Raw genomic sequence first — 119,846 nt, forward strand, 5'->3', positions numbered from 1 at the left:
ATTAGCGTGATACTAATTAAATGTATTTTCAGTTAGCAAATTTATACAGGGTAAAGAAAGTTCTACCTTGACTAGGTGATTAACGGTTTATTTTCGCCAAGCTAAGATGCATGTGAGAATTAGCAGAACTGAAGGGGGTTATGGCATGGACGGAGGAGAGCAAAGATGAAATCTCTTGCATATGCTTATGGGTGGTTGGATGTAGCCTCTTTTGTGTGCATTTGTGTGGCTGGCTGTCATTCTTAAGGTATACTTTACGCAATTTGTCACATAAATATAATACTTATGTATATTTTTCCTTAATGAATGCTTTTTGATGCTTGCTGGAAATACATTTTTGTCTAATCTTTGTAATTTATCTTAAACACATTGTATACAGGTTGAGACGTATTTTTAAGTAGAAAAGCTAAAACCTGGATTCATTTGCTTGATTTCTATGCCTCGGTTATTGTCACAGCCAAAATGATCTACTTTGGTATTGACATTAGGTTGCCTGTATCTGATTGGCCACATAAGAGTTTGTTGAAAGAATTCAGTTCATCTCCTCTTTTTTCATTAGTTATTCTAGAATGTGATTCATTCTTATCCCAAAAGCCTACAAGTCTTTGGCTGTTCTGACTAGGAATCATAGAAGTTGTAATCCAGCACTTTTTGAAATCACCCAACAAAAAGAATCATATAGAACAGGCGTGTCCAACCCACATCCCTGGACAGCTAGTAATGTGCCCCACAAGATGTAATAAACATATTAAAAAATAAAGGAAGTTCATTATTTATATACGTTAACTTTATTATATATTTTATATACACTCAGTGCAGCCCAGGCAAGCTAAAAGGTTGGACACCAATAATACAGAACATATGTAGAACTGTACATAATTGTGCATGACTATTACAACCTCTAGGTCGTTATCTTGAAATAGGTAGGGACATTTGCTTAAATTGAAGCTAGTATAAACACTTGCCATAGCATGAACCCAATTGCTATGCAGGTGGGCAGATTCATACATACATACATACAACATAGCATCTAACATGACCAATATTCTGAGTGAAATAATTTTATTCTAGTACTATTTTTCACCCTCTTATGGCCCACTTTAAATAGCTTTAAAAGTCACCTCGTTGAGTTCTGTCTATTATTTACTGTCTTTCTAAAAGCATTTTGCTTTTATTCTTCGAGTCATAGCATACCTACACCGTGGCTACCAATTTTCTTTGGACTTTGGCCTAGATTCATGCAATAACACATTTACAGAAAGTTGTAGCCCTACCATATTTCATTCAAGCTTGCTTTTTATTGTACAGCTATTCATGGAATTAAATTTTCTTATCAACCTTTACCTTTTGAGTTACACTGAACTGTTCTGGGGGAGAGAGGGACACAGCCAGCTTTCATGGTGAGCAGTTTCACAGGCTTGAATCTATGGCTTGCTTAAATCAAGCTTTTCAAGGCAAGATTTGAGGTATCCACCTAAATTGCTCTGCAGTCCCTAAATCAGTCTTAAAAGAACAAGTTTAGACATTTTTGGTGGGGAAAAAACCCACACCACTGAGCTCCATTTCTCACACTTCTCAAACCGATTTCTCAAGGTAGCAATATTCAGGGCCAAGGGAAAATTTGATTAGTGGCACTTAAATACCCTCCCAGCTGCCCCAGAGTGTTGTACTCCAAAAGGGTTTAGCAGAAAGGGAAGCCTTATTTTGAAAAGTGAATCGCCTAGAGTCCATTAGCCTGAATGGGCCCAGTTGGCCTGGCTGCTTCCTTTTTACATTTCAAATATCCAAAGGGTTAGGGAAGAGGTGGGTCTTATTCTATAAACTTTCTTTGGACAGATGCCTTTCCCTACTTCCCAAAAACAGGAAGCATGAGATGTTTTTAAGCACTGTGTAGATTTTTTTAAAATGTGAGAAGCAGCTAATTAAAAAGAAAGCAGAAGGGAATATTGGTGATAAAAAAAGTCTCTGAAAGTAGTTCAGTTCCACTTTAGATCTGTCTGGTATTAGATGTATCATAATATATTGACAGTGATTGTAAGGTGTGGCTATTATTTCATTGTGACTCACATCTATATAGTTCAATGACCCAGGTTTAAAAGCTAAAAAAACCATAATTTATAATATTATGTTTCCCAAATATGGTGTATCATAGACATTTTGCTCTTAGTGAACTTTGCACAGTTATGGAGGGGATGCTCTCTTCCTTAAAATTATACTGCTAGCAAATGATCAGTTGAAAAGTGTTTACTGAAAAAGTACTTCCCTTTATCAATATTTTGGATAAGAAAATATTGCACGATGAGGTACATTATTTACCATTTTGTAAGAACAAATTTCCAAAAATGAATAAAATGGTGTCAGAATTCCATTGCTTAGCAAATCAAAGACAATTTATTTTTCTAATGTCAGGTTCATTGTTTCACTGTAATTCCACCTCCGCCCCACCCATAATGTGATGCAGGGGAAGGAAAATAGTGTGCAAGTTAAACAATTGCACTCTTAGTGTATAAATTGTACAATAAGTGAAGAATTTTTTAAAAAATTAAAGATATGTTAATTGCAGTTCATGGAGGACAATATTAAAAGCATGTATTTTGAGTTAGATATAACAGATAGAATATAATTCATGCTACTTTTGTTGTCACATTTGAAAGTAGAAAGTTATACTGCTCAGTAGTCAAGTTTATTTTAATTGAATAGACAACATAAAATGCATAAATGATAATTCTGTATTGTTCCTCAAAAGCTGTTGTAATCATGAATACCCATACCTTGTGGGAAGGAACACAAAAAAGGTAGGTTCGTGCTTGAGAAAGGAATTTTTCATCCACATTATTTGTGATATTCTAACAGTAAACCATTGCACATTTGCTACATCTCTAAGTACTACTTCTGATGTTTTTCCCCCATGATTGTTTTTAATATAGGATATTAATATAAAGGTTATAAAGCCTATTTCATCAAAGGATTATAATGAAGAACAATTTGGGTTTCATTTTTTTACCATACTTGTATATCTTTTATTACTTTTTCCAGTTAATACCATTCAGTTCTCTGTTGCAATTTTTGAAATACTAATTTTATTACGAAAATATATGATATAAAGAATAGTCTAAATACTTAACTTTATTTTTCCTTGGTGATTTAAACTATCTGACAAACTTAAAATTAATTTTGAACTATATGTAGTAATCTAGCCTAAACTAAGTCACTAATTTGGTTTGCTTTCTTTTTTGCAAAGGAACTTCATATATGGCTTTCATCTCTTTCCCCGAGAATAGCAAAAGGAATTTGACTAAGCAATTTTGAGATTAAAAAGTGTTGAGCAATCCAGCTTAGATACCCTTGTTATTGTTTTATTTTATTCTCCTACCATAAGTCCATTCAGACATCAGAGTTAAGGCCATAGCTTGTGGAATCTAGATTGCAAAGACCTTGGGAAATAAGTGAAACCGCATCTTGCATTATTTGCATTTTGAACTGTGACCTGTAAAAAAAAGTTTTCTTGGGGGAATTGGCTAGATTCTCTCCAATGAGCCATACTTGCTATAACTGCTACTTTAGCAGCATCTGGGGGAGGCAGCAGTCATTTTTCATAAGTTGAGTAAGCATTCTGCCGTTTAAGCTAAAAAGGGCTGATTTGGGGGAACAGTTTAAATGCCTGAAAAAGCTAAAGTTTTTTTGTGAGTTCTAGAGTGCTTCCAGAGACTTTTAGCCAAAGCATTGGGTGCTTCTTCACCAACACAAAATGATTTACTTTGAGGCCAAAGGCAAGAGAGAGTGAAAGCATGAGCTCGTAGCCCTCAGTGAACCTTTTCAACAGATGTCATTGCTTATTCCAGATTCATTACTTTGCCAGGACTACTGAATACCTATTATTGGCTCAAGTGTGTATTCCCTTTCAAGATGCTCTGTTGAATTTAGAGGGAAAACAACTCAGACGTGAAACTGGCAATGGTCCTGTTTGCAGATTTAAACTGAACCATTTGCTTTGCCAAGCATGTCATTCAAACTCCCAAAGTGTCCCTGCCCACCGTATCCTTGCTTCTGATGTGTAAGTCCATATCTAAAATTACAAACACAGATTCAGAAATATTGGCTTTTCTTTGTCTAATATTGTTACATTTTAAAGGGGGCCATTTAAAAACACAAGTGGTTAAAATGCCATCTTAATCAATTTGTTTATTTCTTTGTTTTATAGAATTTATTTCAAGACCTAATAGTTGGCACTGTTAAAAATTCTGGTCTCCTATTGCTCAAAAAGTAAAAATGTTCACCTTCCTTTATATAAGATATTCAAATATTAGATACTTGATTATTCCTTTTCAATAGGGCTTATAATGCAGGGGCTCTTTGAGAATCTATTTACAAAACTATTAGAATATTGGAACTGAAGCAAAGATTCTGGGGAATACTTTAAAAACTACCAAATTTATTATGACACGAATTCATGGACATATGCTACATTAAGTAGAAGACAAGCCACATTGCAGGTAGTGCTTAACTTATAACCATTTGCTTAGCAACCATTCAAAATTATTGTGGCACTGAAAAAAGTGACTTACAACCAGTCTTTGCATTTATGACACTTACAGTATCCCCACGGTCATATAATCAGAATTCAACTGCTTGGAAACCAGCATGAATTGATGATAGTTGCAGTATCCCAGGGTCATGTGACTGCCCTTTGCAAACTTCCCTGCCAGCTTCCAACAAGCAGGGTCAATGGGGGAAGCTGGATTTGCTTAATGACAATGTGTTTCACTTAACCGTGGCAAAAAAAGGTGGTAAAATCGGGCACAAGCCAGTTAATCACCATTTGCTTAGCAACAAAAATTCTGGTTCCAATTGTGGCCGTACGTCAAGGACTACCTATATATTATGAGTACAGAGAAATAGAAGTAGGGAATTCATCTATTTGTTCACAACCAAAATGGGAATGTCTCAGGCTCTACCATGTAAATAAATGAATATAAAATGCCGTTAGAAATCAGAAAGTGCCCTCTTCTGAATTCGTTAAAAAAAAATAATTCCCCAGATTTTAGAGCACTTAGTTCAGAGTGATTATTTTAATTTGGGGGGATTTTGCCAAATATTTTTTATCTAGCATTTGTTTAGTACTAACATTATGGTTGTGGTTTTTCTTTTAGCTATATCCCTGGTATTTACAGCGCTTAGATTTGTCCATGAAAAAAATCCAAATTAAATGGGAAAGGCAACTAAAAATTCAAAAAAAGAATCATTCCATCGCTAATATTTGTCTATCTTACTTTGTTACTCAAGATCAAGTGATATCAGTGTTGCATATTTGTTTTCTTATGCTGAAGGAAATGTACTGGCCACCATGCAAGATTGAAACACCTTTCTTTGCTTCAGATTAAATGATTTCTAAGTGTATTGGGACAGTAGCCAAATACAAGATGACATTCACTGAAGTTGAAATGTGAAGCTATATATATCCTCTAATTACGAAATCTTCAGTAGTCAAGCCCTCAAATATTTATAGAACGTAAGATAAGCTGAAGAACACTAGTTGTCATATTGTAGTCCCATTGTACCATTTCCCACATTACTGCTGAAATAGCCAGTTTATAATAATCAGTTTTATTATTTTTCTATAAACTGCCCAATATTTGCTATGCTATTTAAGTTGTGTATTACAGGATAATGTGATTTAATTACATTTATTGCTTTTTTAATGTTTTATGGAGGCCACTATGAAAGTTGACATTACTGAAAGCCACTTTAGAGTTTTCTATGAATTCTTGTAACAAAATGCCTTGTGATATACGAATCTGAATAAACGGACTGTTTTAATGAAAAAAAAATGGATCAGAACATTTAAAAACTATCCTTTCGGGGGTCTGTGGAGAGGGGAAAGGCTTGCTGTAAAATTATGCATTAATCCATTTAATAAATATCACTTCATGAAAGTGTAAAGTTTGTACATGTGTGTCACTTAAACATCTCTAAATTGACCAATAGATGTCACTCTTACATGCAAAAAATGTTTTTATATTGATCTGATATCTTTTATGATGTTTTTCAGTTTAGGGAGTTTTCAGTTTCTCAGTTTATCCCCATAATTGCATAATAGAGAAGAATGCTAAAAAAAAATGCAATCAGGAATAGGTCATCCTTATCTATTATTTGCCAATCCGTCCCTTTATGCTTACATGATCTTGTAAATCAAGCATATGAATAATAGCTACTTTGATATTTGAGAATTGCTTCCAGACAATGAATTGAGAAACTTCTAGAAAAAGAGAAAAAATTAAATTTTAAAATTTTAAAGAGAAAATCTTTCACTGTCCATAGGACACCAAGGAATAATGCAGATATGTATATGGGATAAGCACTGACCACTTTTAAAAGTTCACAATAGAGGTAGGCAATCTTGGCTCTTTTATGACTTGTGGACTTCAACTCCCAGAATTCATGGCTCAGCTTGGAAACTCTCCCTTTCCCCTCAGCATGGCTGGCTCAGGAATTCTGGGAGTTGAAGTCCACGAGCCATAAAAGAGCCAAGGTTGCCTACCCCTAGATTAGCCTAAACATAGAAATATTGTCATAATGTATGCAGAATTCTGGAGTAAAAATATAATTTAACAGTATATTTTATGAAACAAACCTGCTAACTCAGAGTCTGTACAAAACTGAAGGAGGAGCACATACAATTGTCATATTCAGTCATTTTAAATCTACTGCAAAACATATATTTTTAGGCAATTGCATAATTTGTTTTACAATAAGGGCAATTTGACAATTATACTTTCAAATCCATGCTGGTCTTTATCAAAGGAAAAAGATTGGTGGGAATGCTACTGTTTTTAACAATTGAAGTTTGTTACCTAAATCAGCTCATTTTCCTCCCTAAACCTGGGGACCAATCATAATTTATCCGGGGTAGAATGTACTGGCTAGACCAATTCCAGTGGGAGAATGCAGTCCTGCAAATAACTTGGTGTTGAGCCATGTAGAGCTTTATGGGTCACCTCCATTTAAATTATACTCAAAAGCCTACTGTTAACCAATGTAGGGCCTAGAGCACTAGAGTCATGTATTTTCATCAGGAAGTGCCAGCACGTGGGCTGCTTCATTCTGAGCCAACTGCAATCTCCAAGTAATCTTTAAGAGCAACCCAAGGAATACAGGTAGTCCTCAACTTACAATAGCTCATTTAGTGACAACAGGATTGAAAAAAGTGACTTATAACATTTTTCACACTTACGACTTGCAGCATCCCCATGGTCATGTGATCAAAATTCAGATGCTTGGCAACTGATTCATATTTATGATGGTTGCAGTATCCCGACCTGACAAGCAAAGCAAAGTCAATGGGGAAGACATTCATTTAACAACCATGTTACTAATATAGCAACTGCAGTGATTCATTTAATAAGTGTGGCAAAAAGGTCATAAAATGGGGGCAAAACTCAACTAAATTAGTAACATGGTTGTTAAATGAATCTGTCTTCCCCACTGACTTTGCATGTCAGAAGGTCACAAAAGGTGATCACATGACCTGGGGATACTTAACAAATATATCATTTAGCAACAGACGTTTTGGGTTCAATTATGGCTGTAAGTCAAGGATGCTTTATCGAAGAAGCAGGCGAGACAGCAAGTTGAACAACTTAACTTTATTTACGAACCAGGCAAACAACAGAAGAACGTGGCTTCTATTTATACTATCAACTGTCAATAGGTTAGCCAATCAGGGCTGAGCCGGTTTCCCGCGCCGTTTACTCCGCCAATCGAAGCCGGCTGGATTTGACAGCTCGGAGCTGTCATCGGCAGCGCGTGCTGTTACCAGGTGATTTTGACAGCCGAGAGCTGTCAGTCGGTTGGCGCCTGCGTGGTTTGGTTCGGCAGCTTTTGACAGCTGTCAAAAGCTGCCGCGGTTTTACCTCAGCCCTGTTTAACACATTAATAATAAGTGAATACACAACACCCCTTACCCCTCCCTCTGATTGAGTTGATATTCCCCAACTATTTCTTTTTTGGGTTTCCCCATTCATATTCTTCCAAATAGGCGGGGGGTCTTTTTATTCTTTCGGAGCGCCGGGGTGTTGACTCTGCAGGTCGTTCCCTTTCCCCAGGTGTATCGGAATCTGGCTCGGGGGGCAAGGGACTTGACTCCGCTGTTTCAGAATCGTTTTGTGTGGGGTCTTGTGGAGCAATTTGATCGGGGGGGTATTGGTGTGGTAATGTTTACGGCAGGGGTTCTGCATGCATTTCGTTGTTCCCCCTTTCCCCCATATTTTGTGGGCTGCGCCGCCGTAGTTGGTCGATGTGTCTGCGGATTTGGGCATTGTTGCCTGTGTCAATGACGTATGATAGGGGACCCGTTTGTTTCATGACAACCCCTTGTGTCCATTTATTGCCCCCTCCATAGTTCCTGGCCCAGACAGCTTGCCCTGTGCTGAGAGTTCTGTATTGGAGGGGAAGCTCTGGGTCTAGAGGGGATCTGTCGGGATGTAAACGGTCCAATCTGGTGGTTAGTCTCTTGCCCCAACGGAGTTCTGCTGGAGACTTCCCTGTAGTTGTGCAGGGGGTCGTGTGTTGAGCCAAAAGGAATTGAGCCAGTCTGCGGTGCCAGTCGCCGGTGATGATTTTCCGCAGTGCCTCTTTGGTCGACTTCACCATCACCTCTGCCAAGCCGTTAGTGGATGGGTGAAACGGAGCTGTGGTGGTGTGCCTAATAGAGTTCGCCGTTGTGAAACTCTGGAATTCGTAGGAAGTAAATTGGGGGCCGTTATCGGAAACTATCACATCCGGAAGCCCATGTGTTGCAAACAATCCCCTTAAAACCTGTATTGTGGCTGCTGAAGTTGTGCTAGTCACTGGGGCCACCTCAAGCCATCTTGAATAGCTATCCACGACTATTAGGAACATTTGTCCCTGGAATGGCCCTGCAAAGTCTATGTGGATGTGCGGGGGAACCTTTACCTTTACCTTTAGCAGTAGTAACAGAATATTGCAAGTCTGAATGTGCTTCTCCCTCCCTCCCTCCATCTCCATGTGAATTAGGGATAGGCCTCTCTGAGGTATTTCCTCAAATTAGTTTCTTTAAATGGGCTTAAGTTATTATTGTCTGATTGTTGGTATGGTAATGAATCTTCCTGCCTTCAACGCCTCTACAGAAAGGACTGACCTCTGTGGCATTCACAAGGGAACGGTTGCTGGAATTGGGTATGTGTAGTTTAATGAAGAGAAGAGTGAGGGGTGACATGATAGCAGTGTTCCAATATCTCAGGGGCTACCACAAAGAAGAAGGAGTCAAGCTATTCTCCAAAGCACCTGAAAGCAGGACAAGAAGCAATGGATGGAAACTAGTCAAGGAGAGAAGCAACCTAGAACTAAGGAGAAACTTCTGGACAGTTAGAACAATTAACCAGTGGAACAACCTGCCTCCAGAGGTGGTGAAGAAGAGACTGGACAGCCATTTGCCTGAAATGGTATAAGGTTTCCTGCCTGAGCAGGGGGTTGGACTAGATGACCTCCAAGGTCCCTTCCAAATTATTATTATTATTATTATTATTATTATTATTATTATTATTATTATTATTATTATTATTATTATTATTGGAATAGCCACTGGACCATTCTCTCGTCCCACATTGACTGAAACCACCTACTGAAGAAGGTGTAGAACCCACTGTAACAGTGCACTTCCAACCCTTCACAAGAAGCCCTGAAGGATACTATTCTCAGTGGGGTCAAAGGCTACTAAAAGATGTAAATAGATAATGGTGCGTGTACTTTTCTCATCCAGCTCCAGACAAAGGTTATCCATTAGCGCAGCCAATGCAATCTCCATTTCATTCCAAGCCAGAACCCTCACTGAAAATGGTCCAAATAATCTGCTTCTTCTCGGGGGATGCCAGAGCTGACTTCCCACCAATACCTCAACAACCTTCCCTTAGAAAGGATGGTGACTTCCCACTAATATCTCATCAAATTTCCCTTAAAAAAAACAAATTATCTAGCAATTCTGGATCCAGAGAGAGCTTCGTAAGGAGTGGGCATAGCAAGCCTCCTTCATCGCAAGAAGTATAAATGATTTTATTAATGATATCTTCCCATATCCCATATCATCTACAAACAAAGCCTCATTGTTCAGTCCTGATCAGCAAAGCCCATTGAGGGTGGGTACTCAGAGATAGCCATATATCTATTTTAATCTTGATCAAGTGAAGCAACTTTTAACAATCTTTAGTCTCCTCAATAATATATTAGAATTGATTTTTTCCCCTTTTTTCTTTGCTCCTTTTCAGAAAATTCTTCAAAGTTTTAACAATCCTCTTTTGTAAAACCAGTGTAGAAAAATTAACCAGATCATTCTCTTGGTTTATTATCAGTGTATCCCTTTTAATTATTATGACATCAGCTACCTTATTTTGTATGTCCTGTGTACCATCTTTTTCCATATCATTCTGGTGGCCTGTCATTTTTAAATCCACTTTCAGATCAGACTCAGTCTTCTCAGGTGAAACTCTTTCATAACATTTTTGAAACACAATCTGTCTGTAGAGGATTATAAAATTAAAAATTAATTTAAAATTAACTCTTAAAATTAACTTTTGAGTCCATTAAAATATCCTTCAATATGTCCAATGTTAAAATATTTTGCTTCATTCTGTAGTAGTCAAATTTAACTGTTCTTTAATTGTAATCTTTAGTTCTTTCTGATTCCCTCTAAAGTCCAACATTCAAACTCTCATCCTAACATTTTTAAGAGAATTCAAAACAAAAGTGTTTTTTTCTTGGGTAGGATTCTGATAATTCATTCCAAAATCTTATTTCAAATCCACTTAGTCCATGTGTAACTTTCCAAAAGCAACGTTTGAATTGATCTTTTGCTGATTGTTCGGGGGAAAAAAAATTTCCCAAGAAAAAATGGTTACCATACTTTTATTAGAAAATTTCCTGTGAACTTTATCCAGATTGTATAGACATTCTTAGAAAATAAAAGTGGTGGAATGCTGCCAAATGCCATCTGTTCAAAGGAAAACAAAGATAATAGGAGTGATAAGTGTTCTATCCCTTAATGGATAGGGTTTTATATGACTTTAGAGGAGGGCATGGCATAATGTAACATCTGCATTGCTCTGCTCTAAGACCTTAAGGCAGGGGTCTTCAAACTTGGTCCTTTTATGACTTGTGGATTTCAACTCCCAGAATTCTTCAGCAAGGCACGCTGGCTGAGGAATTCTGGGAATTGAAGTCCACAAGTCATAAAAGGGCCAAGTTTGAAGACTCCTGCCTTAAGGGAAGATGGACCATTCTGATAGAAGTTTTAGGTATCACTTCCTGCAACCACTTAGCACCAAGTCCTGAATAGATCCTAAAGGTAATACAGTGTATATATTTGTCTGAAGTGTGATGGTCTATGTGTTCAATTTCTGGTAGGGTGTTTGAACCTCACAGAATAACATCTGGCTACCAATATGTGAAGAGTCCCAATAAAGGATGAAAATGGATATGTGTCTCCTGGCGTCAATGTAATGAGTAAAAAGAGATCACTCTTAGAAAGAGGGTAGCAGAGAACAATTTAAGTGTTGTTTTCTGGCAAATAGGGTTTGCTTTTTACTAGCATCATCTGCAACGGCAGCCATTTTATGACAATACTTACAACACATTCTCTAAATTTTAAATATGCCCACTAGTTTAAAAAGTTTTTCTACCCTTGCCTTATATTTTGTATTGGCATGTCGAAGAATATTATACAAGTTCCATTGGAAAATGATTGACTGAATCCTGACTGATACACAAGGCATGATGCAAAAGCTGAAAGGACTAAGAACAGAACACCTGTGTTGTTTCCCTGACCAATAAATGCGATCAGGTAACCTTTGCTTGCCAAGACCTTGTTCCTGAGGGATCTGAAATACGGCTTCCAAGTGCCCTTGTGTGCTTGTTGCTGGACAAGCACAGGAACTTCAGTTCTGTGCACACAAAGCAATCATGGCTTGCCTCCTCATTGAGTGGCTCTGCAAGTAAACAGGGTTAAGAGAGATCAATAATAACTCCATAAAGAAATCTTGACCCATGCATATTTCTCAGCTTGTTGTTGTGTTCTGTTTTCATTTACATTTATGTGTTCCATTTTGTGCATTTATTTAAAGCCTGTTTATATTACAGTCTAATGTTTCAAAACATCTCAAAGCAGTGTACATTTTGAGGAAAACATTATAAGACAACAAATGTTTGTATTTTAATCATACTAGAAATTAATATAAAACATTGAGAAATGGTGGCTTGTTATCCACAGCTTATAAAGCATCCAGGTCAATTCCAATACAGTATTAAATGCTTTCAAGAATTGCAGAAATATCTAAACTAAATAGTGGCTTCAATAAGGCAAGATTTAAACTAGTTGTGTGCCAGCCATTGTATTATAGCTGTATTAAATGAGATATGTGCATATATACAGTCTGATTTTACAAGAATTCCTGTTTAAGCCTTGCTAGCATTTTAAAATATGGTAAAGAAATAAAGAAGGCAAAAAAACATTATCTTCTACATGTGATTGAGTAACTCCAATGGGATTTCTGATTGATTTCCTTACCCTATTGACATAAGTGAGTTTAAAATAGAAATTATCCTGAAATTGTTTATATGACTTCAATTTGCCATTGAAAATTGCAGCAATACTAGACTCAAAATAATTCTTGATGACTCATACTCTAAATAAAGGAACCAAAGGGGAAGGCTTAAATAAAAATTAACCCACGTTTTTAATTTGCAAGCTACATTAGATTCCCTCCCTTGATCCCTCATCTCAGACTAAAATTGGGAAGAACTGATTGTAACACAAACATTGACTGAATCCTGACTGATACACAAGGCATGATGCAAAAGCTGAAAGGACTAAGAACAGAACACCCTGACCAATAACACAAACATTGTATTGTAACACAAACATCTGTTCCTAAGATCTAAATATTTTTATATTGGCACAATTGATGCCCAAACAATGGGGAAATTATGATCTTGTATAGCAGGATGAGTTGAGGGGGAAAAGGTTAGATGCCATTTTTTTTTCTTCGGATGTCACCCTGAAAGGTTTCCTTCATTCACCCACTCTATGTGATTGCCTTACTTAATGACTCCCACCACTGCTCTCCCTGATGCAACTGTTAAGTGACTGCATGGGTCATTAAGCAGAACACAGAATGCTTCAAGAATAGGGGAGGCCCTGGGAGGCCTAATAGAGATCCAGACCTGCCGCCCCAAGCCTCCCACAGTCTCTAAGCCACTCAAATTCTGCTTGTCACCGATCAGATCTTCACAGGTCTTGGGTGTACCTCCTACCCCACTAGGCCCCAACCCTCCTCCCCACAGCTTGTCACTGATTGCACACTTACTGGAGCTCATGTTGGGGAAGGGCAGATTGCTTCGCCGCTTAACATCCCTATGTCAAAATTATTCATTAACTACTTTTTAGATTTAGAATCATTTGACTAGACAAGTTTGAAAACACTGGGTGAGTCTACCTTCAATTCTTAATGAAATAAAAATTTTAACTACAAGTTTAAGAATTTCAAAAAATAAACAGCAAAAGATTAATTAAAACTTCGATTTTGGAAAGCTACAAATGGACAGATAAATTAGAAATAAGATTTGGGAATTAGTAACAAAGAATCCTATCTGTTTTTTGTTTTGAATTTTGAAAAAAACATACTAATTTTTTTAAAGAATTGGACACAAAGGTAAACTAAAGATTTCAATGAAAGATGTGGTGGAAGATAGTCCAGATACCTAGGAGAATACAAGACAGCACCTCCCTAAGACTTCTTATAGTATATTTTTAATGATACAAGTAGTTTGTTTTAATTTGGCAAGATTTCAGTCTGTAGGTTAGGAACAATAAAGGCACGGCTTTTTTTGTCATAGAACGCTCAGAACGGAGTTCTGGCACCTTTTGGGGATGGAACTTTGTAGGGTAGGCAAGGCAGGTTGTAGGACATGTGTGAGTTCCGGCACCTTTTTTCTTTTACAAAAAAAGCACTGAATAAAGGACATTGTTTTAAAGTTATTCATCATGTCTTTCTTGTTTTTGGAGCCTGACAAAAAGCCTGACATAAACTTGATAATAGTTACAGAATGATGCAAAATATTCTAACACTGAAAATACTGAGGGTTATCTTCAAAAAATGGAGTCAGATATTAATATTAACAATGTCAACAGTAGTATGCATAGACTGCATCTAAAAGATATTATAGAGGAAGAAAAAGTTTTATCAGACAAGACAGAGACTGAATTAAAAATGGACTTACAAAGAATACAAGTATGACATGGAAAAGATGCTATATTGAACACACAAAGGAACTGGCTGATGTTTTAATAATCAAAAGAACTATACAAACAACAAAACAAGAGAGTGATTTGGATAATTTTTACATTTACAACAAAGATTTGTTAAAGCTTTTAAAAATCTCAAGAGAAGGGACGAAAAAGAAATGAAAAGACATCAAATTCTATAATATTATTTCAGTGAACTTAAGATTCTAAAAAATAAAGGAATATGTAGATGATTTATTTGATCAAGGTTGAAATAGATAAGTTGTTGTTTGTGGTAACACTTATTGGATTTTTATGCATGTTAAGACCAAAATGGCAGTACTTTGTGGATTTGTTTAAAGAAAAGAGGTAGGATAAAGGAAATAGAAATCATTTGTTGTAATTTAAGACAAAGTTACTAAAATTGTTTATACTTATTGTAATGAAAGTTGGGAGTCATTTCTTTATATATTTCTTTTCTTCTTTACTATGTTATCATTTTTCTTTTTCTTTTTTCTATTTTTTTCTTTCCTATTTTTTCCTTTGCACTTTTTAAATGTTTTTACTGAACTTTTAATACAATTCAACAGTGCTTATTCAACAAGTGTGTTGTCTGAGTTTATTATTCACTAATACAAATTACATTCCTAATCCCTAGTTCATTTCTCCAATCATTGATAAAATAAGTCCCAGGTTTGAAAATATTCTTTCTTCTTTTTCTTTCAGTTTCAAAGTAAGTCTATCCATTTCTGCAGTCTAATATTTTTTAATTATTTCTTCCTCTGATGGTATTTCTTCATTTTTCCAATATTGTGTGAATATAACTTGCTGCTGGTATCACATGCAAAATCTAATATATACTTTGTCAAGCTTTCCTTTGCACTTTTTCTTTCTTTCTATTTTTTCTCTTTCTTTTAGTTTATATTAGTTTTTTGCTATTTTAATTACAATCTTTAATAAATGCACTTCATATATTGTACTTAAAACATTGTAAGCTGCCCCGAGTCGCTTGATAGTGATATTGGCAGAATAAAGAAATATATTTGTATAAAATATAATTTAAAACAAATTTCCCAGTAGTATACAGGTAGTCTTTGACCTACGACCATAGTTGAGCCTAACATTTCTGTTGCTAAGTGAGACATTTGTTAAGTGAGTTTTGCCCCATTTTAGACCTTTCTTGTCATAGTTATAAAGTGAATCACTGTAGTTCAGGGGTGTCAAACTTGCAACGTCACATGATGTGTCGTGACGTATCGTGACTTTTTTTTCATTGCTACCAATGGGGTGGGCGTGATTTTGGCATGACGCATCCGGCCTGTGCGCCGGCAGTTTGACACCCTTGCTGTAGTTGTTAAGTTAGTAACATGGTTGTTAAGTGAAGTTGGCTTCCCCAAGGTGATCATATGACCCTGGGACACTGCAACTGTCATAAATATGAGTCAGTTAACAAACACCTGGTTTTTGATCACATGACCACAGGGATGCTACAACAGTTGTAAGTGTGAAAAATGGTCATGTCACTTTTTTCAGTGTTGTTGTAACTAAATGAATTGTTGTAAGTCAAGGACTACCTGTGTTATAAAAAAAAACTGCACCAGCTATAGCCCTCTCACACCTGTTCTTCATTTTATATAATAGATGGTTGGGAATTTGTTATTTCTTCAATTCTCTTTGGGTTTTTTCCCATGAGTGGGTGAGACATGCAGTAGATATTGAAAGAGAAGATAGCCAAGTGTCCATTGGATTGTGGCAGGATATAAGTGAATAGTAACATTAAATGAGTTAAATAAATAAGATTTTATAAAGTGTGCTGTTTTTTTATTTTTTGCTAAGTACATTTTCTGATTACTTTTCTTACTTGCATAAGAGCAGAGAAATAACTTATGGTGCCTAATTTATATTTTTATATATTTCAAAGGAGAATGCATTGGGCCAGGCAATGATACCATTTCACATAAATTAATATAGATTCTCTATTTTTTCCCCCTGAGTCTGAGGATCATTTGCATTTTGTTCTTTTAAAGGCAGTATAAAGCCTGCTTAAGAGTTTTCATCTAGCTATCAAGAAGCTGTACAGGAAAGATTTTTCAGCCATAGGTGGCCCATTTCTTGATCAGGCTAATATTTTTTATTAAGTCAACTCAAAATTATCTCCTTCCCCAAAATGCAATTTCCAAGTCCCAAACTTAAATTTTTCTGCCAGAAAGACCTGGAAATCTCAGAAATGTAAACATTATTGAGAAGTTAATAAAAATCTATGTGAATCTATATAAATTTCAGAACTGTTGTTATTAAATAGCTACACTTGTAGCAATGTGTTTATAGATACATAAACGATACAAAGATACATTTTCACAATGTTCTCCACTTCTGCTATGGCTACTTAGTCTAATCTTAATGACTGATGCAAGTACTGAATCATGATTTGATATATAGTTCTAGCTGGCACAACAACAACAGAAAGACTTTTTTTGGCTATTTTCAGGCAGATGTTGCCCAAATCTTTCATTTGGATGACACACAGCTTCAAAAAATAAATGTATATTATGGTAACCACAATGCACAGGGATAAGTGGTGAATAGTCAACTCTATGCTAATAAGGCTTGTTGTATCGCGTGAATTTCGTATTTTGTTCAGGCAGTAAAACCTTGATTAGAAGGCACCTGTGTTGGTTTGTGCTTACTCACCAGGCAAATTAACTGGACACCCAGAAGCTGAAGCTTTCCCTTCCCCCAATTTATCATGAAGTAATGAAAGAAACAAACACTGGCACACTGCCATGAATAATAGTATGAAGCTCTTCCAATTTCTGTGTCACAAGACTGCTATTGCTCTAGGGAAGTCACTGAACTGTCTTGGCTGCCAGAACTGCATTGTAAATGAAATAATATAGTAATTGCATCTGTTACCTTGTTTCTCACATCTTTTGTAAAAGCAGACAGGCCTAAACTGCCTTAGTTCTAAAAACAGCCTAGTTTCATACCCATTTTCCATGTACCTTACTGGCTTAAACTGATCTTCTATAGATTTAGGCCACATTCTTAAATACTCCTTAGGGGTTAACACCTTCTCTAATTCCATTCCATTCTCTGCATATGGCAACAACAACAACTACAACAAAGAATAAATCAACAATTCACTACTTCAAATGAGTTAAGCCTCTGGACATAGCAACAGCAATTTTTAATGACATCAGTCAAAACACAAAGACATATATAATAGTAACATGTACCATATGTTCCTAAGAAGAAAAGAGTATGAATATTCTATTACCAATAGGAGGAGGAGCCAATATGGTGGACAGGCAGCAAAGGCTGTAAAGAGCTCCTCCAAAAGTAAAAGCTTTCTTTTCTTTTCTTTTTCTTTTAACTTTTTAACCCTTTTTAACCCTGCATTTTAACCTACGTTTAACCCATTTTAACCTATTTTTAAATCTGTTTTAACCCTTGTTTGACTTTTTATAATAGTCAAAGACTCTTTATAAAGGATATATACTGGAGAGGCTACCATTGTTTTACCTACATTTTAACAACTCTACAAGCGAGGATTACCAAGAATGGGGAAAAGGAGAAAGAGTGTGTTCACTTGCTAGCACAGAGTTCTTCCAAGCCACTGAAGCAGCAGAAAATGGAAGATTTCGCTGCAAATAGACAGTCTGCTCCAGTAAGTAACTCATCTGTATGTGACTCATTGGAATGGGATTTACAAACTGAACTTGAAAGCAAACAGCATATAGAACTTTCTGTTTCTCTCACAGAAAATAGTTCCCCTCCCTGGAATTCAGCACCCGCTTTTCCTACACAGGATGGGATAGTAACAAACTTAGTAAGGGAGAATCAAACAGATCTTTCCAGACAATGTTTGCTCACAGCTCAAACCGTAAATTCAATCTACGAACTTTTATCAATTGTCACAAATAAGGTTGCCTGCTTGAAAGAGTCTTTTGCAAAGTTTATCACAGTCAAACAAACATTGCAGAAGGACCCAGGAGGACACAATGATAGACATGGGATGGCTGATGCAGGAATGGGAACTAGAATAGGCCTCTCTCTCCCTTCTAAAAATGAGAGAGGAAAGAATATCCACAAATAAAACAACACTCAATCCGATAGTTTTAGAGGTGACCATTATAACCTCAGTTTACAGACCAACCAGGTTACCTTGCAAATCTATGACAACAGAAGGAATAGAGGATGTTGGAGTGATAGAAAAGCTGTTAGGATATCTCTGAGCCAGCTGCTCCACTTCAAGTATACTCAGATTGATTTATTACATGCAGAGTGGTTGCCAGCAAGAAGGCAATGTATGCAAATTTTGTTGTCCTACAAGTAGTCCATAATTCCCTCAATGCTTTTTAGAATGAAACACTTCCTGAGCAGTTTTTCAATATTTCCAATATGTGTCTTCCACTCATGGAACCTGCGTCCATTCCTGGTTCAGTCTCTCCATGAGGGATCTATTGCTTTAAATCCAAGCAGCAACAGACCTCATACTGATAGGTTTGAAGCAGGGGCAGCTGAATCGACCTTGAGAAAACAGAGAAGTGATCCACAAACAGAGTTACCCACAGTCACTGATTCTGCTGAGGGTGTGCCGGAAGAAATGTTGCATTGCCAGAACCTGAGCAAGCTAATAATACACAGAGACTGGATGGTTTAAAAGAAGCATTTACAAAAATTGCTCAATCTAATACATCAAATAACAATCATTAAAACTATCCTCCAACAAGTACCCCTATGGAGAACTTGAACTGACTATATGAAGGCCAGTGCAAGAAAAATACCTTAAACAACATGTCATGGAATATAGCTGGGTGGTATCAATTTAGAGGCCTTAATCACTCTAATCCTCTGAAAGGTAAGCATATTATATTGGTGCAAGAGACTTGGACTGTTGATGATCTCCTGCTTAATGTCTATTATTCATATAAGCTGGAAGCAAGGCCAGGCAGAGGCCCAAGGAGACTGAAATGAGGGCTGGGTATATTTATTTCTACCAACTTGAGAGCAGAGTCCATACTTATTACCCCTTTAAACCATTCAGCTATGGCTCGGCTCCTCAAGTTGGACTCAGTCCTGCTTTTGATAATTATTGTTTATCTCCCTCCTTCATTAAGAATAGCTGAAACCACTGCTGTATGGCTGGAGTTGGAACACTATGTTAATAAACTGATGGAACACCCAAATGCCAGGGTCCTAGTAGGGGGAGACTTTAATGCCAGATTGGGACCAGATGGTTATACATTATTCATGAAGCATCATCAATATCCACCATCGGAAGTCCCTATACCATGGGTTGGCAACCCATGACTCTGGCGCTGCATGCGGCTGTTTCAGCCTTCTTCTTTGGCTCCCAGTCATCCTCCGCCATTTGCAGAGAGAGAGACAGAGAGGCACTTGTGCTTCCCTTCTCTCTCTCTCTCTCTCTCTCTCTCTCTCTCTCTCTCTCTCTCTCTTTCTGTGTGTGTGTGTGTGTGTGTGTGTGTGTGTGTAAAAAAGAGAGTGGCCTCATGCTGTTCTCTTATTGGGTGGGGCTCCTGCCTTTGTTGCGTCTCCACAGGAAGCAGCAGAAAGCAGGGCAGGAGAGCCAGTCCAATAAGAATGTGTGTCAGCTTATCTGAGAACAGCATGAAGCCACCTTGCCAGGCGACCAGAAGATCAGAGACAGGGAGGGGAGGGGAAGAGAGAGGGAGGGAGGGAGGGAGGGAGGGAGGGAGAGAGAGAGAGAGAGAGAGAGAGAGAGAGAGAGAGAGAGAGAGAGAGAGAGAGAGAGAGAGAGAGAGAGAGAGAGAGAGAGAGAGAGAGAGAAAGAAAACTCATGCATAGCAGCCTCTATTTCTTTTTAATTAAACTCTTCAATCAAGCTCCCCCCTTCACGTGCAAGCGCAGGTTTTGCAAATCCCTGTGTTTTTTCCCCTCTGGGAAATGGGTCCAAGTGGCTCTTTGAGTGTTTAAGGTTGCTGACCCCTGCCCTATACAAACCAATGCCCCCCTCATACAACTCTCTAAAGACATTAGAGCTAACTATGCTGGCTTCTGTATTGCCAAGTTGGCAAATAAATTTATCTTCTTCATATCTAATGGCTCATGGTCTGGTGACTATTCTGGCAAGTTTACATTTATGGCAGGGTCCAAACTAGCAGCATTGACTACATCTTAACTTCTATGGACTTAGTACATTATATAGAAAATTTTGAAGTCCTGCCTTACCTAAAAAGTGATCATCTACCTCTTTGTATATACATGAAGCCCTTTATTAGGCAGATACTCTCCAAGGACCATTTTATCCCTGCAATCTCTACAGCAGGCCTAACTAGATGTCGGGTCAAATGGACCCAACAACTTGATCAGAAGGTAAGGAGAGCCCCAACAGAGGATAATTTTCAAAAAATCCGTGCAGCCTTTATATCAACTCAAGACTTATTAGAACTATATAAAAGTTTAGTTTATGAGCTACAGCCATTATTAGCACATGACCGAAATTTCTCAGTGAAGAGGTCCTGTACCGCCTCAAAACCATGGTTTGATAAGGATTGCGTAGAAGCCAAGGAAGCCCTTAATTTGGCATACAAGGAGTATAAAAGCAGGACTGGATATGGCAATAAAGCAATTCTTAAACAGTTACTTACACTCAAAAAACAATTCAAGCAACTGATTGCATTCAAGAAGAGACAAGACACAAGGTCTTACTGGGAACAGCTCATCGTGGCAGCAAAGCAAAAGAACTCCTCCTTCTTTTGGTGTCTAATACCTTGCCACTCTGAAAGAATCTATACCCCATTAGACTGTCATATGTCTCCTTTAACCTGGGAACTTCATTTTCAGAAAATGTATGAAGACCCCTCCAGCGAGAGTACAAGGTCTATAATGAAGGATTTACCTGAGTGGCCTCCAGTTTCAGAGTCTGAAATTAAATCCCTCATTCGCCAACTCAGGATCGGGAAGGCTCCAGGAGAGGACTTCATTTCAGCTGAATTACTAAAGAATAATATGGAGTGGTCGATACCCATCCTGGCAGCGCTATTCACCTATATTGACTCCATCGGCCATGTCCCAGAGGATTGGAGTTTGGTAATTGTGGTCCCAAGTTATAAAAAGGGAAAGAGACGACCCTGCCAATTACAGAACAATAAGTCTGCTAAATATAATCAGCAAACTCTATGCCAAACACCTTCAACATAAATTAAAGGAGTGGCTTGATATTGAGAACCTGATTGCCAAAGAACAAACCAGGTTTAGAGAGGGGAGAGGCAACAAAGATCAGTGCTTAGTTCATGATTTGATTGAAAAATATGCATCAGATAGACCTGTATCATTATATGCTGCCTTTATAGATCTTAAGGCAGCTTTTGACACGGTTACAAGGACTAAGCTATGGGAGAAGCTGGAAGCTGCCTCAATTGATCACAGACTCCTCCATCTATTACATGCCTTACATACCAAAACATCCCTCAAGGTGAGTTGTAATATGCAAGGGTCTCTCTTGAGATCAGTTGAAACTCAAAAGGGGGTTAAACAGGGGTGCATTTTGGCTCCTTGCTCTTCAATTTTTACATAAATGATATGGTAAAATGGTTAAATAATACAAATTACCACCCACCAAAAATATGTGACCAAAGCATTGCTCTGCTGCTCTATGCAGTTGACGCTGTGATTTTCTCCAGGACTCCAGTAGGCCTTAAAAGAGCCTTGCGAGCCCTTCTCCAGTATTGCAAATATAATAAACTGGACATAAATTATGAGAAAATAAAGTTTATGGCTTTTACAAAAGGCCAAAATGGTACTTATGGTATTTAAATAGCCAGAAAACAGAGCAGGTAACCACTTTAAGTACTTAGGGGTGGTCATCCATTCCACTGGCTCACAAAAAGCCCATGGAGAATATGCAGCTGCCTCTGGCCAATGATCAGCGAATGCCATTCTTAAATTTTTATGCACAAAGGGGGGGATGCTATGTTCCAGCTGCAATTAAGCGCCTTCTGGCCAAGTCGCTAGCACAGCTTCTCTACGGGACCTTGCTTGGACGCTCAGCTTCATATTTTACACCACTGGAAAGAGTTCAATCCAAATTTATCAGAACAATACTCCAAATGCCGTGCTGTGTCCCAAATGTACTTCTGCGCCTGGAGACAGGATTGATAAAAGTCAAAGCAAGAATCTGTATAGCTTCCTTAAACATCTGGCTAAGGTTTAATTGCTTTCCACAAGGCCTTGCTCCATTAATTCTTCAAGATAAATTCTCCTCTTCATGGATCAAGGCAGTCGAGTCCAACCTTGCCAAACTAGGCTTCTCGTCAACCTCAATTCTCAAATTGGACTACGACTAAGTAAAACAAACCTTGTGTCAAAGGGTACAGGACATTGAGAGGCAAGTGGACTTAGGTATACCTCCACTGTTTCTGGCTCCAGACTCTATTAGATATGTGGTTACACCTGCCAGGTATCTTAGTCAGTTGGAGTCAGTAAACCACTGGAAAGCATTCTCGCTTGCACGGTGCCATGCATTTCCATAGGTCGTCCTGTACGGCAAGTATAAAAAGACACCATTGGCTGAAAGACTCTGCTCCTGTGGCTCAGGAGAGGTGGAGACCATTGGATACATACCGTACTACTTCAATGTTCCTTCTATAGAGCTATTTGGAAAAACCATATCCTCCCCATAATTGATAAGTATCTTGGTTGTTCGGAAAGTATTTATCTCCAGTGGCTGCTTAAGGATGAGCAGGCAGTGATCACGGAGAGGTGGCTAGATTCTGTGCAGCAGCACTGGCGATTCACCAGAAACATAAACAAACATTTTAGTTCTTTTATAATTAATTTTATTATATGTTTTTATCCAGCATTAGACTATACTCAATGTATTTTTATTATTAGGTCAGTATGGTTGTTTTTCTGAAGCTAGTTAGTTTTTGTTATACTATCTGTAAAATTAGGCAAAGCTTGGTCACCCACCCACATCATTAGTTGTAATATATTGCTATGTCTTCTTGTGTTGGTTCTGTTTAGTTTTGCTTTATTTGAATGTTTAATTTATGTGTTTGCCTTTGGTATAATAATAAATCAAGGTTGACTCAGCCTTCCATCCTTCCGAGGTAGGTAAAATGAGGACCCAGATTGTTGGGGGCAATTAAGCTGACTTTGTAATAATGCCGCTTGGGGGGGGGGGGCGAAAGCCCTTATAAGCAGGCATATACATAGAATGAAGGCTACTGCTAAGCACATTGGTTTGTGCTTAGATTGTAAGCCGCCCTGAGTCTTCGGAGAAGGGCGGGATATAAATGGGATTAAAAAAATTGATTGATTGATATCAATGGCTGAATAAATACATTTCTTTATGATTGGCAAATAAGGGATTCATATTGCTTCCCTTAATTCCAAAAGATATACCTCTAGAAATAATTATTTTTGCTTTTGTATGATATCCTGAAACATCTGCTTGCATCCATACAGCTGTCTCCCCAGGCTGTCAGCTCAGAATTTTTGTGGAAAGCTGACAGAATGGTTCCATAATCCACTGAGGTGTATATAAATCAGTGACATATGTTACAGCATGTGGTATAGAGCGGGCAACCAATAGCAAACTGTGGGCATGCGGAGAATGATGGCTCTTATGCAGACTTTCTGGAAGCAGGCATTAGCAAGATGGTTTGGGACACATGAAAGTAAATAAACTCAAGCTCAACTTAAACAAGATTTTTACAATTTGATGCAGAAATTATCTAACTACTACTGTTTGTCTTTAACTAGGCATAATGGTGCAATATTTTTTTGAATTAGGGTACCTTAAACTGGCTAACTTACAGAATGCATCCAAAATTCAGGACCCACGACTCTTGTAGAATTGAAATTTGGCAAATTTTATAAAACTTTTTATGACATAAACATTATCATAAAACATTTAATGGTATAATACAAAATGTCATAAAACATTTACTCTGCGCTCAACTCTTAAAGTTTAAGTGTGCTATTTTCAAGGCAGCTACATCTCTGAATATTACCATAAATTTTTAAGAACATTTCCAGCAAAGGCAGTAGATTAGAAGCTTTGCCATTGTTGAAGGCACTGAGGAAACTGGTAAAGAAATACCTCTGAAATGATGACTCAATGGTCATGGTTGTCTAGTGTTGTTATTTTAACAATGGAAGAATGTAACAGTGCAGGACAGGTTTTACTGAAAAGCCATAATTAAAGAAAGGGTTTAAAGTTACACTCTAATCTGCGAATCTAGTCACTACAACTGCCACTCAAACAATGGTGAAATAAACCATAGTTTCAAATGACTGATGGATCTAACTGCTGACTACATTGATAAGGCAACTTTGGACAGAATATTTACTACTGTACAGGAAAAAAGTGCTGGTAAGCTTGATTGGATATACTAGCACGATGTAATGTTCGGGATTCAATTTCAAAAAGATGCCTTGGAGAACACAGGAAATGCAAATATAATTTCTAGATACAAATCACTTGTTTTTTTCCAAGAATTATACACGGCTTGCAAGGGGCTATTGGGCGATTCTAGGAAAAAGATGCAACTTTTTAATTAAAGAGTTGCAGTGAAGTTCTAGGTTGCATTCTTGCACACTCCAAAATGCCTTTTTCTAATTACTGCTGAAGCACTGAACAGCCATAGTAGAAACTACCTTTGTTTGGCTCTGAAATTTACACTATATTAATCTCCACACCACACAATTACTGCATAGCTAAAATATTGCTCTTATGAGGAAGAATGGAAAACAAATACAGTACATAAATATTTTGATAGAAGCTGCAGCAGTAGCAGATGGACAGGTTTTCCTTTTTTCATGCAGCAATAAGATGTACAGTGGGTTACATAGGGTGTGGGAAATGATTATTTCTTAATCAGGTTTAAACCTGTTCATTTGATTCCTCAAGTACCCCACACCCTTTTCTCAGACTCAGTAGATATTTAATATGGGAAAAGGTTGCAGCCACAGGCATTCAAAGAAGTGCTGTAGCATGGGATCAGAAATTTGGTTTTGTTTTCAGTGTAGTAGGAATCAGGTTAAGCCAACCTGGTGCCACCAGAAATGTTGGATTATGATCTTTATCAGCCAGGGATCAGTATGATTGATTACTGGGAGTTATAGAACAAAAACAGTGAAGGTTGAAAGGGATCCTAAGATAATATAAAACTAGTATATATTCAAGTTTGTATTTCTTATGAGTGTTTGTGTGTGTGTGTGTGTGAAAACACGCTATTAGAAAAAATATTTACACAATGTGCTTAATCATGTTAAGATAAACCGTAGCTTGTATAATTTTCTGGATTCACATAGCATACTATACATTTGATCACAAATCTGGATTCATAAAACCCTAGATATCTGCTACCTGATTTGCGTTTCAGTGGAGCAATGCCATCACAATACATTGCTTGATGACAATCTAGCTAGTACATATGTTAATCTATATTAGTGCTTTCTTCAAAGATAGGAAGCGCTGAGCTAGTTGGCAAGCTGCACCCAAGTAAGCAGAATTAATATAGGCCTACCATTTGTTTATTCCTAAACAAGATGATTACCAGGAACCCTGACTGTACTCAGTTGTTTGCTAATTAAATCAACAATTTAGTATATTTCTATAGTTGCTGGCTTTGATAACATTTGGAACCTGTCAGAGGAAGGAAGGTTAAGAGTATCTGATATTCCATGTCTCTTTTTGGAACAAACTAAGGATCAGCGGTGGATGGGCTGGTGGACTGTGGGACAGGAAAGCAGGGTATTCAGAGATGTATCTGCATTGAAAATAGCACGATTTCTGCAGGGTGGACTGGCACATGCTGAAGACATAGTGAGTAGGCCTCTAGTTGGCTTTATGTGGCCAAAAGCAGAAACCCCTCGTTCATATGTTTAACTTCAAAGCTGCGATATTGTGCCCAGGATAGAAATGTAAGCAAGCATTCAGCATTTCCTAGACGAAAGGTAAGACTACGAGTGCGCTGAATCAATGGCATTACCAGATCCCTCCCTCCCTCCCTCCCTCAATCGAGTAGTAGGCACACAGGCGTAGACAGCGCCCTGTCATACGACTCACGCACCTTCCTCTTACGTAGCCCAGATAGGGCCCTGTCCCTTTAAGCCTCACCCCCCCACACACACACACCCCTAGACCACGCCCCTCGGCCAATCAGGACGCTGTAGCGGCAGGAACGGAGTCGATGCGCCTCCAATGGGAGAGGCCGGCGAGGCTACTATTGTTGATGAGGCGGCCGGAGAAGCCTCACGAGTGTCTCCCCGTGTGTGAGGATTCAGTGCTGGTGTGGGGGAGGGACGGGGAGGAAGGTGGGGGTTTGGTTGGCTTCCTCGCCTCGCTCTTACTACCGAGTCAGCCTCGGGCGGGCGCCCGGAAAAAAGACCCAGCATGTCTTCCCAGCCGCGCGTGAGGCGCAGCGGCTCCCCGACCTCAGCCACCACCTCGGGGGGAGGGGGAGCCGCGGCCGTGGCGGCGACTACGGCGGCGACGGTGGTGGCGACGGCAGGCGGGGCAGCCGGCACGAACAGCCGCCTACAGCCCATGCGGGCCACGGTGCCTTTCCAGCTTAAGCAACACGGCAGCCCCACGAGGAGCGGCGGCGGCGGCGGCGGCGGCATTCCACGAGGGGCGGCGGCGGCGGCGGCAGCAAACGCCCCACTCCAACCGCCGCCGCCGCCTCCCTTGCCTTCCGCGCGTGCCGCCAGCCCCACGCGACCGACGCTCGCTAGCGGGAACAACGCTGGCGCGCGGGCGGGCAACACCAATCTCAGCAGCAGCAGCAGCAGCAGCAGCCCGGCCGTGGGCACGCAAACGCTTCTTGGGGCCGCGGGCGGCTCAGCCACGGGGACGCCCTCCTTGTCCTCTGCCTCGGGCTCCGCGCGCGGCAGCCCCACGGGCGGGGGAGGGGCGCGCGGCAGCCCCCCTCGCCTGCCGGCGCCGCCCCTACCCGCTTCGACGCCTTCGCCTTGCTCGTCCCCGGTTTCGCCGCCGGTGCCTGAGGGCAGCGCCTGTGCCGCCGCCGCCGCCGGATCATCGGGAGGCAAAATCCGGCATCGCCAGCAACGACGGCATTCGCCGGAGCAAAACAGGGCCTCTCCGGAGAGCAAGAGTCCTAGTTCTCCTGTTTGTAAAGGTGAGAGAGGAAACGGTGGTTGGGAATCGTGCGCTTGATAAGTGGGCGAAAGGATTTGGGGCTGAGCCTCCAAGGAATGGCCAAGAGGGCTTCTCTTTTGTGATCCCGGAGTAGTAAAGTCCCAAGTTCTGCAGCCTCGCGAGCTGACCACGAGGCGCTAAACTTCGGGCAGTTCTCGTTCTCGTAGGGAAATTCAAATCGGATAGACTCCAGGGGTCGGCAACCTCGGCTCTTTTATGACTCGTGGACTTCAACTCCCAGAATTCCTGAGCCAGCTATGCTGGCTCAGGAATTCTGGGAGTTGAAGTCCACGAGTCATAAAAGAGCCGAGGTTGCCGACCCCTGGGATAGAGACATCTTTTCTTCTTTTCTTTTCTTTTTTTTTGGTTTTTGGCCGAAATTCTTTCACTGCTCAGCTACCTTTTTCTTCCTAATTCTAATGGTCACTGGGAGGGTGGGTGTGATGGTCTGCCACAACCGGCAGAAATAATAAGGCTGTGAAACAACAAACGTTACGTCTACAAAGAGAGTTTAAGAGATTACAAGTACGTGTCTCGACTTGTCTGCTTTTAAGGCAGATATTCGTATCTATTTTTTTTTAAAAAAATTTATGCCCTGCTTTTCTTTTTTACATAAACGCACAAGGCTTGCAATAAAACAAAGTGCAAAAGTTTCTTACCATGATTATTAAACAATAAATCTTAGCTTAGAGATAACAGTCTTGTAGAATTTGTCTTTATGAAATGGCTAAGAATGACGTTGGTGTGTCTTTAAGCCTTATTTTGCCTGATCTCTGAAAACACAAAAGACGACTATGCAGCAGGAGAAAGAATCAATAGCTACTTTGGGGCTCTGTTAGATTTCATCCTCAGTCCAGGAGGAAGGTTGGCTTGTAGGAAACAGGAATAAGATGAGGTAAATGAAAATGAATGTAAATAACTAGCTTCGGGGAAAAATAATAATTTAACTGTCATCTACAAAAATTGTTCTTTTATTTATTTTTACAGGCAATAATAATGTCTTGCTAACATGCATCTCCCACATTTAGTTAGATATGCACCACAGAAGCTAGCTGTTTACCTCATAGATTCATGAATGTGTAGAAGAGGTGATAGTTTATTTATAAAATGAGATTAAGTGATTTGTTTGAAATTGGTATAATGCTAGTAATAGTAATGTAGACGACCTCATTTTTGGTGACTGACAAGAGTGCCCAGTTTCTGCAAACCAGGGAAAAGTTTGCTTTTACTCTACAGCTCCTCCCCCTTCCCCAAATACCATAAATAACCATATTTTTGTGCCTATATTAAACATGCTTTAAAATGGCATGATAGGTATTAAAGAGGCCTATGCTGCTATCATTGCTTATCAGTGGATCATTTCCACTGAATTTCAAACACGCTGGGCAGTCTTCTGATTTATGAGAAAAAAAGCCTGAAAAGCATGCCTGTCATTGGTTAATTCAATGCAATCTTAACTTTATTCAGAAATAAACTGTTGAATTCAACAGTACAGAATTATATCTTAAAAGTTTTGGCCCTACTCTGCAAATGACTAAATTGACTTGTTATTGTCAGTTGCTATGGTCTTTGGAAACAGTGACTGCTTTTCAACCCCTCTTCATTCTTGAGGAGAAAGTGATATCTGAATTTTCCAAGTGAAACAATGTGGCTATTAGAATGCCTTTGCTGGGCAGGAAACAAGAGAAGATTCAGGTTTGAAGAGGCCAAAGTATAGTGTTTATGGTTGAGAGCACTTGGTGTAAGCAGCCTGGGAGTGAATTCTTAAACTGTGTTGCTAGACAGCTTTCCCACATATTATAGATAATCTAAATATAACTTCTTATAAACTCCTATAATGCTGCCAAGAAAACTGTATATGCATAACAGTAATGTTTATATAAGTTTGGGTCTCCATTGTTGGGATCCCCATCAGGAGATAGTGGTTACTGGAAAAGAGGATTTAATTTTTACAAATCTAGAGGGCAGCGATGATGTGCCCAGAACATAAGGTCAAGAAAGTTTGATCACTGATGGTGTTAGTATTGAAAGAAAAGTTTCTTGCTTTACAGGGATAAAATAAAGTTGGAACTAGAATGTAATGGCATTACCCATCCACCTCCACCCCCACCCCCCCAAATCTACAACAAAAATTGATTTGATAGAGGTTAATAGTTTTGCAAAGTTCAGATAACATATATAAGACTCCACACATTATTGGATGAGCAATGTCAGAATCAAAATACTGTAAGCTATATAATAGTAAACAGAAATGCATCTAGTCAGTCAGGATTCCAATATATTTGATACCAGTATCAAATATACAGATTGAAATAAGGAAAGGTGGAGATGTTTAAACAATATCTACTTGAAAGAACTCACATTCAGAATATAAGATAAGTGCAAAGAACAGATTTGATAAATTTATGAGAAAAAAAGCCTGAATAGCTACTGAATGGAATGAGACATTGTTAATATCAAAGCCAAAACATGTCTCAAAATGTCAAACAGGAGGAGATGCAAGTAGGTTTCAGGCCAGGCTAATTAAGATAGTCAGATAGGATGGAAGATGAAAGCCTTGGGCAACAAGTAGGATGTAGGATGGCTAAATACAGGTAAAGGTAAAGGTTCCCCCGCACATGCGTGCTAGTCGTTTCCGACTCTAGGGGCCGGTGCTCATCTCCGTTTCAAAGCCGAAGAGCCAGCGCTTGTCCGAGGACGTCTCTGTGGTCATGTGGCTGGCATGACTAGACGTCAAAGGCGCACGGAACGCTGTTACCTTCCCACCATAGTGGTCCCTATTTTTCTACTTGCATTTTTACGTGCTTTCGAACTGCTAGGTTGGCAGAAGCTGGGACGCGTAACAGGCGCTCACTCTGCTACGCGGCACTCGGGATTCGACCCGCCAAACTGCCGACCTTCTGATCGACAAGCTCAGCGTCCTAACCCACTGAGCCACCACGTCCCTAAAATACAGACATTCAACCAAATGGCAAAGAAAGATACTTCACTTAAGAACATCAATAGGTTCAGGAAAATAACAATAAAAACGAGAGAAGTATTTTAGGAAAATAAATCTCTAGAAGAATTATAGGTGAAATAGGACTGTTCAAGAATTAGTAAACATATAATAGAGACAAATGAAGTTAAAGGAAAATGAAAAGTGCAACCTCAAGATTGCAAAATCATTGGGGCACAGAAACATCAGATGGGAAAATAAGTCGGGTAATAGAGCAAGAGAAGAGGTGCACCTTTGCTTTCTTGACAGTGGCCTTTATTTGTAGGTGATCTCAGCACATGGCATGCATTAAAGTTAATGAGTGTGCCAGAGTAACTATTTATTATTTGAGAAACTTATACAAATGAACATGATAGGACACAGGTCTGCAACCCGCGGCTCCGGAGCCGCATGCGGCTCTTTCAGCCGTCTCCTGCGGCTCCCAGTCTTCTGCTATGTGCAGTCCAAAAAAAAAGTGGGTCTAAAAAAGTTCAACCAATCAATTCAAATATGCAGGGTAGGTGCATATCTCGCCTTGGCTCCACTCTTCAGTCAAACCCTGTTCTGCGCATGTGCGCATGTATGTGCATGTGCACACATTTTTTGCGGCTCCCAGTTTATCCTTTTGTGAGGGAACCGGTTCCGAGTGGCTCTTTCACTGTTTCAGGTTGCTGACCCCTGTGATAGGACTATAAGAACATAGTTTGGAGAACAATTCAAACTTGGAAAGAGTGTGAGAGAAGAATACATCTTTTTTTTAACTTTCAGTGATTATATTATGGCAAAATGGCAAGATTGGAAGAGATGACAGCAAAAAATAAAAATTGGAAACTGAAATACTAAAAAATTGAAATATGCAAAAAATGCCACATTTCTATTCCAAAATAAAGAAGATTTACAGGACCTTATTATGCAAGTAAAATGGAAAACAAAAAATCTTTAACATTTTAGTGGATTTATAGTTGATGACAAATGTGGCAAAGTGTTTTGTTTTTTCTGGAATTCTGCAATATATAACAGACACTGGAAGATTAATCTTAGAGGAAGGCAGTGACAAGCTTAGGATCATAAAGGATAAAGAAAGGTATGATAAAAATCAGAATCAGTAAAGCAATAGTTTTTCCTGTGAAAGGTGGAAAATGAGAAAGAATGAGAGAGAAAAAGATAGTATGGACCCATAATTCAGAGTTGTCTAAGAGTGCTATGAACTACAAAAACAATTGTTTTGAACAGTATTTGAGGCAATTATCAAAAAGCTGAAACTCACACTCCTTGGGGCTGTCATGTGTGAATTGATGGCTAGATAAGCATTTATGTGTGGCAAGACTGAGGATAATAAGAAAAAGAAAAGTGGATAAATGCAATTAAAAAAAATCCTTGAATATTCCTAGAAATATTCCTGAAAATATCCTATTTTATTTCTAAGATTCCATGTGTGTGTGTGTGTAAACTATAAAATAGTATGATGCAAAATATCAGTCAAGTATAATCTTTATTTTGAAGAATATTTCTGGGGTATAACTTAAAAGAGGAGCCTTAGAAAATAAAATAATGGTTGTAGCCAAAGAAAGAAAGTTGAAACCCCAGCAATATAAACATATTGGAGTAATAAAATTGAATACACTTGAATGGTTTAAAGAGGCTGAGTCTTTTGTCTTTTGTTGAGTTTAGATTGTACTGGACTGTAATCACTACAGCAAGCAATCTAATGTTAAAATTCTGAATGTGCTTACAGACTCAAGAAGATTGAGAACTCATTTTCATTGTCTTGAAAAATGAATACTTGAGAGTTATGGCTGGGTATGAAGTTTTTGTAAGCATACTTGCTTTCTTGCTAATTTCAATCTGTATATTTGATACTGTTTGTCCTTTCTTAAGATGAGTTAAGAAATTTTTTTTAAAGAGCTATCTTAAATGTTCAGGAGTGTAAGTAATAAATTCTTTTTAAAAATACGTTTTGTCTGTTGATAAAATTCACTGCCACATTCAGGCTAAAGTTTGAAAATGAAAGCTATAATTCCATGGGAGCAGGATTTCCATTTTGTACTCTAGATGTGTACAAACATGTAAAGAAAACTAAACAATATATTGAAAGAGGTAAGAACTAGCACCAGAAGCAGTAATTTAAAACTATAATAAGGTACATAATAATTTGAAGAAACAAAGCAATTAGAGATCAGCTGGAACTTATTTGTAAACCTCCAGACTCTTTGAAGATAATGCAGAATATAAATATAACAGGAAGTTAGTTTTGACTTTTTGGTTTTTGTGCTGCCTTTTGCTCTTTTAAGACTGTGTAATACCATCCCTTGTTTCTTTAAGCTTGAATTTTGTCCAAAGTTATATTGGAAAATAAAGAAACAAGACTGAAAGTTCAAGGAGTGGTAAAGTTTGTGTATAAATATATATATAGCTTAAAATGCTTACAATATTCACATAGACATTGTGGCTTGCAGACTGAAGTTCTTAAATATCCTTATTATATTCATATTCTTTGTCATTCAACTCTGAAATCTTAAGTTTTAAAAATACTACCGTAATATATATTATTCACTGTTCCTTCAAAATAATTATTCCACAGTTAGTCATTGCATATTGAGTCAGTTTTGGAAAGTGATTGTTTTAAGTGTCAATTTTTTGTTTTAACACAGCATGCTACAAAATTGAATGGGAGAAAGGTGCTTACTATAATTCTGGGTTCACATGGTGTGGTAGGATGGAGGGTTTGTTGTCACTGTGTGTTGGGGGGAGAGAGCACGGGGGAGGCTCAGCTAATCTCAATGTACACATGTACTTTGACAATAAAGGTTTATTATTATTATTATTATTATTATTATTATTATTATTATTATTATTATTATTATTATTATCTCTGTGGCATCAAAGCTGTCTTCTTTAGCAATCAAGGTGACCATTCGCAGAATATCTTCTTCAGGAGAATAGATGGATCATAATGCATCTGCAAGAGTAGTGGAGTTCTGTTTCTTGTTGGGCTTTTGGAAATCAGCCAAGATTTAAGCATAAACCAATCTATGCATAATAGAATTTGAAATCTTGCTGATATGCAAGATTTTTCTGTGGGAACAAATAGTCTGAAAAGAACACATCTGCATCAGATTCAAAGCTCATCTACTGTTTTCTCCCATTGTCTCTAATACAGAGTTTCAGTACAACTTTACTTTCTTACGTGGTGGTTCATTGCATAGGAAGTTGGCTCAAAGATAGATCCCAGCGTGTGCTTGTTAACAAGGACACTGTCTCTAAACAGAGACCAGTCTCGATGACTGGTATGGCAATGATGATATGACAGAAAGATAGCTAGGTAAGATTTTTTTACCGAAGACACAAAAGTGTGTAATAGAACTGACATTATTGGGAGTATTCGTAACATGGAAAATGATATATTGCTGGAAAATTTGTCAAAAATGTGGAGTCTGCAGTTCAGTGTTTCTAAATGTCTTGCACTTGGGGACATGGAAGCTTCTTATGAAATACTTTGTGAATGAAATTGCTCTCATTTTTGAATTGGGTGCTGTTTGAAAATTCATGACCCGATTATTGTCCCAATAAACCTAATGATTCAGAACTAGCAATTGCTTCTGAGAGAGAGAAGGCCTCCTATATTTTTGAAATGATTTGTGTGGAGTTTGTGTAGCAATTAGAGGTTCCCATATTCTGGAACTATTTTACAGTCAGTAAGGTGACTTAGGGTTTAATGGTTTCTTGAATTCTATTGATTTCTCATTGTTGAGAAATGGAGGTATCCTCCTTGTCTTTTCAAACTTGTCCTCCAGGATATAGGTATTCTTTGACTTAGGTCCACAATTGGCACCCGAATTTCCATGGCTAAGCAAGGTGGTTGTCAAGTGAGTCATGCCCAATTTTAAGACCTTTTTGCCACGATTGTTAAGCAAATCACCCACAGTTGCTAAATGAATCACACATTTGTGCAGCAAAGCCAGCTTCCAGCCTAAACTTTGCTTGTAGGAAGCCAGCTGGGAAAGTCACAAGTGGCTAAATCACATGACCTTGGGATGCTGCAACCATCATAAATACATGCCAGTTGTCAAGTACCCAACATTTGATCATGTGACTGTGGGGATGCTGCAACGGTTGCAAGTGTGAGGACTGACTATGAGTCACTTTTGTGCCAGTGCCATTATAACCTTGAACAGTCACTAAATGCATTGTTGTAAGTTGAGGACTACCTGTACTAGGAGGAAAGAGAAACAGAACATTTAAGTGCTGAAATATATTTAACATAGTATACTACTGACTACCAGACTCTCTTGATGGCATACAATGGAATTTGTCATCCTTTTTGTCTCCGGAAATCCAAGCTTGCTGTAGGTATGAAGATTTGGTAGATTTTAGTAATGACCCTTGTCTACAAATAATAATGATACGGATTTTATCATTTGAAAAAAGGCATGCCACTGTAGAGCCTGGAAAATAAATGGAGAAAGGATAAACCAATAAGCTGAAGTAATTCTCAGAAGCTTTTGTTGAATATGGAATAAGATAATTAGGACTCATTCAGATGTCTAGGTAGCATGTTTAGCAGTCATTTTTTTAAAAGTACAATTTATTTGTTTGTGGGCCTGTGTGCAAAGATTTATATTTTGGTGCCTTTCAAGAAATCGTGTGGTTGATAAAATTGACAGATAAAGAATGCATAAGAATACACAAGAGTACAACAGAATGTAAGACTGGATCTTCAGGGCTTCTACTGTGACATTATGTAAATTGTAGGGCATCTTATTGAACTTTTCCTGATTTGCCAATGCTGTATAAATGCATAAATAGTACTTTTCAGCTAACTTTCTTATCCCTGTTTTACCAATCTTTCAGTCTGAGTTAACTACCCATTCAGTAGGGCTGTGAGAGAAGCAGCAGCTGTTCACATCAATTTTGGCACTAGATTATATTCAAACTGTTCATTAGCTATTATGCCTACTGTGTGTCAGAACTTATGTGCTGGCATATTATGCAATCTGACATGGGTTTGGCTACTTGCAGTTCTCTCTGGATTGTTGCATACAGTATGGTGACATGATGGAGCACCAGTTTCAGCTAACGGTTAAGGCATTAGGCTAGAAACCAGGAAACAGAGTTCTAGTCTTGCTTGAGAGCTGGCTGAATGACTTTGGGCCAGTCTTTCTCAGGTTCTGGTAAAGAAGCTGGTTGGTTAATTCCTGTTGCAACCAATGGATCAACACACAGCAGATCCTTCCAACTTGTGGGAAAAACATTAGGAAAAATAGAAAATATAATGACATGATGAATGGAGGAAGGGCTAGCATTTTACCTGATTAGATTTACTGGTAGTTAGTTTATTGTGCAGTAATTTTATCCATTAAAAGGCAAAGGAATCCCTGCAGATTTGACTTTGCTAGTCATTGCCAACTATAGAGGGTGGTGCTCGTCTCCGTTTCAAGGCCATTGAGCCAGCGCTGTCTAAAGACATTTCCATGGTCATATGGCCAGCATGATGTCACGGAGCACAGTTACCTTCCCACTAAAGTGGTGCCTATTTACTCACATTTGCATGCTTTTTTGAGCTGCTAGGTTGGCAGAAACTGGGATGAGGATGGGAGCTCATCCCGTTGCGTAGCGCTTGGGTCTCGGATCTGGGCTGCAGGCTTTCTAGCTGTCAAGCCTAATGTTTTAACCACTGCGCCTCTCCAGTTTATCCATTGCCCTGTTATTTTTGAATTGTAGTCCTGAAGCATGTAGTCCTGATGCTCTGCAAAGAAACCCAATTCTGTTTCTGTGATATAAGAGTAGAAGCATTGATGCTACTATGAGGAGAGACATATGCCATTCAGTTCTTGCTTCTGCCCTGAGTTGTTACTTTTCTTGATATGCTATTTTATAAATTATAGTTAGAACAGAGTAATGTTTTATCTTAATGCTTATTATAAACATTAATGAAGCAGATGATTAATAAAACATGCCATATATGGACTGTTTTAGAACTATTCTGAAATGGTCTCTGTGCTATAGTTTGATAGCAAAGCCACAGGCGGCTCCATTTATAATAATGGATTTCTCTACAAGGGCAACTTTGTTATGGAGGTGACCAAGACACTTCTATTTTACCGGCTTTTATTAGCACAAACAAATCAATTATTTCTGGATTGTTATTTTTTAAAAGTGCAAAAATCATGTGCATTTTATTGTAAAAAGTAATCTTTGATAAACTTTTTTATGGATTTCAGAGAAACATTGGACTAGAAGCATAATTATTCCTTTCTGTTCATTTTTTAAAAAAATGCAACTCAGTTTCATTTCCATAACAGGATTTTCAGGATTACCGGTCCTCCCTATTCTAAATACAGTCAATTTTGCAGATCTTTATTTATTTATTCAGATTTATATAGCCACTTGCTCATCTCATCTATATGACTTACAAACAAAACAAATATAAAAACAAGGTAAAACAATATAAAATCATACAGAAACATCATAAATGCACAAAACTCGCAGCCAATAATCCATTCATCAAAACAGTCAATGTAGCCATTGTACTGGCTGCATCACATTCACTGTCACTATGCCCATTGGCATTTCTTTAGGTTCTTGTGAAGCCCGGTTGTATGTTATCCAAGTTGTAGTTTTCCCAGGCATGGGAGCAAGGAAATCCAAGAAATAATTAGCTGAGAAATAATTTTATGTATTTTAATGAGCCTGGTTTTATTATATTAGTTAACCAAAATTAAATTATAAAGATGCATTTGTTTTTCCTAAATGAATCAGTATGATTCTACAGGTGAACAGATAAGACATCCACTTTTAATTGATTTCCAATGCATTTTTAATATTTGAGTATAATTGAAAGACTATATTGAGTTGCAATGAAACACACATTAAGCAATCCATTTTATTTGCTGATACTGCTTAATTTTTAGTTCATACAGGAGGTCAATGAATTTTTACCGTAGATTTTATTCTGTAGTGAAGCGAGTCCAATTGAAAAATATTCAGGAATATTGTGTAGGGAGCTAACATAGATTATGATTTTTAATACCTCTGGGAATGTTTAATCTATATATATATATTTATCTGTATAGTACACGAATATTGTGTGTTTGTTAAAGAAGATTTTATAATCATATTTTGAGATGGGAACATCAAACGGAGGAAATACTGAGTAGTTTTGTAGCAGTTGAGCATAGTGTAATTTGGTCCAATAAAATGAAGGCATTGCTCAAATGCCACTACTGTTCTCATCAGCCCAGCTGTTGTAACTGCTATCTTGAAGCAAGAGTATCTCTTGTTATGTAGGTCACATCATGTGAAGCTAGCAGCTGGGCAGTTGTGGGGGAGGGTTTGAATAGCAGAACTAAGGTGAAATGATAATGAAAATACTACATGGGGACAGATTGTATTTTATGAAATATTTTCAGACAACCCAGGAAATTATATGAAAGAAAATGGATTCAGAAAAAAAGTTTTAAAATACTTTGTTGGTAGAATTAAGTGTAGGACTACCATATCTAGGTAGCAAAAAAACAAATACCCCCCCCCCATTAAAAAAGCAAAGAAATTGTTGCCTTCTAAAGCAGAGGTCCCCAACCATTTGGGCACCCGGGACCAGTTCCGTGGGGAGAGGTTTTTCCGCAGACTGGAGGGGGCGTGGTTTTGTGTGCTGCCTGCATCCCGCGGATGGGTCTTTGATTGTGCGGACCAGTTGCTGGCATGCCATGGTCCACTACTGGTCCACGCACCGGGGGTTGGGGACCCCTGTTCTAAAGGCTATTTGGAGTTTTGCCATTCAGATCTGATAGCCCTAATTAAATAGAGCTTGATATTTGCAGTCTTGAAACTGCTCATATATATTTTGGCATTTGCTTAATTAATACATCTTTGTATCTGGAATTAAGAATCAGTCAAGATGGACAACTACTGGTACAGAAGAGTAAAATATTTCTGGATACTATGTAATAAATTGAGCAAACAAGCAGCAAGGTTATAAAATAATGAGAAATTATCAGTTTAGTTACAGTTGTCTGAAGTATTATGTGACAAGCTGTGTGTCCGTAATATGAAACCACACAATAAATTTCTGCTAGGCTTTTATGTTTCTAAGTTGACCTATATACCTTCCCTTTAATGGCTTAATGTGGTGGACATTTCATTAAATCTGAACATCTGTTGAATCCAAATGAAATTTTACACGTGTCTGTTTTGTGTATGTGCAAAATAGCAGATGGGATTCAATACATACACAAAAGCATATAACAGTTGGAAGTCTCAAAAACATATGTTTATTAAAGCATATGTAAGGAAAATAGCCTAATTTTAAATACCAGAAAAACCAAAGAAATCATTGCCGATTTCAGAAAGGCAGGCACAGCCACACTTCTCTGTGCATTAATGATTCACCTGTGGAGATGGTTACCAGCATCAAATTCCTGGGTGTGCAGCTAATGAGTAGGCTGGCTTGGTCACTCAATAGTGAGACCCTGGTGAAGCGGGCACAGCAGCGCCTGCACTTTCTGTGTCGCATGAGAAAAGCACATCTTCCTTCCCCTGTTCTGACCACTTTCTACAGGGGGGATGATTGAGAGCATCCTGTCATACAGCATCACAGTCTGGTTTGGAAGCATCACTGCTTCAGACAGGAAGGCGGTGCAGAGAGTGGTGAGGATGGCCGAAAAGATCATTGGCAGTTCCCTCCCTCCCATCCAGGACATAGCACAGAAGCGTTGCTTGAGCAGGGTCCATAAGATTATCTGGGACACTACACATCCTCTTCACGACCTGTTTTCCTTGTTACCTTCTGGGAGGAGGCTGTGTGGTATCCAAAGCAGAACATCCAGATTCAGCCATAATTTCATTCCATACAGCATTAACCTTGTGAACTCTCAGGCTTCCTTCTTCCGTTATATATTCAAGATGGATAGTATTTAATATTGATTTGTTATGTAATGTAGGGGTGTGGGTCTATACATGTGTTGTATATAGTATGGTTAGGTGTGTGTCATGTATGTGTTTCACTTGAGAGTGGGCAACTAAATTTCATTTTTGATGTGTGACATTGTGCCCACAGTAAAAAAAAAGACAATAAAGGTCTGTCTGTCTGTCTGTCTGTCTGTCTGTCTGTCTGTCTGTCTATCTGTCTATCTATCTATCTATCTATCTATCTATCTATCTATCTATCTATCTATCTATCTATTTATCTATTTATCTATCTATGGATTTATAATACAAACCCAATATGAATTTCAGTTTCAGAAGAAACTGGATGAAATGGGGAAATATTAATTGCCTTGTTGTATATGTCTAAATCAGGTCTCTGTATATCAGGTTTTTTCAGCTTTATGGTGGATTTTTTAATGAATATGTTCAGAAACAGCGGCTTTGATTGAATTGCTATATTGCTATAATTAATGCTGGTTCAAAATGAATACTTCTTTTAAAATTGTATGAATAAATTTTTCTATGTATACTGTGTAAGCAGTTGAGTGTTAGCAAATAAAGCTGCAGGACCATGTGCATCATTCAATTGCTCAGCTTAGATATCCGAGTGTGGTACTAGCTGGATTGATTTTTCCAGTGATTTAGATCTCTGTTTTAAATTATGGTTCCTGGTAAGTGTATCACTTATGTACTAAGTGTGAAATACCAAAAGTGGTATCTGCCTCATTTGCACTACCTGCCGTACCTTGATGAAGAATCCAAGCCCAAGACATCAGTACATTTGTGCAAACCTAAATACCAGACCCAAATTAAGATCCAAATCTGCATAAATTAGTATTGAAGCACATGATCCGAGGATCCATATTGCAGCAAAAAAACCAGCTTGTTGGGAAAATGGTACATGCAGTAAGAGGTACCCAAATGGACACATCCTTTCATTATTCAAAGATGTCTGGAAAGAGAAAGGATTTTGTTGCAAGTTGATGATCATTTGCAGCAAACCATGGAAAATGCCAAAATAACAAGAATCCCTAGAGCAGTGAGAAATTTGTTTGTTGTCTTGTTAACAAACATTGAAATCAACAATCACATGACAATTGTGGAACTGGTTCTTCAGACTTCTGAAGATTTTCTACAAATCAAGAGAACTATCAGTGATCCTAATATGATCGATGAGAGGCATTGTGAACATGTTCTTCTGTATTTCTAAGACAACCTTGTGAAATTTGGAAAAACTCCTGAAGAATATAATTTGCTAAAACCAACAAATGATGCAATTAATCCAAATTTGGTAATCTGGTTTATTGAAGTGAAGTGCAATACAACAGACAGCAGGAATTTGTACTACACAATGAGCCCCTATTGAACATTGAGCAACTGTGCGTGTAACTACTTGCAAAGCAACCTTTTTTCAGTAATTTTCATTGATGCACCAGGGGGTAAAGGAAAATACATTTGTCACCAATTTGATCCTTGCTAAAGCTAGGGGAGTTGGAGATGTTGCTCTTGCTGTAGCATCATCTGATATTGCATCAACTTTGATACCTGGTGGTGGGACAGTGTCTTTAAGAATCAACATACCCCTCATAGTGAATAAAAATACTCTTTGTAAATATTGAAGAAAAACCCTTCCAGTACTGCAGATTTGCTTCTTCATGCTTATTTTCTGGGATGAGAACCCAATGATTAGGAGGGAGGGTTTTAAAACTGTACTCTTTAAGTTATATGTGGCAAGAATGAGTCCTTTGGAGGATTTTTAACCATTTGCTGTGGTGATTTCTACAAGCTTCTACTAGTTATGAACAGAGGAAATGATGTTAATGTGAATTATTCATGCATCAAAAAATCATGCTTATGGAGAAGTTTTGTGAAGTTTCAGTTGAAAAGCAAAATGTGGTTGGGTGAAAGAGAAGAAAGATATTCTGAATTCTTATTGAATATTACTGAAGACAAAATTCAGAAAAATGAAGATGAAATAGAAGTGTAAACTAGAATGTGCAAATTTCATCTACCCGACATTCAACAATTCTGCAGAACTGTTCTCAGATATCTTAATTCCCTTAAATGAAATGATGAGAAAAATAAATTTCATGCATATTAAACACTTTCCTGGAATCATGAAAAATATTGTTCTTTAATGCTGTCAGTGAAAAAACAAACTCCGCTCATTCTCCAGCAAAATTTCCTGATACATTTGAACTCCGGATTGTCACGACGTAAATCGGAATTGAAGATAGAATATCCCATCATTTTAATGAGGAACTTCAATCTTCCAAGGCTTTGTAATGGAATGCAGAAGATCTTGGAAGAACTCCTCAAGAATTTCTTAGTGTGTTCAAAAATGTCATTATTCCAAGAATTTCGCTCAATTTATCTATCAGGTGAAGATATCACTCTTCAGTGGACCCAGTTCCCAGTATAGTCATGCTTTGCTTTCAGTATACCGTATATAAAGCCTAAGGACAATGGAAAATGTGCTGATTTATCTGGAGAAACTGGTATTTCAGCCTGGTCAGCTGTATACTGCTTTAAGCCAAGGAAAAAGAAGTGAGAACATTATAGTATTCTTAAAGAATGGCAGATCAGCTACAAATGTTGTCATCAAAAGCATCCTTTATTAAATGAAAAGCATCTACATTTGCCTTCTATGCATCCTTCTTTAATAAAATGATGTTTTCTTCTTTAACTTTAAAGCCAGAAGAATAGGTGATCATTCTGTTTCTCTTCTTTAGGTATGAAAATGTCTCTGAAAGGATGACCCAATGGGTCACACCTTGTCTAGTATAAACTGAAATGCTATTTGACACTAATAATTTTAAATTGCATTGCTGTAAAAGTGTTTCCCCCTCCTGATTGTTGCTGTAGTTATGTTCTCTTAGTTATTATCTCCTTACAATTTATATACGTGTAAGTTTTGGTAAATGCTTACTAAATGTTGTTTGCATTGTAATATATTATTACTCATTTGGCTTGGTGCTCAAAAATGCATGGAAGTATATTATGTGAAAAAAAAGTCAACAAGGGACAATTCCAGGTTTGAGTAATTCTTAGGAAAAGTGCCTTTGCAAGCTTGGAAAATGTACCTAATAGACCAGGAATGTCAAACTCAATTTTTTTTCCCATTGCCGGCAATGGGGTGGGCACGGTTTCGGCATGACGAATCCAGCCTGCAAGCCAGCAGTTTGACATACCTGTAATAGACTATAGCCATTAGGCAGTGAATTAATTTCTCATAATGCCTCTTGGATACTTATGTTAGGATTAATATAGAAAATTGAAAAGACATCTTTATTTACTTACTATGTTGGGAGCACTGAACTAGGAAAAAATACAGGATTTGTAAGCATTAGGGATGAGCTCTGCTAGGGTGCTGTGGCCTTGGCAGCTGCCCAAGACCACCACGTGCTAGGTTACTGGTACTTCTGGACTCAGATATGTACTCCCTATTGTCCATTGTGCACTTCATGCATTTGTGTATAGTCTACATTTTAGTAATCTATGACTGTTGTTTTAGCATAGGGTACCTGAAAAAGTGTAAGGAAAAATATATGCTAATATACTGTAAAGGCTTTTTTTTTACACAAAGTAACAAAAATATAATGAATTTAATGAAATCTGTAATGTGTATTATTTTTGCTGATGGAGTCATATGTGTGTGTCCCATCTAGATAAACCACGGCCACCATCATCAAGCCCTTCTAGTATTTCCCGTCGTACCCCTTCACTAGACATACTTGCTGCTCCGTATCTTGCTGGGCAATGGCCTCGTGATAATCATGGGCAAGTCACACCTTGTATGAGGGATAAAGCCACACAGGTAAGACAGCTTCCATATATTATGCAAAAGAAAAAAAAGTTTTGTTTTTGAAGCTTTATAGATAAGTCTTTATTAAATAAATGCTTCTTTGATTTAATCATGCAGATTATAAGATATACATTCTGTTGTGTTTTTTTTAAAAAAGGAATATAGATGAAAAGGAAATGCAGTTACGAATATGCAAAACCTAAATGCCAATATGAAAAGTACATGTTATTTTAAAGATAAAAACTAGAAAACTGTTCTAATTAAAATAGAGTGATAAACAAATTAGGCAATATATGTGTATTAATACAATAGATGGTTTTCATAACTTTAATAAGTTAGACTGTGTTTATGAAGAGGATCATGAATTTAGTAATGGACAATTGGGTTTTATATATATATTAAAATTATAATCAGCTGCCTGTGGAGCTCCGGATGGCTCCCGACCTTTGCTCTTTTCGCCGTGACCTGAAAACCTGGTTATTCGAGCTTGCCAGCCTGGACTGAGGGATTGGGGTTTTAAATTCATAATTTAATTTATTTTGTTTGGGGCTAAATTTAATTTAATTTATTTTTAACTTTTGTATGTTATATTTTAATTGCCCTGTACACTGCCCTGAGTCCCTAATTAATTTATATATATATATATATTATTTATTTCTTGACTTCATTTACTGTCCCTGGGCAGAAATAACATGCTAAATTGTGGGGAAAAGTTGCTGATTGTCTTTGTATATACTGGAACTTTTCTACATATTTGAGAAATTTTGGAGAATGAAGGGATCTATTGATAATAGCAATACAAAAGAAAACACGGAGAACCCAGAGAACTATACATCAGTCATGACAACAATGCTGGAGAAGATTCTAGAATAGATCATGAAGATCAGTTTGTACATGTCTTGAAAAAAATGCATGATTGTTAGAAGATGCATTTGTCAAGAACAGGTTCTTATTAGATTAAATTTATCTTGTTTATTTTTTTGGAAAAAAAATTGATTGGTTACTTAGTAAGGATATGGTGAAATATGTCTTCAACAAGACATTTGGCAAAGTACTCCATAATAGTCTGATGACCAAATTAATTAAGTATGGATGATGTGATTATCAGATGAATAGTTATCCTATGAATATGCATATGTACTATAAAATAGATAATTTTTTTCAGATTTTTTAAATGCCTTTTTCATTTCTATGTATGCATGCTTTCAAGTCAGCGTTGACTCCTGGGGATTGCATGGCTAGTCCCTGCAGTTTGCTTGGCAAATTTTTGAAAGTGGCTTGCCTTTGCCTTCTTCCCAAGTTTGAGAGTGAGTGACCGGTCCAAGATCACTTAGCTGGATTTATGCCTGAGACAGGACTAGAACTCCCAGTCTCCCATTTTTTAACCTGATGCTGTAACCCAGACATGTCAAACACAAGGGCCATGCGGCCCACGATTGGCCAATATTTGGCCCGCGCGGATGCCCCAGAAATAGCGAGGGACTGGACCCCACTGCCCTGGACCCAGCCCTGCCCAGTTTGGTGGCCCCCAAGGTGCATGCACAGGAGACGGTGAGTGCGCAGGGGCTGACGGTGTCTGGCAGCAGGGACAACGTAGCCTGCTGTGAATACTGGGCCGGGCCTCCAGCGGCAGCACTACAGTGGTACTGGCAGCACACGGAATCGGGGCATGTGATGCACACTGCCGGAAACGCCTACTCCGTCCCATCTCTTTTTGGTTGGAGAGCAAGTCACCACTGGTCATCTCGGCCCCTCATGGGTCTTGCCCTTGGCCTGCAATTGGAGTGCATTCCACCTGCCACAGCCGCGGCTGCCAGCTGCTCGTGCAGATCAATTAGGCTGCTGCCCAGAGCTGCAAACCTGCCCAGCATGAAGGTAGGTGAAATGGTCAGCTAGGAAGCCCCAAGTAGAGGTGGTAGAGAACGCCCAGGGCCAGCAGGCAAAAGGCCATCCCGAGTGTGGAAAGCTGGATCCCCATCAACACTATGGCTGCCCAGGCCCAGCAGAGATAGTGGGGAGGGACGCAATCCTGGCTGGGACTGGACGGCCATGGTGCCGATGAGGATCTGTTTTTCCCCACTTGGGGTGACCTTTTGCTTGCTGGGCATGGCAGTCCTCTACCACGTCTACTTGAGCTTCCTAGCTGGCCGCTTTGCTTCCTTTGTGCTGGGTGGGCCTTCTGCTCCGTGTGGCAGCGGTAGCTTAATGGAACTGCATGAGCTGCTGGCGGCAGCAGCCCAAGGTGGGGGCAAGGTGCGTTGGGTATGCAAAGGGAACAGGTTCCACATGCGGGCCAAGGTCAAGATCTGCAAGGTGGCTGAGATGACCAGCAGCCACCTGCTCTCCAACCGCAAGCAAAAACAGATGGGACATAGTAGGTGCATGTGGCGATCTGTATCATGTGCCTCTCCCCTACTCTTTCCTACTCTGCCTGCTGCTGGAGGGCTGGCCCAGTATTCGCAGCAGGCTGTGGAGCTCTAGAGAGCACCGGTCGTGGGGTCAGCAGGCTGTGGGGTTGCTGACGGACCCTATCGGCTCCCATGTGCTCATTGGCCTCTGTGTGCGGGGGCTGATAGTGTCAAGCAGCAGCAGCCCCAACCCCTGCCTCACCTTGCCTTGCCCCAGGGCAGTGGCACCCCCAGCCTGCCCCCGCCTCACGTTGCCTCACCCCGCAGGACGAGCCTCCTGCCCACCACCCCACCTGCCAGAGACCCCCTGGATCTCCCCCAACCCTGCCCAGCCCAGCCCCCACAGGCGTCCCTCCCCACGAGCAACGTCAAGATGGCCACGCTCACCCAGTCAGCCGTGACCACCAAAGCCACGCCTACCCAGTAGGTCATGCCCACCCTCTGAGGGCACCGCAATGCTGATGCAGCCCTCAGTGAAATCAAGTTTGACACCCCTGCTGTAACCATTACTACAAACTGGCTTTCTGTGAATACTGAGGGACATTACTGAATAAAACCTAATAACTTTTTAGAAAATTGATTTTAATATCGTAAGCCTAAATCTATTGCCTTTGTCTTTTTTCTTAAGACTGAGAGTGCTTGGGCTGAAGAATACTTGGAAAAGAAAAAGGGATCTCATAAGCGCTCGGCGTCTTGGGGCAGCACAGACCAACTCAAAGAGGTGAAAAAACATGCTGTTTTTCTACCATCTTGATAATAGTTTAGTATAATAATTATACATGCCAGCCACTTCACAATTTAGAACAATGAGAAATATTCTCTTTCTGCATTATAAGGAATTGCTTCAGTAGGGTGAATCCTATTCATAAAACTGAAGCCAGTGATTACTTTTCCCTGCAGCCTTCCAGCTCAAAATAAATGATGAACAAAGGGGTAATTAGGAAAAACCATCCCTCTTTGGGGCATTGGCTGATTCAGAAATGCTAGAGGCACAGTGGCTGCTCAGCACTTGAGCAATTGCTTTCTTTGCTGGTTTTTTAAAATACTTTTTAAAAAAACAAAATTAAAAACTGTGTTTATTATTTTCATTTTTTTAAAATTCTCTTTTCTGCTTTGTTGGTAACAAGTGAGAGTGTTACTTGGTCTAAGCATCTGATACAGTAATGTTAGCAGGAGCCCTTATGGTGAGGTTTGATTCAAAAACTCAACATTTCTGTTGTAGATTAAAAAAGAAATGCAAAAACATTTGTCCTTTCAGATTGCGAAGTTACGCCAGCAATTGCAAAGAAGTAAACACAGCAGCAGACACCATCGTGATAAAGAAAGGCAGTCTCCATTCCATGGTAATCATGCAGCTATTAACCAGTGCCAGGTAAGATGAGCTCTAGATGTAAGGTTTGTAAAAGTGGTTGCCAAGGAAGTTGAATATATTTCAGGCGCTGACTTGCCAAAAAGAATGTCTGAAAGCTGCTAGCGCTGCAGGAGGAAGAGACCACTAGTGAATATTGTTTCCACTTCAGTTTATTTGAACAACTTGAAAATAGTTACACAGCCCGTCCAAAATATTTTACTTTAGATACTTGAGAGTGGTTGAAGTCTAAGTTCTGGGTACTCTTAAAGAAAATGGAGTCGTGGTCGCACAAATGAATGATCTTCATTGGTTAGTTGCTCTTGCTGCCATTTAACCAAAATATCTGCTGAATTACTTTTGTGATTTGGGAATGAAGAGTGCTGTTTTACAGTGGTGCCATTTGTACCTACAAGATGTATCACAGTAACTGGAAGAGCTAAATCTTTGGCAACTGTAAGGTACCATCTTGTCTGTACTGCAAATTAAGTTTAATATCTTTTCTAAACCTTTCAGGATTCTTTACCAAATCCGAGTATATTTTTGGATGGTTTTTTTCCCCTTTAACTGTTGATGGTTGATCCTAAAAAGCAAAAGCTGCTTTCCATTTTGATATATATTCATTGTCAGTTCTGTGGCTGTTGTCATTCGTTTGGTTTTCTTTATATTTAGGTCCCATTTTTTTCACTGTTCATTGAGGACTTTCATTATCAGATCTTGCAAATCCTGTGCATTTCAGCTATGAGAGTAGTATCATAAGCATAATGCTTATTGATGTTTTCCCCTCCGCTTTTAAATTCATACTCTATCTTTTGATCCAGTTTCCATTAATATGTATCCAGCACATAATTTGAATAAAGAAGAAGATACTGTACAATTTTGACTCCCTCCTTGGCCAACCCAACATGTTTCCCCATGTTCTATCTATGTTATACTGTAGTTTCCTGTTTTGTATACAGGTAGTCTTCAATTTACAATCATAGTTGGGATCAAAACTGTCATTAAGCATTGTCGTTGTTGAGTGAGTCATGTTCAATTTTATGACATTTTTGCCATGGTCATTAAGCAAGTCACCACAATTGTTCACATGGTCATTAAGCAAATCCAGCTTCCCCCATAGACTTTGCTTGTTGTTGGTTCTCTGAATTGATTGCAAATAATCCTTGTGTTACTCCAGGATGCTGCAGCCATTGTTAACTGCATGCCAAGTGCCTCAGTTTTGATGCTGTGATTACTGTTAGTGCAAGGACTGGTTGCAAGTCACTTTTTCAGCATCCTCATATTTTTGAATGCATGTTAAACAAGCACTCATAAGTTGAGGACTTACCTATATAGGTTTTTCACATAAGACAACGTGATGTTCTGGGATACTGATTTTTCTAAGTGCCTTCCATATCTTAACATGATCAACACATTCAAAGTGCTTTCTATAATCAATAAAAACACATAATGACATCTTTTTGTATTCTTGGGCTTCCCAGTTATCTAGCACATTTCAGCAATAATCTCTCTTAGTCCTTGGCCTTTTCAAAAGCCTGTTTGAGCAACTGGCATTTCCTTTTCCATGTGAGACTCGAATCTGTGTTGGATGATGATTTTGCTAGTGTCTGAAATTAAGGATATTGTACAATAGTTTACACACTCTGTTAAGTCTTCTTTTTAATACCGAATGTAGATTGACTTCTTCCAGTTTGTTGACCGTCATGTTGTTCTCTGATTTGCTGGCATAGCTTAGTTAGAACTTTGATTGATTCTTCTTCGGTTGCTTGTCATATTTCTGTCAGTATTCCATCAGTTTCTCTAGCCCTCTGACTTGGTAAGGACTGGAGTGCTGATGTAGCTTCCTGTACTAATACTAGACATACTTCTAAGTAGGAAATAGCTTCTAAAGCAGGGGTCCTCAAACTTGGCCCTTTTATGACTTGTGGACTTCAACTCCCAGAATTCCTCAGCCAGCGTGCCTGGCTGAGGAATTCTGGGAGTTGAAGTCCACAAGTCATAAAAGGGCCACGTTTGAAGACCCCTGTTCTAAAGTATCTGAGATGTTAACATATCTATTGCACATTATTTCTGTATATTCCCTCCATCTTTAAAAAAAATTTTCTTTGAATCAGTTACTACTAACTATCATTGGAACCTCCTGAATTTAGAGATCTTTTGGAAGTTGTTTTTCCAGGTCTGTTTCCATCTTCAAAGTCTCTACATTCACAATTGTGATAGCGCTTCTTCCAACCGTTCCCTGAAGCTTTGTTAATTTTTTTCCTTGAGATTTTTGTCTTGGCTTTGATTTCTCATTGTGACAACCAAGCTCAGAGAGCACCAAGGACCCCACTGTATTTTATAGTTTGGAAAAGAGCTAATAGTTGAATTCTGTCCGGGCTATCATTTCTTGATAGGTATTAAGAAAGTAAGTAAAAGAAGTAGAACAATTCTGTTTTAAGTCTTGACAACTGGTTGCTTCACTCGGATCGATGCTTGTTTTGAGCCTCCAGCAGATACTTACACCTCTGACAGAAATATATAAATTTGGGTTGAAATTCCCAAACCCAACTCTGTACTTCAGGCTAAAAATTTCACATTAATTCTTCATAATGCCCATTTTGATATTGTGCATCTTGCATCTCCATAACAAAAAAACTGAAACTGTAGATGCTATGAAAGTGCTGATGGAGAAGCAGAACATTTTCATTTGAGTATTTTCATTTCATGAAATTGAAACTAAATTGAAATTAAACTGAAGTTTCTGAACTAAATTGACTGTTATGTTTGCTACTTATCTGTTCCAAAACTTTTTGAAGCACTAACCTGAGAGGTATTTTCACTTCCTCTTCATATTTCTAGTTCTGATTCTGAAAATTTATTTATTTATTTATTAATTTTATTTGTATACCGCCCTTCTCCCAAAGGACTCAGGGCGGTGAACAGGGCAATACATGACTAAAAAGACAGAATACAAAAATTTAAAAAGATTAAACAAAGTGCCCAGAACTCTTAAATAAGTTAAAACACATTTAAAAGTAATAAAAACCCAACCCCATCCCACAAGAAAACAACTGAGGACCCATTTTAAAAATTAATATTTTCATTGTTGGGTCCTTCCTGCTGGGCATCTGTACCAGAACGGTAGCTTGAATACAGCAGATCAACTGAATGTAGCATGGATATTGTTATGTGTCCACATTTCTATACAGAATTCAAGGAACAAAGATTATAAATACAAAAATGTACACTAATAAAATTATACATATCTAAAATTCTTCAAATAAACCAGATGCATTTTGTTATTATAATAAAATCTTATAGATAATTTGATTTTCTTTTCTAAATTATATGATATAACCCTGATTTTCTTTTACCTATGTTGGGTTTTCAGGCTCCAGTCCCAAAGAGCATGCTGGTTCCTGTGATACCAATAGCTAAGTCAAGTGGATCCCGTTTCCGTAATAGCATAGAAGGGTTGAATCAGGAGATTGAAATAATCATAAAAGAGACTGGAGAGAAAGAGGAACAACTTATTGTGAGTATATTTGTACTCAAACAGGCCTTCAGATAAGGAGAGCTGAATCCATCATGCAGGGGGTTGGATTAGATGACCTCCAAGGTCCCTTGCAACTTTATTATTATTGTTGTTGTTATTATTATAATACATAAGCATACCTTGGTATACGTGAGCATATGGAGTATGAAAGAGAAGCTATCATCTTGGAACTGTTACATCAAGACCTGTCTGGGGAAAATATAATATTTAGAATTATAACATTCAGCCTCTATAGACAAAGCCAGGAATAAGCATCATGCCTACATACCAGTTTCTTATCACTACCCCTGCTTCATGTTAGCTTTATCCTTTAATCTGGATTTCTCTAAAATCATAGTTCTTGTCTAAACTTGGGAACTGTATTAATGTCAGTAATAGCAGAATCTTAAACCAGAAATAGACCTTTATTTCTAGTTAACACACTTACATTGAGCCTTGTTTTCTTGTGGAACATAAGGAGGAACAGTGGTTGTGTATGTGCATGAATTGGAGCTCCTAAAGCTCTGAAGGGCTTCTTTATGAGACTTCCAAATCCTTCTTAGGTTAGTTGGGTTTCCTTTTTTGGGGTGGGGGGTGGGGGTGGGAAACCTGAAGAATAACTGATTTTCAGTTGAAGAGCTTTTATTGGCAAAGCAATAAAATTGTCTTTATTTTTCATTTTATTAAAGTCACCAGACAAGATTAATAGTGTGTGGTGTGTGAGATGTATGTAATATTGTTTTTGTTCGACAGCCACAAGATATTCCAGATGGGCATCGAGCACCACCTCCTTTAGTGCAGCGTAGCAGCAGTACTCGCAGCATTGATACACAGACTCCAGGTGGAGCAGAGAAAGGCAGTAACAACAGCAGCCGATCTCAGTCTATTTCCCCTAGCTCCTTCCTTGCCATCTCCAATGAGGGCAGTGAGGAGAGCCCTTGCTCTGCAGATGATCTGCTTATGGACCCCAGAGATAAAGGTATTTCCTGAAAAGTGCTCCAATGCTTTCCTTAGGAAATTAGGAAACCTTGTTTGTTTCCCGGGTATTTTGAGTTACAGGCCAAAATTCACAGATTCTTTTGTCAGTGTAGGCAAGGTATTTTATCACCTGGCAAAGGGAAGCTCAACTTTGAGTCATCGTAAACCACTTTTTTAAAATGGTTTCCAGTTTCTTGTGCTGTATGAAAGTTTTAAGCACAGGATCTTATGGGCTAATAGAACTACTTTTTTCATTTGGGGGGATGGGAGAGAGAAATGGGGGAATAGTTTCTTCTTCATTATTACAAGTGGGAAAAGTTGTATTATTTTAGTTGGGGGGTTGTAGGTAATCGTTCTTCTTTTGCCTACCAGTTTAATTTTATATTTTCTTTGTTCTTAATGGAGGTATATAAATGTTTTAAAATAATTCACATAGGGAGTTGATTGTTTTGATTTGTTTTTAATTAACATGCATGTACATATCTAAGTAGACTTAAGGAGGTGAAGAAGGGAGATGGAGGGGTCATAGAAAATTGTAAATTAAATCACATTTTTTTAAAGCAAATAAATCAATGTCTACCACCTGGATAGGTATGCCTTTGTTTAGCTGTAGGGCTAAATGCTGCCAGAGGTAATAATAGTTCAGCTGTTACATGTTGATGAGCAAAATGCCTACATAGGTCAGCCGGTAGGTCTGTGCTTTTCACAGTCCAAACTTGACTAATGATCAAGAATTATGTAAGTGATCATCCAAAACATCTGGAGAGTACCAGATTGCTTATCTTTGTATAGCAAAAGGAATGCAGACAGTAAGAAACTGTTTTATGCCAGGTGATCAGGCTTTTGTTTGCCTTTTAACATTGTTAATCAAGGAGTGTGAGAAATGCAAAAACAATCTCATGCTTGTTGCAATATATATATACCTGTATGTGTGAATAACTGGCACTTTGCTCACTACAGAGAATGGAAACAATTCTCCTCTGCCCAAGTATGCTACATCACCAAAGCCCAACAACAGCTATATGTTCAAACGTGAACCTCCTGAAGGCTGTGAGAAAGTCAAGGTTTTTGAGGAAAGCTTGTAAGTTGCTATGATCTTCATAATTTTTTGAATCATAATATTTCACCAGGCGCCTGGTTTCTAAATTTTGATGGTATAGCTTTATGTTTAATGTTTCTTACTTTTTGGAGTAAAGGAGGACATATCTTTACATGTAGCTTTGTGTTTGTTTTGGGGGAGGGTTATAATTATTTAAAGCAGTTCCTAGACCACTTTTGAGAAAACAGGGATCATTTCCCCTTCCTAGTCATATGCGTTTTGCAGAAATGTATTAACAAAATGTCTTTTGAATGTTTTCCCTTTTTTGAGATCTGAAAAACTCTAAAGCAATGTTTCCCATTTTGGCAACTTCCAAATATGTGTACATCAGCCCCACAATTCTCATCAATGGCCCATTGATTTCTGGGATTTTTAAATCCACACACCTGAAAGTTGTCAAGGAACCATACCCCGTTGGATTTAAAGTGTCAGTGCAGAGCTTTCTGTGTGCACTTTCTTTGGGAGGCTGTGGCCCAATAAAAAGATGACAACTAAGAATAAGACATCTGATACTTCCAGATATGATAGAATCGAGGGTAGCCAACTTTGGCTTCTTCAGGGTTACAGAGGAAAAAAGAGACTGGTCCTTAGATAAAAGTAGTCCTCAACTTAATGACAATTCACTCAGCAACCATTACAACTGGTCCTTGAAGTAGAACCATTGCAGCATTCCCATGGTTGTGTGATCAAAATTTGATCAGCCTTCCCATGTTTATGACTGCAGTGGTGCTTCAGCTCACTCCTCACCTATCTCCCTCACATCTATGCCTTTTTTGGCTCCTACGTTCTTCAGCCCCTGTCGGCCTAACTGATCTTTGCCATCTTGCTCCTGCTACTGACCAACCATACTTGGCCTGGCCCCTCACAAGGCAGCTGCTGGGCTGCACGAGGCTTTCTTCCCAAGGTCATGCACAGCAGTTTCCTCATGAGACCTGGGGAAGATGCCTGATGTAGCCAGTAGCTGCCTTGTAAAAAGCCGGGGCAGGCATGCGTTTCAGCAACAGAAGCAAGAAGATAGCAAAGGTTAGCTGGGAGGGTGACGGACAGGGCGTCAGGGGCTTAGAAAGGCAGGGTGGCAAGGGTAATTGGGCTTGGGCAGCGGTGCTGTTGGGGCTTCCCAGAATGCTGAGGCTTTGCGTCACACTATTGGGGTTTCCTGAGATGCTGTGACTTTGCACTGCACAATTGCATCACTTAGCAGCAAAAGTTCTTGTCCCAATTGTGGTAGTAAATGGAGGACTACCTATTGTATAACAGGTGTGCCAACAAGTTTTGACTGCTTTATAAATAATCAGACTGGAAGATAAAATTGCTACTGTATGTGGCAGTATTTCCCTCCCCCTCCCCCCCAGATTTGTGGACAACTCTCATTTAGTTGGGACAAAAAAGAGAAAAGTATTTCATGCTATGTTATACAACATAACATAAACTTTAGGTAATTCCTTGCAGCCTTTAACTTTGTTAATTTTTAACTTCCAAATGTTAACACCCTGTGGTGTTTTTCTGTTTGTAGGCCAAAACCTTTGCATGAGATTCCAGCCTTTTATTGTCCTGACAAGAATAAAGTTAACTTTATTCCTAAAAGTGGCTCTGCCTTCTGCCTTGTCAGCATCCTCAAGCCCCTTCTTCCCACACAAGATCTTACACTCAAAGGTGCTACTCATAATCTGACCGTCACGACTGGTATGACCCCCACGCTGCTGCAACCTCTTTCCATGGCCTCCCTTTCAGCAAACACAGACCAGGAGCGGCTCTCTCGCGGAACGAGCAAAGTAATATCACAGATGTCTGTGCTCCAGCAGTCAGGACATAGCGAAGAAACTGAAGGATAAGCTCCGTGTGGCTATTCGGGGGGCGGGAGGGGGGGCGGTTATGGAAACAACTGTGATTAAACTTTCCAGATGACATCTGTCTGTATCACAACAGATGACCGTTCCATAAACAGGTCATAGGTAGTATCGTATACACCATGCCATGAATGCCAGCCTCCTGTGAGATCTAGGAAAAAAGGAGCAGCCAAGAGCCAACTGCATTTTGTCTTGGGATGGTTCGGGTGCAGACTCCAAGCTCCAAGCGTGCTGCTTTGGTACCATAAAGAAGGGAGATCTTCACAACTGGAGGGACCCCACTTTTTTTTTTCTTGATACTTTACGTTTCAGTGAAACTTTTGAGTTTTTGAACAATGAAAAAGACATCCCAACTTTTCTTAGCAGAATATCTGTTTTCAGGAGAAAAAAAAGGAAATCATTAATTCATAAGAAGATAGTATTTACAGATGTGCATTTTTAAAAATTTCATCAGGATAATTGCACTTTTCTTGCTACATCTTTTTTCACTGGGACCAATGGATTGAAACTTTTTCAGTATTCTGTCATAAGACCAGCTGATTTTGCTCCTTTTCCCAGATTAGTGTAACATCATTCAGACAAAGAAGAAAAGCAATATTGTCACATGCTGAAGGGCGCAGGGGAAGGGGAGAAAAGCACATGTGTGGAATTTCTTGTCTGAAAATAGCATTTTAGTGCACTTCAGCTAATCATGTCATGATTTATTTCTAATATTGTATTTCAGGACATGTTTCCATCCTTTTTTCCCCAGAACGCCAACTAACTGTCACAACGGTGCCTCTTGGGACAACTTAGTTTTTTATGTTACTGTCAAAATCTTGAATTGCCTTTGGCATATATACCTGATTCTATCATGTCTTGCCACTATACTATATAAACCCTGTAGTCATATGATCTTAAAAGGGCCATGCATGCATGGTGGTTTTTGCTTGTCAAAGTACTGTTTTGTGGGTCTGTTGAGGGTAATAGTTTGTCGGGCATGATATTGTTGAAGCAATTTATTTCAATGGACATGTCTCCTTTTGGAGTAGCAATATTGTTAGGGTGTTAAGCTAAGAATCTTTTTATGCTTTCATTGATGTGGCCCATTTCATTTTTAGTGCTTTTTTTTTTAAAAATGAACTATACTTATGGAAGAATTGAAGATAAGGAATTTCTGTTGTTACGTTTGCTTGTGAAAGGGTCTGAGCTAATATGGATAGAAAAATGTATTTACCAAGCTGATTAAATGGCACAAGATAGAGCAGTTGGGGGAAATAGTTAGAAGTTACATTTAGAAAGCAATATATTCCGGTACCTTTAAGTAAACAAAAATATCATAGCAGTGTAACCTATTCCAGACTGGCAGATAAACAGACATAGCAGCATCAGCATGTTTTTGATGCAATGTTAGTTGGAAATGGACCACATCCACCTCAAGTGGATCCTCCATTTGTTTTGCTACATTAGTAATACAATATTTTAAATAATTAACTCCTACATTGTTTGGCCTCTTGGTTCTTGATAAAAATAATCAACTGAGTAAAAACTTGCGTTTTGACTTACCCAGGTAGATGGTTGCTTTGTCCACTTAACAACATAGGTTCTGATGCAGAAACGCTAATGCTATAATAAGAGCTGCTCGTTTTTAAGGTACCAAAAGCCTTTTTTACATCTGCTGCCACAGAAGCCCTGTTCTGGTATTTCCTGAATGGATGGAGGGGAGAGACTGCACTTTCTCCAGCCTGACATACCAGTAAAGGCTCTGAAAGATAGCTGGACTTGCATGCAAGATCACTATGTTGTTAATGTGATTCTGCATTCTCCTGTAGTCCATTCCTAAAGCAAGTGAGGAGCAGTATTTGCTTTTATGGTACATGAATGTACCAGATTAGAGCTCTTCAACTTTTTTTCTGAACATAGATGGAGGTTTTTGAGAGTAGAGATGACGTTATATGCCCAGGTCTGTTTTCTCTCCACCGGTCCAAGCAAATTCATGAAGGGGCTGGACAGACAACACTATCATTGTGGAAGTCTTTTTAAAGTATTATTTGATTGCTGTTGTATTTCGATCCTATATTGTATTGCTTTATTTTTATTTCTGTTTTATTCTGTATTCAGATATTTTAGCAGAGCAAAATAGTCTTACACTCATTCCACAGTCTTAAATTTGTGGGTCATCTAGATTTATTGTATGAAACATTTATAATGAGAGAGCTAAGTATTTCTTATTTGACTTAAAGGTATTTTAATTTTAGTTTAAAGCAGATGTAGGTTGTGTGAGAGAACAGTATCTTGCAAAAAAAAAGGCATTGCTCAAACAATGTGAAGCCTCTTACTGCTAGACACATATGTGCATTCTCAAAATGTTTAATGCTCCAGCTTTATGAAACGAGAGTTGGATATATTTGTGCAAAAGGATATCTGCACTTTATGTATATCAACTCCTGTTGTTTCATGTTAAGGAAGCAGTTTAGATTTGACAGATTATGTCAAATCCTTCAGGGGATTTGTGGAAATATTAAAGGGCCAAATTGTAATTAGGAATAATGAAAAATAGTGGGTCTTTGACCCAAAACACTTTGTTTTCATGGATCTGTGTAAGGTGTGTTCAAGTTGAATATATTGAAATCTTTTAGATATGATTTTTACTGTCCTCATTGATACCAGAACAAGTGTTAGTAGTAAATGACTCTCAAGACATTTGAGGCTGGCCTTCAAATGCACATTTAAAAACCTGACATTTCAACTTTTATTAAGAGAACAGAATTTATTTATCCCCTCTGATTGTAATAAATTGAGAAGTTGTATATCAGCAAGGGCTTGATTAAAATATTTCCATTTTTATGCAGTGAGAGGACTCAGTTGATTTGCAGCCACGAGATGTTAGCTCATAGCAACCATAGTTTTTGTTTAGAATGGCCATTTTTATGTTTCTTCAAACCTCATATTAGCTGTCTGTGTGGTAAGTTACCCCTCTGTGGTATGCAAGCATTTAAGCTAATGATTTCAAGAGAGGTAGGAATGATAAAGTACAAGGAAATTTGTAAAAACAAGGCAGAGAAGTCGGACTCTTTTTCCACAGTCAGAGCCATTGTACTTCCAAGTCACCTGGAGAGCTTGAAGTATTCTCTCTTCCAAATGCAGCTAAAGAACTTGGGAGATTGTTGAGAAGCATTTTCCAGGAGTTGGTTTGAGAAAGAAGATGATTTATTTGCCTTTTATGATTCACGGTTAATAGTTCATGAGTCCTACTATCTATTTGAAAAAAATGAGAAAGGATAATTCCTCTTATTCCTAAAGGCAGTCACCAAAGTGGAACGGGGTGTTCTTCATGTACCGTTGCCCCTTGATCTCTTTTGTCCGAGAGCTGCCAATATTTCCTACTTCCCAACCATAGGGGAGTACATCTTGTTTTCACCCAATGTGTAGAGAAGCAGCAACATTGAGAGAAGGGGAGAAGAAAAATTGGGAAAATGAAAGAAAGCAAAACAGATTACCCAAAGTTGAGGACAGGTTTCAGATGGCAAAATGAGATTCAATGAACAACACATAAAGACATCCTTCTTTCTTATCACTGTGCCTCTTTGCAAGTTAGTTAAAAATGTATTCTACATGAGTTAGAAGTTTTTGGAGTTGAAAATCAAGGAAAAAAAACAGAAAAATAATGGCCTGTTTAATATAGAAGTTGTTTGCTGACATGCAAATTGAACAGAAGTGGTCATGTGGCAAACATTCCTGAAATATCTCAAAAAAAGAAATAATTGTATCCTGTTTTTGGAAATAGAAATTACAACATAGTAATGTAACTTACGTGAAGACATTAAAAATCCAATGTCTTCAACTTTGTAATCATGTCCAGTGTCAAGAAATGTAACAAGAAATGCATTATTAAGAACTGACTAAACAATACATATTTGCTGACTATTTTCTACACATAGGTTATAAAAGATAAGAGAAAAAGGAGATTCTTGCCAGATCAAAATTCATCAATAGGCCTGCTCTGGAGTGTAGTATATAGTTGTATTTCCATCACCAAAGGAATAAACAATTATATTGAGAACAAACATCCTTTGATATTGCTTTGTACACCCTGATAACATTCTGCTCGTGTTTTTGGAGTACATTTAGGGAAAAGAGGAAACCTTAATAATGAGAAGTCTAAGGATAGCATTGAATTTTGCCTTGATGGTTTGTTTGTTAGTCTAAGGCAGGGGAGTACTTTAAATGATACAGATAGCAAAGTTCTGCCCTGCAAAGGCCTTGGAGAACAATGCAGGTATTCCTCAACTTACGACCACAATTGACTCCAAAATTTCCATTGTTAAGCAAGACTTAAGGTAGGTTTTGCCCCATTTTACGAGCTTTCTTGCCACAGTTGTTAAGTGAATTGTTGCAGTTGTTAAGTTAGTAACACAGTTGTTAAGTGAATCTGGGCCCCCCCACTGACTTTGCTTGTCAGAGGGTCACAAAAATTCTCACGTGACCCAGGACACTGCAGCGGTCATAAATCTATGCCAGTCACATGACCATTGAGACGCTACAATAGTCATAAGTGTGAAAAACAGTCATAAGTCACTTTTCTCAGTGCTGTTGTAACCAAGTGGTCATTGAATGGTTGTAAGTCAAGGACTACCTGTAACAAATTGCATATATATGCTTAATGCTTACAACATAAGATGCTGCTTTTTTTACTTCAGTTTGAACCAATGCTAGTCATCGTAATTCTTGGTTAGAAAAAAAGCATTTCTGATGAAATGGTTGTCTGCTTATGTAAGCTATTGGTGACCTGAAACTGGATCCTATGGAGAAGTTTTGTGATTGGTTTTCCCATGAAGGTAGCTGCACCACTTGACTAGACAGCAAGTTTGAAGATTTTTGTGTTTTATAGTACGTGCTTCAGCATAAAACTCTGTTCAACTACAGTTGTGGCTAATTGAGGTCGTACGTAGAATATCAAAAAACATCAAAAAGATCAAATTATTCTCTGTGACTTCCTGTCTCTGTCTCTCTCACACACATGAATAGCTAATTTTCAAACATGAGTTAGTGAGCAGGAATGTTTTTATCAGTTCTGGTTTCCACATTTTGTTTAGCTATAGATACGACCAAATGCCAATAAGATGTTTATGAAAGTTGTATCTTTCCTCCCACTCTAGTTCTACCTAAATATTGTATAAGTAGCCTCTTTACAGCAGTTCACTGCCAGTAGTATGGGGTGTATTTTCCTTCCAGGTTCATCTTTTCTTGCTAGAGCCAGTACTAAGGATAAAGGTGTTACAGCTATGTGCTATAATTGCAAAGGCCAATTACGTTTGAATATGTAAGATTTTTTAAAAATATTCTTCTCAGTGCACACTGGTGTGTTTGGGCATTTGTTTTTCTATTGTTTTTATTTTAATGATTAATGTACAATATGTCAACAAGAAATTTTATTGAATTTTTTTACAAAAAATGTTTTCCTCACCTTTATGGAACTTGTACACTTTCAATAAATACTTCAACAAAATCATGTATGGCGTCTGTTTTTCCCCTGTTTGGTTATAATGTAACACAGAAATCTCAATTTTGCTTCCTAGAAGGTTTAAAATGACTGAAAAACTGAGGGGTGTATGTCAGATTGCTTTATCCCCACAGAATCACTGGTGTAAAATTGTTTATTTTGAAACCAATTAATTAAGGTAATATTGAAAGATTTTCAAAAGTTACTTGTAGAAGTTTAATCAATTGTTTGACATGGATATTCTTCTTAAGTGAGCTGAATTCATGCTCTTTCTCTCTCTGATGAAAACCCTGAACAGCCTTCTCTGAAATGAGTTCAGACTTGGTTGCTTTAAAGATGAAATATGAAGAATGCACAGTGTGTGTGTATGCTAGCTACATATTATGAAAACATTCCAGTCTGTCTATAACCTTCAGTTGGGCAAAACAGTGAATCACGTGGCAACAGCTTTTGAATCAACATACCTCTAATGGAGTATGTTATGAGTCTAAAATCCAGGACTCATTAACTCCATGGGAATGAAATTTGGCATAATAGTGGCCACCTCAGCACTGCCATGCTGCCGCAGTCAGCCATAGTCAAGTGATCATTATTCCCAATGCTCCTTGCTGGCTTCCCATAAGGAAAGTCAAAGGGGAAGCCAGCAGGAATTAGGAAGTAACTTCCTATCTATGGTCATTCTCCTTCTCTTTTTAGGTAAGTATGAAATGACCCAATAGATCATAGGTTGCCTGGTAATTTGTAATTACTAAAATGTGAAAGGAATTTTGCTAACAGATGGACGTTCTAAATAATCATAGTTATTTCTGTTTTCAGTTGCTTCAATATGTTGTTGGCTCTTGGAATAAAAAAAATCTTTGTTTCTTTCTTCCTAAAATGTAGTAATAAAATATCAATTCTTTTAAAATATGTTTGTTAGAAAGCATATAATAAGCTATAGATTTCTAATGTGATCTTGATTACATAACAGCAAAAAGACTAAAATTGCAGGGGTGACTTATATTTTGAAATGAGTTTTGTTTACATCATGACAGATACTTCTTGCTACAGATAACTGTAGCAAGAAGATAATGTTTATCTATAAATAACTTGTTCTTAGGTGGTGGCACCACAGCTGGGAAGCAAGTCAAATAGCTAGACTTTAAGGAGAAAACCCTACACAACCTCTGACATTATGAAATTCAGGTTAAATGTTTAAGCATAAGAAAATGTATTGGAGGAACTACTGAAGCTTCAAATAAACACTGTTGTGCCCATCAGACTCTTATTTCATTTTTAAAAAAATCCCTTTAAAGGGAAATGTTGAAAAATCTTTGAAGTGCCTGCATTGCCTTGCATTGTCTACCGTGCATTCAGAAAGGATTCAGGCCCCTTTCACGTTTGTCAATTTTGTTATGCTGAGTGTAGATTACTGTATGTGAACATGTCCCTCAGCCTATGTAATTCCTAAATTGATTCTTGAGAAATAAAAATGTTAATGGCCCCAGACCAGTGTTTTGTTTGGCTAAGGAACAATCTCAACTGCTGGTTTTTCATATATATTGTACATACATATGTGTAGATGTATGTGCATTATTTGACTTATCTATGTCAGTCATTTGGTGAAACTAGATTAACTCAACATTCTAGACATGTGGAAGAACCCAAAAGGTTTTTCTGACTCTGGAAAAAAAATATGAACGTATCAGAACTTCTGAGTTTCCAGAGTTTTTCCTCAAGCATATTGATTACAAAAAAGGGCATGTTCTGCAACTAAACATATGTATGGACATGCATACATAGAAGCGAGGAAGAAAGAATCTCAAGGGGAGAAATGCAAAGTATGCCAAAACACCTTTACCAATTTTTTTTGTTAGCAATGCTACCTTTCCCCAAAATTAAAACCTTGCAGTGTTTTGTATAAATAATATTTCTATATACATCCTCCAAGGCAGAATCAGCTTTTATTAAATTACAAAACAACATTAATTGATCAATTGAGCTGCTAAAACAAATACCGTATTGCTGTGCTAATATTTGTTAAAATCCTTGACAACTCATTCTGGGTTCTTTATTAAGGGAGGTTTTTGCATGACAAGATGTGTTAAGTTAACAAGTTAATTAACATGCAAGTACCACAACTTTACTTCCACATCCACCCCAATTTAGTGCTGCATTTTAATCAAGCTTTGTGGACATTTGTGTTGTTGGAACCTGAAGCAGCTGCAGTTTGAATTTTCCAGAAACTGGGAATACATCCAAGATTTCTTTGAATGTGAAGGAACAGTTTTTGGAAACCAAGTATGTCAGCCATTTCACGCTGGGATGTTAATGTTTACTTAATGAGCTGTGTGTAGTAGTGTGGTATCTAGAAATGTTCTCTGGTTGCTGGAGCTGATTTCTGACTGTTGAAATGTGTTCAGATATGTTCTCTGCTGCTTCCTCAGTCAGAACACTGGAGAAAGATTGTTTTGGCTATATGCATATTTGCCTAAAAAAACGTATAGCACGTCTTCAGCTTATGAGCACAATTGGGACAGGCATTTCTGTCATAAATCATTGATTCCTTCTTGAATCTAAGTAGAGCTCACCCACAACTGGAGTTAAATTCTTCCTTTTAGCCATGTGATGTTTCCAAGGATTTTATTTTATTTTATTTTTTTAAAAAAACCGTATGTTGAATTCTTCCCTTGCTTGTTAATTTCAAAGACCTTAAACTTTGTTTACTAGAAGAAGGTACCACTCCACATGCTATGGTGTGCAGCTGGCTAAAAGGGCATTTCTAAAGTTTGCACTGTTAGAGATACCTGTTATAATCCAAAGGTCTGTGTGGATACACCATTCATCCTTATTCCCTTTACCCAGTGCTGAAAAGCCACTAGGTTTGCCTGGCAGCAAGCTTTCCTAAAAGTGATCTATAAAACTTTGGGTGCCACATTGAGAATTCATTAGAAGACATCATGATTTGCCTAACTTAGGATTGTAGGAAAAAGTGGAACATTATGAGATGAGCGGTGGATTTATCTATAAAGTCACTAGCTGCAAAGAGTTTTCAGGTTTAAGCATTTCCCATCGAAACCCTATAAGGAAAGTTTGCTTTTGTGACTTCTCAGTTGGCACAATAAAGATAGGCCTCTGTGCTGTGACGATTAGGATGTTGGTCTAGGATAGGGGTAGGCAACCTTGGCTCTTTTATGACTCATGAACTTCAACTCCCAGAATTCCTGAGCTGGCTGGCTCAGGAATTTTGGGAGTTGAAGTCCATGAGTCATAAAAGAGCCAAGGTTGCCTACCCCTGGTCTAGGAGTAGGAAGATCCAGGTTCAAGGTCACCCATAGCCAGACATCCTTTCACCCCAAACTACCTTCTATTGTTGCACTTAGAAGAATGTAAGGAGAGATCCCCTAGTAAGGGGGTTGGAGTACAATGGTCCATCAGTTCTCTAGGAGCCAGGCAGTTTTGCTCCTGATTTTCTCAGGTGTGCCTGAATGGAGGTACTTTTCTCAATCGGGTGTGGTTTTTTAAATTTCAATCTGAGATTGGAGGATTCCTTTAGGAGGGGGAAAAAAACAAAACCCAAACTATTCCAATTGAATAGATTTCCTGCAGCCCCTGCAAATGATGAATCTTCTGAGAAAAATGGTCAAAATATTTAAAAATGTGTCTTAATTGTTGCCTGCTGCTTTGGTTGCCAGGTAACTCAGGAAAGGCTTCACATAATTCTATGGTGGTAGTTGCTTTCTGTAAAGTAATAAGATGACTAGGCATGTTTCTCCCTTCCTCCTGAAGGAAGGGAGAGGTCTTTGCTTCCTGCTTTCAAGCTTTCTATCAAGATCATTAACATTTGGAGACAGTGGCAGTTGGCTCTTGTGGTGTGCCCTTAAACCACTGGTTGAAGAGCTAATTGCTGAAATCTTGATATAGCTTTGTGTGGTGCGTGCAAGATTGCTGCCTAAGAAACAACGTAGATATACAATGGAATGTACTTCTGTGTATTATGATTCTAACTAATGGTGATGAAAAAATATGAGAAACTAAACCCTTACTTGGAGCCATGACTAGGATTAGCCAGTTCCAAACCACCACTGTCTACATATCACTCAAAGAAGATGGATGCTGCCTATTATTTACTAAGGGTTTCTGCTAGGAACATGTGACCATTGCAATCAGTGGTGCTGCCAGCAAAGCCTCTGATTAGTTGCCACTGGAAATAGTGCCTGGAAAACAAAAGTGCCTGATGTTTTACATTTATGTAAATTATGTTTTTTCCCTTCTCTCTTTCCAGCCTGAACCACTACTAATCACCATCACTATTTCACGGAATGGAAGCATATGAGCCATTAGCTGAGAACTATATTGTGTGTTTGTGCATGCATGTGTGTATAAATGTATATCTGTATCCAAACAGAGAAATGAGGCTAATGCTAGGTTACTATTTACCAGCTGCAAGTAAGAGATTTATTATAATGCCAGTGTGGATTAAGAGAAGCAAAGGCACTTAAGTAGACATCTCTAAGAACATTCCTATTCCATGATTCTACAAATCCTTAGCAGTTTTTGTTATATTTATATAAAAGGAATGCAGAAAACAAATTGGTACATACCAGTTAAATGTAAAACAACTTATTTAATAAATATGTGTATACATGTCTACGCTTATGTAAATCTGTTTTAGGAAAAAATATCATTTTTTCCTCAACTATATTTATAGAAGAAAACATAGCTCAAAATAAAGAAAAAATAGTTATATTCAAATCAGCTGACATCAAAATAAATTATTTACTTAGCATACTGACCTTTTCAAAGACTTTTTCAAAAGAACATTGTTACCAAAACCTAAAAGTATTTAAAACTATTTTAGTTTTTTCTGAATGTAAATTATAGACAATAGGTAAACTGCAATCGAGATGGTCTGAAAGGCTCAGTGGAATATAATAGTTTGCTATTCAGTGAGGCTTACATTTGAGTAACCATGTCTAGCATCTCACTTCAAATTTTAGGATGAGCATTTTTTCATCAATGCAGGTTGTAAAACAAAGGAAAATTCATTTCATTTGTCTTCTGGCTTAGATTGCCTGACCCAATTCTCTGCTTTCACATTTAATTTGTCCAAGCACCAGCTGCAAAGTTCTCTAACAGAGCAGTACCATTCTGTTCTATAGCTAGCATTGTTTCTGGTACAATTCCCTCTGCCAAAGTTAGCAAGTGATTGTCTAAGCACAATTTAATTGCCTACCTTGAGAATTATATTACCTGAATACCTTAGTACAATTAGTTAGCTTCTTAAAAACAGATCAAATAAATTGAGATTTTAATTTAATACACACATTTCCAAGTATCCAAAATTACCAAACTATTTCGTTAAAAAAAACTTACCGTATATTACTATAGCAATTCGCAGTGAATTATAGCCCAAATATTGGAGCCAGTGTGATATAATGGTGAAGATGATGTCCTAGAAATCAAGAGATGGTGAGTTCTAGGTTTCAGGATAAAACTTTAATAATAATATATTGTATCTCTCTCACTGGATCAAAAAGCAGTGAATACAGATAGCATGAACATATAATTATTTTATATTTTTCAAATAATGTCTTTTTAGTTTACATTGGCTTGCAGGTATGCATCAAGAGACAGATCAAAGTTTGCAATTCTATTAACATTTAAATAGTTTAAGCCACAATTTTCTATTATGGCACAGCTGCACCATAATTGTAAAAGGTTTGTGAAGATTGCATTGACTTTCCATCAAAATCTACTTAAATGGTAAAGGGAAAGCAAGTTTGTAATTGCTGTGTTCACGTGCTACAATCAGCCTAGTTACCGAATTAAGTCATTTTCTAGGTTCAGACAATCTTTTGATTTATTATATTCATCACATTACTCTACTGCCCATCTCACCAAAGGTACACTAACCAAATAATATAGACTAGGCTCAGGTAGTACACCAGACTAGTAGTTCTCACCATGGACCCCCTTTAAATACCTTTTATGGCCACAGACCCGGGACACAGACCACCAAGGCTTAATTTAATATTTAAATCATAACATTTCTTCCAAGCTTTCATGGACCCCATGACATCGCTGCAACCAGGGGTCCACGGACCACAGGTTGAGAACAACTACACTAGACCATGATGGTGATAGTGACGATAATAACTTTGTCTGTGAGAGCCACTTTGGTGTAGTGGTTAAGGCACCAGGCTATAAACTTTAGTCCTGCTTTAGGTGTGAAACCAGTTGGGTGACCTTGGCCAGTCACTCACTCTTAGCCTTAGGAAGAAGGCGATGGCAAGACGCTTCTGAAAAACCTTGCCAAGAAAATTGGAAGGGATTAAACCAGGAATTTGGCATTAGACCAGTGAACAGGAATTGAGACTAACTACATAATTATTAACATTATATTCCAGGCCCATGGAGGCCTACCATACTGAAATTATAACTAGTTTCCGGAAGGCCATGTAAGCAGGAATTCTTGTTGCCTGGGTGTTCTGCTTCCCATTTGCTACAGGAAATCATTAGCAGAAAAAACTTAGCAGAAAAAAAGCTGGTTTGTGTTTTAGGGAGGAATGAAATCCCCAGCATAGCTTGGAAATTAAAGCGTATGTACTGTAAATACAATAAAAATATGTCAACCATATTAAGAGTAAAGAGAAGTCCTGGCAATAAAGGTCTGGGGAAAATGAGTTTTTCAGGACTCTTAGAAAATCCAAAGATGATCCCACCCAAGGGGAATTTCACATGTGAAACAGCATTCCACATCACTCCAACTTCTTCCCCTGCATGATTCGTGCTTAGCAAGTATTGAGCTGGGATGAAATCGACAGGCAGTTTCAGGCTGATCATAAATGCAGAGATCATGCTGACTAGTTGCACCAAGTTGCAAACCAAATACAAAGTTTATTGAGGACAGCAAATTTTACTAGTTGTTTCAGTGCCATTGTGACTTTGAACGGTCAGTAAGTGAGTAGTTGTACCTGTAGTTACATCAGTCTGGGGTACTAAATCTGGACAGGGAGAACTGCTAAGAACTAATATGATGGAGTGATTAGGTTGCTGCAATAACACAAGGGGGATGCTGCTTCAGATCAATCCTTGGCCATGGAAACATACAGTGTGACTGGTTGATCAACCCACTCAGCTCAGTTTTTATTATGGGGAAAAATGGGGGGATGGAGCACTCTGCACAAGCTCTTGAATGAAACACATGATATACATTTAACAAACAAATGATGACATGAGCTGCCTGGTACCCTGTTTAATTTTATTTATTTTATTTTCTATTTTTTTTCTTTGTCCCTTCTACTCTACACATTTCCCTCTTCTCCTTTCCCTGCCTTATTTGATCATTATTTTCATTTTTCCTTGTATTTTTGTTTTATATTTTGATTAATAAAATATTATTAAAAAACATTTTTAAGCAATGAGAAGCACACTCAACTCCCCCGCCCCACCCTACTTTCTCCATGGCCCCAAAGTGGAAGTCTTTTACAAATGTTACTAGTTGTTAAAGAGTTTTCTGTTGAACTGGGAATCTTCTGCTGTCTTTAAAGATGCACTTACACTGCTAAAGTATCAGGAGGGACCCGGTTATAAGGCTAAAGGCAAGAGGTCAAGGAATCCATGCTAAATGTTGCCCAGGACTTTAGAAAGGCCCGACTGACATACCACAAAAATCCCTTAAAAGCAACTGCTTTTGGGTGTCAAAGAAGAAGTACTTTGCTGAATATTACATAGGTAATTAAGGAACAGTCTGAAAATATTCAAGACTTGATTCAGTTTTGGGCAGAAGAGGAAAAGGCATTTATACGGAGCAAGGCGCTATCAGAAATAAATACGAGTAGAAATATGTATTGTCACCTCTAACCCTCTGCAGCTAACTGTTCAGTCTCTTAAGGATGACATTCAGAGAATGTCCATGAAGTAAGAGGAAATTCTCAAATTGGCTCTGGGAGGATCACATGGTTCCAGAGCCTATTTCAAATTCAAAACATCAAAGACTTCCTCAAATAGATATCCAAGGTACAGTGAAGAATTTGGGACTATCAGTAGGAAATGTCTTAACCAAGAATAAGACTGACAATGTCTTAACCAAGAATAAGACTGACAAACTGACTGATTCTAGTTGCTTCTCGTAACTCAGCTGAAATGGAAAGCTTCAAAGGTTTTACCCCCAGCCCCCAAATAACCATGCATTTTATCTTATCATCTCTTCTCAAAGCTAAATGTATTTATTTAATTAAAAATTCTTAAAAACATACATTTTATAGAATCACCATTAGCCATCTGCAATAAACAGATTTCCAATTTAAGGACATTTCTTCTCAAATGGTTTGGGAAGTTGAAAATTATAATGAACTGAAACATTGAAATATAGTTGCACAAAATAAGATTATGTTAATAACTGATATAAATACCATACTGAAATCCAGTATCGTGTTTAAACGGTTAAAAAGTTTTGCACTGTTCATATATGTACATTAAAAAAAAGCTTTAAATACAAGGACAGCAATTTCAACCCTGAAGAAAGACAAGGAAATGAATTTTGCTCCATGCCGCAAGAATACACATTTGACTGGCTCCAGAACATCTTTTTTACATACAGCAGGACACTTTCTGTTCATATACGAGATGAAGATCTAGCAGAATCCTCCCTAGAGGAAGAAGAAATTAAATTTTACCAATTCGTCATTGCTAACCCCTAGGTCAGTTCCCACACTGTTCTGGAAAATCACTAGAATCTAATGGAAAAAGAAGGAATGAACAAACACCAGCTCTTTAAAAGGCAGTGTTGAACTCACAAGAACTTTTAGATATAGCCTATGATTTGTCTCGCTATGAAACAACCCATTTTCTACATATGCGGTAAACAAGGTAGCCTGTAGGGGAAGAGTTTTTGCTTTAACTGTCCTCTCACTTACTTTCATGCTCCAACATCTGAAGTGGCTGCTTGGTATCTGTAGCAATACAGTTTGTTGTCTGCTCCACCACTCAGCAGCAACTGTAACATAAGAGGGGGAAAGGATCAAATTATAATAAGGCACTATTACAAACTGACTGTTTTTCCAATCAAAAGGGATAAAAATGCAAAGTAACAAAGTCCCTGAAAACTGTTTTATTTAAATAATAAAAACCCCACCATAATATTTGTTTCTCAATGATTTCCAAATAGCAGGAAAATATTCTCCTAACAGCATTATCCCCAACATGGAAAAAACCGGGGGGGGGGGGGAGGAGGAGGAGAGAAATTCTCATGTTTGATCACTATATCATCAGAGTATCATGTGGAAAAAAAACAGTAACATGATTCAAAATGTAGCGTATCCCTGGGAAGTCTCTACTCCTGTATTTGAAAAGGAAGCATTTTTACATGCAATAATATTTATAATTGCTTGGGCATGTTCTGTTTCTTGTTCATGCAACTCCAGCTCAATTTTGTATCACGATGTCGGCTAGATTAAACATGCTTTAACAAACAGCATCAATATAATTTAATAAAAATAATTAACACAACATAGCAACTACTCAACTGCAAATTAACTCTGGACGATGTACAATAAAATAGAAAGTGCAATATAATCATTATAAAATAAATAAATATTAAAGAAATAAACAAGAACCAATAGTGAGTCTAGCTAACAGGAGCCCCCAATACCCTAACCAAGGCCTGGAAGAATAGCCAGGTGTTTAAGACTTTCCAGATGCCATCAAAATGGCAGCCACACTGACAGCAGGAGGAACTTCACTGCAGATAAAGCACACTTCCTGGTTCACAGGAGATATTGTTTAATTGAAGGGCCTCAGCATGCCAACTTTTTTTATATTGAACCAGCTAGGCTGATACCATGAAGAGATAGTTAGGCCAGGTAGGGCTTTATAGGCCATAACCAGCACCTTGAATTGGATGCCAACTGGAAGCATGCCAATAACCAGTGCAGAAATGTTCCAGGTGTACATCAAGGCATACCTATCACCATCCACACCTTTGCATTCTGGATCAGCTGGAGCTTCTAGATATCTTTAAAGGCACCCTTGTGGAAAGAGCACTGCAATCCAGGAATCAAGCCATGATGGTTTATTTAGCAAGTCTTGTTAAAAAAAATCACTTGTGTCATACTCACTTCACATAAGGAGTGACTGTTTACAAGATGTGCTAAGTAAACCATCATGGCTTCATTCCTAAATGTTTAAACCATAAACAGAAGGGCAGTTTTAGTAAGGAAATAAATAAATGCATACATGAGTAACAATAATTTGCAATATAGAATGAACACAACTGTATTACATTAAGCAAAAATTAACAAATCATAGTATGTTCTTTTATCAGGACATTCTGAGGTAACCTTTGGTCTATCTAATACCAGAGAGATGAGAATTCGTCCATAATTGGGAGAAAGGTAGAACTTACACTATAAAGTAAAAATAATATTTCTGTCCTATAAACCCCGACACTAAAAGGTCTAGCTTATTTTGTTAGAGTGGGCGGTGAAGGGGCTGCAACTGCTTGAGAATTTTGCAAAGGGATCTTTCTGCGCAATTGGTTGAATCACAGTGCAAACCAAACCAAACCAAACCTGGATGCAAGCATGAGAAGGAAGGAAATAAAATAATTTGTATCTGCTGAAACACAGTTCCAGTTTACCATCTTTTTCTTCAGCCAGTTTTTATTAACATAGCTTCCTTTGGTTCAGTTGTTTTGGTTTTGAAGAAAAATGAATTCTAAATATTTAGAATATAGCTGGGGTGAGATTGAGGAAGAGGACAGGGCCCTTGGGACTGCAGACTCAACCATTTGTTTACGATATCCATCTCCCTCCAGGCTTGTCAAGGCTGCTAGGTGATTGGATCCATGCAGCAGTGTCAGTCTCTTTGAGGGAAGGAGTGTTTCTGTCTGCCTTGAAGGAAGCACAGTGCACCTCCTCCTGAAAAAGCTACTGCTGGTTCCAACAGTGTGGAAAATTTCCTGTTTTCAATTGTCCTTTTTAAGAAGTGGCTGGCTATAGCTCCAGATGGCCCTTTGGCAAACATCTTATCCAGAGTTGGGATGGAGTAGTGCCGCCATCCTCATTCTCCCTGATCCCTCAGTGGCTTTCAGTTGATCATGGGTGTTCTTCTGGACCATCTGTAAGGATTAGGAGGGGGGCAGCCTGGTGTGGCAGTGCTTCTCTCCCCTTTCTCTGTGGGCAGTACTGTTCTAATCAGCTGGGGTGGGAGGGGTTGAGACTGAAGGCCCTCACTTGTGGGGTGTTTCAAGCCTTCACACTTTTACCCCTTCTGTTTAATATTAGCTACGTGAGGCTGTGTGTGAGTCGAGTCATCCATTGGTTTGGGGTCGACAATAATGCTGTCAAAATCTTGTTCGAGTGTCTGGCAGGTGTCAGAATTTGAATGGAGAGGAACAGACTCAGGCTCAATCGTAACAAGACTAAGTGGCTTCAGTATTTGAGACCCCAATCCCAGCAATTTTCTGGATGGGGTTACATATCCCCACTTGGGCCTTGTGGGCAATCCGAGTTTTTCTAGACTCACAATTTCTGCTCAAAGAACAGATGACAGCTGTGAGCAAGGAGGCTTTTGCACTGGCCATTTACAACCCAATTACCACACGGGATGATTGCTGCAATGTGCTGTAGACAGAGCCGTCCTGGGAAACCACCTGGAAGCTGCAGGTGGTCCAGAATGCAGGGATATGGGCAATAATGGGCATGCTGTGATATGCCTGTGTAACATTGCTGCTCCACTACTGACCACTTATTTATTTCACTTTCTGATACCGGCTCCTTTATGACCACAATTGAGTCCAACATTTCTGTTGCTAAGTGAAACATTTGTTAAGTGAGTTTTGCCCCATTTTACAATCCTTCTCATCATAGTTGTTAAGTGAATCACTGTAGTTGTTAAGCTAGTAACACGGTTGTTCAATGAATCTGGCTTCCCCATTGACTTTGCTTGTCAGGAGGTCGCAGAAGGTGATCACATGACCCCCCCAAGGCACTGCAACTGTCATAAATATGAGTCAGTTGCCAAACATTTGAATTTTGATCATGTGACTACAGGGATGCTACAACGGTCATAAGTGTGAAAAATGGTCATAAGTCACTTTTTTCCAGTGCCGTTAACTTCAAATGATCACTGCATGAACTGTTGTAAGTCGAGGAGTATCTGTACAGATTTTCATGCTACCATTGTAATTACAATCTTTCATAAAATTATTATTTAAAAAAGGCCTCCATGGCACAGGATCTTGCTATCTGAGGGGCTACCGATCTCTGATCCATCCTGCACAATCATATAAAGTGAGTATGTTCTGTGTCCCAACAATCAAACGCAAGTCATTTGATGGGAGTTTGCCTTCTCTGTCATGGTAACTGCCTCTCATTTTTATAGATGATTCCTGGGGCGAATGTGCTTAGATATCTTAGCCCTTTGAGGTAATCCTGGAGAAATTAAGGAGTTGTTTCATTCTAAAACAAATTGTCTTTATTCTCCCTAGTTTGGAGGCATTAAGAAAAAAAAGGCATTCCTTAAGTCTCTTGAAGACTTAAATCCTCAACTACCAACTCCTAACAGATTGCAATGTCTGATCCAGCCATCTTAGAGGGATCATGTTACTTGACTACACCCTTGCTTTAAAAACAAGGGCAATCTTAGCCCTAAGAAAACCGACTCTGCCCCTATACTGTCTGGGCTATGTCCCCCTTTTCTGGCATTTATACATTTGCATTTGCATACATTTGTATGAGATTCATGTGAATTAGTATGCAATACTAACTTCTGTACCTTTTAACATTAACAGTAATTTCAATTAATTTTGTTCCTTTTGTAAGTTTGGATAGTGGCTATAATTCTTTCTACTGAGAAGTAAGAAGCACCTATTTCCATAATTAAAGATCTGCAGTGCCCACATCTGATTCCTGCATGTCTCATACCTGTTCTGTCAACTGTGTCTGTACACACCCAAGTTTACATATCCACACAAACAGAAGATACTGACAAGAGTCCTGGAATATTTTATGCGATGCAGAGTTAAACATTAGTTCTGTACTCAGTTTTCATCCGATTCTATACTTTCTTGAAATATCAATTCTTACCCCAGCTTCAGTCCACTCCACACAGAAAACTTTGTCTTCATGAGCCGCCAAGTCATAAAGAGGAGCTTTGCAACTGATGAGATATAGATTATTAAAGCCAGTTTTAGTGTTGTGTTGTTAGTGTTGTGTTGTTAACCTAAATGGTACGACTCTGATAGTTCTTTGCTGAAACAAATAAAGTTCCCTCTCAATCCATTTTATCTCCAACTCCTTTTTCTCTATTTTCTTTTTCTTTAAATCTAAATCTACCAGGACACACGTATTGTCCACCCATCTTGAGATGAAACAAAAATCTTACTTAAGTTGATCTTGACTCCTGGTAATGTCCATATAGAAATGCCATTTTCTTTGCTATGATTTTTTTTCCAATTTCTGAATGTACCATGTAGCTTTTTCAAGATCAGGCATGGTATGATAGCCTTGCAAGTGCTTTAGTACTAAATTCAGATTAAAAAAACATGTTGAGCTCTATTCACAAGTTAAAAGTGATTAAATCACTTAATTTATTTAATTTATATGCTGCCCATCTCAGTCACGGAACTCTGAGCGTCTTACAATGTCATGTATTGCACATGCATTCTGGTAGAGAATTTGGAGGCACATTTTGCAAAATTCACTTGCATGTTCAGATCTAATGGCTCACCAAGAGTATCCTTGAAGTAAGATTTATTAACCAATGGGGTATATTTTAAAGCAAGAACTTGCAAAACCTTAAAACTGCAGTTCTTCATTTTGTGTGTCATATGGTAAGAAATCATATATAAAATGCAACCAATGAGAACTTCAGATTTCAGCTTACCTCCTTGTATCCCAGAGTTTGACAAAGTGATCTAAAGAACCAGAGATAAGTTGCTGCTCTTGAGTAGGAGACCATTTCACTGAAGTCACCCAGCCAGTGTGTGAGGTGAGAGAAAGTAACACCAAAGAGCCATCTGAAACAAGACAGATTCAATAGCCACAAGGTACAATATACTACAGTTACTGAAAAGAAGCCAAGATGAACTCGTACTTGATACAGAAGCTTGTAATGGTCTTTTTTTGGGGGAAAAAGAGCCAGAAATATAAAAAGATTATTCCTTTGTAGGGTTCTGATTTTAGTTTGCTAAGGTAGAAATTGATAGGCAATTTGTTGTAGTGATGCTGGACTATGGATGGGAAAAGCTGAGTTCTAGTCTTGTCCTAGGCACTCAGCCAGTTGGGTGATAGTCATTCTCTTTCAACCAGTAATGATATGTGGGAAAGACCTTAGCAGAGGAGAAGAGATACTGCTTAGAGAATGTCATATAACAGAGGGTATAGCCCCGCCCCCACTGGATAGTGGGTGGGGCAAGAGGCTTGGAAAGCCCTCCTTAGTTTCTTAAGCAGTAAAGGAGATGGCAGATTTGTATTTCCAGACTTGCACGCTTGCTATACTGTAGCCTTAGAATAAAGCAGAATTACCTCATCTGGTTGGGTTTCCTGTCTGGTCTGTCTGCTATTAGCCTCCCAGGTAGACCAAACAGAAAAAAACCCAATGATGAGCTAAATCTACTTTATTTTAAGGTTACAGTAACAAAATCTTAAAGTCCAAAAGTACAAATCTCCTACAGTCTCTTTTTACCACCTGAATAGTTAGGCGGATCTTTTAAAAATTTCTTTCTCTGCCCATTACTTAGTTGTGGGTGACTCATCCTTTTATCTGATCATCCCCTAGCAGCATCCCTCTCTACCACCACCCACCCAGCCTCCTTTTATATGGTCATTCTCACATTCCATTACATCACTGATATCAATCTTGCAAGTCTGAAAGTACAATTCTCCCACCATCTTTTTTACAGCCCAAGAAATTAGGGAGGGTCCCTTTTGAGCCTTTTGCTCTGCCCACTATCCAACTGTGGGCTATGCTTTTTCTTATCTGACTATTCCCTCAGCAGCATCTTTTGGCCCCATTGCTCAAGGTGTTTCCCACACACTATTACACGGCCTTACAAAGACGTCCCATCAAACCATTTCCAAAAATGTTGCCAAGAAAACTTCAGCACTGTCCATAGTCACCAGCAGCCAACACGGACTCGAGGGTCCACCACCACTATCACTTCAAGATATTCCAGACAGGAAACCAAAATGTTAAGTAATAAATACTACCCTTATTGTAAGGTTACAGTACTAGAAACGTGCAGTATGAAAGCATCTCTCCCCTCTCTTCCTTTACTTCCCAGAGAACTAGTAAGGGACCCTTCTGAGATCATTACTCCACTCCCTTTGCACTCAAATTTTGCTTATCAGATAGTTGTCTAGGTTGCAGCTTTCTCCTGTTTCCTAAAGTTATTCTTACAGCCAAGCAACTAACACAGGGTAGACTAGGACAGATAGCATCTCAGCTAGATAGAGAATGATAGGGGAATAATCCTATCACAGTCTTACCTGTGCTATTTGTGACCACCATTCCAGAGCTCAGCCACTCATGAGCTGAATAACTTCCTTTAAAATGTAAACTGGATTGTTAAAATAAAGTGTCATTATATAGAAATAGGACACCTATTGGCCACGAGTAGTGGTTGGATTCAAATATGTGAACAACCGATTCTCTGTGTGGATGCCACTTCCAGAAGTCCATTCTGGGCCTGGGCAACAAAAAATTAGCTACCGGTTCTGCCGAAGTGGTGCGAACTGGCTGAATCCCACCACTGGCCATAAGGAGAGATAGGGGAAGCTGCCATATCAACTTCACTGACATGGTATGACTAGTAGAAATGTTGCAGAGAATAAGGGAGAGATCTTTCCCATCATCCCAACCCTAACCCTGACTCTTTGATCTAGAGATGCTAGGATCTTCTGCATGTAAAGTTATGTCCTCTATCACTGTGTTTGCAAGAAGTGAAAGAGAAGGCAAGACGTGGCCATTACTTTCCTGCCACATCAAGAATGCCACATGATTATTAAAAAAATAACCAATTTTAGGCAGGCATTACAGAGGTTTTTCAATTCCACAGTTGACATGTGAGTAGCCACTCCTGGTTCGAAAGCCTTATTAGAAAGCACATTCCAAAGTACATGAACTCTGTACAATGCTACATCAATTACTCAACTCAGTAAATGAGTGACCTTAAACTTTAATAATCAAGGCACTGAAAAAATTCTTATATACATGCATACATAGATACGTGTATGTACCGTATATACTTGAGTATAAGCCGAATTTTTCAGCCCACTTTTTGGGCTGAAAAATTCCACTTCGGCTTATACTCCAGTCAACAAAAAAAACTTACCGAGGACTTGTGCGCGGCCGAGGCTTTGGTGCTTCCGGGATCACGCGCACCTCTCCCAAGCCACCGCCATCCGGAGACCTGCCGAAGTTTGGGGAGGTTTGGGGAGGTGCGCGCGCACCTCCCCAAACCTCCCCAAACGTCGGCAGGTCTCCGGACCTCCGCGCCTTGCCTGCCTGCTTCTTTCCGCAGCGGAAAGAAGCAGGCAGGCAGGGCGCGGAGGAACGGAGACCTGCCGACGTTTGGGGAGGTTTGGGCGCCTCCCCAAACCTCGGCAGGTCTCCGTTCCTCCGCGCAGACCTGCCGACGTTTGGGGAGGTTTGGGCGCCTCCCCAAACCTCGGCAGGTCTCCGTTCCTCCGCGCAGACCTGCCGACGTTTGGGGAGGTTTGGGCGCCTCCCCAAACCTCCCCAAACCTCGGCAGGTCTCCGTTCCTCCTGCCGACCTTTGGGGAGGTTTGGGCGCCTCCCCAAACCTCCCCAAACCTCGGCAGGTCTCCGTTCCTCCTGCCGACCTTTGGGGAGGTTTGGGCGCCTCCCCAAACCTCCCCAAACCTTGGCAGGTCTCCGTTCCTCCTGCCGACCTTTGGGGAGGTTTGGGCGCCTCCCCAAACCTCGGCAGGTCTCCGTTCCTCCACACAGACCTGCCGACCTTTGGGGAGGTTTGGGCGCCTCCCCAAACCTCCCCAAACCTCGGCAGGTCTCCGTTCCTCCTGCCGACGTTTGGGGAGGTTTGGGCGCCTCCCCAAACCTCGGCAGGTCTCCGTTCCTCCGCGCAGACCTGCCGACGTTTGGAGAGGTTTGGGCGCCTCCCCAAACCTCCCCAAACCTCGGCAGGTCTCCGTTCCTCCTGCCGACCTTTGGGGAGGTTTGGGCGCCTCCCCAAACCTCCCCAAACCTCGGCAGGTCTCCGTTCCTCCTGCCGACCTTTGGGGAGGTTTGGGCGCCTCCCCAAACCTCCCCAAACCTCGGCAGGTCTCCGTTCCTCCTGCCGACCTTTGGGGAGGTTTGGGCGCCTCCCCAAACCTCGGCAGGTCTCCGTTCCTCCTGCCGACCTTTGGGGAGGTTTGGGCGCCTCCCCAAACCTCCCCAAACCTCGGCAGGTCTCCGTTCCTCCTGCCGACCTTTGGGGAGGTTTGGGCGCCTCCCCAAACCTCGGCAGGTCTCCGTTCCGCCTGCCGACCTTTGGGGAAGTTTGGGCGCCTCCCCAAACCTCCCCAAACCTCGGCAGGTCTCCGTTCCTCCTGCCGACCTTTGGGGAGGTTTGGGGAGGCGCCCAAACTTCCCCAAAGGTCGGCAGGAGGAACGGAGACCTGCCGAGGTTTGGGGAGGCGCCCAAACCTCCCCAAACTTCGGCAGGTCTGCGCGGAGGAACGGAGACCTGCCGAGGTTTGGGGAGGCGCCCAAACCTCCCCAAAGGTCGGCAGGAGGAACGGAGACCTGCCGAGGTTTGGGGAGGTTTGGGGAGGCGCCCAAACCTCCCCAAAGGTCGGCAGGAGGAACGGAGACCTGCCGAGGTTTGGGGAGGTTTGGGGAGGCGCCCAAACCTCCCCAAAGGTCGGCAGGAGGAACGGAGACCTGCCGAGGTTTGGGGAGGTTTGGGGAGGCGCCCAAACCTCCCCAAAGGTCGGCAGGTCTGCGCGGAGGAACGGAGACCTGCCGAGGTTTGGGGAGGCGCCCAAACCTCCCCAAAGGTCGGCAGGAGGAACGGAGACCTGCCGAGGTTTGGGGAGGTTTGGGGAGGCGCCCAAACCTCCCCAAAGGTCGGCAGGAGGAACGGAGACCTGCCGAGGTTTGGGGAGGTTTGGGGAGGCGCCCAAACCTCCCCAAAGGTCGGCAGGAGGAACGGAGACCTGCCGAGGTTTGGGGAGGTTTGGGGAGGCGCCCAAACCTCCCCAAAGGTCGGCAGGAGGAACGGAGACCTGCCGAGGTTTGGGGAGGTTTGGGGAGGCGCCCAAACCTCCCCAAAGGTCGGCAGGAGGAACGGAGACCTGCCGAGGTTTGGGGAGGTTTGGGGAGGCGCCCAAACCTCCCCAAACGTCGGCAGGTCTGCGCGGAGGAACGGAGACCTGCCGAGGTTTGGGGAGGCGCCCAAACCTCCCCAAAGGTCGGCAGGAGGAACGGAGACCTGCCGAGGTTTGGGGAGGTTTGGGGAGGCGCCCAAACCTCCCCAAAGGTCGGCAGGAGGAACGGAGACCTGCCGAGGTTTGGGGAGGTTTGGGGAGGTGCGCGCGCACCTCCCCAAACCTCCCCAAACTTCGGCAGGTCTCCGGACGGCGGCGGCTTGGGAGAGGTGCGCGCGATCCTGGAAGCACGGAAGCCTCGGCCGCGCGCAAGTCCTCGGTAAGCTCCGGGCGGTCACTTGCTTCGCGTCTCCTGAGGGAAGGGGGGGCGACTGGAGCGGGCGTGTTTCCTCGCCTGCTGGGCGCCGTGATTTGCCCGGGGAACGCGCGGGCCCCGAATGGCAGCGTGGAGCGAGGAAGCGGACAGCCAGGGCTTCCCCGAGAGCCGCGGCCACACAGGGTATTCCTGTGTATTCAGGCTTGCAAAATGGCGGATCGAGCCTCTGCTGGCGGCAGAGGCTTGCAGAACGGCGGATCGGCTTATACTCGAGTCAATAACTTTTTCCAGTTTTTGGGGGTGAAATTGGGGGTCTCGGCTTATGCTCGAGTCGGCTTATACTCAAGTATATACGGTATGTATATGTGTGCGTGCGCGCACACACACACACTCACTTCTACTCACCTTTGCTCCGAGGATCCCATAACCGAATGTGTCTGTCAGTGCTTCCAGAGGCTATACGCCGACAAAGTGGTGAGTAGGTTATTGAATTAAACACTTTGTTTCCTGTCTATGATACAATAAAAAGTGTAGTAAATAGCATTTTATAGATATCCCCTTTTGGGGGAAAAATAAAACAAATTAAATGCAGTGAAGTCATGTTAAAATGGCATTTACCAAAGTGGATTTAAAGCTTCCAGTTTCAACATCCCAAATTTTAATTGTGTGGTCCCATGAAGCACTGCAGATTTCATCTGTATCTGACCAAAGTACGGAAGAGACGGATTCAGTATGACCAGAGAGGGTTGCAACGGGAGTCTAGACATGAGGAATAAAGACCAATAAAAAAATGGCCAACACTTGAGTTTTTTAAAAATGGAAAAATCTGATTATCAATTAAAAACTAAATTGGGGGTATCTAGTTGCATAATGTTGCCACGTAACATGGAATTTTCCATGTAGTTACTAAGAGCTTGAGAGAGATGTTACTGTAGTAAACATTAGCAGGACATACTGGCATATGGGCAGATGAGTAGAACCTAGGCATGTCCTAGTCAAAGTTACATTCCTTGAGAGTTCAGCTATTTAAGTGAACTGTGAATAAAGCATGCCCTGTGACCACTTGGGGGGGGATCACTATCAGTCATCAACCCCGGCAGCTGCCCACATGAATCAAGCCAAGCCTGACTCCACTCATTCCTTTCTTACTCTTGTTAGTCCCAGCTGCTCGGTTTTTTGCTTTTTCCTTGGTCTGTTTATTACTTCCTCCATCTCTGCTTCATCCTCTTCATCGGCAGGCACTGAAATGAAAAAGAGATAAGATAAAGAAAGGGAGGGCAATAATCACACACTCATAATCTCACATAAACACAAATAGCCTAAATTAGCTGTAAGTTATTTTTTACCTCTTGGGTTTCAACACATTTTCAAAGCTCACTGAAGGAAATGGAAGAAGAGAAATAATCTGGATCCTTTCTTGGATGTTATTTATTTATTTAATTAAATTTTTATACCGCCCTATTCCCGAAGGACTCAGGGCGGTTTACAGGGCAGCATAAAATACAATATAAAAATAGTATAAAATCAAAATAGATTAAATTAATTAAGCCCAACAATTAAAACAATATTAAAAGCTAAAACCCCTTCAGTCCAGGCCTGATAGATCAAAAAACCAGGTTTTCAGGTCCCGGCAAAATGAATGCAGATCAGGGGTGGTCCGAAGTTCCACCGGTAAATCATTCCAAAGAGAATACCCTCCCCCCTGGGGATCACCCGCCGGCACTCCTTAACCGCCGGCACCCTGAGAAGGCCCTCCCTGTGGGAGCGCGCAGGACAATGGGAAGTTGATGCCGGCAGCAGGTGTTCCCTTAGATAATCCGGACCCAAGACATTTAGAGCTTTATAGGTCATTACCAGCACCTTGAATCTCACCCGGAGGGCAACCGGAAGCCAATGCAGCTCACGGAGAAGAGGTGTTACACGGGAGTATCGGGAAACTCCCATAACAACTCACGCAGCTGCATTCTGCACCAGTTGAAGCCTCCGCGTGGTCCTCAAGGGCAGCCCCATGTAGAGAGCGTTGCAGTAGTCCAGCCAGGAGGTCACGAGCGCATGGGTGACTGTGCGTAGGGCATCTCGGTCCAGATAGGGCCGCAACTGGCGCACCAGATGAAGCTGGGCAAAAGCCCCCCTGGTCACGGCTCCTATATGGTCTCCAAAATTGAGCCATGAATCCAAGAGGACGCCCAAGTTGCGAGCCCTATCGACGGGGGGTAACACCTCACCCCCCATCATTAGTGATGGAACAACCTGGTTAACCCGAGATGCCGGTATGCACAGCCACTCAGTCTTGGCAGGATTGAGACGAAGCCTGTTTCTCCCCATCCAAACCTGGATCGCCTCCAGGCAACGGGACATCACGTCGAGCGCATCACTGGGTTGGTTCGGGGTGGAAAGAAAAAGTTGGGTATCATCAGCGTACTGATGATACCCCACCCCGAAACCACGAATGAGCTCACCCAGCGGTTTCATGTAGATGTTGAACAGGAAGGGAGAGAGGACCGACCCCTGAGGGACTCCACAAACGAGAGATCTCGGGGCGGACCTCTGCCCTCCCGTCAACACCGACTGCGAGCGGCCCAGGAGGTAGGAGGAGAACCACCGCAAAACAGTGCCTCCCACTCCCAACCCCCTGAGACACCGCAGTAAGATACCATGGTCGATGGTATCGAAAGCCGCTGAGAGATCTAAAAGGACTAGGACAGAGGAACATCCCCTGTCCCGAGCCCGCCAGAGATCATTCACCAGTGCGACCAATGCCATCTCCGTGCTGTACCCGGGCCTGAAACCCGTTTGGTACGGGTCAAGATAATCAGTTTCCTCCAGGAACAGAGGAAGCTGATGCGCCACCACACTCTCAACAACCTTCGCCAAAAAGCGAAGGTTGGAGACTGGACGGTAGTTATTTAAAACAGCCGGGTCCAGGGCAGGCTTCTTGAGGAGGGGTCTCACCACCGCCTCCTTCAAGGCGGCAGGGAAGATACCCTCCCTCAAGGAAGCAGATATTACTGCCTGGAACCAGCCTCGTGTCTCCTCCCGAGCCGCATAAACCAGCCAGGAGGGGCACGGGTCCAGTAAACAAGTGGTGGAGCTCAGCCTTCTCATGATCCTGTCCATGTCATCGGGGGAAACAGGATCGAACTCAGTCCAGATAACATGCTCAAGACCACTTGATTCCTCCATGCCTGACTCTGCCCAGTCAGAGTCCAAACCGGTCCGGATCTGAGCGATTTTGTCCACCAGATGATGACTAAACTCCTCAGCCCATCCCTGTAAGGGATCCCCCCTCATCTCCCGATTAAGGAGAGAGCGAGTCACCCTAAACAGGGCGGCTGGGCGATTATCTGCGGACGCGATGAGGGCAGCGAAGTAATTAGACTTCGCCGTCCTCATCGCAGCGACATAAGACCTTGTAAAGGCTCTTAGTCGCAATCGGTCAGATTCAGACCGGGTGGATCTCCAACTGCTCTCTAGACCCCGTCTCCGACGTTTCATCTCCCGGAGCTCCACAGAAAACCATGGGGCCCAACGGGATCTGTGTCGGGTCTGGGGTCGCAAGGGTACAACACGGTCGAGTGCCTCAGTGGCCGCCCTTTCCCAGGCATCCACCAAGGCATCGACCGGGCTGTGAGTGAGGGAGCTAGGTAAGGACCCAAAGCACCATCTGGAACCGTTCTGGGTCCATTAGGCACCTGGGACCGAACCACCTGGTCGGTTCCACAGCTCAGCGGCGGGGGGTGGCACAGCGGAAGACCAGCCGCAGGAGATAATGATCAGACCATGACAGGGGGACAATAGTTGGCAAGCCCCATCCCAGATCATCTAACCATTGACCAGATAGAAAAATCAGGTCAAGAGTGTGACCCGCCCCATGAGTCGGGCCCTGAATTACTTGGGTCAGGTCCATGGCCGTCATGGAAGCCATGAACTCCTGAGCTAACTCTGACGACTCTCCCAGGGAAGGCAGGTTGAAGTCGCCCAGAACTATTAAGCAGACACTCTGTCTGCCTATCTATTATCTACCTACCTACTTTCTACCTATTAGCATTTTCTTAAGCACTCTCCTCAATTTTATGAAATGTGTAGGATAATTCAATCCAGCCTCTTGAGAAAGACCAACCTGTTTTGCCCAGAAATGTTTTATCTCTGATGTCTTGAGTCTAGCCAGTTAATCAAAAAATTATTTAGTCATGAAATCCACCTTGCTAACAACCCTTGTGCAATGAAAGGGTCTAGTCTTCATTTCTTTATTATATAAATGAGAAGAACATATGAAGAACGGTTGCAGGACTTGGGTTTGGCTAGTCTAAAGAAAAGAAGAAACAAGGGTGACATGATAGCATTATCCCAGTATTTGAGGGGCTCCCACAAAGAAGAGAGGGTCAAATGAGCCTTGGTGGAGCAGTGGGCTAATGCCTCCTTAAGTAACACCAGCTGCCTGCAATTAGTGCAGGTTCGAGTCCCACCAGGCTCAAGGTTGACTCAGCCTTCCATCTTTCCGAGGTAGGTAAAATGAGGACCCAGATTGTTGGGGGCAATAAGCTGACTTTGTAATAATGCCGCTTGGGGGGGGGGGGCGAAAGCCCTAATAAGCAGGCATATACACAGAATGAAGGCTATTGCGAAGCACATTGATTTGTGCTTTAGATTGTAAGCCGCCCTGAGTCTTCGGAGAAGGGCGGGATATAAATGGGATTAAAAACAAAACAAAAAACTATTCTCCAAAACACCAGAGGGCAAGACAAGAAACAATGGTTGGAAACTGACCAGACAGAAGCAACCTAGAATTAAGGAGAAACTTCCTAACAGTGAGGACAATTAACCAGTGGAACAGCTTGCCTTCAGAAATTGTGGGCACGCCATCACTGGAGATTTTCAAGAAGAGACTAGACAGTCACTTGTATGAAATGGTGCAGGTTTTCCTGCTTGAGCAGGGGGCTGGATTAGAAGACCTCCATGATCCCTTCCAGCTCTATTCTATTCTAAATGGGATGGAGCTAAATTCTGGAACTGAATTCCATCTATTCAGGCTTCTCACCATGAAATTAACTTATCATATGCTTTACAAGATGTGCCATTTAATATATGACTGTTTCATACACTGCAACTATAGAGTCAAAAGCAGTACCATGTGGGTAGGAATCCACAATTTTGCACTAAAATGCTACATTTAGAATTGTATGACAATAAACACAGCATGTTTCCACCATGGAAGTACATTCACAATTGTTAGGAAGATACATGTGTTGGAGGGGTGAGCTATGGGCAAAAAATAATGCTTACATCTAAAATATTTCTCTTACCTGCAGACCATATCTTCAGCATTTTATCCCAGGAGCCACTGCAAAACTAATAAAAAGTACAAAATTTGAATAAAAAGGTAAATACCTGACTTGATCTGATTCCAGCCTAAATTAATATGCTTGTGTTCAAGCCAGATTTGCACTGAATCCTGGAAAGTTCCTCATCATTTGCTCTCCCCACATGCCCAGCCTGTCCTGGGGTAGAGTTGCTGCAGCAGCAGAGAAGCTGATGCTTCAATTACTTTGAGATATTGTCCATCAGTGGTAGAAAAAATACTCCCAGTGATTCCGACAACACTGAATTGTACAGAGGCCTCCAGGGTCTTCTTGGTCTTAAAATGTAAAATCTCTGTTGCCACAATGTTCCCCAACCCTGTTGCCCCCATTATTTCACTAATCCAACTCCACCTCAGATTAAGAGGTATTAGTGTCATCAACAAATAATAATGCAATTCATACATGATATGACAGAAAGGGAGGACAGAAAGCCAGCATATGTTATTTGTTATATATATATATATATATATATATATATATATATATATATATATATATATATATATATATATATATATATATATATATATATATATATATATATATATATATATATATATATATATATATATATATATATATATATATATATATATATATATATATATATATATATATATATATGGGCTTTTGAAAACTCTAAACTTCTGTATTTCATCAAAACTTTGGAAGGAAGTGCATTTAAAGCCCTTGGCAGTTAAAACTGATGTTATTTAAAAACGCCAGGACTTGGGAAAAGGTCAATTAGAGGGCCAATGCCAGCCATCATCTTACAAGACCTGTGATGGAATGTTACCTAGATTCCCAGAGGGACAGGAGTACATTCCAGAAGAGCAAGAGACAATGCAGTTTAGATATTTTGTGTGAGAGATAGAGGGTGCAGGTGAGTCCTCCTTAATAGTTTCCAGGGTATACAATTTATGCGGTGCAAGTAGTCTGCTTTAGCTTGGCAAGTGTCTGTAAGTGAGGAGCAATAAAGAAATCTGCTCACAAGAATCACAATGTGTCTTTCTTAATTTTCAGAGCCTTACAAGGCCACGTTATGAGGCTTTGATCTGAATGTTCAAAAGAACTGGAGTAGTGTTTACAGTACAGCACACCTGTCTACTTTTAAGAAGGCACATAACTTACTTTGGTCCTTGAACTATCCACTGCTACAGATTCCACACTTCCTGCATGTCCCCTGCAGCAATGAAGAGCCCTCACTTTGTTCCTTTCCACATTCCATTCCCAGAGGAAGATAGTCTGGTCCATAGAGGCAGTGAGCAGCAAGCATGACAAGCTGTCTGAAGAATATAGGCAAGGATACACTGAGCAGCATTTCCTAAAACCAATCATCCAATTTCACTCTACCCCCAGAATCTGGTAATGGGATTTTTAAAAAAAGCAAAACTCTACAGCAAAACCATAATTAGATTTAGGACAGAGCTTGTTGATCAGAAGGTCGGCAGTTTGGCGGGTCGAATCCCGAGTGCCGCATAACAGAGTGAGCACCTGTTACTCATCCCAGCTTCTGCCAACCTAGCAGTTCGAAAGCGCGTAAAAATGCAAGTAGAAAAATAGGGACCACTACGGTGGGAAGGTAACAGTGTTCCGTGTGCCTTTGGCATCTAGTCATGCCGGCCACATGAACACGGAGACGTCCTCGGACAAGCGCTGGCTCTTCGGCTTTGAAACAGAGATGAGCACCGGCCCCTAGAGTCGGAAACGACTAGCACGCATGTGTGGGGGAACCTTTACCTTTTTATACCTAAAGGAATACATACATTTTAAGGAATATGAAGATCAGTGGTAATCCATAAGTATTGATTACTGTTGTATGAACCAATAATCCTACATAAGTAGGATCTGTCTGAAAAAGTAATAGGAATACATGGGATTCTGAGAATCATTTAATCCGCCTCTTAGGCCATACAGCTCCTCTCAGCTCCTGAAGGTCAGCCTCTTGCACAGTGATTGCCTGTTTCTAAAGGTGAAATCTAGATGTTGCTTTAAAATCCGAAGGCACCTGGTTGTTTTTTGTTTTATTTTTCAGTAAACGTACGGAATCTAGCTACTATATTCCTTTGCATCTTGCTGAAATGCCAACGTGGATCAGTGTTACATAAACATATGCTACTAAGAAGACAACACTTTCTGGCGCTGTAAATTAGAGACATAGCTCCATTGCCATTATCCACAGCTACGTCAGAAACACAGCTGAAGGATAAAAGACAGTCAAACATCCTCTTTTATACTAGGGCTGGGTCATAACTGGGTCCCTTTCACTAAATCTAGGGTAAAAATTAAGCCATCTTTTTATGCATTTTAAAATGACATGTAGCTCAGTCTTAAATAACATAAACGCTTCCCCCCCCCTCCCACCTTTCCCCAGTTTCACTATCTCTCAAAACATGAGAGGCCAGGAAAAATGCCATCACTTCAGGTAAGCAGAAGTCTGAAGCCTCTTGCGCTATTGTTCCTGCATGCAAACAACACCAGGACAAAAATAATACAGCCCATTCAAATCTGTGAAAGATGGGAATGCTGCAGATCTTTTTTCCAAAAAATCTTAAGAAATGTGAAAGAAAGAATTTGAAAGAAAATTGAAGGTTTAACAACTGTTAAAAGAGACAGCCATCACTTAGTGGAAAGCAAAACAGCAACAAAAACCCAAAGCTGACTACAATAAAAGTCTATCACAAGGTTTTGATAGACTTTTTTACTTACCTTTTTTAACCCAAGCTACATCTTTTACCACATCTACATGCCCAGCAAGTGTCATGATAGGTTTGCCTTCTACTGACCAAATCCGGGAAGTCTGATCATAGGAACCAGTCAAGATCCTATAGGAGTCAGAAGTAAAGAACATTTTTGAAGGTATGTACAGCTCTTAATCAGTTTCTCCTCTAAAAATGTCAAATATACCTGTCATGGTTCTGATAGATGAAACCAGTAAAAGAACTTCAAGGCAAGAATTCTTCCTTAAAGAACATTTTATTCAGCAACAAAATATAGGCACTTACATAGTTGAACCCAAAACTGAGATTCCCTCCCCCCAGATACAAAGTAACAAGTTGCAATTCCCATCCCACAAACGCTGTCATCACATCCCCCAATTAATGCAAGATGTGGGTTTTTCTCACTGGCCTCTCAGCCTGCCAAACCCTTATCAGACCATGTCCTTGAGTTCCCACACCTCTACACTGTTATGGCTAGCTAAACCCTCAAGCATTTACCCCATCCCCCACTTCTATATCTGAACTCTAAATTATGGGAAAGGCATGCTAGAAGCAAAAGTAAAAATGGCTGCTGATTCTCAGTTGTCAGAGCGATGACGTCCATTGTCACAGTGTTGACAATACCTACTGAACAGAACTTTCAGATTCTATGCAAAGCCATATTTTTGTAAATGTAATGCTAAGATGTGACTAGTAATGAGTTATAAATACTGTGCATAGTTCAAAGCAACTGACATTCTCCCATTTTTTTCTAGAAAAATATAGCTATTCCCCACTAATTCTTATTGTCCATGTAGCCATATAGCAACCATTACAGTTTACTATTTGAATGTCATGTCAAGGTGTTTATGAGGTTCAAACTCCATCTGCACTATTTAGAAATTCCACATTTGTGATTTGTACCAAAAGCAATTTAAGTCAGGCCAGAACTTGGCTATTACAACTCTGAAAATACCAACTCCACCCCATACCCATTCATTCTCCCATTAATTTACAAAGAAAAAATCATGGCAAAAAAGTAATCATATTTTGCCGATCATTCTGTGAGAAAAAGAGCCACTAATATAACATGCATGTTTAATGTACCCACTCAGTTTAAAGCAACAGTACAATCACTTTTGGCATTTGTCTGAAAAGAATGGAAGGAGCTTATTATAATTTAAGCTTTGCACCCTTATTTTTGAGGCCTCAACATTTCTATGATAGCAGCTGTGTATCTTATTAACCTTTTTTCTTTCAACGACCTGCATCGGAGTGGAGTCGGGGCAACTAAATGGAGTTCAAGCATTTACTAGCCAGATGCCCTTCCTGGTGCCAATTACTCAGTGCGCCCAGAGAGAGAAATATCTGCCGCTATATAGGATCAAGCTCACCACCTCCTGACTGTGAGACAAGAGCTCTACCTCTAGGCCACCATGCTGCTCAATTTCACTACTTAACATATTTATGAAATATTAATCAATAGGAGTATTTATTTTCTTATTTTGCCTTGCTATATTAGCATAGGATAAGACCACTTTAAATGCATCAATTACCTAAAAACTCGATGTAGGGAAGAAAGATGGATTGTAAGAATTTCTGAAAGAAGCAACAGTGCCTCAGAGAAATTAGTCTTAAAACTGATTTAAAAACTTTTGGCAAAGGACAATGACCGTCCTAATATAGCTGATAAAAATTAAATAGTTCTGGAATGAGCATCTCATTCCTGAACTACTGGTGCACAGAAGAAAGGGGCAATAAAAGATGGATAAACTTCTAGAAGAGTAAAGCACAGGAACCTATTTACAAGGAAAGCAAGCTTATATTAGTGCAGTGAGCTGTACGAGAAATCGAAAAGAGCCAAAAGCGAATTTAAAAATCCCTTGCCATTCTTCTGTGGCTTCAATAGAACTGATCCAGTCATCATGTAGCATGCACTCTTCAGGCTGCGGTGCTGTATACTTCTCTACATATTCAATTTCTACTACATCTTCCTGTATGTGGAAGAAAGAAAGAAACATTGACTACTGTACTATAAAACAAAATCCAGGAGTTAAGCCTACAATTCCACATGCTAGGAATGGAAAACATGTTGCTATATTACATAAACCCAATCGATCCTAGCCAGCACAGCCAGAACTTAGGAATGCTGTGAGTTTTTATCATCATCATCATCTAGAAAATGATAAGTTCCCCAGCCTTGCTACTGTCCCTTGCTGCGGTTCAATGGAATCAAGGGACTATACTTCCAAATCAACATATCACTTGCCCATACACTCATCCATTGCATTTGCACTCTAGAACTGTCCATTCCATGGTGGAAATTACTGAGTTAGAATCAGAATAGTACTATAAAGTTTCTACTGGTCAAAAATACAGTTAAATGTATAACCTAAAAAAAGTAACTTCTTACAGTCATTCACTTTTCATTAAAGTGTTTTTTAGTTTGGGAAAAGTTGAACAAATGTTGTTTGTATCCAGTTTTGACTTCCATTAGCATAACAGGTAGAAGGAAATAGATCTGATTTTTTTTCTTCCTTCCAAATATGCTCCAGATAGTTGGGGGACATTTTGTATAGGTCTGCGTGGTACAGAGTATGGACAGGTAGGAGCTCTGCTGCTGGGCATGTTCAATCTATTCACATGAGACTGAATCTTACACTTTCAAAATGAAATAAATGCAATCTTTGCTTAGAAATAGTAATAGGCACTAGAACAGTACCCGGTTACTATTGTTAAGCAAGAACCTCACTTTAGACTTCTTGTCCGCTTCCCCGTTGACTTTGCTTGTGGAAAACCAGCAGGGAAGATTGCAAGTCAAAATCACATGACCATGGAATGCTCTGAAATCTGGGCTGGTTGCCAAGCAGCTGGAACACAATCACAACTGCGGGGATACTGTGGACAGCTGGAACTTTGGGGACTGATCGTTAAGTGCCACTAATTCAATGCCATCACAACCTTTGAGTGGTCACTGAATGAGATGTCAATAATTGAGGACCACCTGTACTATATTAGTCTTATATCTGTATGCTTGCAAGTCTGATAGTTTAAGTCATCATTAGAAAAGGCATCATTAGAAGTGGCTACCAATGTACCTATTAATGTAAGTGAATACTGGTTGATACTATGTATCTCAAAACCCTACAATGCATGAAGCAGAGATTAAACATAAATAAACAGGCAGCATACCCATTAAACTCTTCCGCCTAGCTGCCAGGAAGAAAATTGCACTGCATTTTTAAAAATACATTTCTGAGAAATGTTAAAAAACCATAACATTCACCTCTTTCCTCAAAAAAACATTAAAATGGCTTACTGTTGAAATATTTTCCATTTCCATGTGTTTGACAAGAGACATACGCAAGAACTGTCCTTTGACAAGGAAGTCAAATTCCACATATTTGTGATCGTCTAGAAACAAATCAAAGGTATCAAGCTACATAAGTTACAACTTACATTAAGAGCAGATTTGGAAAATGTATGGTCTCTAAGATATAGTTTCTCTTTCATTGTTCTTGAATTTCTTTTAACAAGTTTATTCTCCAGATCACTAATAATATTACCAATACATATAAAATGGAATGCAGCATCTTGGTTGATTTGCTAGATTCCTTTATAAAATATATTACTTGTTCTGGATTTCTTTGTAAAAACAATCATGAGAACAAAACTGAGTTGCTATTGCAGACAATCTGGCTTCATTCCAAAACTGCCAAGATAAAAAAAATGTTTGTGTAAAGAAACATCCAGGGAGATTTTTTTAAAAAACGTTTGCTCTCTTTAAAAGTAAATGAACATTCAACCATAGGTAAATACTATTATATTTTGAATGGAATACCCAGCCTGACATCGGTATCTCTCAGTCTAATCTATTTTTCCATACTGTGGGAAACTCCATATGCCCTGTCCTGGATTGGTGAAAGAAAGCATAGAGATCAACAATCCATTATAATCTAGTGCATGGATTACATTATAATCATCTCTAATTTGTTTGATTAAATAATGCTGAATCTGAAAAATATATAGTGAAGCAATCAGTTATCAAAATAAGTCAAGTCTGCATAATTATAAATCCAAAATAAATGTGATTAGTTGTATGTTTTGATATCTGATTTTACAATACCCCAGAGGGTTAGAATCAATATTAATGGAACATCACAAATATAAACGTACCATTTTTAGCTTCCAACAATTTGTTGATAATGTTACTGAGGTCAGCAACTTCAGAGGTAGCTTGGATAGAAAAAGGAACATCATCTACTGTATATCTATAGAAAGAAAAGAATCACATACTTTAACAAAACATGGCATCTCAGACCTTCAGCTCTCTCAGGGAAAAATATGGCTAATAATTTGGGTTTTCAAGACTCTCTGCTCAGTTTGGGATTATTTGTTTATTTAATGTTGGATGAAAATAAATGTTGAAATGTTAATCAATTTTGTAGATTGTACAAAATTTTGCTAATATCCTACAAGAGAAATAAAATTCAAAACAATCTCAGGTGAGAGAAATGAAATAACAGAATGACATTTAACAGAAACATAAAATCTAAGGATGAATATTTGGCTTAGTAATGATGCTTATGATGAAATAAGGTCTTGAAATAGCATGTATTGCAAAACAAATACAAGTCAACAGTTTGATGTGGCTGCAAAAAAAAAGACATGCAGTGTTAGGAAAAATTCACATTTATTGGATGTGTTCAAGCAGAGTCTTGACAACTGTCTGTCTAGATACTTTAAGTTCTTGTACTAAGTTGGTGGTTGGGTTCAGTGCTCTAAAAATGACACTTTGCAGTAATATGATTCTAAGAAAACCAATATGATAAACACAATACAATTGTAATGCTTATGAGGGTACAGGTTTCACATGACTTTTCAAACCCTAGGTTGACATTAAAATCATAACTTTCTGTTATAAATCCCAATCTGTATAAAGCTAGTCTACCTCAGAGGGCATCACAATGCCACAACCAATTCAGAGAAACCAAGTTCAATAGCAATGAGCACCCAGGTGGTTGAAAGCTTTCATGCATGAAAAACTATACAGTTCTAACATGTTCTTCAAGCAAGTTTAGTTTCAGACTAAATCTTCTACAATTCCTTGTCATTAGTTATGAAAGCTGAATTTGTTGGGAACAGAAAATACACCTCTTTGGAAGGCACCAAACTGCCTATACATGTTTTATTGTATTTCATTGCTTTTATTAAGAGTACATAGTTACGCTCATATAATTCGGCTGCAGAATCTATGAGTTAATAATTTTTAGAATTTCTTTTTATTTCTATTATCCATTTTCCCCACCCCAAAAAAAAATTTGGAAAAAGTGTTTTTACGAAATAGGCTGAATCAGGCAACGCTATTTACATACAACAGGTTCCCCACAAGATAGAAGGTAGGCGTGGTTCCATTTACTACGGAACTGGGTAGGCACAGCTCCCGGGTCTTGTCTACTTTCCTTCCTTCCTTGGTTTGATCAGGAAACAAGAATTCTTGCCCACAGGAACTCTTCTGAACACAGACTAATATGGTTGGTTATGTACTATCAAGTCAGTGTTAACTGCAACAAATATCACTTCAAAATCCCGTTTTTGTTTCAATTATAACTGTTGCATTCAGTTTAACGAAGAGAAGGGTGAGGGGTGACATGATAGCAGTGTTCCAATATCTCAGGGGCTGCCACAAAGAAGAGAGAGTCAAGCTATTCTCCAAAGCACCTGAAAGCAGGACAAGAAGCAACGGATGGAAACTAGTCAAGGAGAGAAGCAACCTAGAACTAAGGAGAAACTTCCTGACAGTTAGAACAATTAACCAGTGGAACAACCTGCCTCCAGAAGTGGTGAATGCTCCAACACTGGAAGTTTTTAAAAAGAGACTGGCCGGCCATTTGTCTGAAATGGTATAGGGTTTCCTGCCTGAGCAGGGGGTTGGACTAGATGACCTCAAAGGTCCCTTCCAACATCATCATCATCATCATCATCATCATCATCATCATCATCATCATCATTATTATTATTATTATTATTATTATTATTATTATTCTTAACAAATGAGCTGACTGCTATTCCAAGAACCGGCAACCAATAGAGTTTATTATTGTATACAACGTTGCTCCCTGAAATCGTGGATGATGGGTTTTTAGCACTCAAATTATATTTGGACTTCCCCAACAAAAGGCTACGTGGCCATTCAAATACAAATTGCCTAAGTTACCCAACTGCCGTAGTTACTACTGAAAGCTTGGTTACAAAACGGTACGTTTGCAAAGCCCCAGATGCGCTCCGGCTACGAAGAGCGGCCCGTTTTCCGCACAAGATCTTGGAGACAGCTCTCCAAAATTAATTTGGGTGGAGATGCCCGCCCTCCCTCTCAGCTTTGCTTTGAATGAAGTCGAAGACGGCAAAAGCTTTGTTTCGCGTTTGGACAAAAAAAGAGAGGGAGGGAGCCAAAGCTAAATTAGTGATGGTCCCGAGGAGAGACCCTGGAAAAGTTGCAGCTCCAATTCTCTTTCTCTGAGTCTTTCCCGTTCCCACTTACGTCGTGTTGCTGGTGAAGAAGCGAGCCTGAAGCTGTGCCATAGCAAAGATTACGGCCGGCGAGCTCCACAGCGGGCACGCAACACGCGAGTAGATGCCCGGCCTCTCTAAATCCGAAGATCCCACGTGGCTGAGAGTCCCCTTCGCCCAGTCCTGCAAGACTCATGGATAGTTCGGGGAATGATTAGTAAGGTCTGCTCTTAAAGGTCAAAACACCCAGCCTTGGAGTTTTAATATTTCTTCTTTCCACGAGGCGGAAGGAGAGATCCCTGATTTGGGGAGCATTTTCTTCTTCTCTTCTGTAACCCGTGTGCTATCGCAGAAGAGGTTGACGTTCTTGCAACCCCGAGCTTCCACCAAGTTTATTCTTGGAGAAACACGTGAGGTTTTGCAACGGCGGTTCGTAGGAGTTTTACTAAAGCCCGGCTCGTACCAATTCCGGACAGAGGGCGATTCTGTCAATGTCAGTATTTTATATTTTATTCTCTCGTAGCACTGATAATACAGTAGCCCAATGGAGGGAAGAATGACTAAATGTGTCCCGAAGATCGCAAATCATTTCTTTAATTCTGTAATTTTTTATTTTTTCCCCTCTGTCCTTTTTTCTCTCTTGCACTTTCTGTTCTCTCTCTTCTGAGTTTAGTTTGTCTTTATTTTTATTTGTTTATTTAAATAAATAATAATAAAAAGAGTAGCCGAATGGCGACTGTTACAATGCTTGGGGATTTTTGTGTGCATTTTTTCTTTTTGCAAACATTTGCCTTACTGCTGCCGCCGCCGCCTCCCAAAATTAGCATTAATTTAAATCGGATAATGTAATTCAACCATTCCCAAGCTAGTATTTTCTCAAATGCCTGGGAATTAAAAGAACTGAAATCCAGCCCACAGAAGTGCAACAAGCTTGATAAAGCTGCCTTAGTTTGATAAAGATGTCTTAGTTTTCGAGTGAGGCAAGGGTTTCCCAGCTACTATACTCCTTTTCATTATTTCATTAGCTAATTATCATTTCAACCCTCTGCAGAATTAGATTTAAGAAAGCCCTTTCAGGGAGTACGGGAATTCCCTCTCTGGAGGATCACATTACTCTAACTTTACTGCATAATTTTAGCGTGATTACTCAGAAGTAAATCCTTCTTCAGTGAGAGCGTGTCACGTTGAACTGAAGTTTAAAGTAGGCACCCGCTTTCTTCCGCTAAAAAATATGAGGTGAACGGAGAACGTGTGTACAGTATTTAGGACGAACAAGATGAATGAAACGTGCGGCCATCTTAGACTACAATTCCCATGATGCAACTCGCAACATATCATACTTTCGAGCAGCGACTTCAGCTCCTGCCTTCCATGCTATTTTTATCTGGGACTAAAAGCAGTGACTTACTGTGTTTAGTAATAAGTTATACTGAATATATAAACTATGAATTCCGGGCTGCCTTAGATAGATTGCTCAGGTGGGCAGGATGAACATACTGGAAAAAGAAATCAGTTTTAAAATTCGAGCTTTTGGATATATGCCTACAATGTGGTTTTTGAATGCGTAGCTTCAAGTACGGTATGTTACTAACTAGACAACCCGTGTCCCGGTTGGTTCATCGTTTCAGAATCCTTACCATAATCCTCAGTACCTTCAACAAGATAGAGCTTCTAATGTACTTATTGCTTTCACTGGAAAAATTGGGATACATTCAGAAATGTATCTGCCTTCAAAATAACTCATGTTCAATTGAACAGCACAAACTTCAGCATAGGAAATGTTTTATGACTTTTTGTATTATATAACAAAGTGTTTTTGATGTTTATCTCATAAAATGTTTTATAAAGTTTGCCAAATTTAAATTTCACAAGAGTCAAAGGTCTCATATTTTGTACACATTCTGTACATTAGCCCATTTGAAGTACCCTAGTTCAATACGTTTTGTCCTACTATGGCCCACCGTTTTGCCCAGTTAAAGTTTACAAAAATCGTGAGTTTTAGTAGTATAGATACTGTATATAGTATATCGTATATTGGCATTGGAAAGTGTTCCAAACATTTTTTAAAAGAAACCCCTTACAGTCTCACAGCTTGCAATAGTCAAGTGTGCTTCTAAATCTAACAAAAACGGATTTCCAGTTCAGAATTGAAATTTGCTATTTTCTCTCTGGAAATCATAAAAAAATAACTCATTTATAAAACTGTATATGATTATTTAAATAGAAAGTGAAACCTTGGTGAAAGTGCCAGATGGGTAGACAAGAATGAAAATCAGGAATGCTAAATATTTTGAGAATGCTTATGCTCTAGTTTATTTATTTATTTATTTATTTATTTATTTATTTATTTATTTGATTTGTATACCGCCCTTCTCCCTAAGGACTCAGGGCGGTGAACAGTGACATAAATATCAAATGCACAAATACAGATATTGAAAACATTAATGTAGAAGATAAGTTACCTTAAAACAATAATTACAAATTAGTTCACTTGTAACCTCAAAGTTTAATAAATTGATCATAGTATTCAAAATTTTGAAAGATTTAAGCCAAATTAAGAAACTGTAACTACCCAAAGAAATGTTAAAACATTTTTTGGGTAGTAGTAATCAATGCAGCTGCGAACAGCTACATTAAGGGGTAATCTATGATACATACGAGCCGCATTGGGGAAATACAACCTATTCTGCTTGAGAGCGTTTACTTTTTCTTTGTAAACACAACTTTATAGAATACCTATAGCAAAGTCGATCGTGATCTTTCCCCAATTGATCCAGCCCCATATTGAAGGCTAAACATCTTCTTAATAGCTTTTATAAAAACCCTCCATGGGTTAGGACGCTGAGCTTGTCGATCGGAAGGTCGGCAGTTTGGCGGGTCGAATCCCGACTGCCGCGTAACAGAGTGAGCGCCTGTTACTCGTCCCAGCTTCTGCCAACCTAGCAGTTCGAAAGCACGTAAAAAATGCAAGTAGAAAAATAGGGACCACTCCGGTGGGAAGGTAACAGCGTTCCGTGCGCCTTTGGCGTCTAGTCATGCCGGCCACATGACCACGGAGATGTCCTCGGACAAGCGCTGGCTCTTCGGCTATGAAACGGAGATGAGCACCGGCCCCTAGAGTCGGAAACGACTAGCACACATGTGCGGGGGAACCTTTACCTTTACCTAGATGGGAAGAAAGATCGATTTTTTATTTATTAACATCTCCGGATCTCTGGTAATGGCCTAAAAACCTCGGAACCGGAAAAAATAAAAACACGTGACCTCAAGAAATGCCTCGCAGGCGGCTATCTATCAGCGACAATCCATTTCCGGGAAGTACGGTGTCGCGTTAGCTTGCCTTGAAAAGCGCGCGCGCGATGCTAGCGCTGCGCCTGCGCCAAACGAGTGATTATATACGACGTAGGTGCTTAGATCAGGGGTAGGCAACCTCGGCTCTTTTATGACTCATGGACTTCAAGTCCCAGAATTCCTGAGCCAGCATAGCTGGCTCAGGAATTCTGGGACTTGAAGTCCATGAGTCATAAAAGAGCCGAGGTTGCCTACCCCTGTGCTAGATCCAAGACCAGATTGAGAGTAGACTCTTCCCTCCCCCTCCCCTTGCTCTGTGCCTATTGGGTGCTGAGTCGGCTGAGTCGCTTCCTCTTTCTTCGTCACTGGGGTACGCGTGGCCACGCCTCCCCGTGCCAGGGTGGAAACCTCGTTCCTTAGCTTCCAGCCTCCTTCGGCTGTTGCCTGTGATTGCTGTGAAAAGATGCTCCGACGTGGAAATTTGTTTGCTCAAGGGACAGGCAGAAACACGGGAGGGGAGGAGGCGGTTGTAGGGCTGGTTAGTCATCTGGGGTGGGCGGAGAATTGACTATCGTATTAGCTTTCTTTTCTTCTGTACCCAGGTATTGCAATGCAACCTCTAGTGTTGGAATTATAATCCCCATTATCGCCCGTTACCAAGGCCTTGGATTACAGGAAGATGGACGGTACTTCGGAAAATTTTAGAGAAAGCAGATTGGATAGTACCAACGCAGTATGCCGTGCAGTTTACAATAATATATAGGCAAGACTCATTTTGCTGAACAGGACCCGCCCTGAATAGAAAAGAGATTCTGTTTTAAGTAAAAATGCACTTGATTGCAATATTTGCAATTTTGGCTAATGTTGAAATTAAATTATAGCGACTTAGTTAAAATTTAATCATAGGTGCATTTACTTAGAGAAATAGTGGACATAGTTCTAAATAAGCGATGTACAAGGGTTATCAGTTGCAATATTGATGATTGCACGTGGAAACTCAGCAAATATTTAACATGATTGTTCATTTTTAAAAGTTGCACTTCGTAAGCATGTTAAAAATTCTCACATGCTAAATGGATGCTTAGTTCTGATTACACTATCTCTGTAACATAGTGTACTTTGCTGATTGAATAATTGCTTTCTAATCTGTGGAGCAAAGGCATTTGCAAAACTGAAGGTGGTCCCAGATCATTTTTTTTAAATGCCATAATCTGTAGACAGGAACGTCAAAGTCTTGCAAATGTTGATTTTAACTTAACATTTTAAAATTAATTTGTGATTTTACGGATGTTGTCATATATGCCATGGTAACCACAGGTCTGAGTTGCTGTCTCCTGGCTTATGCGATAATCTCTGGAAAAAAAAACACCATTGGAAACCATTGGCTAGATATGAACTGCCTTTTTAAAGAACGATGATGTACCCTTATAGATCTGCATGTTCTTGTTTCAGTTACTTTTATGATTGGTTGCAGTGTCCTTTTGTTTTTGTATGTGTACTTTATTGTTTAGGTTCATTTTAGTTATTGTATATATTTTTATTTATTTTAAAATTGTGCATTGCCCAGAGTCATGTGAGATGGCAGCCGTATAAATTTAATAAAATAAAATTTCAAACATGTAAAACAGAGTTCATTTTCTGTGGTAGTATATTATAAAAGCTTCTGAGAAGAGATGTGATTGATTTATTCACTATTTAAAAGAATAAAAAGTTCAAGAATTATGTGATGATGCTATTTGGGGAAAAAGTAACTGTGATCTGCACTGAAGTTGGAAAAACTGCAGTTATTGCCTTTTATTGTTTCTGATCTACCAGTATTTTTTGCTTTGTATCTTATCTCTGACATTTTACGAAACTGAAATTTAAAGAAGACTGCCAAAGTTTCTATAGTTTGGATGAGGACTTGTAGCCCAGACTAAAAAGGGGTCTCGATAATCTCTTTCATCCAGGTCCTCTGCAGCTACTATGGGGAAAAAAATTACTGTACTTTTCAAGAAAACCTAAACAACGGCAAATCACAAAATAATTATGGAAGAAAAACTTTTTCATCCAATACATTTAACTTCTAGGCATATTGATAACGTTTCTTCTATGACCAATGGATCATACAGACTCCCAGCCCCTTGCCATTTCTCTTTCGCAATCTGCTGCCGCCGCCGTGTGCAAGTAAACAAAGTTTGTTTTGGGGGAAAAAGGTCAATCAATTCCAACTTCTCGTGAAAGATTGCGAACTTGGAATTGATTGACCTTTTTCCCCCCAAAAAAAGACTTCCTTTGTTTCTTTGCACATGGCAGCGGTGGATTGCAAAGGAGCAACGGCATGGGGCCGGGAGTCAGGTAAGGAAAGAGGCAGTTTCTGGGGGGAGCGAGGATTTCTTTCCTTACTTGCCCCACTTATTCTGAGGCCGCTTTGCGCTCAGACGTGTTGCTCTTGCCTATGGCCCGACCACCCACTTCAACACCCTCCCTCCCTGAGCGTCTGGCACTCCACCTGCGGCTGAATGGGCAGGTGAAGGGAAAACCTGCCCCACTTGTTCCATGGCCGCTTTCGGCCAAGCCGCGTTGCAGCAGCATTGGTTGCAATATGCTGTTATGATTCCGTGCCAGCCAGTGGACCTAGCAGTTGAGTCTGGGGAATCAGAGGAGGAGGAGGAGGGGCCGGGAGAGCCATCAGAGTCGGAGGAAGGCACTGATGAGCTCCGGGACAGACAATCCACTTGTGCTCAGGCTGAACCCCAGCTCTGCTGGGAAGCTGAGTCAGACTCTGACAACTCACAGCTAGAAGACATCATAGACACAAATGCCGACAAGGAACAAGAGCAGGACAGAGGGAGGCAACGGGGTGACTCCAAGGGCGAAGGAGAAAGCATTGAGAAGCCACGCCTTGGGGCTGCATAATAAAAAGGGAAGGTGTGGGCAGTGCTGGTTGTTGAAGGCAACCGTTAGCAAAGGACTCAGGTTTCATGGGATCATGTTCTGATTGCCTTGCCTATGAACAATTCTCCGTTTGAACTGTGTTTTGTTTGCTTTTGGTTTTGGGACATTTTGCAGGTCTGTAAATAATATTAAAAGGGGTTTGTTTTTCTGCATTTATAGCCTACTTGTTGGAAGAGGGGTTTTGTCCTTATGAGTTAACAAGGACTCACGTAGGCTGGAACAGAACATACATGAGGTGGCAAACAGCTGCATCACGCTGAAACCGTATGTTTGTCACCTCCTACCCAATGTCACTGCCATGAGGCCACGGAGCAAGCCGGGTGGAGGTAAGGAACCAGTATACCGGTTCCTTACCTCCACCCGGCTTGTTCTGCGGCCTCATGGCAGCTGCATTGGGTGCGACGTGCGAGGCGGCAAACAGCCACTTCGTGCCAAAACCGAGGGGCCAGCAGGCTGTGGCTGCTGAAAGAAACGGCCCCATGTGCTCACTGTGTGTGGGGGCTAATGGTGTCAGGCAGCAGCCACCCTGGCCCCTGCCTTGCCCTGCGGCAATGGCACCCCTGCCCTACCCCCTGCTTTTCCTCACCTCACTTCACAGGATGAGCCTCCTGGCCACTGTCCCACCAGCCAGAGGCCCCCTGGATCTCCCCCAACCCTGCCTGGCTCCCACAGGCATCCCTCCCCATGAGCAACATCAAGGTGGCCACGCCCACCCTTGCTACACCCACCCAGTCTGCTGTGACTACCGCAGCCATGCCCACCCAATTGGCCAAACCCACCCGATGGACCATCCCACCCGGCACCTGACTACATAAGTGGGTTTTGGGTTGCAGTTTGGGCACTCGGTCTCTTCATCACTGGTCTAGTCCATATTCTGTGCAGACGTTCTTGTAGACAATGTCAGCTCCTCGGTTGTACCTTTCAGTGTATGCTGTTCCTGCCTATATCACCCTGCCACTATGTGTTGGGCTGTCTTGAGGGCTCTCTACATAGTTTGCACCTTGGATACTGTCTACTGTGGTAGACTTCTGCTTCTATGGATCTGGAGCTTAGAACCTGTTTTTGTGCTGTTCTGGACAGTGCCTCAGTGCTGTCTTTTTGTGCAGCCCTTTCCAGTCCTGGTATCAGCTATCTATCGGTGGGACATTCCATGCAGGTTCTTGTCTTGCCATGCCACTTCCTCTGCTTGTTCTTCCTGCCATGTCTGCTGCCACAGGCATTCTCGCATCAGCTCATCTTTGGGTGCCATCTTACTGATGCATTCCTGAATACTCTGGGTTTCATTCAGGACTGTCGCCTTGCCAGACCCTGACAACCCTCTTTTAATCTAGTTTACAGTCTCTGGGAGTTGGATTTGGGTTGGAAACCTCTGTACATTGTGACGTGCTACCAGATTTTCACACTGGCAACTTCTATGTCCTTCTTTGGTCAGCTCACTATATCAGCAGGTTATGTGATGGCAGGGCATATATGTTGATTGCATAGATCTTGTTTTTCCCATTGAGCTGGGTCTTCATCCTTTGGTGGATGTTGCTGTCTTCTTTGCCTCCTTCTCATGATCCCCATATGACTTTGTGGGATACCAAGGTACTTGTAGCTGGTCTGTATGTCTGCTATGTGGCGCTCTAGTAGTTCCACCCTATCAGTCTTAACTACTTTCCCTCTCTTGACTACCATCCAGCCACAGTCCAAATGACATCCCACTGTCATTACTGTTGATCTGTGTCAAGTGGATCAGTGAGTTGATATCGCATTCATTATTTGCATACAACTTGATATCATTCATGTAGAGGGGTGACTGATGGTAGTTACACTTGAACTTGCACCCACACTCAGTCTTTGTGGTTATCTGGCTGAGGGGGTTCAAGCCTATCCAGCATAGTACGTCCCACTTGAGGACCCCTTGTATGAGCTGTCTTGAGTTGACTTCCAGTGTTGTCCTCCATGGTCCCGTTGAGTTCTTGAAGAAAGACCTTAGAGTCTTGTTGACTTTGCATAGCGCCAGGTGTTCACATGTGACATTGACTATATACATATACGTATACATATACATGTACACATATATACATATACACACATATACATGCATACACACACATGCATATACATATAATACATATTTCAAGAAAGGAATGATAGCACCACAAACAAGGATGCTGATTAGACTCACGCTTTGGCATGAAATTTCTGAAGAAACTGCCATTTCTGTTAAATGATTGGGGGAGGGGAATTATTTACCGTAGGTGTATTGTAAGAAATTGAGATCCAGCTGCTAAGTAGTTCTTAAATATTGAGCTTCTGAAGCCTTGATAGCCCCAAGTGTTGAATGTGGGAAGCAGTATAAATGGTAAGTGTTATTGCTATTTCCATGTACTCCATTCAGAGCAGTGAAAAGAAGAAGAGATAACACTCTTCATTTAGTTATAAAATTCCATGATCATTTGGACAATGTACTACTGAACCAGAATGTTGCATGAAGTGGACTTCCAAACTGGTAGATATCTACCATAATTCTTAGGAGCTGTTTTGAAAAAAAAAATTGGAATGAACATTGTCTGGAGAATTCTGTGGGATGGTTCTGTTACAGTTGGTTCTGATCCTATTACAAAATGCTTTGGGTTAAGTCATCTTAGTCTCTGCAAGAAAGATGACCTGAGGAAATCCCTAAATATGCCTAGCTCACTATGGAAAAAACGTTTGCCTGCTACACGACTCCTGCTGCGCCCTTGGCTTAGTGAGCATCAGACTGAACAGAATAATTTATTCTTACTTGGTGGAAGGGAAAAAGGAAATTCTGAGTTTGTATTTGCACATTGTATTTTTTTTCCATAACCATTGACGGGTATTCTTCTTTTTCATCACTCCTAGCTGGAAAACATTTGTTTGAGAGTTCAATTTCCTAAAAATCATCATTTCATTTATATTCCTTTTGTCTCATACAGTCTTCTCAGGAAAGGATGAAGTTAAATATACTATATCATCATCATTATCACCACCACCACCACCACCACCATCATCATCTCTTGTCCTTTCTGGCTGTTCTGCCAGATGGCTTAGGCTAAGCAATAGTACAAATCCAAAGTAATAATAGGTTGTGTTTAACCAGGGATTTGTCCTCAGCAAAAGTGGTGGGGTTTAGGGATATTAGCAAAGCTGAGCTATCCTTATAACAGTATCTCTGCTTGCTTTTCACCTTTTCTAAGGCTAAACAGGTTCTGTTCTGAAAACTTAAAAGGCTGCAGGAAGAATTAACTTTCCTCCTTTGAAGTTGGTAGCTTCAACTTCATATGGGATGTTGGTGATTGATTTTTCAGGCCACCACAAAGTTTGCTGGGATTTGACCAGAAAAGGAAGTGGCTAATCAACCGCGACCATTGCTTTGGTGTGAGAAATGTTCTGTAGATCATCTTCACCACCATTAGGCATTTCTTGCAAACATGAGCCTTTTACCAAATTCCACTCTCTGTCACTTGATACCTTTCATTTGAAATTTTCAAATATGCATGTATTTAAGCCTGTTTTGTGAAAGGCAGGAGGTCTTGAATCCTATCTGTTGAAAGGCCTCAAGTTCTTCACATCCTGGTTCCCCCCCCTGCTTTGCTGTAGCAGGTTGATAGTTTTTGATAGGTTTTGCTGCCATCACCAGGGTGGTATGTCACTATGTATTCAGACCATTACCTCAGTGTGTGTGAGAGTGAGATCTCCCACCCTGTTGCTTCATGAAAGCAATCTAGAAAAGATATAGAGTGATAAAATGCAAATAGTCTTCCTATTAAATATTGCACAGTGAGACTCAGAAAAGTGCTTAAAATATCAAGATGTTGAACGTTTGGTCAAAGGCTCCTCCAAAGAGATAGTTGTATTTTGCTGTGTGTAGGAATGGCCTTCAAAACAGTTGAAAAGCTGCTGCCTCTTTTGAATGCAGGAGCCCATTCTGATATAACTGACTTGGGGAGTACTCATACCTCATAATCTATCCAGGTCATAGTTTTGAAAAAGCACCTTTAAGAGTGCTTCTAGATGTGCTTGGTGTTTGTTGGGCTTGTCTTCCAGGTCTGGCTATCTGTCATTTATATAACTTGAAACTAAATGAGGCCCACCAATCCTACAGACTCAATGAAACCCTTGCATCTTCACAGCATGCTAGGGTTGGATTTAGCCCTCTAAACTATTCTCCTCTCAGCACAAGAATCCCCAGCAAATGGTGATCTCATTTTTATTTGACCCCATCCAGTAAAGGGGAACTATCGCATCTCTGGGTAATTGGTTTCGCTGTCTTACAGGGAGTCCTTGACCATTCAGAGTTCCAATGGACCTTGCTTGGAGTTACTTACAAACCGGATTTGAACTTCAGACTGTTCCCCACCCCTACGCCCACAGTTATGTGGCTGCAGTTTGGGAACTCGGCAACTGGGTTGTATTTATAGCCATTTACAGGTGCCCCACAGTCATATGACCATAATTTTTTTACAATTTTGCTGAAAATGATATTTACATCCGGTTTTCAGCAAAAACAGCCCATAGTAAACCATGGGTTGCTTGATGACCACGGTGTTCCCTCAATGGCTACTGCAAAAAAGATAATGAAATTGGCTTCGTCATGTGACTGGCCCACTTTATGCCTATCATGAGTTTAACAACCATGATTGGAAAGTTCCATTACAGTCATAACTCAAGATCTACCTGAACTGCTAGAAATTTTTTTTCAACCAATCATTCAGAGATATCTGGAAGGGAACAATTGAAGGAAGTATGTGAGTGGCCAATGAAAGCAGCAGTCTATGCCTCAACTGCATGGACTTCCACTCTTGGATTACCCAGTGTGAATCAATGCTGCTAGGAATGATAAAAGCCCAATACCTATACTCTCTCTGTGTTTTAAAAAAGATAAAACCTTTCTCCAATTCCAGCAGAGGGTAGAGCAAGAGTAACCTAACCTAGCTTGTGTACCTGACAGTGAGCCATTTCTCATTCATGGGATGTGGATTGTGAATCTGAATCTTTGTAGAAACTACATCCAACAATACTTGATTTCTTTCCTTGCTGGTCATATGAAAATCTATTTTTTCGATTTAGAGAGGATCAATCTGATAAGTAATGGAAAAAGGGTAAAAAAGGATATAGGCTATTGCATATGTTCTGGGAAATCTCTGCTTTCTCTTGATATATTTTTCCATTCATAGCTAGAGAAAAAATATAGGAAGAAATGTTTATCTCTGTGTGCATACAGATGTTTTCAGTCCAAAGAAAATGGGAGAATTTCAGATGATGGAAAATATATTAAAGAAAAATAAACCCACAGCCATTTTCTTTTACAGGTTACAAGGACAAATTGGTTAACCCCAAAAGGGGAATTAAGGTATGCTACTTCTCCTATGTACTGTACATATTTTAATTTTTAGAACAAGGAAAAGTATCAACATTAACATCATCAACAGCCAGTGATAATGAAAACAGATGCATTACTAACTGGGGGGAGAATGTGAAGATATTTGTGTAGGCTAGTTTGCACTCACACATGCAGTAACGCCTTTATTTTGTTTCAAGTGTGTTAGTCAAACAAGGTTATGCGGCTTAGTGTATTGGGTAAACCAGAATTAGTCTGTGAATGATTTATAAAAAATAGGATTGTGCATGCATCAGAAATATATATGAAAAGAGACTGTGGCCACTCTGCTGTTGATGTGTGCAGCTCTGTTTATGTGGATAGAAATTGACTGAGATAGTACAATAGGGGAGAGTATATCTTTAACAGTATATCTTCTGAGGAAATCCAGTTGGGGACTTTTATCCCAGGTCTTTGTCTTCCATGTAATTCCTGGCTTTACCTTCTTTTATGAGTTGGGAAAAGTAATAATTTAATTTAATTTAATTTAAATCTTACTAACAGAAGTAAGTCCTTTTGGCGCTTCCGGATGGCAAGGCGACGCCGGAGGCAGCCATTTCTTGGCTGTCAGACTCGCAGCTCCGTAGAGCCGCCGAAAACAGCGCCGATCAGCTGTTCGGCGGCTTGGAAGCCCCCACCTCGGGAGAAGAGGAGGGGGTGAGCGTCCAGGTAGGGGTAGAGCTCTCCGGGGCCGCCAGAACTTAGAGTTTTGGTGGCGGAAGGATTGAGCCCCCCCGAAGCCTGGGCATGCTCCGGACTGCGAGGCGTCTCTGCTCCGGGTTTTTTGGAGCAGAACAGGGTGTTCGCAACCATCCCTGCTAGCAAGGAAGAGCTTATGAGAACGAGGACGCAGGCAGAGCGATGCAGGAGATTTTGGTGAAGATGATGTTTTGATCTTTAACTCAATGGACTTTGCTGAATCTGCATGTGAAAGTGAGTAGTTAACAATAGAGGGTGAAAATGGCGACTATATCTTCTAAAGTTCCTGCCCTGAGGCAGCAGTCTTCGGCGAAAACTTTATTGTCCTCTGCATCTGAATCTGTATCAGCTTTTACAGTAAAAGATTTGCAGAGTTTGCTCCAAGAAACTATGGAAAAGCAAATGCAACAATTTGTTGAGATAATGGAGAAAAAGTTGGAGGAGAAGTTTACAGAGAAATTAGCAGAAATGAGAGCAGACATCACATCTGCAACGTTAAATATGGCTAAAAGCATTGAGATTTTGGATGAAAAAGTGGAAGATCTTGTTCAAAATGATACTAGAATGGAAGCCAAAATGACAGAAACTGAAAATATGATAGCGAAAATGGATTATGATTTGATTTCGACACAGTATTTTCAGATGGAGCTTGCTTTGAGAATCAGAGGCCTAAAAGAAAATCCTAAGGAAAATTTGACGAAAATGGTTTCTGAGGTTTTGGAAGGGGTGTTGGAGCGACCAGCAGATGAAATAATGGAAGATATAGATAAAATCTTCCGTGTTAATTCGTGGATTGCAAGACAAAGGAAATTACCCAGAGATGTGGTGGTTTATTTCACAAAGAGAAAGATTAGAAATGAAGTTATCCAGGCCTCCTATAATATTGATTTTGTAATGGATGAGCAAAAAGTTTTGATTTTAAAAGAGATTCCTGCAAGAATTTTAAGAAAAAGGAAGGAATTTGCTTTTTTGACACAAGAATTGAGACGACGTGATATTAAGTTTAGATGGCAAATACCAGAGGGTATGGTGGTGACTTATGAAGGTACAAGGCATTGTCTTACCACGGTGGTTCAGGCACGTGACTTTTACAGTAATGTTTTAAAAGCAGTCCCCATATCGTCTTTGGAGTCTACAAAGAAAAAAGGTGACAGAGAGCCTCAACGTTCCAGAGAGAATCCACAAGATGTTGAAGGGTTAACACAGACAGATGTGAAAGTTGCAGGAGTGGGTCAAATTTTATCACCACGGGAGAAGGCCAGAAATTGGAAGAGGTGTGCTACTTCTGGAAGAATGAAGCAAACCTGAGGATTTAGTTGCATAATTGCAAGAGATAATAATGTAATAAGGATGCTAGAAGGATTAAGTATGTGGGGATTCATTTTTCACCCTTATAAAATAATTATATAATATTTTGTGTTGCTTTAGTTTGAAGATGATTATGAAAATTTAATTGGGAAGATTTGTAGTAGTGTTTATTGATATTCTGTAGGTTATGCTTTGTTATTTGGATGGAAAGTTTTAAGCCTGGAAGGTAGTGTATGGTATTTTAAGTTGTATAATATATTAGGAGAAGGAAAGGTTGTATTAATTTGGTTTTAGTATGTTAAAGTCTAGTTGGATAGAAGAATAGTTTTATAAAACTGATATAAATTGTTTTATGTGTGATTGAAATTAATTTGTAATACTTTTATGGGCAATATTGGAGTAGGTAATAGAATATAAGAATATAAGAATGATGTGAAGGTATTATTTTGTATTTGAATAATCATTGATATGATATATATAATGTATGTTTGGAATTTACCTATATGAGTTAAAGTTTGATAGTTTGAATAGCTTAGGATTGTTTGCGTAAGTTAGATCATGATTGTTTGTTTGTATTTTTTATACCCTGTGTTTTGGTATTAGATTGGAAAGTATTATTTTGTATTTGTATAATTATTGATATGATATATATATATATATATATATATATATATATATATATATATATATATATATATATATATATATATATATATATATATATATGTTTGGAGTTTTCTTATATGAGTTAAAGTTCGGTAGTTTAAATAGTTTAGGATTGTTTGCGTAAGTTAGATTATGATTGTTTGTATTTTTATACCCTGTATTTTGCTCTGGGAAGCGGGGGGGGGGAGGGGGGGAGGGGAAAGGGAGGGAGGGGTTGGGGAGGGTTGGGGAGGGGGAAGAGGGTGGGGGGAGGGGGTTGGGAGGGATTTTTTTTTTGGTTTGCTAAAGATAAAATGTATTGTAAAACTTTTTAATAATAATAAAAAAGAAGTAAGTCCTTTTTTCCAGGTGGCTCCCAGTAAAGGTAATTACTATCATTAACTGAGTTGAAGACATACTTTTTATCTTTTGTTATCAGTTCATATTTTATTTCTGGTCAGGGTTTTTGTTTGGCCTGTATTTAGGCAGAAATGACTATCACAGAACTGCAAATTTCTGAAGGTTTCAATCCGATTCCAGGAGTAAATCCAGAACAGAGACTACCATCACAATTCAGTGAGATTATCTACATCATGAACGAGAGAGGAGGAATACATGTATCTGGTTCTGCTGGGCTTCTTAGTGGCATTCAGTACCTTTGTCTGGTGTGCCCTGCTGGTCATACCTTTCTGTGGTATCATAGTTATAGCCAGATCAGATTAGTACAATGTGTTATATTCAGAAGTACATTTGAAAAATCTCTGAAAGCTATAATTTATCTTGGATGCGGGTGCAAAAAAGTTGGGAGGATTATATTATGCCATCCTGTAAGAGCGATGATAGTTGCCAATTTGTTTCCAGTGACAAATCAAAGTATTGGTGATAAATTTTAAAACTTCAAATGAGTTAGGTATATAGTATTTCAGAAATTACCTCTCTCATACTGGGCTGCTTATTCTGATAGAGAAATCATTCTCTATGCCTACCTCTAGAAGAGGCACATTTGATTGGAATGACAGAATGACCACATCTAACTATTTTATAAGGCCTCGGTGAGACCACACTTGGAATACTGCATCCAGTCTTGATCACCACAATATAAAAAGGATGTTGAGATTCTGGAAAGAGTGCAGAGAAAAACAACAAAGATGATTAGCAAGCTGGGGGCTAAAACATATGAAGAACAGTTGCAGGAATTGAGTATGTCTAGTCTAGTGAGAAGAAGGACTAGGGGTGACATGATAGCAGTGTTTCGATATTGAGGCATTACCTCAAAGAAGAGGGGGGTTATCCTATTTTCCAAAGCACCAGAAGGCAAGACAAGAAACAATGGTTGAAAACTAACCAAGGAGAGAAGTAGCCTAGAACTAAGGAGAACTTTCTGACAACGAGAACAATAAATCAGTGGAATGGCTTGCCTTCAGAAATTGTGGGTGCTCCATCAGTAGAGGCTTTTAAAAAGAAATTGGACAGCCATTTGTCTGAAATGGTATAGGGTCTCTTGCTTGAGCAGGGGTTTGGACTAGAAGACCTCCAAGGTCCCTTCCAATTCTGTTATTCTGTTAAACTCTGAAACTTTCCACTTTGGCAATAAATGGAGAAAGCACCTTACTATCTTTTTTGCCCAACCAACAAGACTTTTTTTTAGAGAAGTATCAGCAGAAGCTGCTATCTGCTTTGTAATTTTTGTTTTAAAAACAATTTGTGTTTTGTTTTCATAGATTTTTTTTAGTATTGTCTTCCTTTTTAAAAATCTGTTAAACATTTTAAATGTTGCACTGATTTTTAAGGTAATCAGCTACTTTAGGTGAAATGGCTGCATTAGAATGGTAGGATATAAATCTTTATAAAAATGAACAAACGTTCCACCATGTTTTGTTTTGTTCTAAGTGAATATTTTTTGAGAGAGTTGGGATGACTTCATAATCAGTGATGTTCCTTAATCCTGTTTCCTGCCCTTTCTCTAATACCTCCCCCAAACAGTTCCAAGGAGGTACATTTAATTTTTTTTCACAGCGGATTTCTAGAATGTGAAAAATACTGAGATTGCCTCTGTATCTTGTCTTGATGCCTTGTATACCTGTACTCGTAGAGTAGAAGGGACATTTTCCAACATATTTACAGATTTGGGTGATCTATTTGCAATGTATTGTTTATTCTAAGGATATGGCTACGGCCGCTCTCTGTAGCCATGTGTAATGCTGAAGACATGGGTAAAATGATCATCAGCTTTTTAGAAAGTGGAGCCACTGTACTGGAGAAAAACTCCTCTACGCAGTAATCTGTTTTAGCAGTCCTTGTGAATCCTGCTACCAGATATTTTGTCTTCTTGTATCCAAGGCTTAAATACTTATTAGAGAGGACAGTGGGTTAGCTTGCATAAGGCACTCTGCTGCAGGATTTATGGTGATGCAGATGACATATGTTTAAGATGTGGCCAAATGATTCTATTTTCCCTTCCTCCCCCCAAAGAATTTTCACAGGCTCATTGTGAACATTATTCTGATGATAAAAGCATGCCGAGGATTCCGCAGCGCATTGAAAGGATTCGCAGGTTTTGACCTGATAGAGAAAGACTGTCGTCAAGAAATTGAAGGTGTAAGGAGTTCCACAAAAACAATGGAAAATCTTTTACTTATTATTGATTTAATATATTATTGCTTTTTAACATTAACATTAACTTCTACAATATAATCACAAGCCATAAATATAAAATAGAATTATTTGTTAAAAACTAACATGGAAGTGTAGAATACTTTTAAGGTGGTTTTTTTTTACACAGAATTCTATGTAAAATTAACTGCCATTCAATGTCTGCCTTTTAGGACATCAAAAGTGCCAATAATGTGTTTGATCGACATGAATTCAGTGTTTCAAAGGTTTGGACAAGCCATATATTATTGTTTTGGATGGTTTTTTGCATTTGCAGTGACAGACAACTAGAGAAAAAGGGTGGGGATATAGCAGTGGGGAAATTGAACAAATACCTCTTCAGAAGATAAAACAAGAACAAAAATTTAAAATGTTTTGACCCAATGTTTTAGTTGCGTTTTTCGGTTCTGAGTTCAAGGTGAAATACATTGTCAACTTCCTGCATGCTGGTTACTGTTATTTAGTCCTGCTTTACAGAACCACAGTACCAAAAACTTTTGTGTGTCCACTGCAGGAGATTCAGTATTTGAGCTTGACTGGAGGTGAGTGTGAGATGCTTGAGGGAGGAAAGGTGTGCAAAAGAGTGAGTGGAATATATTGAAATAGATGCCCTTCAGTATGAGCATGGGGACTAAAGGCTGTCTTCCCCAATCTTTGGATTGATTGGTATTATCTCTGCCACCACCCCTTAGTGACCATGTTCATGTGGGCTGGGGAATGGTGGAATTATAGTGCAATAGCTGCATAGCAAAAGGTCAGGAGGGAAGCTTCACATAATTGCTGAACTGAAATACAGTTCACACTCATCTGAGTCATTCCTGCATACTGTGTTAAAAATTAAATACAAACGGTAAGCAGTATAGCTGAAGCATGGGAGTTCCTGAGGGAATAAGAGGATGCTCTTATTCCCAAGAGCATCTGCAGGTGGGGGGAGGGTGTCAAAATGTCCTCTGTGACTGCATGATCAAGGAGCCACCCCTTTTAAAGATATAATACAGACCGAAATCCACTTTAATGCCCCTTCTCTCCCAATGATGCTGTTTATTACATCCACAGCCGGCTTTCTTCTCAGTTCAAGAATGCCTCAACATTACACAAGCTTTTCCCTGAGAGCAATAACTCCCCCCATTCTTACTTTCATTACTTCTAATTATTTACATTAACTTAGGCTTGTCACACAGGCTTCTTACTGATTGTGGGAGGAGAGGCTTGTGATAGGAAGGGCTTGGGTGGACTGGGAATGTTGTAAAAATGCTGAGGTCAAAGTTTGTCCAGTTTCCATCATTGCAATGGAACCTTGTTGCTCTTTTGTAAAGGTAGAAATCATACATGTCTCCATGGAACTGAGAAGTAATCCCAAGGAGACCTGATAATACTGATCAAACTAGCAAGCAATATTAGGACTTTGAAGTTACATCTTGGGAGGCAAAAGAAAGAGAGAGAGCAAGAGAGAAGTAATGATGCCTAAAGTCTTGAGAGAATGACATTGCCATCTTTTACTGCTGCCCCTGTGAATATTTTTAAATGTATTTGATATTGCCTTCAGGAACATTTCCCTTTTAGAGCAATCCAAATAACTAAGAAGCCACCAACATGGAGGACTGAATCAGAAATAAAACACTTGCGCAACCGCTTACAGCTTTTAGAAAGTTACCGCCAATATAGTCCAACGCTGCAGTATCTGTTGGCCAAAGTGATTCGCTTTGAACGGTAATCGGGAGGGGAAGGTGGGCTAGGGAAGATAATAATGGCTTTGGAGCAATCCAAACCAGATCTATAGCTTTAAAAGTCTCCAAGTATCCCAATTAAAGGTAATGTTCCATCAAGGTTACCCAACATATTTTATTGCAGGAATTGGATAGCCTAAGGCAGTGATGGTGAACCTTTTAGAGACCGAGTGCCCAAACTGCAACCCAAAACCCACTTATGTATTGTGGGGTGCCGGGTGGGCATGGATGATTGGGTGGGCGTGACCCATTGGGTGGGCATGGCTGCGATGGTAATGGCAGACTGGGTGGGTCTAAAAAGTTCAATCAATCAATTCCAACTTTGCGAGATCTTTTTTTTCCCCGCAAAAAGTTGAAATTGATTGATTGATTTAACCTTTTATTTTTGCACATGGCGGCGGAGGACTAAAGCGAAAAAGTTTTATAAAACCCAGCTGAAGGCCTAGGACTGTGGTGATGGCACGCGTGCCCACAGAGAGGGATCTGCATGCCACCTGTGGCACGTGTGCCATAGGTTCGCCACCATGGGCCTAAGGTATCCCACTACTTTGCATTCTTCTGCTGTGGATATCAGACAAGACCTTTATAAAAATCCTAGACAGTTTCTATGGAAAATCTCTGCAAGGTCTCACTCTGCTCTTTGGAACTGTTGTCATGTATTCTCCTTACTCTAATTCATTCTGGAAAGCTGCTCATCCTATTACCATTTCCCAAAGTGCCCAACACCCCTTTGTTGGTAATGAGGGGGATTTCCCCCACCCCAGGTGCTGCCATTAGAAAAGATTGTAGCTGGAGGGGAGGAAATGATGCAGGTAGATCACCTTCCAAGATATGATACATGTATTAAGTAATCTTCAGTATAGATCAGTGTGCTTCCCAAACATTTGCTAAGTGGACATAGTTTCCTTAAACATGAAAGCTGGATAGGCCATGTCTTTCCTTCATTATTCTATATTCTTTTTTTATATTTTCCTACAGTCCTGACCTACTGAAATAGAGATATTGGCTTTCTAGCTACCCAAAGAGCCATTTATCTGAAACTAGTCTGGCATAAAATTTACTATCTTCATTGCCTATCTGTTCCTTGCCTCCACTGAATCTGTTCCAAGTTACTGCCCTATAGGTAGCATTGTGATTTTGCACATATAATTCAAATAAACAAAGTTATTTGTTTTCTCCTCTGGCTTTGCTGTAACCAGGGCTTCCTACAGATTCCTAGGATTTGATAGAACACATCAGACTTGGGTTTTTTTGTTATCAAAAGACTGTGTCTTTGTTACTACTCAGAGTATCAAAAGAATTGTTTTAGGCCTGAATTCTAGTCCCAGCGTGGCCAACGGATAATTTTCCAGTTGCTTAAAAGGGAACGCAGCAGCAGCCTTCTGTTTTTGCTTCCCAGTAACTGCTAACTGGTGTGAGAAAGCCTTAAAACCCCTCCTCCATTTAGATCAGATCTAGCTTGACTATCTCATAGCTGCTTTCATAGAGAAAAGAGGGAGACATTGGAAAGAGATATACTGAAGAATATCATTATTAAAATGTCTAGATCAGGCGTGTCTAACCTGCGGCCCACAGGCCACATGCAGCCCTGGTGAGCTAGTAATGCAACCCCACAAGATTGTAAACTTTTAACATTATTATGTGGTTTGCATACATTATATTATATGTTTTCTTTGTGACCCAAGACAATTCCTCTTCACTCAGTGTGACCCAGGCAAGCCAAAAGGTTGGACGTTCATGATCTAGATCAGGCATGTCAAACTCGCTATGTCACGTGACGTCGTGCGACGTATCGGAACTTTTTCCCATTGCCGAAAATGGGATGGGCGCGGTTTCTCTGTGACGCTCTGGCCCGCAGGCCGGCAGTTTGACACCCCTGATCTAGATTGTCTCTTTCCCCCCACTTTTTAAAGATATCCAATAGCTGGTTGTGTTTTCAGTCAAGTGGTCACAAGATCTTGTCCTTTTGGCTTTAATCTGACATTAATAAAGAGGAAAGGAACAGATAATGATCTTAATTGTTCTTTGAGAATGATGCTTATTCAGACACAAAAAAGAAGATGCCTGTTAAAGGAATGCCATCTCTCATGTTTGAAAAATATAGCAGTGGCATACTACATAAAAATAGCAAACAAATCTGTGGGATGTAGAAAGGCAAAAGAATAAAAGCCATGCATGATTTCAGTGTCTAACTGAAAATTACATGATTTGGAAATGTCCCATATTGAGTCAATAAAAACCAGATGTCTAGTAGCATCTTCTCAGACTAACGCAATTTTTTTAAAAAGGCATAAGCTTACTTCACTGGATGCATGAAGTGGCTAAATTGAAGTAGGATTTAAACTGGAATGAGGTGGCAAGGGAAAGAGCAGAAGACAGAAGATGGTAGTTATGCAGATTAAAGGTTTCTTATAAATTAAAATTTGTTTTATATTAAAAACCCATTGTGTTTGTTAAATCTTTTTGAGATTAATATATATGATAGCAATAGCACTTAGACTTATATACTGCTTCATAGTGCTTCTCAGCCCTCTCTAAGTGATTTACAGAGTTTGCATATTGCCCAGAACAATCTGGGTCCTCATTTTACCGACCTCGGAAGGAGGGAAGGTTGAATCAACCTTTCACCAGTCTTTTATTCAGTTTTACTCAATTGTGCTGGTGAAGTTTCTTTGCTCCAGAATAGCTACTTGAAGGTCTGTTACAGGGTATATTGGCAGCTCAAAATGCTGTTGTTGTTATTATGCCCTTGTCTTGAGTCCTGATGTCAAACTTATGTGCATTCATTCTTCTACAGAAGGTTTGCCCCATTTGTCCTTCCTAGACTCTAGAGCAGGGGTGTCAAACTCAATTTCATTGAGGGCCGCATCAGCATTGCGGTTGCCCTCAGGGGGCCGGGTGGGTGTGGCCTACTGGGTGGGCATGGCCAGCTCTACATTGTTCGCATCAAGGGTGCCTATGGGGGCCCGGGCAGGAATGGGACAGATCTGAGGGTCTCTGGCAGGAGGAGGGTCTCTGGGCCAGGGCCAAGGCAGTGGGGGCCGTTCCCTCATTGTTTCCAGGATGGCTTCGCGGGCCACATGAAACCACTTCGCGGGCCGGATCAGACCCCCAGGCCTTGTGTTTGACATGTCTGCTCTAGAGGGTGTTAACCTTGTGAGCTAGTCCAGACAAGAAGCATAACCAGGAATACTAGTTCTACCTTTATTGAAAGGTTACATTAACATTACATTTGAAAATTGCATCCCATCCCTCACCTTTATTCACCCCAATACTAGAGAGGGTTCCCTCTGAGCCATTTTTACTAGTTGTGCTCCTTCAGACTCAAATTTCACTTATCAGACCATTGTCTTAGCTGCAGTTCTTCCTCCTGCCTTCTCAGATCATTCCTACTTTCCATTAAAGAGAGACGCTGCTGGCAGATGATGGCATATCTCATGTCAGAGGAAGAGCTTGTGAAGATACCCTTAATCCGTGTGTGAAGTTGTGAGCGCCGTGACTGCACAGCTGGTATAGTGCAGATACCCCCTGTAATGTCTACAGCAGGGGTCTTCAAACTTGGCCCTTTTATGACTTGTGGACTTCAACTCCCAGAATTCCTCAGCCAGCCATACTTGCTGAGGAATTCTGGGAGTTGAAGTTCATGAGTCATAAAAGGGCCAAGTTTGAAGACCCCTGGTCTACAGTGTCATTGAATCTATAAAGAAACCTTGAGGCAAAGAAAAAAAACAGCTTTTAGGTTTGTTGGCCTGGAATTCTTGAAACTGTGCTGTCAATCCACCCAGAGTCCCTTCTTTTGTGAGGTGGGCAGCTACTGTATATAAATTTGAAAAATAAATGAATAAATCCATACTCAAAAGGGCATCAATCTGAGGAAGGGTAGCGAACTGTGCTCGCGCTTTAAGTCTTCTTTTCAGGTTCATTTTTGCCAGCTTCTGATGTCACTTATGAACTGTTTTCCAGATTTGGCCGCAGAAGAGTGGTCATAAAAAAAGGGCATGAAGCAACTGCCTTCTACTTCATTTATTATGGTACAGTTGCTATCACGGATGATGATGATGGAAGCAGTGCCTTTGTGGAAACAGCTCCAACTACGATTCAGAGGGGTGCTTCTTTTGGTGTGAGTGTGATCTGCAACTGTGGTTCTCAACTTTTCAGTATTAGCAAAGAAAATGGTTCTCTCCATAACAGAAACACACACATGCACACACATTCACCTTTTTCCACAAAGGAAATATCTCTATATGCTTACAAGCTTTGATAAATGTTATGCCTCTAAGCATTCTCAATATATAAGAATTATACTATTGCTTTTCCAATTGAAAGATGCTGATCTTCCCAAGCGCTAGGAAGTTTCAGCTTCAGAATCCAGCAGGTAGCATTGTTAAGACAGGTAACTTTCAGGGAAACTGATACTCAGAAAATCTTGTTGAATGAGTTACAAAGATAGCACAATGTAAAGCATCCAGGGGCCATAAAATCCTTACCACAAAAAATGAATTTTAAATAAATTTGAAAATCAAGGTGACATATTGCGAAGCCAACTCCCATCATCCTGGACCATCTGTATTTCCTATAATATTGCAGGATTCCAAATAGACTCAGCAAAAATGATGGTGGCTTCAAGAAGGCTTCTGTTGATACATTTACTCTGCTGCCTAGGAAAAAGGAAAGGCAAAGCTGGGAAAAGCTTGAGTTTAGGAAATATGAAGTGGGGGAGTCGACCGGTGAAGAGGATGAGAAGAGTGAAATTAAATAAAAGGAAAAGGACCAGGTATATAATAGGAAAAGAGGAAGAATCAACCATGGCAATATTTGCTCTCATTTATCTCTTGCTTATTAACAGGAAATTGCCCTTTTGCAAAAAACAAAAAGAAATGCCACTGTCGTCTGTATGGCGGAAACGGAATTGCTGGTGGTGGATAAAAAGGATTTTTTTGCTTATAAACTAGATAAGGAACTTCAACGGGAATTCAAAGTTCGCTACGACTATTTGAGGTATTCCTTATATCGCTTTTGTCCATTGTTTCCATGGTTTTGGCTTTGGTTCAACTAATCAACCTTTATAGAAAGAACTCAATAGATAAGGAGTGTTTCTTTTTCAATAAGACATCAAGCATTTCAACCTCTCAGCAGCTTTTGATACCATGGTATCCTTCTGAAATGGTTTTGGGGACTGGGAGTACGGTATTGCCTTGTTTTATCTCCTTTCTTTGAGACTGTTTCCAGTAGGTGCTGATCATGAGTGAGAGGTCTGACCCTCAGCCCCTGCGCTGTAGGATCCCTCAAAGAGTTAGTGCTTTTTCCATTCCCATTTAACATCTACATGAAACTGCTGGATGAAATCATCTGTCATCATAGATCATCAATATGCTGATGATACTCAATTGTATACCACTGTCTTGTGGTGAGTTAAGCTACGCTGTAACTACCCTTTCTCAATGCCTGGATGCTGTTGAGGTCTGGATGGGGAGGAGCAGCTTAAAACTAACCTCTGGCAAGATTGAGTAGCTTTGGGTCTGGGGCTTCTTGGTTTGTTGGAGAATTACAATCTTTGATTGTCAGTGGGTTTGCACGGCCCCAGATAGACATAGTTCATAATCTGGGGGTTCTCCTGGAGTCATGACTTCTGCTTGAAAAGCAGGTGGCAGTCAAGGCCAGAAGGGCCTTTGCACAATTGTGTGTGTTGTGCCAGTTATTCCCATTCCTGGACCAATGGCCTGTTCTCATGGTCACCTACAAAGTGGTCACTTTCCATTTGAACTATTGTAATGTGCTGTACATGGAGGTGCCCTTCAACAGCATCCAGAAACTTGAGTTGGCTGAAAATGCAGCCACCCTCACGGTTTTGTGCAAGTCCAAATTTCCACAAGTGTCAACTGCACTGATTACCAATTTGCTTCTGGGTGCAATTCAAAGTGCTAGCTATCACCTTTAAAGCTGTGCATTGTTTGGGGCCAGGTTATTTGACGGACCACCTCTTCCCAATTACATCAGCCCAGCCCATCAGAAAGGAAGGCAGAGTATATTCCAGGTCCCAACTATCAAGGAAGTACATTGGGCGGGACCTAGAAAAAGGGCCTTCTCTGTGGTGGTTCCCTCCCTTTGGATGATCATTCCTGAGTCTAAAGATAAGACTGGCCCCCACCTTGTTGCTTTTTCACAAGCTTTTGAAGACATGATTTTGTCAGCAGGCTTGGGGATCCCATTTGGAGCTAATCAAGTGGCTTATTTGTTTTGTTGATGCCCCACGGGGTGAGATGGGGGTATAAATAGTGGACTTTTAACTGTGGATTTTTAATGTTGTATGTCAGCCAGAGTCACTGTGTGTGAGTTGGGAGGCTATATAAACTTGTTTAATAAACAAATAAAATAATCTGCCTGTCTGACAGCCATTGTACTGTGGCGCTTAAAGTGTGAACTGAGTGGAAGGATCCTGGTTCCATGTCTCCTTTAGGCATGGAAGCCAGCTGGATGATTTGGCGCCACTTACTCTCTCCGGCTGGGAATTGAGAAAATATCCATCTATCGAGTTTCACTGGACCAATGTGGTAAACTATGGCCAATGATTGTGGTCATGACCTTCAATGAATAGGCCTTCATCCAGCTGAGGATAGATTTGGGCTCATATTTACCCAAAAATAAGTTAGCTACTATTACACTGCTGCAGAAATTACAGTTAGGGGTTTTTATCTTTATTTTCCCCATTTACAGAGAATTAAACATGCAGCTCTTTCTGACCCAACCTTTTATATTCTTTCCCTTTAATAATGCCACTTTTATTTTATTGTTTCATTTCAGCTCATTTCATTTTATTGAAGGGTGGAAAAAGAACCAGGTTGTTAAGCATTCACTGTTTTTTTAAAATTAATAAAGCAGCACTATAGAGATTGTCCATATTATTGTTTTTTTGCTCAGGATTCTCAAATAAGAGGGGGCTTGAGAGAAAAACCGCCAATGTTACTGCCTGAAAGAAAATCCAGATGGTGCCACTCTCCTATCTAGAACAAACAGTATAATACTTTTGCAGGAGGAGACATCAGTTTGTGCCTTCATGGTATTTCTTCATAAGTGTCAACGCTGCTAACATCGAATGTTATTGCTTGACATGATATGAAGGAGTAGCTATTTCATATGTTAAACTTGTGTATAGCTTTAAGACCTGTGTATTGTTTTAGTTTAAAAAGGTGGGGGGAGGGAAGAGTAGGAATGCACTTTCAAGGCCACTTGACTCTCTAAAGAAGATAAGATTTGGCGGTTCTTCTAACGGAAGGGAAACTGATTCTTTAAATTAATTGGAGAATATGATTAATGGCAGAATTAGAAAGGTGGAGAATTGTGTTTAATATATTGTGCAAGGGGAGGAGATTTCAGATTCCAGCTTCCTTCGAGCAAGCATTTGCCAGGGTATTAGGCTAATAAAGGACTTTTAAGGTAAACAATGCCTCAGAGTCACTTGAAAAGCCCATAGGTCGGAAACTTGACAATAAGGCTGCCTGAAGCAGATGGCTTTGATATATTTATTGACTCAGCTACACCATTGCCTATCCCTGGAGCAGACAAGGCAGCCACTTCTGGAAGGCAGACGCTTCACCTTCTCTGACTCCCCACTCACCTTCTCAGAGCAGACAGTTTTGCCCTATTTCTGCAGTACACTTTCCCCAGTTATATTGCCTCAAGCATTGCTGTCCATTTGGGCTAGAGAATTTCAGATTATTGCAGGCCACCCTTCACAGTTCATGGATTCTTTGCAGAGGTAGGAAAACATTTGAAATTTAGCTCTGGGCCTTTTTAGACCTCCCTTTTACCTTGCCTGTAACTTTTGCTTTACAAATCAAACGTTGCTGATTTGAAATTGTAGGGAACCACAGAGTAAACCTTGGAGAAAGATTGATTTCAGCCCTACAGGTGGACCAGATCAGAAAATGGACTCCACAGACAAAGCCAGAATTCTACTCTACTGAGATAGGCGCTAGTAGCAGAATCTTGCAAGTCCTCCTGTTTTGCCTTCCATCTCTTTTAAGCTCCAGAGAGTCAAGGGGGAGCTGGCCTGAGTCTCTTCCTGTCTTGTAGGCTTAACACAAGCTTCTTCTGCACCTGTTGTTTGCTTAACAGCTGCTGGCTGATTTCTCCAAGGTCATCTCCAAGA

At 39.9% G+C, this 119,846-nt stretch overlaps 4 protein-coding genes across 6 annotated transcripts in view; 3 read left to right on the plus strand and 1 right to left on the minus strand.

Moving 5' to 3' along the window:
- BMPR2 (bone morphogenetic protein receptor type 2) overlaps nucleotides 1-418 on the plus strand; it is an 87,498-nt gene extending 87,080 nt beyond the window's left edge. Inside the window, exon 13 of the mRNA XM_081328201.1 lies at nucleotides 1-418. This exon is cut by the window's left edge and continues 1,133 nt beyond it. The gene's annotated coding sequence lies outside the window, so the exon portion shown is untranslated.
- A 26,098-nt stretch (nucleotides 419-26,516) lies between these two features.
- Nucleotides 26,517-59,832, plus strand: FAM117B (family with sequence similarity 117 member B). The gene is made up of 8 exons (XM_081328214.1): nucleotides 26,517-27,423; nucleotides 43,014-43,162; nucleotides 46,187-46,279; nucleotides 46,817-46,930; nucleotides 50,280-50,423; nucleotides 51,177-51,402; nucleotides 52,362-52,482; nucleotides 54,014-59,832. The coding sequence occupies exons 1-8, from the start codon at nucleotides 26,679-26,681 to the stop codon at nucleotides 54,330-54,332; spliced, it is 1,911 nt and encodes a 636-aa protein (XP_081184340.1). The 5' UTR covers nucleotides 26,517-26,678; the 3' UTR covers nucleotides 54,333-59,832.
- An 8,188-nt stretch (nucleotides 59,833-68,020) lies between these two features.
- On the minus strand, nucleotides 68,021-93,236 carry WDR12 (WD repeat domain 12). 3 transcript variants are annotated; one of them, XM_081324517.1, is made up of 14 exons: nucleotides 93,084-93,236; nucleotides 90,719-90,813; nucleotides 89,862-89,956; nucleotides 88,430-88,536; nucleotides 86,553-86,668; nucleotides 84,975-85,129; nucleotides 83,787-83,832; nucleotides 79,633-79,724; nucleotides 79,102-79,242; nucleotides 78,889-78,994; nucleotides 73,699-73,831; nucleotides 72,900-72,972; nucleotides 68,730-68,809; nucleotides 68,021-68,462 (listed from the first exon to the last, which is right to left on the minus strand). In XM_081324517.1, exons 1-13 carry the CDS (start codon nucleotides 93,122-93,124, stop codon nucleotides 68,732-68,734), a joined length of 1,278 nt encoding a protein of 425 aa, XP_081180643.1. In that variant the 5' UTR covers nucleotides 93,125-93,236; the 3' UTR covers nucleotides 68,021-68,462; nucleotides 68,730-68,731. The 3 variants fall into 3 exon arrangements, 2 of the variants coding, with proteins under 2 accessions (XP_081180643.1, XP_081180644.1); XR_014026016.1 differs by lacking the exon at nucleotides 68,021-68,462 and adding an exon at nucleotides 69,930-69,987 and having other exon boundaries at nucleotides 68,738-68,809; XM_081324518.1 differs by lacking the exons at nucleotides 68,021-68,462; nucleotides 72,900-72,972 and having other exon boundaries at nucleotides 68,786-68,809.
- A 16,587-nt stretch (nucleotides 93,237-109,823) lies between these two features.
- Nucleotides 109,824-119,846, plus strand: part of CNBD2 (cyclic nucleotide binding domain containing 2) — a gene marked incomplete at its 5' end in the record, with an annotated part of 32,509 nt that continues 22,486 nt past the window's right edge. Inside the window, 5 exons of the mRNA XM_081315015.1 lie at nucleotides 109,824-109,916; nucleotides 110,144-110,197; nucleotides 111,517-111,680; nucleotides 115,661-115,817; nucleotides 116,544-116,695. Coding sequence (XP_081171141.1) covers nucleotides 109,824-109,916; nucleotides 110,144-110,197; nucleotides 111,517-111,680; nucleotides 115,661-115,817; nucleotides 116,544-116,695 — 620 coding nt within the window. The remainder of the gene's footprint in view (nucleotides 109,917-110,143; nucleotides 110,198-111,516; nucleotides 111,681-115,660; nucleotides 115,818-116,543; nucleotides 116,696-119,846) is intronic.

The sequence above is a fragment of the Vipera berus genome, assembly GCF_964194415.1.
Source record: "Vipera berus genome assembly, chromosome: 1".
Taxonomy (NCBI): Eukaryota; Metazoa; Chordata; class Lepidosauria; order Squamata; family Viperidae; genus Vipera; species Vipera berus.

What these genes read in the sequence shown, in the direction of transcription:
- FAM117B (XM_081328214.1), top strand. Translation starts at nt 26,679, where the DNA reads ATGTCTTCCCAGCCGCGCGTGAGGCGCAGCGGCTCCCCGACCTCAGCC. An exon ending in GCACAGACCAACTCAAAGAG is followed by an intron (nt 46,280 to 46,816) that starts GTGAAAAAACAT and finishes TTGTCCTTTCAG; the next exon opens with ATTGCGAAGTTACGCCAGCA. An exon ending in CAGCTATTAACCAGTGCCAG is followed by an intron (nt 46,931 to 50,279) that starts GTAAGATGAGCT and finishes TTGGGTTTTCAG; the next exon opens with GCTCCAGTCCCAAAGAGCAT.
- WDR12 (XM_081324517.1), bottom strand. Translation starts at nt 93,124, where the DNA reads ATGGCACAGCTTCAGGCTCGCTTCTTCACCAGCAACACGAC. An exon ending in ATTGAAGCCACAGAAGAATG is followed by an intron (nt 86,669 to 88,429) that starts GCAAGGGATTTT and finishes TGACTCCTATAG; the next exon opens with GATCTTGACTGGTTCCTATG. An exon ending in AAACTCTGGGATACAAGGAG is followed by an intron (nt 72,973 to 73,698) that starts GTAAGCTGAAAT and finishes ATATCTCATCAG; the next exon opens with TTGCAAAGCTCCTCTTTATG.